Source organism: Chionomys nivalis, chromosome 20 (genome assembly GCF_950005125.1).
Source record: "Chionomys nivalis chromosome 20, mChiNiv1.1, whole genome shotgun sequence".
Lineage (NCBI taxonomy): Eukaryota > Metazoa > Chordata > Mammalia > Rodentia > Cricetidae > Chionomys > Chionomys nivalis.
Window position 1 is genome coordinate 59,119,276 of NC_080105.1, and position 143,880 is coordinate 59,263,155.

A 143,880-nucleotide genomic window follows, 5' to 3' on the forward strand; every position below is an offset into this window, starting at 1 on the left:
TGTAGAGACATATGTATGACTTTCCATCTCCAAACTGTCACTGTGGAGTGCCACTGTAAAAACCCGAAACTGTCCTATACCTCCATGTCACTACAGGACCAGTTGTACAAGCTGGGAACTAAGCTGGAGACTTAAAAACACATAGGCAGAGACAGACAGAGAGACAGAGACGCTGACACGGGTCATCCTTGATACAAAAATGCCAAATGCCTCCTTTATTGTGCTCAGAAGCAGAAAAGTGTGTGTGACCCCTGCCTGCTTCTATACAGGGTCAGCTTGGGTGTTCCTGGTGGTTTGAATGAAAATGGTCCCCATGGGCCCTTAAGAAGTGGCTCTGTAAGAAGGTGTTGCCTTGTTGGAGTAGGTATGGCTTTGTTGGAGGAAGTGTGTCACTGAGGGTGGGCTTTGAGGTTTCAGATGCACAAGCCAGGTTCAGTCACTCTCTTTGCTGCCTGCTGATCCAGATGTAGAACTCTCAACTACCTCTCTAGCACCATGTCTCCCAGTATGCCACTATGTTTCCTGCCATGACGGTAATAGATTGTCACCTCTGAACTGTATGCCAGCCCCAATTAAATGTTTTCTTTATAAGAGTTTCTGTGGTCATGGTGTCTCTTCATAGCAATAAAAACCCTAATAAAGGCAGTGTTTTAAACAAATGTGCTGTGTGATAAGATGATGCAAAAGAAACCATGTCATGCATAAGTAGTTAGAACTTAACATATTTTAATGCTTTTCTTTACTCTGCTTTTTAAAACATTTATTTGTTGAGGAACATGGAGGTGTTTTAGTTAGAGTTTCTATTGTTATGATGAGACACCATGACCAAAAGGCAAGCTAGGAAGGAAGGGGCTCATTTGGCTTATATTTCTACATTGCCATTCATCACTGAAGGAAAACAGGACAAGAACTCAAACAGGGAAGGAACCTGGAGGCAAAGAGCTAATGCAGAGGCCATGGAGGAGAGCTGTTTACTGGGTTTGCTCAGCCAGTACCCAGGACCACCAGTCAAGGGATGGTACCACCCAGCACAGGCCTCCCCCATCAATCACTAATTGAGAAAATGCCTTACAGCTAGATCTCACGGAGGCATTTCCTCAGCTGAGACTCCTTCCTCTCTGATGATTTTAGCTTGTGTCAAGATGGTACACAAAACCAGCCAGAACAGGAGGTCATAGGACAACTAGCAAGAGCTGGTTCTCTACTTCTGAATGTGAGTTCTAGGGACAGAACTCAGGATGTCAGCCTTGGTGATAAATACCTTTGCTTAACTTAAGCCATCTTGCCAGACCTTTTCCTTATTGAAATAGCTCCTCACATTTTTTGGTTACTAGAATATCCACTTTTCTTATTGATTTATAAGCTATCTTCATTTGCAATATATAAGATGTGGTGGTTTGAATGAGAATGGCCCCTATATTCATATATTTGAATACTTGGTCCCCAGGTGGTAGAACTGTTTGGGAAGGATTGGGAGGTGTGGCTTTGTTGGAAGATGTGTGCCACTGAGGGTGGGCTTTGAGGTTTCAAAAGACTCATACCATTCCCCAGCTCTCTCAGCTTCATGCATGTGTCTCAGGATGTGAGTTCTCAGCTACTGCTCCAATGCCATGGCTCCCTGCCTGTTGCCATGGCTCCACACCATGGGGGGCCATGGACTCACCTCCTGGAACTGTGAGCTTCAAATAAACTTGTTTTTTGGCAAGTTACCTTGGTCACGGTACCTCATCACATTAATAGGAAAGTAAGACATAAGAAAAAGGCCTCTATGAAGAAAGGGAAGAACAAGAGAGCCTCAGGTATGAAATGGCAAGACAAACCCAAACATAAAAGAGAAGGAAAAAAATCATATAAAATAGAGATAAATCAGAATATTTACAAGGAATAAGAGAATAGAGAGAGCAACAAAAAACATAAATGAGGAGATCAGATCACTGAAGTAGAAATTAAAAGTTTTTAGCAGCTCTTTGCTTCTTTACCTCTCTTGTCCTTCCATCTCTCTTGCCTCTTTCTAGGCTTTGTCTCTTCTTTTTTCTCTTGCCTCTTCTTTTCTCTCTCCTTCCTCTTTTCTGCCTGCCTCTCTCAAGCCCTCACTCCGACATAGCCTTTCACTCTTCCACTCTGCCAATCAACCTCTTGCACTAAAATAAATAAATACATGAAAGTTTTTAACATCTGGCCATGGTGTTATACACCTTTAATTTCAGTCCTCTGGAGGCAGAAGCAGGTGGGCTTCTACCATTTTTAAGCCAAACTGATCCATGTAAATTTTCAGGCCAGTTAGAGATACATAGAGACACCCTGTCTCAAAATAAATATATAAAATTTAAAGGAGGAGGAAAGAGGTGAAAGATAACCAAGAATTTGCAAGACAATGTCCACAGGGTTCGTGTTCTTTTCTGTCATGTGTATAGGGATAGTGACAGGGAAATAAAATACATATGCAAAGATATAACGGAAAGGAGTGTCTAAAAAAATGAAAAGAAATATGCATATTGTTATTTTCGAAAAGGCAATAAGACGGGAATATAAACCATGACTATATCAAATGCCTCAAAGGCAACAAAACCCAATTATATAATGAAAGAAAATATACCGAGAGTGGAAATCAGCATAAGGTATGACAGGGTGTGATTGTCACTTGTCAAATGAAAATAGGGGCATGCTATGGAAGAGGTGGTGGAGAGCATGTAAGGGCTGGAGGGACAGAGGACACCAGAACAGTCCCTCTGAGCCAACTAAGCACAGACCATATGAACTAAAGGAGGCTAAAGCCGCATGCACAGGGTCTTCACAGGTGCCAGGTCCTCTGAGGACTTCTCATCCAAACCACAGCATTCCACTCTCTGGCCCTCATGGGCCTGTGGCCATATCACAGAGCAGAACATGTGCTCCAACTTCAAAGCCACCAGACTTCTACAGTCACAACAGTGGTTCTAAATCCAAACTCCTTTCTGAAACTCAAAGCAATCTCTTAATTATCACCCCCGGTGAAACCAAAAAGCAAATTATGTGCTTCCAACATGAATGGCACAGAATATATATTATCGTTCCAAAAGGGAGGACTGGGGGGGGGCATAATGAGGAAGTATTGGACCAAAGCAAGACTGAAACCCAGCAGTCAGATAGAAGCCAAATCCTACACCTCCATGTCTAGTGTCAAAAGGCTTAGCTGGCTCTGCCATTCCAGCTTTGTTGAGCACAGCACACTTCTCCCTTAAGCTACTTCCTTGACAGACATCCCACAGCTCTCCAGGGCAACACGGGTTTCACTTTCAAGGCTTCAAGCAATGGCCCCGCAGGACCTCCTCTTCTCTCCGGTCTTCATGCACAGACTCCCCTGACATATTTCTTGTCATCGGGAGCTCTCTGAAGCCATGGAGAATGAATCCATGACCGCTTATCTTTTATGATTCTAAAATTAGGACCATGTGGACGAAACGGCTGAGTTCAGCTGCGGACTTGGGATGGACCCGGCTCCTTGGAGTCACAGCAGCATCAGCTTAGGATGGCAACTGCCCTGCGGGAGCAGGAAATGCCTTGTGCTGTTTTAGGTGCTGGAAGTTTAGCTAGGTGGGATCATCTCCTGAGGGTGCCTTTCCCTTTATTGTTATGTAGATCAGTACTTTGTTTATCAGTGATAATATTCTCACAGTTACAGTCTCCAGTGTAAGCTCCCCAAAACACCAAGCTTGCCAGTGTTCTTTTCTTTCAAAACTGTATATATAGAGATATATAGATTTATACACATATGCATATATATATATTCATTTCTTTCTGGCCTAGTTGTTCTTTTTCATTACAGAACTGCATAAGAGTTATTACTAATAAGCAAATGACAGAGTCACTATTAGGGCATGTTAGAATCTCCTCTACCTAAGAAATGAGTCCATTACTTTTAATTTTTCAAGAAAAGGTTTGTTTTATCCTATGGGTATGGGGGTTTTGCCTGTATGTATATACATGTGTAATCCTGCGCCAGTGGAGGTCACAGGAGATGGCCCAGTCCCCTACAACTGGAACTACACTTCCCATGTAGATGGTGGGAACTGAGGAAAGTTTTGAATCTCTGCAGGGAGTAGTGCTGAGCCATCTCCCCGTCCCTCCTAGTACATTGCTTTATTTACCTTCAGATTAAGTTCTAGAACATGAGTAGAAAGCAGCCATGATCTTTGTCAAAAATACCACAGAACGGGTCTCTAACGCAGTTGCTAATATTATTTCTCTCTGAAAACCCTTGAGCGGAGTCTCCACAGTCTGAATGGTCCTGTCTCCCAGGCTTCAGCTAGGATGTCCCAGGAAGCCCTGATTTCCTAGACAGTAAAAAGCATCGCAGTGCAGTCTGTCACTGCAATAATACCACTCCTGCCGGGCGGTGGTGGCGCACACCTTTAATCCCAGCACTCGGGAGGCAGAGGCAGGCGGATCTCTGTGAGTTCAAGGCCAGCCTGGTCTACAAGAGCTAGTTCCAGGACAGGAACCAAAGCTACAGAGAAACCTGTCTCGAAAAACCAAAAAAAAAGTACCACTCCTACTGCCAGCTTCTGCATTGTTACTTCTGTTCACCCACGACCAAGGCAACTTACAGCAGGGAGGTTTATTTGGGATGCAGGGGCAGAGAGAAAATTAGTCTATGATGGTGGAACAAAAACTGCGGCAGCAGGAACAGGAAGCTGAGGGCTCAGGCCTTGAAACAGAGGCACAAAGCAGAGAGAGTGAACTGGGAATGGGGCAAGTCTTTAAACTCCCAAGGTCCATCTCCAGTGACACACCACTTGAGACTTCCCAGGCAAGACCACCACGAACTGTGGACCAGATGTTCAGATGCCTGAGACTATGGGGGAACATCTCCAAATATACAACCAGGCTGGACAGCCAAGGTCTCTTCTGCCAGGGGCAAGAGATCTAAATTGGATAACCTGCTGTTCAGACTAGCTGCAGCCGGTTTGGGGCTGGCCAGAATGCCTACCAGTGTTCCAGAGTGAAGTGGCCAGCTCGCACACCCACAAGATCTGCTACAGCTACGTCACTGTGACTGTCAATGCGTCCCAGTTGTCCACAAGAGCAGCAAGGCCTGCTTCGACCGAGGAAAACAGGAAAGACAGGCAGTTCACATTGGGAAATTTAGCAAACAAACTGTAGGATTCCTTGTTAATTTGACTTTCAGATAAACAACACAATGTTTTGGTATAAATATGTCACATGTATTGTGTATACTCAATACACTATTTGTGACATGATGATGCTAGAAATAAATCATTGCTAATCTGGAGTCGAAGTTGAGTGTTCTATAGCATACCTGTGAAGTCTGTAAATGCCCAGCACTGCCAAGAGACATGGAGTCATGTAGCAGAGCCTTCCCATCCTGGCAGCTTGATTTCAGGAGCCCCATTCCTTAGCAACTGCATGCTTTCTTTTTATGTGATTCTGAGCACACCACCCGGGAAGTCCAGCTATTTATGAAAAACGCCTGGTAGAGTTAGATGGCTGCTTTTCCCACCTGGGCTTTGTTTATGTGAGTGGGTGTGTCTGCCCTCACAGGTTCTCACACGGCTTGTCGCCCTCTGTAAGTACAGTGGTCTGGGTGCCTTCCCTACAACCAAGCCCCAGGTCAGCAAAAGCCCAGAGGAATAACAGGCATTGTTTGTTCTGGCTGGTGAGACCCTTGACCACAGTTGCTAGAATCCAGAAAGAAAAAGCTTTGGTGGGATTAAGAACCCCCCAGGCTTTTTCCCTCAGCTTCCTCCCAGCCCAAGCAAGTAGACTGCTTGATTTAGGCTTTAAATCCTATGTTGAAACGTCTGACTTGTGGTGAACAGTGGTGGCTTCCAGCCAAACGTAGGCTCTGACTTCACTGTTCCTATGGTTCTTTTCCTTCCCTTTATTTGTGTACTTGGGCACAAGCGCTCGAGAATTGCAGTGAACTGTGAGCAAAACCTGTCCATTCCGTATTGGGTTTTAATACATTATACATACTTCCATTGAAAGGGAAGAAACACAGCATTCACTTACTCAAGCAGAGTAAGGCAGGCATGATGGTAGTATTGTGATGGTGTGGGGACCCTGGGCAGTAGGGTTTGCACAGGGAGAGAAGCAGGACAGCAAGGAAAAGTGTGTGTTGGGGGGGGACAGACAATTGTAAGTAAAGAGGATAGGAGTACAGAAGAAAGAAGAAAACGTGCGACCAACCTCCTAGACACGGAGGGTGATATGAGCAAGGTACAAAATATGCATGAAGATGTCACAAGAAAACCTCTCTTTTGTGTAATTTCTATAAAAACAAGCAACCCCAAGGAGCTCAGGCTCTCCTTTCCACACGAGGACACAACCTGAAATCACCAACTTTGAAGCATGTTCTCAACAGATACCACATCTGCCTGGCCCTTGATCTTGGACTCCCCAGTCCCCCTAGTGAACAAATCATTTTTAGTATTGAAAATTTCTTTTTGAGGCAGGGTTGCACAGTGTAGTCCTGGCTGGCCTGGAACTCAGTGTGGAGACCACACCTGCCTTAAACCCATGGAGATCTGTTCGACTCTACCTCCCAAGCAACTGGACTAAAGGTGTGACCTGCCACGTTCTGAGAACAGTTAGATATCTGTACCTAAGAGGCAGAGTAGAGGTCCATGCGGAGAAAATGACCAAGATAAGACTTGAGAGGCAGAGGGATGTGGCTAGCTCTGTGTAACAGGAGCCATGATAAAGAAAGACAGGCTGGACAAGCGGATCATACCTGGGCTGTGTTCCAGGGGGAGGACTGTGTCTCCTCAGATGCTCTCTTAGTCAGGGTTTCTGTTGCTGTGAAGAGACTCCATGATCACGGCAACTCCTATCAATGAAAACATCTAACTGGGGCTGACTTAGAGTTCAAAGGTTTAGTCCATTATCATTATTAATAAAAACTTGGGAGTCAACTATCAGGGTAAAATCCTGATTCAGCAGAGAAGTGCTGGAGAAGAGACCAGTGACCTCAACTCTTTTTTTTATTTTTATTTTTTTTCCGAGACAGGGTTTCTCTGTGGCTTTGGAGCCTGTCTTGGAACTAGCTCTGTAGACCAGGCTGGTCTCGAACTCCCAGAGATCCGCCTGCCTCTGCCTCCCGAGTTCTGGGATTAAAGGCATGCACCACCATCGCCTGGCTTGACCTCAACTCTTTCTCCTTCCTGGATGCTAAAGGGCCCAAGAAGCTTTCTAAGCCCCTCCCTGCTACTTCCTGTGTCTCTCTATACTTATCCTGGTCCTCCAAAATCTCTATGGCTAATTCTCGTCAACTAGTTTCTAACTGAACAGCCTGATTCAAGGTTAACAGTCTCTGAGTGTCGAGAGTGTCGTTGTGCAATCAAATATTCTACAACAGTGGCATGCAGGCAGACATGGTGGTGGAGGAGTAGCTGAGATTTCTATATCCAGATTAACAGACAACAGAAAGAGAGAGAGACAAGGCCTAGTTTGAGCATCTAAAACCTCAAAGCCCAACCTCAGTGACACACTTCTTCCACAAGACAACATCCAATCGAACACCTCCTGTAATAGAGCCACTCCCTTTGGGCTATGGGGCCATTTTCACTCAAACTACCACAGATACCTGGGGTGACTGGATAATAAAGAACGGGGCTATCAGGGCTAAGCTGACTTGTCAGCACTGGAAAATGCCGAGAATAACACAAAGGTTCCCAAATCAAGTCCCCAATAAGAAAGAAAAGCCCAAACGAGTTTGTTGAAGTTGGCCTAGGCTGGGAAAGGATCTTTATCCACACACTCATCCCATTCGGGGGTTCTTACAAAGGAGATCTTTCTTGGTTTAGTGTTTGATTGATGGATTGATTGATTGGTTGAGACAACAGCTCCTTATGTATCCCAGGCTGGGTTCTAATTTGCCTTTCTCCTGACTCGCTATAAAGTGTGTCCATGCTGAGATTGCCCCACCCACATCGTCTTTGCTGTGTAGGAACACATTTGCACTCAGTCACAAAGCACATAAACACACAAAGCAAGGCCTGGAGACTTAGATTCAATGACAAGCTATTTAGAGTCTGGTAGGAAAACAGCATTGTAATGGAAAGAGAGAGGAGGCAATAACTACAGATTACCAAGCCACTACCTCTGTGGGCAGCTGAGACCTCATACTGCAAGAGAGACTAGGGAATAGCAGAACTAACCTGGGTGTCACCTCACCTGAGGGAGGCAGGTAAGAGCAACGAGTCCAGTGTTTAGCGTGCACATAGACAGGGCTCTTCCCAAGCTAAGGAGGTCACTGTGGCTGGGCAGTGGAGTGTGGACAGGGATACAGATGTTGTGTGGTGAGACCACTGGGTCTGAGTGGAGCACTTTAGATTAAGCAGCAAGCTGGCTGTTCGGGAGGGTTTCATAAGTAAGGAATAATGTCCTGCTCTAGGATGGAAGGAAAGAGCGTGGCGAGAAACCAAGGAGAAAAATCAGGCTAGAGAAAGAGCAAGTGGGTTCAGGGTCACTTATGAGGACAGATTTTGGCTGAAAATAACCAAAGGTGCAGTTCGGAATGTTTCGTATGATTCACGTATGCACAGGCATCTGTCATAAGGTCTCAGGGTCATGGCAGCACTAACGTGCACGCAGTGGCTGAGTCAGTGGCTCAGCAATGCCGTCAGAGACGAAGGGGCCAGGGCAGGCCCAAGGACCTTGTGTTCAAAAGGTCAGCATGTAATAAATCTCCATGCGCTGGTCCAGGCTTAGCAGTACACTCCTGTAGTTACAGCACTCAGGAGGCAGAGGCAGATGGATCCCTGTGAATTCAAGGGCAGCCTGGTCTACACTGTGAGTTCCAGGCCAGCCCAGGCTGCACAGTGAGAGCCTGTCTCAAACTAACAAGCAAATTCTGCATGACCTTCTCTCCTAACATTGTTCTTCAGAGGGTGGGGATATAAGACAGGGTTTCTCTGTGTCACCCTGCCTGCTTATCCTGGAATTCCCTTTGTAGTCTATGCTGGCCTCGAACTCAGAGCCCACCTCTGCTTCCAGGGATTAAAGGAAGGACCTATTGCTCGTGACCAGCCAGGGTCACAATAGCAAGATGTCAGAACGCCATCACCATACAAGGTCAGCCCTGTGAGTATGGACAGCAAAGGATACTAAGACATGGTAGCGGTGTTCTTGATAAACGATAGCTATGAAGAGTTTTAATAATAATGAGGCGGAATAGAATCGAAGGGTTGAGACTGCGTGTGTTTCTACTTCACCCTGTTCTAAATGGCTGTGTGTGCCACAGAAACTTCCTCTCAGATAAACATTGGTTGTAAATCCAGTCTAGAATCCTAATGTTTTGATTGGCACACTTGCAGGAAGAAACAAAATCACAGTTCTGTGAGCTTGGGGTGCCCACCCAGCACAACCCTTCATCTTGCAGTGGAGAAAATGAAGGGCTACAGAGGTGAAAAGTCTCAGTCAGGATCCCAGGCTGGGTGCTGCAGGGCCTGTCTGTCACCTCAGTGTATGGGAGACAAATGCAAGACAGTTTCACTTTTGAGGCCAGTTGACATAGACAGTGCTTGTGGTCAGTCTAGGTGCCATCCAGGGCTCCACAGTGACACCCTGTCTTAAAAATAAAACAACAATAGGGAGGCAGCTCAGCAGTTAAGAGCACTGGCTATTTCCAGAGGACCTGAGTTTGATTCCCAGAACCCACCCTCTGTAAGTCCAGACCCAGGGGATTGAATACTTTTGGTCTGAGAGTATGTGGGGTACAGAAATACATGCAAGTAGACACTCTTACACATAAAATAAGAATAAATAAATGTTTTTTTTTTTTTTAATTTTTCGAGACAGGGTTTCTTCATAGCTTTTGGTTCCTGTCCTGGAACTAGCTCTTGTAGACCAGGTTGGCCTTGAACTCACAGAGATCCTCCTGCCTCTGCCTCCCGAGTGCTGGGATTAAAGGCGTGCGCCACCACCGCCTGGCTAAGAATAAATAAATGTTTTAATTAGGGTTTTATTTCTGTGAAGAGACACCATGACCATGGCAACTTTTATAAAGGAAAACACTTAATTGAGGTGGTGGCTAACAGTTCAGAGGTTCAGCCCATTATCATCATGGTGGGTAACATGGCAATGTGCAGGCAGATGTAGTGCTGGCTACCCTCTTTACCAGATGGCAACAGGAAGTAGACTGTCTCACTGGGAGTAGCTTGAGCATAGGAGACCTTAAAGCACACCTCCACAGTAACATACTTCCTCCAACAAGGCCATACCCACTCCAACAAAGCCACACCTCTGAAGAGTGCCACTCCCTCTGGGGGCCATTTTCTTTCAAACCACCACTTTCAAATGCCCCCTCTTCCAGAGGGTTCCCCAATGTCCACATAATGTTTGGCTGTGGATCTCTGCATCTGTTTCTATCAGTCGCTGGGTGAAGCCTCTCTGAGGACAATTATGCTAGGCAATGATCTATGAGTATAGCAGAATATCATTAGTAATCATTTAATAACTTGTTTTCCTTTTTACCACTCAAGTTTGATTCTATCTTAGGTCTCTGGCCTATCCAGCCTCTGAGTCCTAGCCCTGCAGACTGTGTCAAGGTGGACTCTCTTTCTCTCTCATAGCATTAACTTCTAAGCTGGACCAGTAATTGGTTGGCCACTACCATGATTTCTGTAGGCAGTCAAAATGTTGGTCAAAGGTTATGTGACTGGATCAGAGTCCCAATTCCTCCACTAGAAGTCTTGCCAGGTTACAAGGGATGGCCGGTCCAGGCTCTGTGTGCCCCATTGCTACGAGTCTGAGCTAGGGTCGTCCTCATAGATTCTGGGAGCATCCTTACACTAGGTCTCAAGCCCATCTTAGAAGTGTCCCTGATTCCAGTTGTCTTTCCCAGTACTCTCTCCCTCCATCCTCTCCTGACCCCTCTTGGTCCCATGTCCACCCCTCAATCCAGAACCCCCATCCTAGTCCTCATGTGATGTCTCCTTTATTTCCCCTTTGCAGTGAGATTGATGTGTCCTCCCCCCACCACCCTTTGAGCCTTGGGGAGGAAAGGGGTTATTTCACTCACAGTTCTACATAAGAGTTCATTCATCAAAAAGCAGCAAGGGCATAAACTCCAGGGCAGCAACCTGGAGGCAGGCGCTGATGCGGAGGCCATGGAGGGGTGCTGCTTACTGGCTTGCTCCCCATGGCTTTCTCATCCTGCTTTCTTAAGGAACCCAGGCCCACCAGCACATGAGCTGGGTTCTCCCCTGTCAATCACTAATTAAGAAAATGCCCGGCAGGCTTGCCTACGGCCCAATCTTCCAGAGGCATTTTCTCTCTCCCCTCCCCTCCAGGGTTTCCTGGCTTTTGTGGAACTCTTTGTAGACCAGGCTGACCTGGATATTCCTATACATTGGACGTGCAGAGAGACTGAGTTTGCAAATTTGATTAAAATAAAGGCTCTTTGCTTTTATATATGGGACACTCGGTCTCCTTTGTTGGCTTTTGTGGGGGACCCATGGATTTGGACATAACAAAGGCCAGTTCAGGCTCCCTCTCCTCCACTATCCGGGGTCCTAGCTGGGGACATCCCCACGGACACCTGGGAACCCCTCTAGAGTCAAGCCTCTTGCCAACCCCAAAATGGCTCCCTTAATTAAGATATCTTCTTCCTTGCCCCCATATCCGTTCTTCTTCCATCTCAACCATCCCACTCCCCCAAGCTTTCCCCAACTCTCCCCTTGTCCCTTCTCTCCCCCTCTCCCCTTCCCCCAACCCCACCCCACCTCCATGCTCCCAACTTTTGCCTGGCTATCTTGTCTACTTCCAATTTCCAGGGAGCTGAGCTGTTTGGTCTGCACTGAGGAGTGAGAATATGCTTGCTTACCAGACTTCAGTTAAGGTCCCCTCTCCTCCAGGCCTCTGTAGCTCTGGCCAGTCCTAGGAGCTGGCTGGCCTCCTAGTCAAACCTTATCTTATTTGCTGTCCCAGCCCTCATACTGCTTCTGAGCACAGGGCTTCAAGACACACTCCTTGTCTTTGGAGGACCACCTTTCCCCTGACCTGCGCCGCTGGGGCAGATGGTCTGGTAAGGCCTTGTCTCTGTTACAGTAGTCTTTCCCTGGACCCTCACTCTACTCCCAGGCCGCTGCTGAAAATAATCAATTAAGAAAGAAACCAGCGAGCCGGGCGGTGATGGTGCACGCCTTTAATCCCAGCACTCGGGAGGCAGAGGCAGGCGGATCTCTGTGAGTTCGAGGCCAGCCTGGTCTACAAGAGCTAGTTCCAGGATAGGAACCAAAAGCTACGGAGAAACCCTGTCTTGAAACATCAAAAAAAAAAAAAAAAAAAAAAAGAAAGAAAGAAAGAAACCAGCAAAATCCCCTATGTTTTCAATGCTGTAGATCTGACTACCTGTCCCAGCTCGGCAAGCTTCTTCCTGTCTCTCAGAGACCAGTCCATCCTGTCCTCTCGCACTGTCCTGTGATCTAATGCGATTCCAGCAGGCTTCCGAGATGGAAGCTTCTGTGCCTTTCCGCCTTCATAGTAATGAGAGCTTTGGCTGGCCTGTTCCTCTGCCTTGTGAACAGAAAGGACACCGACCCTGCATGTCATACCTGTGTATGCTTTAGACGCACAAAAGGGCCTTTTTCTTCTTCCTCGGTGAAAGTCTCTGTTAGTTTCTTCCAGTGTGCACAGAGTTTCTGTTTTGTTTTGCAGACACTTATGGTTAACTTTCAATAGCACTGGACTTCCCAACTTTGTTTCAGATGAAGAATCAGATGATTCTTTAGGCAAAAGGCTATTTTCTCTGTTCAGAACTGAACATTTTAGACTGAACCAAAAAATAGTTTTTGGAAGTTGAAGTTCTCCGAATTCTATGGCCAGAGCTGCGATCAAAGTGGCTCGCTCTGGGCAGAAGGTGTGTGAAACTCTGTAGTCTCAAAGTCTCTAGAAAACTATTTTAGGTTGCTATGGAAGTTGGATAATACCGTTGTGTTCGTCTACTGATTCAAGATGTTAGTGGAATGCGCCCCGTGACTGATGTGAGCTCACCAGGTGAAGGGCAGATGGGGGGGGCATCCCTCTCTCAATGAGAGGTCTCAGCAAGAGAGGGGTATATTGCTGAAGTCACTGACAGCCTGCTAAGGTGCTAGGACACTGATGGAGGTGTTACCCTCAAATCCTATCTATCTTGAGCCACAGGATGGGATGTTTGCAGATGCCATGATGACGAGGAAGCACTGGAGCCTGGTGGTGTACCCAGTTCTCACAAGGTGCCCTATGGCTGGGATGTGGTGCTGAGGTGGAGGGGGGCAAAGGCAGAATGCAACACATGCTGCCTCGGAAACCCCAGATTTCTCCCTCTAAAATTCATAAATTGGACCTAACATGCAATGTGACAGCATTAAAATGCAGGGCCTTCGTCCACTGTAATCTCAGCCCTCAGGAGGTAGAAGCAGTCAGATCTCTGAGTTGGAGGTCAACCTGGTCTGAGATGGAGTTCAGAATAGCCAAGACTGGTACAGAAACCCTGTCTCAAAAGTCCAAAAGAAGGAGAAGGGAGAGGAGGAGGAAGAGGGGCCTTTTCAGAAGAGATGAAGCCGCCCGGAGGCTCTGGCTTCAAAAAAATGGGATTAAGGTGTTGATTAGAAGCTCTTTCACCCCTCCTAAAGCACAGCACTATGGTCTCCTGTTGGAAGCTCAAACAGACCCTTCTTAATAGAGTACTTCTCACCCCCCGAAAGTGTGGGAAACAACTTTCTTTTGAGTTATTGATATTTTGTTAAAGCAGCCCAAAAGCTAAAAGACCCTAATGAGGTAAGTCATTTCTCATTTTTCTCTTCCTCATCTTTCCCTAGCCTCCTGGGGCTAGGCCTGGAGCGCACTACATAGCCCTAGCTGGCCTCGAATTTTTTGAAAATCCACAATGATGCAGCCTTTTCAATAAAACTTAGAAGTATTTAATTAGCTCTAATATATACATCCTGAGGATAATTCGGGACTCCTCCGGGAATTGCTCTAGTTTTGTGGTTGGCATATGTATGGTATGCATGTATGCATAATTTGCATGTATGTGTATAAAAATATGTTTTATGTATGTATCCCCATCTGGTCTCCAATTTACTGCATAGCCAAGGTTGACCTTGAACAGCTGAACCACGGGCCTCCCTGTTCCTAGGGCTACAGGTATGAGCCTGTACCAGCACGCACGGCTTGCAAAGGGTAAATTCTCAAAGCTGGCTAAGAAAAACAACATGCATTTCCTACTTACTCGGAACTTATTCTGCCTTTCAGCCAACGTTCATCATAAATAGTTTCTAACTCCTAAGTTTTTCGTGGGTCTTGTTGAGTTTAAGTAGAGAAAGACCCGAAGGCGGCCCAACTCCAGGCTCTGGTTTCCGCGTAGCGGCGGAAAGAGCCGAGCGCGCTCGGCAGCACTCGCCGGCCCGCCTCGGCGACGTCGCCGGGGGGGGCGGGGCTCACGCCGGCACGCTCGGCGCAGGGCATTGTGGGAAGGGCGGCCGGTGCTGCCGCAGCTGCCATCTTAGGGACTCCGGGCCAGGCCTGCTAGGCCTCTACGGCGGAGGCGGCCGTGTGCGCGGCGGGTGCGCTCGGGGCTAGGCGGAGGGTCCGTGGGCGGGGGGCCGAGCTTCCCGGCGGCGAGGGGCGGCCTGCGGCGGGCAGCGGGTGACAGGCGGCGGGCGCCGCGCCGCGCGAGGATGGGCCGGTCGCGGAGCCGGAGCTCGTCCCGCTCCAAGCACACCAAGAGCTCCAAGCACAACAAGAAGCGCAGCCGCTCGCGCTCGCGCTCGCGGGACAAGGAGCGGGTTCGGAAGCGCTCCAAGTCCCGGGAGAGCAAACGGAACCGGCGGCGGGAGTCGCGCTCGCGCTCGCGCTCCACCAACGCGGCGGCGTCGCGGCGCGAGCGGGAGCGCGCCTCGTCCCCGCCCGACCGCATCGACATCTTCGGGCGCACGGTGAGCAAGCGCAGCAGCCTGGACGAGAAGCAGAAGCGGGAGGAGGAGGAGAAGAAGGCGGAGTTCGAGAGGCAGCGAAAAATGTGAGGGGCGCGTGGCTGGCGGTGGTGGCGGCGGCAGCGGGAGCGCGCTCGGGGCCTGCGGGGCGGGAGCGCCGGCCCGGAAGTCGGAGTGGAGGGCGCGAGGCGGGAGGTTGGCGGAGCCGCGCAGTGCCGGGCCCGAGGCGTTGGAGCACGGGGCCGTCCGGGAGGGGAGTCCGTGTTTGGCGGGTGTGGGCTCTTCCCCCCTTTTTTTGGAGTCGTAGGAAGACAGGTGCATGCACCTCCAGCGAGCACTCGGGTGGCCATCGTCCCCTCGCCTCTTTTTGTCCCGGCTTGATCAGCCCCTCTAGGGAGCACGCTTGAGCCCGGTGGTCCCCGCCGAAATGTTTGCTTCCAGCTCCAGAGTGCTCTCGACTGCCTTTTCCCATCGGGTGAAGTCGGCTACCTTCAGGGGGGAACTTAACTTGAAATAGGGTGGAGATCACGTGGTTTTGAAAGTCAGGCCTCTTTCGGTGTAAAAAGGAGGTGTGGATAACCCAGCCAGAGTGAACTTGTGCGTAGTACTTTTAAAAGACGTGTCCTCCCACCCCACCCCCCAAAGCCACGTGGAACAATAGTGCTAAGCACATTCGTGTGTGCTCCGTGGTCAGCCAGCCATCTTTTCCGGAGTTCTTGGATAAATGGTTACGAAGCAGAAACTTTAGGTAGTTTACGTTGTATGGGCTAGTGTGGGTTTTTTTTTCTTTCTTTCTTTCTTTTTTTTTTTTCCTATGTTTGAGTTTGTGTTGGGCAGATTTTCCAGAAGCAGTGCTTGGGAGGTACGGGATTGAACACAGCTAATACTGTAGGTGGAGCTGCCCTGTGCTGCGAGCAGATTCTTCTCAGTACACCTTGGCCACACAGAATCCAGTTAGGTGTGGAACAAGCCCGTAGCCTTGAAGATGTAACTCCTATAACTACCAGGAGGACGTAGGAAAAGTTAGCTGTGATAACAGGAAGCTTGCTTGCCAATTAGAGTCATTGTACGCTGCACATGGGCAACATAGGATGGCATGATGGGCAGCGAGCTGTGCTCTGGTTCTGGACTGAGAACCTTAATATTAGATTATGTGTGTAATAGACAATGTTTAATGTGACTTATGTCTTGCAGAGCACACCAGTGTAGATGACGGAGCCTTGGGAGTGAGGGAAAGTAGTTTGTTTACAGATGCCTGTTAGCTTGTCTATTGAGTTAGCTAGTAGTATTGACTGAGCCTTTAATAAGTGCCAGGAGCTGTGATGTGATGGGTGCTGTTGATAGACGGATGACTGATCTTGAACTAGCTCAGACAGATGATCGGTAATAATATAAATAGACTATCACCAGGAGTGGGGGGTAGGGATGGTAAGGCAGTCAGGCTGCATGAGGGTGGGTATTTGTGGACCAAAGGAGTAAGCTGTCTTCCTGAACCCACTAGAGAACAGAATGGAAGGAGGCCTTGGAGTGCACGGGGTGGTGTTGGTCACCACGGAAGACCATAGGCCCTGAAGCCCAGGAGTCACTAGAGAAGTGAGCAGAGCCTGGAAATTCTACGTGGGTTCTTGTATGCATGAGATTTGGTTTAATTCATTCTAGATCAGGAAGTTCTGAGGAGAGAAATGAAACAGCACCCTTTAAAAGACCACTTCCTGTCGTATAGGGTGCATTGTGTAGGCTGGAGACCAAAAAGTAGATAGGCTAAGGAGAGGGAGTGGGTAAGAGCCATCATCGTTAGATGGAAGAGGAACCGGTTGAAAAGGAATTTAGGGTACATACAGTTGGCTGTTGTGTTTGTGGTGTCCTTACTACAACTTAACTTGTCCTGTGTCTTTTATTGCCTAAAATGAGACCAGGGTAGGACTGTCCCTTGGCACTGCTGGGTTCTTAGTTTGTGTATAACTCAGCTGAGCTAAGTAAGGTTGATGATAGGGCTTTGCTTGTCTCTAAACCTGGGCAACAGATAGAGTGCCTTGAGGACTGTGGAGAGCGAAGAGCAGAGCACAGGAATGTGTGTTACAGCCCAGGGCGGGAACACGTGACACTGAAATGCAGAGTGCCTGGTGGGTTTTCACCAGTCTAGGGTTGGATGGGCAGAGACACGGTAAAACAAGTCTGTGGCTTTACCCAGTTCAGTCCTGTTGACTGAGACTGATTGCTTTGCTACTTAGAATTTTGAGACCTTAAATCATTGTGTGTGTGAGATTGGAGCTGCTGTAAGGACTTAGTGTTTGGCGTAGAGTGAGTCAGTCAGTTTCCTGAGTGTAGCCTAACACAGCCTGTTGTGAACAATAAGTCACAGAAAGTAGTAAAAAGGTAGGCTTTTGCGTTGGTTCATATCAGATCCCCGTCTTGTGCTTGGGTCCCAGGCACATACCGTGAGTCCTCACTCCTGCACTTCACCAATACTAAGATTTCTTAGGAATTCTTTGAAGTTGTATTAACCACTGAAGAAAGGAGGTAGCTGAAACAACCTGTACAAGTCCTATCATTGGTCTAGTAAGCCCTGCAGCCAGTGACATCTGAGATTGAATAGTTTTAGTGTTAACCTACATTACAGATCAGGAGCCTGAGAGTATCTAAGGTGAACTGGAATTCATCATGTACGTGATTCGTTGAAAAATAAATAGAGCCTATATTGAGGGTAAAGAAGTTTATGACTGAATTTACTCTGCAGAGCTTTAAGACAGTGGTGGAGCAAGCACAGGACCTGCATTTGGTTCTGTCCCCATTCTTGCCTCACCTTTGTCCTGGGGGAACTGCTGGGAGCATCAGGGTCTGCAAGGGCCGTTCATCGCCTCAGCACTCACTGCGGCCCAGTGTTTAGTGCCTTGTTAGGTATAGAGTAACTAATGTTTACTAGTAATTACTAAGCAATCCTAGAGGTTTCAAGAAGTGAGTTTCCTTGTTTTAAGGATGGATGCCTTAAAATACGGCATTACTTTTGTATAGCAAGCCATGCGCTCAGTGCTGTGCCCTCCCTGGTTTGTTTTAATTGGTTACCATCTGATTGATTAGAAGTAGTGGGTGGTCTTTTTTGTTTGTGTGTTTTGTTTTGTTAATGACCGAGGGGAAAAATGGGACTTGGTATCATACTACTTGAAAAACACCTTGATCTTGATTTAATAACTCTTTTCTGGCAGGAGATTCTTAGCAAAGCAGTGAGCTCAGCAGGGAAGTTGAGACAGAAGTTGGAGACAGACAAGAGAGAGCCCTGTGCAACCCCCACTCCCCAATATATTTGGGCTCTGATTTAAGAAGCTAGAGCCACTTACACCAGGATGACCCTGCAGGCAGGACGTCCTGGGTCCTGGCATTCACTCAAGCAGCAGCTTCTGAGCAAAACAAAATGTTTTAGAGAATTCTATGTGATTCTTATGATAATGCCCAGAGTGGTTTGGTTCTCTCTTGAAGAAAGTTCATTGTTTTTAATGGAAAAGTTGTCCTAATGGTGGTGCTATTATTGGCTTCCTGTTAATTTTGGCCATCAGGGAAGAAGATGTACTAGTGCTTAAGTCAGTTTATGTGCCAGTTGGTTTTCTGTGGAAAGGAGACAAGATGGAGTGGTGGGGCCTTAAGGGTTTTTTGCCACAGATTGTAGAAACAGACTAGAAATTTGTCCCTTGATTCTGAAGATGCCTTTTTAATCTTACTGAGAATAACAACCAAAATTATGTTCCTGTGAGGCTTGTAGTGCTACAACTGTGTGCCCAGACCTCATTGCCTGATCGGCCCCTCATTCAGGATACATAAGTAAGGCTGTTGGAGGCATGCTGGGGTGCCCTTCAGTTCCTCCAGGAACAAAGGGAGATAAGCAGCCCTGTGAGAACGCGGGGCAGGCCAGTTCTCATCCTGCACTGCCTCAGCTGTGGCTGGGACTTTGCCATTTGCTCTCCTCCCCTTTAGACTATAAAACCTGAGCTGCAGTTAGACTTGACCCTTAATTCAGCAACTTACTGCCTGTCATCTTCCCTGGTTGGTGGGTTCACTGGGTGAAGAATGCCAGAGCTGACAGTTCAGGCTGGTTTGGCTTTTACTGTGAGTAAAAAACTGAATTTGTTTGCTTATTTTCCCTTATGTCCAAATCTATGGGCGTACCGCTGGCTCTCTGTTGCTGTATTGCTTAGAAGGGATGACTGCCTGATCTAGATCCTGAATACTGAGAATCTCTGTCACTTTATCAGATTCCTACTTAAAAGTGAGAGCTTTGCTGCTCACTGATGAGCTTTCCTAGGGTCTTTACTTATTTCCCTCCCTTTCTGCTCACAGAAAGTCTCCACTAAAGCCTCATTATCTCTTTTGTACTTAGTACTCTGTCCCATCTACCACTGATAATTAAAAGTTGAGATTTTGAAGATGTAAATGCTGAGTTTCTTAGGCTTTATCTGATTTTCTTTAAAAAAAAAAAAGCTGAAAAGTTTCCTTTTGGGTGGATAGGAAACTGTTCTGTGTATGATTGCCATTGAATCCAGCTCTCTGTTCAGCGTCGTTCTGTTCATGGTAGATCGTTCATCACCTTGGAGGCTATCTGCTGTGTCTGCTGACAAAGGCTCACTCCAGTTAGCATTTATTTGACAGGACCTTAAAAAGAAAGGAGGGCTGTGTTGAGTCTTAAGCACTCCTGTACTGTTGGAATGTGGCAGTTGGGAAGGAAATAGCAAAGATACAGACAAGTCCTACAGTCTTAGAAGAACCAAATTACTGTCCTGTCTTCTGCCTCTCTGGTAGATAGAGGCCAAGGATAAGTGTAGACAATGCAGCGAATGTATTGAGCTGAAAGCCCTTGGGTGGGAATTGAGTAGAAATGTGTTAGACTGCTTGACGGTCACAGCAACTAGAAAGTCTTTACTAAGCATGCCAGATGAACGACTGTCCCATGTGTGTGAAATAGATTCTAAAGATGAAAGTTGAGAGTTTTGTTAATTTGATAGTTTGGGAGGAAGTATTACTACATTGGCCTCTTTGGATTTAGATGCATTATTAAGAACCTTTGAATTCATTCATTCTGCACAAAATAATGCTTGGCCTGCTCCTGAGTAGAAACATAATGGAAGCAAAGTGAATGTCAATACTATCTACTGATTCTGTATTCTAAACTACAGTTCCAAGACCAGTGTAGTGTTAGCATGCTTCCAGTCTATCCAAAATACTTACATTTAACATCTAACCAAATAAAATGGAAGAGCATTTTAGGTTTTCCTCCTACTAACTTGCCAATAGATGTATGGTACCAGTGACTGTCATTGCTACAAATGCGCAAGGTTTTTGTGATAGCACTTTGATAAATGTTCTTAGCCAAAATTTTGTTTCCAGTCAGTAAGCTAATTGTTTCAGTGGGATTAAAATGGGAACAGTAAGGCTTCGTTTAGCCTTGATAATACAGTATAGTCTTACCTTTCTATTCTGTCAAATCTAGAACAGCTTTTAAATGAAATCAAATATTAAAGGAGAAAAAGGCACAACAAGTTAAGTTCAGAGCCTAGAGTAAAGACCACAGTACTGTTGTCCTTTACTTAAGGAGTTTCTGTAGTTCAGCCTTGCTCAGAGTGCCTAAGTGCAGCACCTACGTGATAACAGGAGTAGGTTCCTGTTTCAGATTTACAGGTCCTAAATAAACCTAAGGAATTAGGTTCTTGTTACACACTAGCCTTTTCTATATTTAGAGTGCGTGCAACCCCCCCCCCCAAGATATTTATACTCAATTGAATTTCTGTATTACTTATCTTGATTGCTCTTTTTGTTGAATGTGATGTAAGAATAAGCTATAAAATTACGGGTCTAAGAAATAAGGCTTAATAAGTAGGCTTAAAATTAGTTTTAATTCTTAGGTTAAAATGTTGTCTTTTCTATTTTTATTTGCTAGTCGGCAGCAAGAAATAGAAGAAAAACTCATTGAGGAAGAAACAGCACGAAGAGTAGAAGAATTGGTAGCAAAGAGGGTAGAAGAAGAATTGGAGAAAAGGAAGGATGAAATTGAACGAGAAGTCCTCCGAAGGGTGGAAGAGGCCAAACGCATCATGGAAAAGCAGTTGCTCGAAGAACTCGAGCGACAGAGACAAGCTGAGCTTGCAGCACAAAAAGCTAGAGAGGTAACGCTCGGTCGTTTGGAAAGTAGAGACAGTCCATGGCAAAACTTTCAGTGTCAGGTGTGCCTCCTGCTCAGTCCAGAACGAGATGGAATGCGACTTTCTAATTCCTTTCTCATCTAAAGTTACATGGCTGCGAAAGATAATTTTTTAGCCAGAAGTGCTGACTGGTACTTAAAAGCTACTTTCTTAAAACTTATTCAAGGATATTTTTTTTTGATCTAACGGAACTGGCTTATGTATTTGAGAAGTGTTTGAAACTTTTGCCATGGCTGCAGGACTACATTCTTTTTTTGGGAGGGTAGGGGGAAGCCAGGGAGTGGAAAAGGGAAAAGGCTAAAAGTCCACCTGCGGTTGCATCTTCCTTTCTGTTTATCACTGTGACCTCGACTGAGAGCCTTTTGCCTTCAGTCAGATTACAAAGAGCAGGGCCTGACTTTGAGTGACAGCTCCTGCTTTTGATACACAGGTTTTCTCGCTCTTCTTTTTTTTCCTTCTGTTATCCCTCATCCCCTCCCTAAATCTTTTCAACACAGTGGACTAATTCTAGCATTTTGATTATAAGGCCCTCCATTTTCGTAATGTGTTTCAAGGAATCTTTTAAGGAAAAATGTCCAGATTGTTCATCTTTTTTTTCCTTTTTTTTTTTTTAAGTACCTACTAACAACTCCTTTTTTTCTCTAGAGAGTTATGAAGGAACAGGTTGTCCTTGTCTGGAGTCAAGCTAAACACATGATTTGTTTTATCAGCAGCTGGAGCAGAAGTTGAAAATGTCTTTCTGTGAGACAGTAATTTGCTACTGAAGCTTTATGGCTTGTTTGCACTGATTACTCCAGGATCCTAAAGTGTGCGAAAGTCACGGAGACACTCAAGGCAAATTGCTTCACAGCACTGAGTGTCTCTCCACAGTTTGCTAATGAACAAATGAATTCGTGTGACACAGGAAATCTGTAGTTACATTGTCTTGAACATAAATTTATAAATATTTGGCTTAAATACATGGCTTACTGTCATCCTTCATCCTGGCGTTACTGTGGACAAGTTGACATTGTGTTAAGTCTGCTTTCTAGTAAGCTTTGCTTGTACAGTGCATTTCCCTTGTCCTGTCTTAACTACATAGACCTGTTTGTAGTTGGTTCATATCAGTGCCTTTAATAATGGAGATATTTTTGGAGTAATTGTGCTATTTTGTAGCGAGTTATTAATCATAGCAAGATTTTTTTCTCTTCATTTGCTTTTTGTTTCATATTAACATTTTTTTTTAACACGGACACAATCCTCTGACAGTCTTCCCAAATACTAAAATCATTTGAGTATGTATGCTGTGATCTGAACACTGCCCAAACCATCAAGCAATCTTCATATAGTTTGCATTATAAAACTTCATTAAATTCTCCAAGAAAAAAATGACAGAATTTTATTTCCTGACTGTGCATCCCCCGGATTCCTGAATTTCAGTGCAGACTGTAGATGACAATATAAGCTGCCTTTAGTGGTGTCAACATCTGATGTTAAGTCCATGCCCCATGGAAGCAGTCCTTAGTATGGATTACCATTTGTATTTTTCACTAACAGTAAATGTATTTTTCTTATTAATTGTTTGCCTTAGGAATGATGAATTACATTTTTTGTTCCTTCTTACCATAAACATCTGCATTCCTCAGCTCAGCCTTCCTTGTATGTTGTTTCTTTATAAATGGTTGAGCTGCTGATGCAGGTATTGCCAAGCTAACAGTACAAATCATTTTAAAGAGGAAGCTGGCGCGTATGGCAGCCGAGGAGCACACTCTGCAGGACACTGGACAAGACAGTAAATACTCAACTTTTAATGCTGATTAAAGGAGTATAGGTAAAGAATACGTAGGTATCCATAATTGGTGAGACAAATATTCACTTTATTTATATTTTATATATATTTTTAATTTGGTAAATACTATCCAGTTTTGTAGTTGTCCTTGTTGATTTGTGTGATATTAAAGTATTAGTAATAATTGCCAGGAGACTATTAGGGAGGGTTTAGTCGGTTGCTGTTTTGGACTGGGAGGGGTGATTTAAATTTAGTGTTAGACTGCACAGCTTATCGCTTGTCAGACAGAAAGGTGGCTGTATAGCCGCCCTGTAAGTCAGATCCAGCAGAGTTGAGAGGAAGATTAGTAATTATTTGCTGGTAGAGCTAAACACTTTGTTTTCCTAACGTTGTAACATGTCCTCCCCTTTAGGAGGAAGAACGAGCAAAGCGTGAGGAGCTGGAGCGGATATTAGAAGAAAATAACCGGAAAATCGCAGAAGCACAGGCCAAACTGGTGAGTGCTATGGATTTGGGAGGCATCATGCAGGGTCTTCAGAGTATGTGGATTTGTGCTGAGTAATTGGGCTTTGTGAAGATTCTCAAGATTGCTTCAAGGACCTTGAGGTTGAGGTAAAGAGTGGTAGAATTGGCGATATTTTAATCTCTAATTTGGAGGGGATTATAAAATTTTCAGTGGTTGAAAACATTTTGGGGGGAGGTTTACTCTCCCTGCCCCCAATGTCTTCAACCCTGACCTTACTCACCTTCACTAGACAGCAGGAAGACTGCTTAAATGCAGTCTGATTCTCCCCCTCTCGTGCTACAGATCTGCTATAATCTAGGCTGGCCTTGGATTCCTGAGCCTATGTGCTGGGATTCCAGGTGTGCTCCACCGCAGTTCACACATTTTATCTCATGTTTCTAATTTACGATCTCAACGGAAGTACACAGACTAAATTAATTATATCATAGTGCTATAAAAGGTGTAGGCAAATTTAAAATATAATCGGCCAGTGTGAGGAGAGACTATGAACATAGTGGTTCAGAACTTCCAAGACAGTAACCCATGAGTATAGAGACAACTTAGAGATTCTAGGAAAGTCTGATTCAAATGCAGTAGCAGTGTCAAGACCAACAGAGGTATTTGCTGCTGAGACTTGTTGTTTAGGGGAAGAACAAGTTGTGTCACTTAATTTCTCCTTGAAAACTGACTATTGAGAAGAACACACAGGGGAGCTTGTCCTAGGGCCTGGGTGGGACTCCAGGTAGAAGGAGGAGGACAGTCTTATTTCAGGTTTGGGTGGTTGCACTTTGAAGGGTTTGTGACAAACACTTCAGAAGAGAAATATGTTAGTGATCTAGGTCTATGAGGACATGGTAGAAGGGTTAGATGGCTGTGTTAACTTTGACTGGTGGTGGCCTTGATACCCTCACTTTGTGACTCCTAGCAGGTACTAGTGCATCTATGGAAAATAAACTTGTTTCTCTTTGGAGAGTGGTGGTCTTGGGAAGATTGATCATAGTCTACAGGACTATTTCTCAGGTTGTGCTTAATGGCCAATTTTTGTTTTTTTATCCCGTTTCCTCACATCTCTACTTTGTAAAATGCTAATGCATGAATTAAAAGAAAATGAAGTCTGTCTGCTAATAGACTAGGGAGTGACATCATTGAAATTCAGTGGATGGATGCCTTAGGTAGAGAAGTTGGACTTCTAGAAACTCATAAACACCCCAGGTAGATTTAGGTCATTTGGGTTGGGAGCCTAAGAAATGACTGAGTTGAAGGCAATTTTGTATGTGGAAAATGGAATGTCCTTTATGAGGGAGTCAGAAGATGAATTGGATGTGAAGATGGTGGCAGGTTGAATGTTAAAGCTCTTTGGATATTGTTGTTCCTTTTCATTTCCCTTGCTCTTTGTTTACTGGGAAATCTGATATAAAACATTAAAATTCAGTCAAACTGAGGACAAGTCAGTCAAAGGGAAGGTGAAGCAGTAGTGTATTGTAGACAGTGGTGTGCTGCTTGCCTGGCTGGAACAGCAGTTGTATGTACTGAGTGTTGTAATGGCAAACAAAACATAGGAAACATTGTACCTAGGGAGTGGCCAAAGGCAACTGCACTAAAGTCTATGTTCACAAAAGTCGTTTGGAAAGTAGATAAGGAATTACATTCTTGTAAATTATTAGTGTTTATTGTAGAGACATGGACGGTTCTAAGAAAAGTTAATTCTACAGGAATGTTTAAATGGTGTGGATGGTAGGGTATAATTGACCTAATTGTGATGGAGTGGTTTACAAAGGCCTTCCAAGAGATGTCTCTTTGAAGTAGGCCTCTCATGAGAGTGTGAAGAAGTGAAATGGCCAAGGCCTTGAGGTGAGGTAGGGGATGAAGTCTCTGGGACAGTGGAGAAATAGTAGGCGTTAGAGACAGTAGTGAGCAGACGTGATGCACACCAAGAAGGGTGTGTGACAGCAGAGACAGGCCAGGTAGGAGGGTGCTTTGAGGACATAGTGCCCCTGCCACGGACAGTTCTCAGAGTAACAGAAAACTGATAAAGACCAGCTTCCAGATAAGGACCCAGAAACATGCAGAATTATTACATATGGCATGAGGAATTAGCTGCTGTAATTCCTAGAAAATAGATCCCAACATCTGTGGGAAAAAAAATCCTTTTCCCCATTCTGTTGAGGGCCCGTTCTTTAGGAAGTGCCCTGTTGAAAGACAGAGTATGGTGGAAGCACCCTGAGAGCCTGTGCATTTAGGTGGGAGTAACAAGTTTCAGAAACTGCTTAAATATCTGTATAGACCCCAGACTTTAAATTCTGCTTCTACAAATTTACTCTATAAAACTTACTCATGGAAATTCCATTTGCACACAGTGCTTTCTTTTATGGTCACTAAGAGTGACAGCTGGAGCCAAGTGAGTTTTTTGCAGACAAAGAACTTCTGAACAGGAGACATGATGTACAAAGTAGCCAGATAAAAACTGTTGTCTCTTAGAGATGGACATTTGCTCACAAAGAGCATATTTGTATCTTTTAAGATTAAGTCAGTGTGTTAAGAACAGTTATCTAACTTTACACCTTCCTCAGTTACACATGTTGTAAGTGATGCATTCCTTCTTTATGGCATAGAAGGAAAGCTGTCCGGGCTAGTACGCTAAGGCATCCTTTTGAACACTTTAAGTAGGCCCTGTTAGGGTAACAGTTGAATCTGGAGTTGAGTAGGGACCAAAAAGGAATGTGCTAGATTTAGTCAGGTGGAGTGCGTGGAGGTTTGTTTCTGTTAACACTAATCTGTGCACAGTTCTTGCTCAATCTCTTCCAAATAATGTGTCAAGATACGTTTCTCTGTAACATGACCAAACAAGTAATGCATACATATTTGATAAAATCACATAATCCACATGTGGACTGCCTTCTCTGAGCAGGTACACTCCTAGTTTTTAAACTTGAATTGACAGCCAGCTGCCTTACAGTAGTTTAAGGATTATTAATGCAGAATTTTAATTTCCTTTGTGTTTTTGATATGTATGCATATGTGCTTATCAATGTATGCACAAACATGTGGAGGCCTGAAGTTGGTGTCTGGTGTTTCCCTCAGTCTCTGTCTCTCCCCCCTCATTTGTTTACTTATTCATTCATTTATTTGTTGAGGTGTGGTTTCACTGAACCTGGAGCTTATCATTTCAGCAGACTAATGGGCCAGAAGTCTCCACCCTCAATTCCAGTTCACAGGTTTACGGTGCATGCATACCACCAGGACCACGTCTATACGGGTGCTGGATATGTGCCTTCCACACTGAGCTATCTCCCAGCCCATTTACTTTTTCTAGAAGCACTTAAATTTTGGAGGCTGTTTTCTACAGGTTTTGTATAGTGTGTCTTTGAAAATGCCAGGGACAGTACAGAAGTATATGAATCATGAAAAGGAAGCAGAATTTTGTTTAGTTTTGGGTCTCAACTCTGTAGCCTAGCTTCGTTAGTGCCTAGACTGACTCTGTAGCTCAGGCTGGACTTGAACTGGTAACCCTTCTATTTCACCTCCCTAATGCAGTGTTACAGGCATGTCGCCACCAGTAGAGTTTAGATATTGCTGTGGAGGGATGTGTTCTGACTAAGTTACCAGTCAGAGATGCAGCCTCCACCAGTGTCTGTCTGCCTAGTGTCCTGCAGTGTAGAGATTGACCTGAGCCATCTCCGCATCACTGCAGCTAGGAGTCATTAGAATGCTGATGGATTTCAAGTAGGTGGATGGATGTTCAGGATTTGAAGTCACTGCAAAGTATAAGTTGACAGTTATGTCTGATACTGAGATGGGTCACTTCTTTATGGTGTAAGTTCGTCGCTGAGAGGTTGGAAGTGCAGTGTCTGAACTTGAGGTGTACGTACTTGAGTATAAATAGAGCTCAGTGTGCAGTTGAGAGGAGCGTCTCAGGAAAATGTAGGCTTGTTTGTTCTGTTTTTAAGGACGCTTGGTGTAGTAGACTGAGCATGTTACAGCCCCTCCCCCATACTTAATTCTTAGAATTTTTAGGTGTTTCTTTGTATGGTCAAAAAGTGAGGAGTGCTTTTTGTAGGTGTGATTGAGGTATCTTGAGAAGGAGACTTTAATCACTATTATTTCTTGACTATCACCACATGTGTCCTTTAAGAGTAAGGCAGACTATAACAGAAATCAGAGAAGCTAAGAACAGAGCAAAATGGGATTCCAAAATGTTGTCTTTCCCCAGGCGTGGTGATGCACTCCTTTATACCAGCGCTGGGTTAGAGGATGTCCTAGTGTAGGTAGCAAGTTCCAGAGCAGCCAGAGCTACATACTAAAGAGACATGTTGTCTCCAGGAAAGGTGAGGTTTAAGATTACGGTCTGAAGATGGCACCTGAAGCCAGCAGCATTTCAAGGGCCTCCTTCGATGGTTCCAAGGGAACTGAGCCCTGCTAACATGCTGAGTTCAGACTTTCAGGCTCTGGAATAAAATTCTGCTTTGAACTTCCTTGGTGATTGTGGGTTTGAAATTGTGAAGAAACTGGATGATGCTGAGGCACATGACAGGAAACACAGTGTTGTTTTTAACCTCCAGAAATGCGGGTCATTTACAAGTGCTTCTTTAGTGCTCTGAAATACATTCAAACCTGTGATTGAAACTGAAGGGAAGATGTCTGTAGCTAGCTCGGTTATGGCCTACAGCTATGTGAAAAGTCAGACTTGGGGATTCGCAGTCTCCATAGTGAAGCAGTAAAAAGGGGCTAAAGAATAAAATAACGTTTAAAAGGAAGTAGTCCACTTGGCTATTTGAGAGAATCTCAGTCTATCTATATTGCAAAAGATAATCACAGAAGGGACCGGAAGAGTTGGCTCAGTAGTTAGAGCAGTTATCGTATATGCAGAGGATCCAGGTTCAATTCCTGCCAGCTTACAATACCCTGTAACTGCACTTCTAGGGTATCCAGTACCCTCTGAGCTCTGTGGGTACCAATTATTCATGGTGCACATACATATGTGCTATGAAAACATTCGTATACACAAAATACACAGAACTTGGTATAGAATGAAGGTTTGGCATCTAGACAGCTTTTTGGAGATTGCTGCTGTTTGAATGCTTCTTTTCAGTGAAGCCCTTTACGTGTTTTCTCCTGTCCTAGGAGGTGGAGCTCTGAGAACTTAGTCCTCACTGTTGTAGTGTACCTGCAGGAAGGGACTAAGACATGCATAGTCAGAGGGAGGTTAGGACTGAAAAGGACACCGCACATAACAGTTGGAAAGAACAATAGGGCACCCTAAGGAGTGATGATAGATAGGATAGAATGCCCCATACCAGAGTAGGTCACAGTGCTGTACATGTACATTTCAGGAGATGGCATCAGACGTGTAAGGAATTGAATATGGATTGACTAGGAAATCAGGATGAGGGATGGGTTTCCTGTGTGAGGAAAGAAACACTGGTCTGTGACCTTTTGTTGCTGTGTTTGGGAAAACAGTATAAAAGGCAAGAGTTTGATATTGCATGGAGTGGCTTGAACAGAAACAGTGTGAGAAGACAGGCTTATATCCACCGCCGCAGTCAGATGCTTTAGAGAGAATTGATAACTTGCTGAGTGGGGCATAGCGGGAACCCAGTGCCTGGGAACTCTAGGCATCGAAGGAAACTGCAGTCGTTCAAAGGGAAATGAATGAACAATACACACAAAAAAGTTCTCCCAAGAGAAAGAATTTGGGGTATAGAAGATGAAAAAGAGCCTCATTATATAATATAGAGATTTTTTGCCTTTTAAATATGAAATTGTATCTTTTATTTTAATATTTACTAAATTTGTTCATCTTTTATATGCATGTATCTATGTGTACGACGTGTGCTTAGTGTATGGAGTCAGAAGAGGGTTTTAGATTCCCTGGAACTGAACTTATGAAGGGTTATGAACAACATGGTTGTGAACCATGTTGGTGCTGGGAATCAAACCTGGGCCCTCTACAAGAGTAACAAACAAGTGCTCTTAACTGCTGAGTCATCTCCAGGCCTTAATTTGAAATTTTAGAACATAAAATCAAAAGGAAATCCTGAAGGCACCATTTGGGGGGGGGGGGGGAGCTGGGTTCAGTGTACAGAGCAGTGTTTCTGAAACTGTGAGACAGTGTTCCTCAAATGCCACCCCAACCCTCTTTTTGACCAATACAAAATGTCCCTAAGGTATCTAAAATTGAAGTTTGAAAATGACAGAGGAGTTTATAAGTAATTAAAATTGAGAAGCAAGGTTAGTAAAGCAGCGGACATCAATCCTCTTTAGATGGTAACAAGTCATCTCTGTAGAGTGGGTTTGGAGCATGTTTTCCTCAGAAAGATAAAGTCAGCATTTAACACGGGTGCTGGTGCTTGTGGCTCCTTACCCGTGTGCAGGCCGGCTCTCAGCTTGCAGCTCTGCAGTTGACCTCAGCTTCCTAGGTGCTGGACCACAAGACTGCGACCCAATGTCCACCTGTGTTTTTGTTTTTTCTCTTTTGTTCCTTTAAAGTTTGAACATGAAAACTTAGAGAAAAGTATAATGAAGGTTGACCAAGAGATTAAATATTTTGTTTTGATTTTTGTTTTTTGAGACAGGGTAGCTGTCCTGGAACTAGCTCTTGTGGACCAGGTTGGCCTGCCTCTGCCTCCTGAGTGTGGGATTAAAGGCATTTGCCACCACTGCCCAGCCCAACAAATTGAATTTTAAAACATTTTAAATTTATGTTTTTGCAGCAGGGTCTTGTAACTGAGGATGACTTTGAATTCATGATTCTCTTGTCTCTACCCCTTAAGTGCTTGTGTGCCCTACTGTGTGTGGCAATAATTACTTTTAAAACATTTCCTTTTTGTTGTGAAAACAAGGTATGCATTAGTATATATGTTCCAGGAAGGAAAATAAAGTCATTAGACTTAGAAGTGGCAGAGCTGGTCAGGCCTTGTTTCTTAGAGGGCTCACAGTGGAAGTCCACATTTCTGAGTGGCGCGGTGCCTGTGGATGCAGTTCTCCATTTTCTTTCCCCTTGTCCTTTTAATCACTACCATAAAAAGTGTTTTCTTTCTTTAGATTGTTAAAGAGGTTAAAAAGTCCACGAAGGAGAATACTGATTGATTATGTTGCGGTAGGCTGTGGTAAACTAGATGGTATCTAAGATGCTGGGAGGAGCAGCCAGGCCCTACATGGAGACAGATCCTTTTAGTTTTCTGACTTTTCACCAGCCACTCGAGGGTATGAGATGCAGAGTTCTAGGCATAATGGCCAGAAACAGTGGTCTTAATGACTGTAGTGTAGTAGGCAGTAATCTTGTTGGCCTCTCAGGTGTGCACAGAATAACCCTTGTGGATAAGCAGCATATTGTGCTCCTCTTTTCCCCATGCAGATACCACAGTTCTCATCACGTGGGGCACGAGGGAGAGGAGAGAAGAGAGGACAAGAGGTGTCTACTGGGGTGGGAAGTCAGGACTTAGGAAATACCTAGCAAGTAAGGTGTTGGATTGACACCAGACTGACAGATATATGGATGACAAATTAGTTTTCCATCACTGGTGAGCCTGGGTATTAAAAGTGAGAAATGATGTAAATTTGTTAAGAAATGTGAAGCTAACTGCACTAGCATAAACAACAAATGTGAATACATGGGCTTATGTGCTAATCCACTGAACAGTAAGGCTTCTAGCTGTCTGTGCTTGTAGCTAGAGATAGTCCATTGCTAGGTGATGCCAGGGCCGTGCAGCCAGCCCTCCTAGTGCAGCAGTTCCTACTGCAGCAGAGACTCGAGCCCAGTGCAGTATTGAAGACAAACTTTGGCTACTGAATTTTTGCTTGTTTAATGTGATTACATTTATTTAAAGTTCTGTTTTGCTTGGTTATTAAGCAAAGCTAATTTCCTGTCTTACGGCATTTGTCTACTTCCCATCCTCTACTTTCTTTTTTTATTTTATTTTATTTTGTTTATTTATGTTCTTTTTTGAGACAACGTTTCTCTGTAGCTTTGGAGTCTGTTTTGGAACTAGCTCTTTCTTTTGGACTAGGTTAGCCTCTAACTCAGATCCACCTGCCTCTGCCTTCCAATTGCTGGAATTTACAGACATGTGCCACCACCACCTGCCTCCATCCTTTACTTTCAAAGGTGACTTCAGTTATTTTTTCTTTGTTTGTTTTTCCGGAGTTCTTGAAATGCGTGTTTAGCATATGAATACGTTGTGGTTTTATTCTCCCTTGATCACACAAAAACGCAAAAGTAAGACCCTCTGCTACTGTTTGCTGTTCCCTCTTTCACCTAATATATATTGAGGAGTTCCGTTTCAGAATGTGTAGGCCCTTTTTTTTATTTCTCTGAATATTGTTTTGGGGGAGCACATGGAAGCGAGCCCTCTGGTGTGTGTGCACAGGAGCACACATGGAAGCCAGAGGTCAACACTGGGTGTCTTAATAAGTCCTTCTATTACTGTGAGACAGGATGACTCAGTGAATGTGGTACTAACCATTTTGGATAGACGATGACTGCCCAGCACGGTGCTGATGTGGGCCAGTCCCTGAGCCCAACTTTGTAACACGAGACCCTCATGTTTGCACAGTGAGCACTTTACCCCCAGAACTTTCTCCCCTGTTTTTGTTTTTGTTTTTGTTTTGTTGTTGTTGCTTTTGAAAAATACTCTGTTTATCTATATGAATGTTTGCCTGAATGTGTCTGTGCACCACATGGGTTTATTGTCCAAGAACAAGAAGAGGGCGTCCAGTTCTCTGAGACTGGAGTTATAGGTACTGGGAATTGAACCTGAATCCTGGAAAAGTAGCCACTGCACTTAACTGCTAAGCATTTCTCAGGCCACCTGTTTTGTTTTTTCATGAGTGTGAAATATTGTTTTAAAGATCTCGTATAGATTATTTAGCCTTCATCATTTCCTTTTCCAAATTGTTAAAATAAAATAAATACCCCTGTAGAAATAAGAATCTGGGAGTCCAGGAAGATGGCTTAGTCAGAAAAGAGCTTGCTGTGTAAGTGTGAAGACCCGAATGTTACCCAAGTGCACAGCGCGTGTCCTACAACACAATTTGTAATCTCAGCCAGGGAGATCAGGACAAGAACTATCCTTGAGTCTGTTGGCTAGCCATGGTAGCCCAGCCTCTAGCTACAGACCCAGAAGCAAGGTGAAGAAACCGTTGAGGAGAGCATCATGACTTACCTGGCTGCACACACAGTAATTAAAAATTTTGCATGTTTACAGGTATATTAATGAATGAAATTTCAGGAACTGAAATTGTTGAATAAATTTATTATAAAGGTAGTTTTGATGAATCAAACTGCTCTTCAGTAAGCTTTGATGGGATCTGAATTGCATCTGTGATGTCAGTGAGCTTTCATGTATTGAGGCTGTCCTTTTTACTCTCAACTCAAACAGCCCTAACGCTTTACTAGGGTCAAGTGGATAGGAGTAAGCCTGTGTTTACATTGCCAGAGGTTTCCCAAGTGCGTGCACACACATGCACCTTTGTTCAGTATCTAGTGCTGGCACCCCAAGTACATGGTTTGATGTGCATAGTTGGCATAAAGGTTTTGTTTGCTTGCTTGTTTGTTCGTCTTTTTGAGGCAGGGTTTCTCTGTGTAGCTCTGGCTACTCTTGGATTCACTTTGTAGATCAGGCTGGCCTCTAATTTTACAGAGATCCACCTGCCTCTGCTTCACAAGTACTGGGATTAAAGATGCGTACCACTGCCATCCGGCTAGCTTAAAGTTTTAGAAGTGATGGGGGTGTGTGCACATGTACAAGGTAAAGGTCTAAAGTTGACATGGTGTGACTTCACTCAGTGATCCAGGAGCAGCTTATGGATTGCCTCCACACCTGCTTGGCATCTATGTGTGGGTTTTGATTATCTAAGTGGCAGTCCTTACCAAAGGTTTTATCCAAGGAGCCATCTCCTCAGCCCCAGATATCTCATTCTTTTTGTGTTGTGATCATTAGTAAAGCTAGGGAAGGTGGTGATTGGAAGGAAGTCTTGTGTAGGTAGGGTTTAGTGGCATTCTGGCCCCTTGCAGAGCAGAGTAATAATTTTGGAAATTCAGCTGGAATTTTCATTTCCTATAGAAATCACTGGACATTTGAAGGCAAAGGGATCTCTTAGTACTGTGTACAATGGGAGCAGTCTCACCATTTTAGGAGCACAGGAAACAGTCATGGTGACAGCAGAGTTGAAAATACTTTCAAAGTCAGAGAGAGAATAAAAGAATGGACACCTTGGTCGTGAACGGCTGATAGATTATTGTGCGGGGAGGACAGGACAGAGCTCCTAGCAGGCCACTTGAGTTGGAATCTTTGCTTATGTGTAAGATTCAAGTAAACAGTGGGGGCAGGGATTGGCCAGAAGATGACTTGGGGGTGGGGGGTAAAGTGCTTAACCATCAAGCTTGATGGCCTGGGTCTGTTTGATCTAAAGAAAAAGCTGGCCGGGCGGTGGTGGCGCACGCCTTTAATCCCAGCACTCGGGAGGCAGAGGCAGGCGGATCTCTGTGAGTTCGAGACCAGCCTGGTCTACAAGAGCTAGTTCCAGGACAGGCTCCAAAACCACAGAGAAACCCTGTCTTGAAAAACCAAAAAAAAAAAAAAAGAAAAAGCTGATGCCTATAAGATGTCTTCTGACTTCTGCAGTCATGCTGTGGTGCTCTCTACCCACTAAATAAATAAATAAATAATTTTCAAGATTAGAAAAGGGGGAAAAGAACTCGACCCTCAGAAAGGATGGACTTATTTTAAGAAAGGGCAGAAAAAATTAAATCTGAAGTCTTAGAGTTGGGGTGAGGGGCACCATGTTTACCAGGCTGCTGCAAAGGTTTTATAGGACTCTGGGCTGCACCTCCACCTGTCTGCCTTCCTACCCCATGGCTCTGTCCATTTCGATACTCAGGTGACATCGTTTCGCATGTGTCCCACAACATCATAGTCCCTTACAGGCCTCCAGCTTAGCCTCATTTGCAGCAGAAAAGTGAGGACATGTGGAGACTGTTGACTGTGAGGAGAGGACATCGAGACTGGAGGAGACAGTTGTGGGTTCAGTGTTGATTAACAGTTTAAAGCCAAACAAGGAGAAAGAAGCAGTGACTTCAAATATAACTTTGAGCAGGAAGGCAGGAAGGACAAAGTGCATAGGTCACAGTAAAAATGGGAGGATGTGGTGGTGACTGACAAGACATTCAGGAGTTAAAACAGCCTTTCTTACTAATGGTGTTGCTTAGGTTCAGGGAGGGTGACTGACTCTGTTGTGCACGTTGTCGTGCTTTGTCCCATCCTGAACTCTCTGGGTACTAGTCCCACTCTAATAAGAAAGGCAGAGATGACCCCTGAGAATAGAGGTGTACATGGTCTTTGGAAGGTCAGGAGGGGAGTCCTGATGAAGGAGTTGTGAGAATAGCTTTTCTTTTCATGGTAGCCAGGGGGCATTTCCTGTAGAGAGGAAAAGCCAGTTGCTTGAGATTAAAGGCGATAAAGGAACTTCAGGGATTGACATTGTAGCCAGTGTGAAATTAAAATAACATTTTATAATCAGGTCAAAACGTTTGGTACTTTTTTTCTCTCTCCCAAGAAATTGAGACACAGAAAAATTCTATTTTAATTTTCTGAGACAGGATTTCTCTGGGTATCCTGGAAGTCATTCTGTAAATAAGGCTGGCCTTGAACTCAGAGGTTTACCTGCCTCTGCCTCTTGAGTACTGGGATTAAAGATGTGCGCCACCACCACCACCTGGGTAAATTCTTGGTTACTATTGAGTATACAATAAAGTGGAAATTTTTAACTACAGTTCTTGTGTATATCTATCTAATTATAAATACATTGATTGGGTAGATAATGTACCCCAGGACTAAGTCTGTGCCTTTGCTTTAGATAACTGTTACTCTTGGTAATAAATATAAAGACAGAATCAAGTGTATGCTCAAGGCATGAAGTCCATAAAATTCGATTTTCATAAACTTGAACTAGATGAAATATGTAGAGTTAATTAAGGAAGTCTTTCCTGGCTTATGTAGGTTGTAGATTGTGACCTGGTAACAAGATACTGAGAGAAAGGAATGACATGACAGATCTTGTTCTTATTTTAACTTTTAGGCTGAAGAACAGTTGAGAATTGTTGAAGAACAAAGAAAGATTCATGAGGAAAGGATGAAACTAGAACAAGAACGACAACGTCAGCAAAAAGAAGAACAAAAAATTATCCTGGGCAAGGGGAAGTCCAGGCCAAAACTGTCCTTCTCGTTAAAAACCCAGGACTGAACGGCAAACTCTGAACTTTTTACAAAGAAAAATGAAAAAACTTCGTATTGTAGCTTCATGTTGAAGTGGTTTTTTGTTTTTGTTTGTTTATTTTTTTTTAATTGGAGAATCTGGAAAGTTAGCTTGTTCTAATAGGGGCTATGCTCTGCAATCCCTTTATTTTCCCTCTCCTCCATCACGTCAGATCCTTACCAGATCATTGCTGTTCTTTAGAAGTGGTGTATTTTTCACCTGTTGGGATTCTGTACTGGTTGGTGGTCTGCCATAGAGCAGGTCACGTGGTGACTAGCTGGTCTGGTAAGGTGTTCACTGACCACTGACTTCGGGGTTATACTCTGTTTACTACGTCCTAATGCTGGTGTTGCTGACTTTTTGTTTTTTTATACATTTATAAAAAAAGAAAAAGTTGGTAATTGCATTGCAAAATTCCCAGGGTTGTGCTGGAGCTGTGTGGTGTGTGTTACAGCAGTGTCCTTGTGATGCTGTGGCTCTTGGTGTTCCCGATAACAGGTAAGGATAACAGTTGCTCACCTGCTACAGAAGCACCTGCAGTGCAGTATTGTCTCTGTTGGACTTTTGTTTCTTTCATTGACAAAGTCAAACCAGCATTCCCCACTGTAAATAAATGATTTTGCTGAATAAAGTAAAGTCTTAAATTCATATGTTTAAGCAATTTTTTTTTTAAGTTCTGTTAAGTCTAAAGGGTGGTTTACTTTTTAGAAGCCTTAGAACTGTACTAGATTTCCCCTGGTTTATATTTTCCACAAGGTTTCTATGTCCACTAAATAAATAAACTTGTGAATTAGTACTACTGGCTATTTTTACAGACACTATATGCTGATAAGAGTTAAAACATCAAGTATTATCTTTGAAAAATCCTAAACCTGTGCCTCTGTTATAGAAAATAAATATTATTGCCGCAAATTATACTTAATTAACACTAGAAAGTATGTTTCTAAAATTTATGGAATATTAGGTCACTTTTAGGGTGGACTATCAGATAGAACTTGATTTTTTTTTATGTTCAGAATGACTAAACCTTCATTTTTGCATGTTTATTTTGGGGATAAGCACATTTAAATTACCTTTTTTGTTTGTTTGGGTATTTTTGCATGTGGAAACTTAGAGATAACCCTGGGTTTTATTCAGTTGATTCTGCCTCATTTAAATTTTTTTGATTTGTTGAAGTTTACTAGTGTTAAACACTCAAGGAAAGGCTATAAAATGCTATCAGAGGTGCATAGGCATGATATAGTGGAGAACCCAGTCCCTAGAGACAGTCCTATCATAGTTTAACATTGGAAATGTTGCCTGAGATGATGAAATGGTAGATTATTTTGTGTTTGCATGCTTTAGAAAATCAACTCTTCGATACGGTAAAGAAGAATGTTAGAATTTTAAGTAAGCATGAGCTTATAGCAAGGTTTTAGTAAACAAAATACCCTAGCACTCTAAATACACGTTTGCTTCTTTACCTGAATAGGTTATAATGCATAAGTTAGCTCAAATTATTTCAATTGAGATTCATTGTTCCTCGGTTGTGTATCCAAGGTTTGGAAGTGCTCATCAAAAGCTGCTCTGCTAGTGTTGTAGGCGCTGTATCTAAAGAGGAGCCTGGGCCTCAAATACTTGATCAGCTTTTCCGTGCCTTTTATTCCATCATTAGGTTTTCTTCTCCCACAGTGTGTGCTGCTGGAGACTCCTAGGTATTGAATTGTTCCTATGCTTGGTAACTGATTGCTGCTGTCCGCCAGGCTACAGGAAAGAGGATGTCATTGTTAATTAAATGCACCCCACCTTTGACTGTGCTACAACAATGTAGTAAATTGTTTCTTCATTTGTTCCACTGCTTTTGTGTACATATTATAAAAGCTAAGACTTTTTTCACAATCTATTAGCAGTTCAAATGTTCCCTAATTTACTAAATATGCCTTTAATTCCCAGTTTTGTTTTCTTGAGTTATTTGAATTTTTTGATGCATTACAGAATTAACTAGTGACTGTTTATTTTTACTATAGTATTTAACATTTGTAGTTAATTGCCCTTAATATTGTGGAGTTTGCAGAATTCTTGTCTATATAAACTAAACCTTTAAATTAGCCTGGTGTGAGGACTCTTTAATGCTTCAAGTAGGGGAAGGGAACCTTAGGCAAGGACCATAGTTTCCCTTAGGATGCAGGAAATGAGCCTGTTGCTGTTCTGAATACTATTTGGTCACTTAATTATAATAGTGTATGTTCCTGGCGTGCGAACATGTGTGTGTGCCTGTCTGTGTGTGTGCATGCACACATGCTGGCCTGCCTGTATGTGTGTGTGTGCATACATGCCGACCTGCCTGTGTCTGTGTGGCCTCCTTTCCTAGATGAGTAGGATGCTCGGTTTGTCACTTAATGAACATTTTCCATGCTGCTTTCACCGGAGCCATGTGTGCACTTCAGTCACCACCTGCTCCAGCGGACATGTGAATACTTTTGATCAAGTGTTGCTGAAGGGCAGAGACGGGGAGGGGGGCATAGGTGTTCTCCCGCAGAAGATAGCTCATCTTTTCATTTGTTCGGCTGCTGTTCAACTGGTCTTTGGTTCCCTTGCATCTGTGACGTGTGTTGATGGTTTTAGAGCTGAGTTGTGAGGGAACCTGGCACGCTGATGTTGGTTGCCTTGGCTAATGCACAGCACCATGTTCTGTAGCTAGTTGCCACTTGCTTGGCATGATTGGGATGCTCTTCCCCTTGTGTGGTGTACAGTGAGGTTATGGTTACTAGAGGAGGTGATTTGTGAACCAGCACCAGCTGGGCAGAATACAGAGGATTCAAGGTATGATGAGCACCTCCCCCCGTTCTTTTTAAAACAAATACCAGTGTTTGTTTTCTGTATATTAGAGTGCTCTGCAGATTAGAGACATATCTTTTATACTCCAGTCATTGTTGGATTGATACAGTTTGAAAAGAGCATTGTTCTTTCCCCAGTCCTCAGATCAGTAATCGGAGGATGTGGGAATGATGGTGTTTTTCATACTTTAAAAAAAAAAAAAAAACTTGAGTGAAACCAATAAATTAAAGAGCAGTGCATGTTGATGACAACAGTTTGACACAGCAGGCTAAACACGTGTGAGTACCTGCCACGTAGAAGAGTCCTCACTGCACATGTGCGAGTGGCCCTTCGCTTTGGTTAATTGACAGATGGGACTGGTTTGTCAGAGGTTCTCTTGGGCCTTTTGTAAGAAGTGCAGAAGGGTTTGTGAGCGCAAAGTAGAGGCTCCCTTCATTTCCTTGCTGCTGGCCCCAATGAGTCCAGACTTGAAATTACAGTGACATTGGCTTTTTGTTCTTAACCAAATATCTGATCAGCTCACAGAGTAGCGACCTTGTGTAGAGTGAGACCAGCTATGTATTTCTTTGTCCACCATAATACCTGACACAGTTTGGGCCTCCAGACCGCTCAGTTCACCTTAGGAAACAGGATTCATTTCAGCATCTGCAGGTTGTATTATTTCCTCTCCAAATCGAAGAGGCAATGATTAAGATCCTTCATTGTGGTCAAGTTACAGAGCTGTCTGAAGACCAAACTGTTTAGCATTGGGTGTAAGGCCTAACTAAGGTATATTTTTGCTGGCATATAGATTGGCCTTTCAGAAACTCAGTGTTGCTGCCTCCAAGAAATCATTTATATTCACTTTTATAATAGATTGTCTTACTGACTTGAGAAACTTCCTTAGCTGCAGAAATCGGTAACTTCCTCTGCTGAAGTACTTGTCCTTTGGCATAGAGTCGTGTCCTGTTTTCAAAACAAACCCAGAATGTATGTGTAAAATGAGGTTCCAGGCAGGGGCATTAATTGCGCTGATTGGTATGGCCGTGCTTTAGAATTTCCTTCTACAATTATCTTTTGTACATAACCCCATCACATTTTTTGTTCGGGATTATGATAGATGTACCAATAGATACGAATGCTTGAGGTTACATTTTAATTTTCAAAATGACTGGATAAACAGTTGAGAACCAGAATGTTAAGTTTGCAATTGCTACTTTTGTAATCACAGGTGTCTGTCTGCTCACTGAAGGTAACCGGGAAAAGTCACACTGTAGGAATATTTCTGTGTGACTTTAAAAGTATATTTACATTGTTCTCAAGGTGAAAAGCTGGGTGTCAATATCTGGCTAACTGAAAATGGTATTTTTGGAAGCTGGGATATTTTCAGACATTACAAATTTCTTTAGTTTACCAGAAAGGATGTAAGGGGAGCTAAGAAGTCACAACTTAAATTTCATAACACACTGAAAATCCCTTCAAACCATGACTTAAAACATTAACTTCACATTAGAAGAAGAATTCTATGAATTCCTTAAGTAAAATCTTCTAAAATAAGTTTTTTTTTCCTTTTTCCTTTAAAGTTCAAATAGCCTTGCTGCCAATTTTCCGGGAATCATGAAGTTAAACAATTATTCCCAGGGCTGGCTGGCTGTGTGCTGTGTGTGTGTGTTCTTTGCCTATCGGGAGTCCCTCGGTTCAGACTTAGTACCTCACCCTCAGTCACAACTTTTCAGGCTTACATAAAAATAGTAATTACTAAAAAGGCTTTCTTAAAGCTGTGTTTGGAAGAGTGAGCCCATTCCATAGTGGGTGCTCTAGTCTTTTGGGCTTAGATTTTAGTTTTTCCAAACCAACTCTAGTTACAGTACACATTAATTTAAATTAAAACCTGAAAGTCAGCACCTTTTAAAAATCCGAATTTGTTACAAAGAATGATGAAGCGAGATATGCTAGACAGTAACAAAGCCATGTTTCCTTTTTAATATTTAACTGGGAGGGAATTCTGTTAAATAGGTGTGAAGGCTGCCTGGTTCCGTTTGAAGAAATTCTGGTATTGCCAGACAGCATTTAAGAGCACGTGGTTGATTTTTGTCGCATGGTGGACTGTCCATGGGACTGCCTTTTGCCTACCGTGCTGTCCCTGCTGTGGGGCGTGTTAAGCAAGTGTTTTTGAGTTGGGAGTATCTCATCCATTCCTTAGATTCTGATCCGGTAGTGGGTAGGCTTGTTCTTAAATACAGAGGGGCAAAAGTGAGCGCTAGTGGGCGCTGTGGATCCGTGGAAGTCACCGACATACAGGTTCTCAAACCCGGTCTTGGGCAAGCACGGCTCAAATAACTGCTACCACTTTTGCTGATAGTCGTCCGGGTCACCCCAAACTTCCCGACCACTGTGGGGTCGAGGGGTCTCCCGGGACCTAGTGAAGGAAAACCCACCTAGACGTCAGCGGTGGAGCTTTGGGTGGCGGGAAGCGGGGAAGGGGAGCAGGGAGCATCAAGGAGAGAGGACCGGAAATGGGGAGCGGGCCAACGCAGAAGGCGCGGGACACACGGAGTGGGGCCCGGGGTCGGGATGGGCGGCTGACGACTAGCAGTGTCTAGCCGGTGGCCTCGAAGGTTCGCGCTGCCCCCCCACAGTCAGTTTGATCACTTGGTGCCTGAATCAGAGGAGGCCTTCAATTTGAGGCTTCGAAGGCATCCGCGAAGGGCCTCGGCGCGGCACCCGGGGGCAGCGCCGCTCGCAGGACCCTCGCTCTACCCAAGCTAGAGCAGTAAGACTCCCGACGCTCGTCAGCCCTGGCGGCTGCGGGCCAAGGCAACCCCGGGGCGCGGGCACCAGTGGCTCGGAGGCGGCTGACCCTGCGTCCTGAGCCGCACGGGGCTACTTGTGCGCGGTCCTCGGCGCCCAGCGCGGTTCATCCGGGAGGCGGGGCTCACCTGTCAGAGGCGCCCCACCTCGCGGTGCCCGGGGTCGGGTGGGCGGCGGACGGACGGGCGTACTGTCCAATCCGTGTGCGCTCGCGGAGCGGCAGGCCAATGGGCTGCGTGCGACTGGGCGGGGCCCCGCGTTTATAGTGCTCTGACAGCGCGCTCGGCGCGCTGACTCTCCGCGGCGGGGACGGCGGCGCCGGTCGGATCGCGGAGCTGCGCGCATAGCGGGTCCCGGCGCCCTCCCCGCACACAAAGGCCCGCGCGCGTCCGGCGCCCGCGGGGGTCCCAGTGCCCTCCTGCCTGCTCGGCGGGCCTCGACCTGCGAGGATTCAGGAGGCGCCCTCTCTCTCCTCTCTCTGCGCTCCGGAATATGGAACCGCGCCGACGCGGCGCCCACTTGCCCGGGCCGCTGCCCACTGCCCTGGATCTATAGTCAAGCGGCCCCTCTCAGGGAGCAGCACCCGCCACCCCACACCGACTCGCCTATCCGCTGCGGGCCTTTGTCCCAGCCCAGCGCCCCCGCCGCGCCCGCTCTCCGCGGCTGGCCCGGCACCCTGGAGCCGCACGGGAGCCGGCCGTCCCAGCTGCGTCCGGCGCGGCGCCCCGGAGCCCCGAGTCCGCCGAGCCGCCGCGCCCCGCGCGTTCGACCCCACCCCGCGCGCTGAGGGCCGCGCAGGGCAAGCGCACCTGGCCTCGGCGACCGCTGGAGCGGCGCGGCGCGTCCGCCCCGGAGGATTGGGGGTCGCGGCCCGTGGCCGGTCCCATCGCGACCCGGAGTGCGCAGAACTGGGAGCTGCTTGGCCATGGCCATGGCCCGGTCCAGGAGGGACTCGGTGTGGAAGTACTGTTGGGGACTTTTGATGGTTTTATGCAGAACTGCGATCTCCAGATCGATAGTTTTAGAGCCTATCTACTGGAATTCCTCGAACTCCAAGTAAGTGGTGTCCACGATCCCTTCCTCTTCCCCGACCCCCGGGCTGGTACCCGGGGGGACGCCGTATGGTCCGGGAGGGAGGAGGCCTCGGAGCCTGTTTCTATAACCTGAGGCTCCTGTCCCCCAGCCCCCACCCCGTCACATTTCTCTAGGTGGGGACCGGTTGGACTAGCGAGCGCCGGTTCCAAGGGCCTCTTCCTGGGGGTCCAACCTCAAGTGCTCGAGGGTGCCCAAAGCCCTGGCGACTCGGGTGGCACATCGGGAAAGGTGTCTGATGGCGCTACCCGACCCTCCCTTCTTTTTGGAGAACGGAGGACGTCGCCACTGAAGGGGCTACAGACGCGCAGCGACTGGCGGGCTCCGGAGCCAGGCAGAGATGCTGCGCTCTCGAGAAGCGCGGGAGCCACCGGACGGGGCCTCGCGGGAAGGCGACAGAAATCGGGGGTCTGGGGCAGTGGAACGTCCCTTTGGGGAGGGGACCCTGAGCCCACAGCGTCTGGGAGCCGGCGTGGCTCGGAGTCTTCTCGCTAGCCGGAAAGGGCGCGGGGTGCTCCGGCTCGGCCGGAGAACTCGGGCTGCCAGCCCTCCGCACGTCCGCCTCTCCCTTTGCGTCGGAACCGGTGGCGTAGCACCGGCGCGGTCCGGGTAGCTGGCTCAATTTTAACGACGTCTTTTGGAAAAACTTGGGGCCCTACCTAGTCAGTGCTGCAGCCTTCGCATTTGGGGAGTCGGGAGTCCCTTGATCAGACTTGCTTTTTAGCAAAGCGCACTGCCGGAAGAAAACCAGGCCTGAGACTAACTTTCAGGTCTGGGCTCCCAGGGTGCGCTTGGGATTTAGAAAATACTAGCCATCCTTTCTTTGGTATGGTCCCGGTAACCGCACCTTAGTGCTGCCTATTACCTCATCTTCCAACTTAGGGCTAGAAAGTGCTGTGAGGGATTCTGGACTCAGCCCTGGAAGAGTGTGGAGACGCTACCTGGCTCCTGGGAGGCAGACCTTTGAGATTAGAAGCAAAATCAATGGCCTAATTGGAGTTGAGCGTATGGATGGTGGCTGGCTTCAGAGTAGAGATGAACGAATTGATTTGGAAATTACCCCATAAGCAAAGAATTGCATCTATTCTCTTAGATGCCAGTGGTAAATTTCGAATTCACCAACATAAGTTACCAAACACGTTCCCCTTCGAAAGGGCAAAAAAAATTTCTACAGCTGTAAATGACCCGAAGCAGACATTTTTGCGTGTTGCCAGGAGGCCCTTGTTTTAAAGTTACTGCCGGCTGTAGTCTGATCTGGTATAGATTTTTTTGTTTTTGTTTTTTGTTTTTTTTTTTTTTTTAATGTAAGGTGTTGTATTTGCTCCCCTGGCGTGTCATCTTTGCAGCCACACGGGATCTACAGGCACCTACTGGTGCCGGAAGGCGCCTGGCTGGGTCCTGAGTGCCGTCGCCGCTCGGGCTGGGGCCCTGGTGGTGCCTGCTGCTGACGCTCGTTCGCAGTGCCTACAGAGGTCACCCTTCCCTGCCGAATGCTCGCTTTGGGCGCGCCCCTCCCCCTCCCCGGGCTGTCTGCCTCTCTCCACTTTGCCCTTTCACTCACAGCCTCTTGTCTTCTGCCCCCTCCCCTTTCCTGGTCTGGATTTAATATTTATATTTCAAACTAGCTTAAAGAAATTCCCACGAAACCCTTCAGAGCAACAGGGCGACATAAGCATTTTTTTTTATGTTCATAGTGACCACTCTACTTGGGTGTGCAGCAGGGAGAATTAGAAACGCTGACTTGTTTGGGGTGGTGGGGAGAGCAGTATTACTCGTGCCTAGCATGTGGAGAATCGTGTCTTCTGTTTGCTACGTATTAGGGAGGGAGTGATGACTACTTTGATCTTTAATAGTATAGTTTTCTGAGCCACGGATGAAGAGAGGGTTGCTAAGGGCCTGCATTTCCGAGGAGTAGGCCTCCCCGCCTGGCTGTCGGTGTGACTGCTCCCCGGCCTCCCCAGTAAAATGTCGTACAGTTTTCCCAGGATGGCTCGAAGAAGCCTTTGGAAAGCATGTGGCTGAAAAGCTATCTGTGAGATCAGAAAGATCTTTTCCTGAGGACTACAAAAGAGCCTTTTAGTGTTTAGTGCCTGGGACTGCCTCCCTTGTTCATGTTTCCAGGGGAAAGTTTCTCTGGGTGAGATGTAGCAGGCAGGTAACCAGAGGCTTGCAAGTTCCACTTCCCTGTGCGGGAACTGTGGAACAAGTCCCTTGTCCTGAAACAGGCGTCAGTAATTAGATTTGTTTCATTCAGGGGTCAGCCTTTTTAGCAGGTGGTCCACACAGGGAGCCTGCAGCAGCTGTGTGCGCGCAGGGCCCAGAAAATCCTTTGTAAACTGGGATCTCCATAACTACTTTAATCACATTGCCTGCCATCCCATCCTGGAGAGTTTATGTAATAATCAGAAGTTCTGTGTACTCAGAGATTAGTGGCTGCCCTGTTAGATTAGCCACATTGTATCTGTAGATGCTGGTACTGTTTAGGTCATTTCTCAATTATTTTTAAGTTCTGGAAAGAACAGAAAAGCAAATCATTTCTAATTAACACTTCAGTAGAACCCCTCTCTCCGCCATAGTGTTTTTGCCAAAATAAAGTGATGGCTGGGTTTTTTTTTTTTTTTTGGTTGTGGCCACTTGTTTTGATGAATAATAGTTTCACTTTAGGATTAATAATGCTACTGGCATAGTATTTGAGGATAAATTACACCTTTGAAATTTTTGTTCTAGTATTAATTTATGTCTGGAGGTTTTACATACTAGTTACTTTACAAAGCGTTGTGCTTTTCCCATGTAGTTTTTCCCCCATATAACGCTGAATTCCTGAAATTGATTGGCTTGATACAAAAGAATGGCTGGATAATAACCAGATAACCTGAAACACACAGGCCTACCCCCCACCCCAGGTCAGACCCTGGATAAATACGGGCCTGTCAAATTGATAAACTAAACTACAATGGCTAGAACTGTTTAAAGAGCTGTTCAATAACACATATGCACCAGCCTACCTTCTATTGTGTCTGGAATTCTTATTTTTGTAGAAAAATAAATGCCGACCCAACCGTGAATGATTATCACCTTGAACGGTGCCTACACTCCACCATTTGCCTTGGGTTAATCTTGTCGGTTTTAACAGAGAGAGAAGCAGGGAGCCCTGGAGTGGGATGGGTACTGTCTCCTCCACACCCCTCACATGTTGTCAGGATAATAAACTGTAGGTAGTGGGTTTCCTTGTTCCACAGCTGAGCCAGTCAGGACACAAAGACTAACCTGCAGCCTCTTCAGATGAGGGTCTGCGTGTCCCAGGACTGCACCTCTTAACATCAGCAATTACAGCTTCCAGCCCCAGAAAACAGGGCCAAGGTTAGGATGATTTACTGGGCACTTAGTTCTAAACCCTTCACAAAGCTTAGCTGTTGACACTTGTCCTACCAAAGCAAAGAAATGCAAATGACCCCCGCATTCCACTACCTCCTGACTTGTTTGCTGGAGTTTGTAGACAGGTGAATTAGCCACCCCCAAGGACTACCTAGAAACCACGTGTTGGAATGGTTTTCCTAGTCTGCTGGAGAACTGGTGGGTTTAATTAGCTTTCCTAGAACCCCTTCGCACTTACTAAAATGAATCCTGTTGGTGGGTCCACATGATAACCTCCTTCAACCGGCGTGGGCACCGGAGTCACTAAATCCTTCCTGTCTAACTGTCAGCGAAACATTCTGGGTTACTCCCTGGAACTTAATGTGTCACCTAACTTGGATCCAAATTTCAGAGTACCTTCACGGAATGGGAGACTATTTCCCCATCCCTGCATGGCTGCAGGGCAGCGTCACAGAAGTGGGAGTGGCAGAGAACAGGAAATATAGGATGTTGACCCTGAGAAGAGATTCATTTTAAAGAACATTATTTCCTGACATTCCAGTGAAAACTTTATTCTTCAAATGTCTAATTACAAACTGGACATTAAGACGCCTCCTTCTCCGAAAGATGATGAAACTGTCTCTGCCTGCCTTTGCTGCCTACGTGAAGAACCTGTTTTTCAGGTCACTTAAACATCTGCATAGATTTGCTTGTGAGATCACCCTTTGTTAAAGAGAAGTGTTGGGCTATTTGAAATATTTTGATTAAAATATGCAGATTCTGTGGAACTACGAGCTTCTAGAGAGGGGTTAGCTTTCTCTAGGTAGGACCCCTCCCCCATTAAAGGGGAGGATTAGAAGGGGGCCCGGCGAGGAATAAGAACAGCGAAAAGGAAGGATAGCAAATGAGACGTGTTCCGAACAGCTTGGAAAAACTCCTGTGGCTTCATTGTCTCCATAAAGCCGAAGAATACAAAAGCAAGCAGTCAGCCCTTCCCGTGATGGGAGATGTAAACCGTTGACACGGCTCCCCTGTTTAACTTGTTTAATTCTCATTTTAAATTCAGCACTATACCAGCCGTGTGAACTCTGAAGATTTCTTTAGTAATCCATTTTGTAGTTCGGAATCAAAAACAAAGTGAAAGGGTCTGACACAATTTGCCTTTATTTTTAGGCAAATCAACCCTGGTCATAGTTAATAAGGGGATTACAACCCAGACTACGTCTTTACAGATGTAAAGTAAATCAAGGGTAGAGCATAAAGAAACTGATCCCTTTTGATTGAAGTACGGTAGAAAAGGCATAGAGAAGCTGGCAGCAGTAATCTGATTGTATGGCAATAAAACCACCATTTTCTGTCTTTCAGATAAAAAAAATGTGGTAAATCCATGCAGTTCATAAGATGTAAAGGCAGATAAAGGGGAAGCCTTGGCAACGTATAGATTAGCTTGATGTTAGAAATGACACGTCCCTGAAAAGGGTGTGGGGCGAAGGCCTTGCTCCGGGCTGTTGGGTATTGTGTGAGATCCAGGCAGACTTGGGAACTCGGATTAAGAACCATGAAAGCACTACTTGTGGTGTGGGGTGGCTGGAGCCGCGAAGGAAAGCGGTACAGTTCTTGCTCATTGGTGGAAGATAATATGGCCAAGGTAGCTTTCATCGACGGTCTTTTTTATAGACCGGGATGGAGGCTGATTAAAACTCAACAGCTCGCCGCAGTCCTTAGGGCTTGGAAGCTTTTCCTGCTTAACTCTTGGCCTGACAGAGGCAGCCATTCTGTAGGATTAGCTGCCCTACACCGCCTTCGCCTTCATCTGCTTGGACTTGGGGCAGAGACCTGCTGGGCAGCAAGGGAGACCAGAAGGAGATAGGTAGGGCCTGAATTATCTGAAAAGAAAACAGAGGCCTTTTGATTTCTGGCTTCCCCCAGGGCCCTTTGCACCTCCCCTCTGCCTAAGAAGAGGCAAAGGAAAGCTTGGCCCTTACCTGGGGCTGCTAGCTCTTCTGTGAAGTTGGTCTTTCCTTCCCTGGGGAAATTTAAGAAAACGAAAACAGGTGACAATATTGAAAAGGAAGGAAATTTAGTTTAATTCAAATAATCCATCTAATAATACCTCAATATCGGTGAACTTAGAGACTCCTGGGTTTCCCGACTACTGTGATTGGTCATCTTCGAGTTAGATGGGATGGGCTTCCTGGTGGAGTTCTGGGGCTCTAAAATGGTGGTGCTGACACACACTAAAGGCAAACACAAAACTCTTGGCATTGTTGACTGGTACCATCCCCTGCCCCCACTCTTACGTGAGGGAGCTGGACTTTCCATTTCAGCCATTAAACAAAGTAAACCATTGACTGCTTGCTAGGTTGGGTGCCAAGTGATACCCACAATTGGTTTAAGCCACCAGAAAGGAAATATTTGGTTTATTATCGTCTTTTGCCCTTTAAGGCAAGTCTGACCATTTCTTCAGGACAAGGGGTTTTCTTCTTCATCGAGTGGGACTTGGTTGTGAACTTACACATGAGGTCTGGGAGCTGTTTTATAGGTGCGTTTCCAGACTCTACCACTTACTTCCTCGCTAAACTTTAGGTATTCTCTTTAGACCTATGTTGTTGACTTTCTTCCTAGTGCTCACGCTGGATCATAGTTTGGGGCTGCAGATAAGTTGCTTCTGTGATCTGTTTTTGTTTTTTTTTCCCTCACCACCGTTAGAATGAGGATAGACGTGACGGTTGCACACCCTTCCCCTGCCCAAACACCTGCCACTTTATGCCTTCCTTCCCATCTTCATTCTGAATCTATACCAAAATATCCATTTGGCTTGTCGAGATTCATCAAAGAGGAGGGATACTCTCTCATTTACAAGCCGGTCACATCCTGACACCTTTCATTCTCCATTTGACAATGATTGCTAATGGCCCATTCAGCTAAAGTATTTGCTTGTTAACTGGGAACAGGGAATGATAAATGTCCAGCAAGCTTGCTGCTTCCTTCGGCTTTTCACACACAGACTGGCGCATATTTATGGCAGGCACAATGACAAAAGGAGGAGCCGGATCGCCTTGGCCTCGGCTTTCCATTAGGAACAGGGTTAAAGTGATTAAAGAGCTGTAGAGAGAGCCCTGCCTGTGTTTACTGCCATCCAGGACTGAGCTCTTCTTCACTGCTCTTCCAAACCCTCCCTTCTACGGAGCTTATCTGTGGGATGTATTCTAGAAATACCCTCTAAGGATGGAGGGCCGAGGAAAAGGAGTGAGGAGCTGGCAATGGGTTCCCAGCGTTCCTAAGGCAGCAGCATTCCAAGTAGACCTGCTTCTGGGGTTGCCACATGGAATCAGCAGTGGCTCATTTAAATAGGGCCCTTCCATCGACAAATTCCAATACGTCGTTCTAGAGCAGAGCATCCTGGGACTGTGATACATTCTTGCTGACTTCAAATGTTAAAACCATAGTAGGAAAAGGCTCTCTTAAAGAATGCAGGTTCTTTCTGCCCAGAGGAATTCTCTCATCAGAACAGGAAGGGCAACTGGGTTCTAGTGAAGAAGGGAGACTTCATAGCTTCCCTTTTCCACAGTGGGAGTGGGACCTCCCCTGGGGAGCATTTTCCAAAGGCTGTGGACGGGCCACAGGTGGGCTCCACCTTCAGAAGACGTTCTGTTCATCGGGATTGTAAATAGATTCTATACAGGATGATTAAACAATCCAGTTCCTCTGTTAATCCAGTTGTGTCTAATTTTAATTGCAGTATTTATAGCTCCTCTCTAGTACCGAAGTCCCTATCACCACCCAGATATTCTCCTGTGCTCTTTGTGAATGCTCATCTTGGGTCTCCCTAGAATACACGCGAATGCTGTTCCTAGCCTAGGTTCAGTGTGTCTGTGTTGGAAGGGAGTGATTTTGCTTAGGTCTCGTCTTGACTAAGGTATGTGGATTGTTGGGCACAGCTTGCTTCTTCATGTTTGCCTGGCTGTTTCCTTACCTATGTGTGCTTCATGGGGTTTCTGTCCTTCAAAAGCAGAGATGTCTTTGAGATGACCTCTTCCATCCGCGGAAGGGGTAGCAGATCAGCCTGAGGCACAGCATGGTTGGCCACACCACCTGACAAAAATCTCTTCAATCCTTGCCTCCCCCTCCCCCACTGTGCTACCTTACTGTGTCCTCAGAACACTCATCCTCAGTCAGAATTGCCTACAGGAAACAGATCATTGGGAAAGACCCTAGGTGCATTCCCTTCTATATGATGGAGATATCTGTCTAGTTTTGCTTTGCAACCCTACAGGCCTGACAGTTAACCCCAGGTCTCTAGGTGCAGGGCCACTTCCAGGCATGCCCAGAATCCCAGGTCTCTAGGTGCCAGGCTGCTTCCAGGCATGCCCAGAATCCCAGGTCTCTAGGTGCAGGGCCGCTTCCAGGCATTCTCAGGTGTTTGCCACCTGCCTTATGGGCAAAACAAGGCTTAGACGCTGCCTAATTTCTCCCAACAGTCCCTCACTTCTGACTCTTGTGGGCATCCAGTATTTGTGGGACGTGCAGGCACAACCCAGATTAATGCTGCTGGCTGCCCGGATTCTATTGCTTGCTGTCAGAGATCCAAGATCTACCATCCCGATCCAAGGCTCGTGAACTGAAGGGTCCCAAAGTCACGTGCTGCGATTGGGAAGACTGCCTTCCGAACCCACCCCGAAGTTTCTGATTCCTGGAGGCTGAGGTGGGGCTGGGAGATACACACTTTAGCAAGCTCCCAAGATATCACCTGCTAGCTGCTGGTGGAAACCATTCTTGGAGAACTGTGACCATGAGTCAGCCTCTTGTGGAATAGAATTTAGCAGTCTAACTACTTTCTAAGGCTGCTTAGGGCCCTGGAGGAAATCTGGCCTTTACCCTGGCCCCTGTTGTTCCTTTTAGAGATCACAAGGGCCTAAGAAAACTGACTGTTGTAACTTGATTAATTCATTCAATTAATGTTTAGTAATGGCCAAGCCCATTACTCTGAGAATTAAGTCAAGGTAGAAAAACCTCTTTCCTTGAGATTTACATGCTAAGTAGAACCTGGAACATTCCGTGCTGGGATGCCATGGCATTGTATGTAGAGGGAAAGGACAGAAGGTGGCCAGTCCTGGGTGGGCATGCAGTCCAGGTGAGAAGAAACTTGAGTTTTCAAAGAAAGTAATTTCTCTGAGCAAAGTCATGGTAGATTGCTGAAATACAGAAGTACGCAAGCCAGAAGAGTCTTATTTCGGCCTAGGGTGATGTCTATAAAGTGTTCTGTGCCTCTGAATGACCATGGCACAAAGTCAAATCCCAGAGTGGAACAAACAGACCCTCTGAGATGACACCCCATTGATTTCAGCAGCCTTTCTGATGTGGGGATTACCAGTACCCATTGTTTTAAAAGCGAGTGTCATTATGGTCAGGTCAGGCCATTGATTTCACAAGGACGGTTGCTTGGTTTGGTCAGGAGCACAGGCTTTGGTGTGTGAGCCAATCTCTGCTTAGCCGTTTACTAGCTGTGCAGTTTGGAACAGCACCCTCCATGTCCAGCCTTAAGTTAGAGACAATCACATAGTAGTCCTGGGTGAGAAAGTAATAAAATGGGCGGCCAGGATTAAATGCGTTTAAAGACTGGGCTCTGAGCTCGGCACAACAAACCAGTAAACGTCAGCCGTTAATAAAATTCATTGGATATCTACTGTGCCCATAGAAAGAAAAACAATGAAATCACATTGTTAAAGACTAACACTAATATCTCAAGCTCTCTGTTGTTATTTTGTTTTGCTTGTCATTCCTACCGATATAAGACTCTCTGGCCCACGAAGCACCTTTTAATCCGCCCCATCTACCGCCAGCCTAGACCTTCTTCCTCTGCCTACCATAGCAGGGCTTTCTTAGAACACAGGTGTGTGAACAAGTCCTGGACATTCTTGTTAAATGGTTCAGCTGTGCACTATGGGTGGATACTTTGGCAAGACCCATTCTGTGTACCCTAGTAAAAGATGTTTGTCCTTGAGTGGATCCGTGAATACACCCGGGGTTCGGGGACGGGCAGTATGGTGGTTTTTGCATGTGGAACCCTCATTTCCTGTTGGACCCTGTATTATATAAGGACAGCAGTTGTATACAGCACTTCACCACATACCAGCTGCTGCTCCAACTGCTGGATACATATTCATTAAACCTTCTTTCTGTACTTTATGTATTTTTATCTTATGTGCATTGGTGTTTTGCCTGCGTGTACATCTGTGTGAGAGCGTCAGATCTTGGAGTTACAGACGGTTGTGAGCTGCCATGTGGGTGCTGGGAATTGAACCCTGGTCCTCTAGAAGAGCAGTCAGTGCTCTTAATTGCTGAGCCATGTCTCCAGCCCTCCCCATCATTAAATCTTTTTGCAGCCACCATGGGAATATTTTTATTATCCTCTTAGTACTAGTGGAGAAATTGGGCCAAATTGGTTAACTGAGTTATCCAAGGTCTTGGAAGCTTAAATGTAGATTTTTGAAGTAAGGTGTTATGGTTTTACTGTCTGGCTGTCTGATTCTCTGCCCCATTTTTTGATGGTGTCACAAGAAGAGATTGTCTGTGAGTAAGGTAAGTGTGTATTTGCTCAGAGCAGTCCACACCAGGTAGAGAAAAGAGAAGTGTTGAATGTTGGCACAATGGAAGATCATACGTTAAGCAACTCTCGTTCCAAGGCATCCTTTGAACCTCAGATATGACAAGGTCATACCCACTGGAAGCAGAGTCATCATCGGGCCATCTGAAGGATGACTAGGCAGTTTTTTTTTATAGTATATAATACCAATGCATTTACTGTGTGGGACTCCTTTGACTATCAACATTTCCCTTATAAGAATTTAAGTGATTGGTCAATTCCCCCCCCCCCCCCGGGAGAAAGCCAGGCTTCCAGAGTTACCTCCAGTTTGCTGCTGAGTGTGTGTCAAGCTAAGGAGATAGTATGACATCTTTTTTAGAGTCTAGTCACAATTAAATGCCATTTTATTTTGGATTTTGGGAACTGTGCCAGCCTCTAGCTTGTCAGAGCTGAGAAGACTCAAATCAAGTCCAGGCCTATTTCTACAGCAAACAGGGAGTCTGGCTTTTTGCCTGTGGATTCATTCAGTTCAGCCCATCTGGCTTTTGATGTTCTGCAAGTTTGGAGCAGTTTGCTTAAGGAAGCCCAGGCGGTGAATATTGGTGGGCCTGGGGTTCTCTGGACTGTGGCGTCTCTGGATTGTATCCTCTCTACCCCGCATCTGCCTACCTGCAGGACAGACAGACTGCCAAAGAAGGCAGTGGAGTCGTCACCTCTCTTGGAACTGAGATTTTGAAAGCACCACAGCACGGCATTCTCTCAGCTCTTCCCTGCATGGCTCTTTCTCTTTGGTTCAATGTCAGCCTGCTGGAGGAGCTATGAGGCCCTCACTCTGAACTGTTCTGTGGTTTAGCTAGGGAAGAGAGACACAGGGCACCATTCGTTCATAGTGCCATCCTGTGACGTGGTTCTGGGTGATGTGGATCAATCAGGAGCCAAGCCCACTCCTCATTTCTGATGGTGGCAGTTTTGTTACCCGCTGGGCTTCTCTTCTCCCTCTTCTTCTCTTGGTCCACTGGCAGCCACAGGTGGAAGATAACTTCTACCACACCCACCACGGGGACCTGTGCCTGACCCCTCCCCTGGAGCCTGGGAAGGAGGAAGTGCTGGGAAGCTGCCTTTTAGGGCCTCGTAAAGCCATCGCACACAGCCTTGTAAACTGTTTGCTGGGCTGATTAAGCTTGCCTGTCAAGGAGACTCCCTTCTTAGACCCAGAGAGCTGAGTGTCATGGTCCCTTCTGTCTATTGTGGACTTACTCCTACTTCCATTCCAGAAGCCCTCACCCCCATTTGAGTGTAGCTCTGTGCTGGGGAGGGGGGGAGGCGGGGAGTGTCAGGCATGTGGAAAGGCAGAACACTTTGAAATGAAGAAAGAAATGCATGGCGCAAGTGGGGATGAAGGGGATGAAGGGATGGCGGGCTGAAGGGACTGCTCCTGGATGCCTTGTCTTGGGGTGTGGAGGAGGCAGGACCGCTCACTCGCTCCTGGTTAAATTTACATGTGGTCTTCATCCCTGCAGCTTCATGCCTCGGGTAAATGAGCAAATGGCCCTGAAACAGCAGAGAACTTGCTGGAGGTGCTCTTTGGACCCTTGCTCTGTGAGAGCCATCCCTCTCTCTAGGGCCTGGCCCTATAAATAGCGTGGGTTCCACCTTCCTTTATAGACTCTTGCTCACAGCACGGCTGGGAACATGACCGTACAGGTGCTAACAAATTACAGTTGAGAAAGAAGGCCGCAGTGTCTCTTGTCACTGGGGTTAGGAAACCCAGTTTCAATCAGGGAGCCTGCCTGGTCGGCTTGCCAGCAGGGCAGTCTGGCATGCTCCATCGCCCTTCCTGCTCGCTCACTGCACACCCCCAGAGCTCCAGCTTCATGCTCCAGTCTTTGGATCTTGCCTCGGCTGGCCACAGAATCTGTGTTGACTTTTTTTCTTTTTCTAATTGAAGGACAGGGTAGAATGGGCAGAGAATGTTCTTCGGTCAATTACGTAAATGAAGACCTAGTTTTGTTCTTAATTCCATAGCAGATTTAAATAGTGCTTGTTAACTTGTGAAAAAATAAAAACAACAACAACTCTGGTTTCTGCGTCACACAGCTGAAGTCTGACTTGGGGGTGGTAAATAGAAAATACATTTTCAACCTTAGCCTGTGACAGGTGTGGGCCCTTTTGTGAAGTGAAGGTGTTGAGACAGTAAAAACAATTACATGGATAGAATTGAAGTAAATACCTGGGCTATTTTCTCTGGAGGAAGAAAAAGCTGTTTAAACTCTCAGAGTACTATCTTTGAGCATTTCAAAATGAAATCTACTTTAGTTACCAGTGGTGTTTTTTTTTTTAAAGCATCGTATCTCAAACAAACAAAAAACAAGACTTAACATCAAAAGGTGTCTGTTTTCATGCAGTTGTACAGCAATGTAAGCTGTGAGATTTAATGTCCTTTTGACTCGTTGGTAATTGTAGGAAGGCAGAGGAAAATGATAAGTCCGGAGAAATGTATCCCCCATGATGTGACTGTAGAACGCAAGCTGGGGCCGTGAGGCCAGAGGCCCTCCGCCATCATGGTAGAGCTTGCTGGGCAGAGCGTTCTCTTCCTTTGGTGCCCAGGTCAGCTCCTCACCTGGAGGAGTTGCTGAACTGGTTCCTGGGTCTGTGTACTCTCCAGGAGCTTGGATTTCTGCTCTTCTCATCTTTCGGCTCTTGAAAAGGTTTGGCTTGTGGTTGGTGTGAAGTCTGAAATGCACACCCCCACTCCCTCGCTGTCTCGTATTGAGAAGGCTTTAATGGTCCCCAATTGTACAGCCTGCTTTTAGGCCCCTTTTCTTATCCTTGAATAAATCGGGTTCAAGTTGCACAGAGGATTTGTTTTAGAGAAGCCGAAAGAAAGGGGCACCTGTAAAAACAGGCCACTGTCCCAGCACACACACTCGAATTAAAGCAGAAAACGGCAGTTAGGGCCTCCAATTACTCCCTACTTCTTGGAGCTTGGAAGCCACCGAGAAGACAGCGGTGTGCTTGCTGGAAGTTTCAGGCTAATTACTTGTTGCTCTAAGCATGGTATCTGGTAACCTAGTTCTGTGTGAACCTGACACCCTATAGCTGCTACACCCCACTATTTCTCTGGTTTCAGAATAAGTCTGTGTAGAAACTTGTTCTGATGCTGAAGCGCCAAAGGGGGCAGTGGCGCGCCATTCCCTAAAAAGGGGGAAAAGTGTTTCCCAAGTATTTCTTCTGGAAGCTATTGCCTTGTCTGTCCTGGGTGCTACCCTTTTCCTTATTCATTTCCTAACAGACGCTCCTGTGGGGGGGGGGGGCACTCATTCCTAGAGCAGCTGATGACGCTCCTACAACACTCTAGCAGTAAACAGAGGTAACCCGAGACTGCGTGTTCTACCTGTTTATATGAAGTTCACGCACCCATGGTGCGAAGCCTTTCTTGGTGGAGCATTCCTACTTCCAACTGCACAGAACATTCCAGAAAGGAATCTTCACTGGATGTGTGATGCTAGCCTAGCTGCCTACAGACATCTGAGGCACTGCAGAGGTGAGGGCCATAGAGGGACTGGCCTGATCCCGAGGGTCCACAAGCAGTGGAGGATGAACCAGCTCAAACACTGCAGTTCCCTCTTCCTGGTAAACTTCACCACTGAGTCAAAGTAACAATATAAGCATTTGAGGAAGAAAACTATGTTTCCCAAAATGTTGCAAGTTTCAAGTATCCTTGATTTTTAATACTGTTTCAGAAATATTCTAGTGTCTTAATGTCATCCTTCTAGGATGACCCAGTTTGTAAACCTCATTCCTTAAAAATGTCAGCCCACTTCCTGATCTGCTCAGTGATGAAATCTAATTCTAATGATCTTACTTTTCATTTGTTTGGATAAATATCCGCTCTACATCTGTAGACTGGAGGGCTGCTGACTGCGTAGACCGCCCTGTGCGTTCCAAGGCACCACATCAGAAAATTAAAATACCTGTAAGCCTTCAACATTTAAAATGCTTTCAAAATTAAAGCTACGAAAGCTAGTTCAAACAGCTAGGTCAGGTTTTTATGTTTGTTTATTGTTAACTTTTGGAGTCCTGGGGGTTGAACTTAGCTACTCTGTGACAGGCAGGCGCTCTGACACTATCTCCTCACTTCTTTCTCTGCATATATTTTGAGGCATGATCTCACTGAGCTGCCCAGCCTGGCCTCGAAATCACTCTGTAGTGTATAGTGCCGACAGGCCTCAGGACAGTGTCCCTCTTGCCCTAGCTCCTGAGTAACTGGGGTTATAGATCTGTGCCTCCAGACCCAGGGAGCTTTGAAGCTGTATGTTAAAAAGTAATGTCCAACCTGCTTCACAGAAATCGCTGCTTACTAAAGAGAACTTTGAAACCCACGGACAGCTAGAAATCACCATAGCCCCAAATGGTCACGTGCCCCCCCCCATCAGTGGTACAGTCTCTGTGTGAGTTGGTCTCTGTGGTCAGCTCAGTTCAATCCACATGTTTTCACAGATGTTAGCTATTTCCAGCTCAAGTAATTCATCCGTGTGCAGCGGTCATACACAGTCCTGGGTTGCCTAACAGTGGGGCATCTTCAGAGAATGTGTCCTTAGGTGTGTCTGATCTCTGTGAACAGCTCAGTGTTCACGCGTCCAGACGAAGATAGTTGTGGCATGAACCTTACAGGACCACCTTTCTCTATGCAGTCTGTGGTGGACTGAAATGATGTCATGAAGGGTATGATTGCACTTGATGTCATTTTAAATGAAAGGAAGGCTAGGATTTGTAGTAGGATGTGCTGTCTCCTTCCCATCCTCCCCTTCAGTTTTCTGTGGCTGCATCATCTTCTCCGTGAGTTCTGGGGCCATACATCATGGATGCTTCGTACCTGACCTAATGGTGCAGAAATAGGAAACAGTTAAATCGATTTTTCTGTGCGAATTGTGTTAGGTAGCAGCTGACATTTTGTCATTAGAAGCTATTGCTCAGCATTTCTGAGACGGGCTGCCCTTGAGTCTGGGAGGTGCTCTACCTGGCCCAGTTCACCAAACATGGAAGCTGGTCACTCCAACGTGTTATTGACTTCACCTGTGCAGCCACAGACAGCATCAGCATTGAGTAGCTGTGTGGTCATTCCTAATCTAGCCTTTGCGTTTTGCCCGCCATGAGGAAAACACATATGAAGTTGTGAGGTGTCTGCACTGAGGTCTGGTGAGAGACAGGTGTTGGAGGGGAATGTTGGGTCCACAGCACAGTCACCCCCAAAGTATCTCATCTCCCATGGAACAGGATATAAGGTCCGAGGTGGATCTGGCAACAGGTGCTTCTGTCTGCTCCCAGGCCCCTGGTGACGTGGTCTGTGGTGACGTGCCCACAAAAATCATATTTCCAGCTCCATCGGCTGATTGGCTTTCATGCGTTATTCCAGCATTTTTAACAGGCCTGGCTTCACACACGGGCTTGGGTTTTCTCCTCTACTCCTCATTAATTCTGCTACGTTCTCAGCTACGAACATTAAAGAATATTAAGTCGTGTGATGTTAATTGAGGTTTTTACAATGAGAAGTATGAAGTTGAGGTGTCTAATTTAAATTATTAGAGATCTAAATTGGATTACTAAATATTAATATCTAATGGAGATCATTAGAATTGCTCAAAGTATTCTATGTGGAGCCCTTCGTTGGCTTCTAGTTTGGCGAACAACTCTTTTCAGCCCGAGTTAAATCAATAGGCAACCCATAGGTAAAAATAGATTTCTGGCATCAAATCACTTTACACTAGGCCTCTGGCGTAGGAAACCCTACCTCAGAGTTGCCTTTTTTAAATCCCAGTTCCATTCTCTCTCTGAGTCAAAGTCATGGAATCTATTGTCTGCATGGAAATGATTCACTGGGGAAAACCAGAGGAGTGGCCTCTTTCTGCACAGTATTCCCCAGGACCCCCCTGGAGGTCCCCAGGGAAAGCGGATGGAGCCGGGAGGCCAAGCTTAGACCGCTACGGGGTGGCACGTGCTCTGTACAGTCAGAGAGCAAAATGGGGTGGCGCATGCTCCAGGCAGGCAGAGGGCAGAATGCTGATATTCAGTAGCCAACGTGGAGAAGGAGCGTGTGACTGTTCTAGCTAGGCCAGGAACGTTGTCCCAGCCCTTGAACACCCTGCACCTCTGTACCAATGCTGAGAGTGGTGACTGGTCTTGGTTACAAGATGATCCTTACCTAAATATGCTGAAACAAGTCAGAACGCAGCTCCTGGCGTGGGTCTCCACCAGAAATTTAACATCAGCCGGTGGTTGTCACCAAACTTTTTTATTTATTTATTGTTTTTGGTTTTTCGAGACAGGTTTTCTCTGTAGCTTTGGAACCTATTCTGGAACTAACTCTTGTAGACCAGGCTGGCCTCAAACTCACAGAGATCCGCCTGCCTCTGCCTCCCGAGCACTGGGATTAAAGGCGCACGTGCAATTACCGCCCAGTGTCACCGTAACTTTTAAAACACTTTCTCATGGTCACCCCTTGTCAGTGGATTGCTGTTGAGTGCTGCCCGGTGTACACGTGTATGAGGTCTAACTAATGTATTAGCCTCTTTCAAGGAAAACAAGTCCGAATCCATAGCTTCAAAAGTTGCTCAGTATACTGACTTGATTATATGTAGCAGACTTCATGGCCTTGTGTTCGAAAGGCTACTGAGAAGCATTCCATGTGCCCTTGACAAGCACTGTCTGCCTGTGTATTTGGAGTTCATCTGAAACTTTACATCTAATTTGTATCTAAAACACAAATTCTAGGCAGTTGGCCCACTTCTTTCTCTCCTTTTGGTTCTTGGCCTTCTAGAGCAAGGAATGGATGCCAGGTGGCTACCCAGGAAGGCCCTGTTTGGCGCAGCCATTCTACATAGGGCAGCACCTAGATTTCCACAGCTCTCTTGCAAGGAGTCTTGCAAGCCTGACTGTATATTGACTTTCTTTCTCTTCCCCTTAACTTCGTAGTTTATCTATGAAAAACTCGATTTAGAAAAACATGTGTTTCACAAAACCAGGTTTAGATCCTAATGCCCTAGATGCAGCGGTAACTGAGAAAGGCAGGGAAAGGCTTTTCCTGCCAGGTTTCATCACTGTCCCCGGGGACTGTCTTCTACAAGGGGCACCTGTGTGGCTCACACTCTGGGGTGAGAGGTGAGCAGAGCAAGGCTCAGCCCTGCGTCAGCCTGGTCGTGGTTTTGTGGTTAGCGGCCCTGGATGTGTGTGGCAGCTGCCTTGTGCTTTAAACAAGAGGGGATGGGGTGTCGGAGGCCGTGGAGACCCACTGAGCCAGGGTCAGAATCTGCCTGACGACAGTCCGTGGAATGACACCTCGGCCTGGTTCCTCTGTATATTTGTCCCAGTGAAGTGGCCTTACCTGTGATCTGCCGTCAGTTTGGGGCACTTAACCTGACGTTGGCACGTAGCTGACGTCAGCATGTAGCTGACATCAGCATGTGTCACCCGCCATTAGCGTCTGTTCGCTCACTTGTGTTTTTCCACCAGGACACAATTTTATTGAGCACTATCGTACGGCAACCATATGGGCCCCTGCTGCGGAATCACACGCACACGTGGGAGCAGCCCACCTTCAGGGAACCGAGTTGTTAGCTCCTGACGACCCAGTCCTCATCCATTAATGTCTCTCGGAGCATCTAGAACAGTATGCAGCTTGCTAGGAGTATAGGTGCACGTTTGTAATCCCAGTACGTGGGCAGCGGAGGCAGGAGGGTCAGCAGTTTAGGCCAACCTCACACCTCACGTCCGTAGTAAGTTCCCCCAGCCAGCCTGGGATAGAAGAGACTGTGCCGTGGGAACTGTTTCCTTGGGGAGATGTAAGCAAATGCCTCCTCCCTCCTCATAGGACACCAACAGCAAACCAAACGATGGTCCCATCAAAGTCCAACTTGAGGAACCAATGAATTTCGGAGGCTCCTTTACAGATCAGGGTGAGGGATTGCCTTCAGAGCATGGGTGGGTGACCCTACAGGAACCATGCCACTGCATAGTGTCCCCCAGCATGGGTGGTGACGTCTCTGTAGCTGCATCGGTGGAATGTACCTTCAGTCACCTTTTACGGTTTATAAATGCTATCGCTTCTAGAGAATATAAGACCGTGGGACAGAATTACATACAGCTAGCAGGCAAGAGAAGGAGGGAGCATTCAGAGTCCGGAGGTGCGTTGATCCTCCCTGCCCCTTTCCATGAGGGGATGTCAACAGGCAGCAGGGACTCTTGCAAGTGGTCACAACTGTCCTGATGAAGACAATGGTTGTGCTTGAAGGACAGCCCTCCACAGCACTCTGTCCCTGGCTCCGAGAAGGTGAGGGCTCTGAGAGGTCTGCTCTGGGATATGTGTGACGGCTCAGCTCTGCTCAGCCTCCCTCCATGTCTCACCAGTCGGTTGATGTGATGGTGTGCTGACCTTCCACAGATGGACTCATACAGCCTAGCACTTCAGTGCTGGGTCCCTTCCTGAGGATTGCCATGCAGAGGCCTCTCTCTCTCTCTCTCTCTCTCTCTCTCTCTCTCTCTCTCTCTCTCTCATGAACACTTGGAACACCAACTTTTTGCAGGCAGAAGATCAAATTCCTGTTTCAATTTTACCATATTTATCCTCCTTGAAGCTTTAGAAACAGTAGTTTTGGCCCGAACTATATCCTATACAGGTACGAAAACTCAAGATCGCGCCCCTCCAGCTGTGTATTCACACGTTACCACACGTTACCATGCTGCTCTACCACCAAACTGCACACACTGAATTAAAACTAAACATCAAGGCTGATTTACAAGATGAATCGAAAGCTCATTTAATTACTTATGTGATTTGTTCCTCCTGAAAAACATCATAAAAACCACAGCAGTTCTTCAAGCCACACCAGCTGATAGCCCCGTGCTCCTGATCTCAGCGTTGGGGCTGGGGCCTGGTGACCTGGTGATAGATAGAAGAGACTGCAGGGCTGTGACTTATCTGAGCAGGTGGAACCACCCATGATGCCCAAATTAAACAGTGAGACAGCAATCCTCACAGAGACCTTGGGAAATGAAGAGAGAGCTTAATGAGTTAGACTTCAGACATAAGGGATGCTATGGCATGGGTGGGAGGGTGGATATGTGGGGATGGGGTGGTTATCCCCAAGACTCACGTGGATACACCAGTCAGGTGGGCCTGGTGCACCACCCTTAAAGAGTTGAATGGGTCGATGAGACCATACGCCTCAGTTAGACTCTTGATTGTGGAGGCCAAGAAGCCACCTCCTCCCACTGCACGATGGTGAAGGGACTGACTTTTGTGTAGAAGACATGTGCCAAGGCTAGCTAGCACGTTCCACAGGGTCCCACTGTGCCGGTAACACCAACTACAGGAGAAACAGATTAGGGAGAGGGAAAGCCTCCGTAGGAATTGACCCTTGTGTTTGCCGTTGCTTTGTACAGGCCTTAAGGATTTCCTTTAAAGGTTGAAGAAGAAGCGCAAGAAGGTACAAACTAAGAGGGTGAACAACTTGATGTTCCTGGAATTTAGTGCAGTGCCTGTTGCCCCCATCTTGCCCTGCCAAAGCTGCAGGACACTTCAGAATCACCGGGGGGGAAGGAAGAGAGGGTGACTTTTGGGCCTTGTGGAACTTTGTTGAGTTGTATCCAACAAGAATAACCTACCTAGAGAGAAGGAGTTGTAGGGAAGCCCTTTAGTCCCCAGGGTTGTATTTTTACGAAGTCTCCTGAGAACTGTGGAAAATGCCAGAGTGGCCTTTGTTAAGAGTTATAGAGAATTCTCCAGCAATACACACATGGATGTTTTTAATTTTATAAATTCATTTTGAGTTCTGTTTCATAGAAATTTGCCATTTAAAAAAGTCGTTTGTATTTCCAGGGGAGGGTTAGAGAAAGTGACTGTGCTCTGCAAGACAGAGACTGGCTTGGTGGACTGCACTTCCAGCTTGTGGGTCTCTGGGACTGTACTGAAGTCAGCAGGCTTGCCTGCACCTTTACCCTTTGAGCCCTCTTGTCTGTTCTGGTTTTGTTTTTGAGTGAGGAGTAAATATCATATGTTCTTGTTAAAGGGACTAATTTAATTAAATAGGCAACAATAAAATACTGATGTCAGTGGACAGCTCTCTCTTTGAGGTTCTACAAGAACACCCAAGAAAGTCACAAGCAACCTGTGCATACGTGTGTGTGTGTGTGTGTGTGAGAGAGAGAGAGAGAGAGAGAGAGAGAGAGAGAGAGAGAGCATGCCTTAAAAAAGTTTCAGCAAGTTATTTTATCTTTTTAAGACATGAAGCTGTGAACGGACCAAATGTTTTGTGGGTTGGGGGCAGTGGGGGAAGGAGTAGGGCATGGATAAGACCGAGATACCTGTCCAAGATACCAAAATTTTTCTAAGAATTAAAGTATCAGTTATGAATGCGAATCTAAAATGCAAGTCCTGCTTTCTGCTGCTTTGTAAGCACAATACACTGACTGGGAACTGGCCACTGGTTACATAAATCACAACAGCTGGTGTGGATTTGGACTTTGGGAGCGCCTTCACCCTTTCCTTACCTGTTGCTGCATTCTGGCCCCGAGGGTCATCAAGGCTGGTGGGCCTCTCTGGCTAAATAATGCCAGCGGCCAGGCTGGAAGGATTGGGAGGCCTTGCTTTGTTCTGGAGCTTTAATATTTTAATGAGCCTGCAGGCTTGGCCACTCTCTCTGAGTGTGTTGTTAGTGTTAGCACTTGCAGAAGGATGTTCATTAGGAAGCTCTTGTTTCAGCATCTCAGAGAAACTCCCCATTAGGGCAGATCTTCAACACGGCCTGCAAGAAAGGAAAGGAGGAGAGCCTTGAGCCAGGAGCATCTTAGGGATTTGGTATCAGTAGTCTTAGTTCTAAAGATTTGCTTCGGAGAATTAATTGGAACAAATACATCTCAAGGGGGGGCGGGGGAGGGAAGATTGTAGACCAAGGAGGTACTTGTTGTCTTCACAAGGAGAGGGCTCTTCATCTTGCAGCTGAATCAATACGACACTAATTATTTCTGGTTATCTTTTATGGGTTTGTAAGACATTTCTTTTGTTCTGTGTCATTAAAAAAAAGCCCATTGTTTGATTGGTGAGTGACTAATTATGATAAGTAATTTGAAACATTCTTGATGAAACTTGCCTGTTAATTAACATCAACAGCACATGGAAACGACCAGGACAACAAAGGCTCCGTGCATGCGCTGTTCCTGGAATGGATGAGCTCTCCCTGGCATGGCCAATAAACCATGATGCCAATGGTTAAAAAAAAATAACAAACAGGTGGGAAGGTGTGACTCATCGCAGGGGGAAGAGTTGTAAAGCTGCACAAAAGAGTATTGGAATATCACAAGGGCGGGGGTGAGAACCGTGTGTCAATGCAGGCTGCAAGGCCTGGTGGCTCAAAGGAGGGAGGGTTCCATCTTTTGTTTTCTGAGGTAAATTCCCCAAAGCATCTGTCCCCTGGAGACACCACTGGTGAATCAGAGTGCAGAACTGACATGGTTGGGGGTGACTGGTAGCATCTGGCTCGTTGGTGTCTGCATTTAAGGATGTTCATGTTTATCAACTCAGTGGTTTTTCTTTTATGCTTTTTAGATTTCTACCCGGACAAGGCCTGGTACTATACCCACAGATAGGAGACAAATTGGATATTATTTGCCCCAAAGTGGACTCTAAAACTGTTGGCCAGTATGAATATTATAAAGTTTATATGGTTGATAAAGACCAAGCAGACAAATGCACTATTAAGAAGGAGAATACCCCCCTGCTCAACTGTGCCAGACCAGACCAAGATGTGAAATTCACCATCAAGTTTCAAGAATTCAGCCCTAACCTCTGGGGTCTAGAATTTCAGAAGAACAAAGATTACTACATTATATGTAAGTATAGTTCTCTCTCTTTATTTTGTAGGAATTAGAAGCTAACTAGGTTTGTATTGATTTCTGTTTTCTTTAACTTAGCATGGCAAATTCTTTGTTGAGAAGCTTTGATCATTTTTTTAAAAAATTAATTGAAATTTGGGACCCTGTTGTAACAGTATTAATTAAATATAAATACGCAGCAGGGGCGAACCTGCCTGGATTCTTATGGTGTTGAAATAAGTAAATTATGTGAAGGGACTCAACATCTCTACTAACAAAATCATCTTTAAGGACCTTTGGTGAGGTTTTGATAGGTAAATCTGTGTGATGCCTTTTCTCTCCACCCATCCATCTGTCCATCCATCGTCCACCCACTCATGCATTTAGTGTGCATTCTGTTTCAAAAACTGTGTTTCAAAGCTAGGACTCGGTAGACCAAGGTGTAATGGTGGCACAGTCTGCTGCGACACCATCACTCCAGACAGGCAGATCTCATAGTTTAGAAGCATGGGGCTTACAGACAGGTGCCAGTATGGGTGGTAAAGTGTGGGTGTGCTGCCTGAATGACACCCCCAAATCTGTCATAATAACGTGGCGTTATTTCAGGAGGAGAGGGTAGATGCCCATTGGGTCTATCTGAAGTGCATTCATGAGCTGAGCCCACGTGACACGCGTGCCATGAACACGCCACAGCGAGCACTGACCAGGCCTGTTCTCAGGGTCATGGGTACTGTGAAATCTGTTACTCAGGCAGCTGCCCATGTGGTTCAAACAATGAGATTCTGGTTCATTGTTTTGCTTTCGAGGTATACTCTTTGTGGGCTTTCTGTAGTTGGTTTTTAATGGTAGTATTTAGATGAAACTCCTGATTCACGTAAGCGAGTATTTGACCACTGAGTTCTACCCCAGGCCTCGGGTTCCACTCTCTACCTTGTGTCCCTGGACTGCAGCTCCCTGTGGTGCAGCTGGCCTCTGGCTTGGTTCTCTTACCTCTGTATCCTGAGGCTGGAGGTCTGATTTCTCCAGTTGCAAGCGACTCTTTCCATGACGGAAGCAGTACCCACCTAGTGTTCCTCGGTGTGTAGTTTTTACATCAGTAATTAAAGCAAAGGTGGTCCCAGGCTGTAATCATCTTGTCTGTGGCTTCAAATGCCACGGAGACGAAGAACCGATTTTTGAAGCTTACATAATATATAGAAAATAGACTTCTAAGAGTAACCAAAAAAGAAAGTGGCGAGTTAGATATTTAATGAAATAATTACCATAAACTGGGCATTGTAAGATGAAGCAAGGCAAATGGAAGGGTAAGAAAAGAGGGCTATCCCTGAAGATATAATAAAGTAGTCACAACGTAAAATACATGGAAGTTAAGACTTTGGAAACACACATGCATATGGACAAAGACTTTTAATGGTTGCCATGATTTAGCATGACTTTTGGAGAAAATGAAACTGACCCCAGATTAGTTCCTTTCGAAAGGTCACTGCTCCAGCTGAGTGGAGAAAGGAGGGCAAGCACGTGCCTGAACGAGTCAGCTGTTCCCAAGACAGGAAAATACCTGATCCCGAAAACACTGTCAAGGAAAATCTTAGGGTTCCTCCATTGGTGGGGGGTACCAGCAGGCTGGCATAATTTCCTCCTCCATCTTAAGCTTAGATTTCAAAACAATGGCACTGAAAATTCCAGCTTCCTACGAGGGGCAAGTGGAAGCTTGGTGAACATTACAGATTTAACCTTTCCTTTCAAATAATATACACGAAATGTAGCTAAATGATCGGTTTACCAGCATCTCTCTGTGCGTCATGGTGAGCCTGTCCCAACTGCTCTTCATCAACGTGTGGGAGCTTAGCTTTGGACTCGCCCATGCAGTGTATTCTGTGGTTAAAGTAGCAGTCTACCCAACAACAGCATCTGTTCCTTTAGAGACCCCATTAAGCCACATTAACAGATGTATGGCGTGTTTCTCACTACTCTGACCCCCAGGTCCTTAGAGTTCGGATTTACCATGTCATAGCATGGGATGGCTTTTTGTAATTCAGGAAGCTGAAACAAGAGGACCTCAAGCTGAAAGTCAGGCTACTCTATACACAAGGTTCTTCTGTACATTCAAGAACTAGAAAGCGTCTTCAAAACAGAGCCTTGGCTGTCAAGCAATGAGGCACTGTGAGAATGTTGCTTCTAACAAGACCTTCCCAGGCCTGTGAGTGGCTCAGGACTTTTCCAGGAAGCCCTGTGCTTGCTTGAAAGGCTTCCCCTACGTCACAGGCAGAAGAGAGTATTTAGCGACATGGAGAAGCCAGTTTCTCACACACTCCGTAGCAGCGTCCGCTGCTGTACAAGTTCCCTTGAAAAGAGGGAAGTGATAAGATCAAATTTTAAAATAGCACCAAAAACAGTCAAGGGATTTGAAAAGGTAACCAATTGTCCTATCAAACAGTTGTATGCAGGATACACACACGCACACGCTCGCGCACATGCGCATACACACACACACACAGGCCTGTTGTTTTCTCAGAAGGAAAGTATGTACAGGCAATAATCTTTATACCAGTACATTCATGAAGATGGCTGGATAGCACAACAGGAAGTGTTCAGATTCGCAAGCGTATTTTCGTACTGCCAAGCACTGATCCACTTTGAGATTGCAATAAATGGCATACGTGTTTTGCTGACGCCCAGGCTTAGCAGCTGGCTGCTGGGCACTTTCACCCCAGGCAATGTCAGGAGCATCATGTGCTAGTCCCATCCTGGGGGCAGAGGAGCAGCTGTAGTGTGGAGGAGTGCTTGGCGTGCCCCCGTGGGGATGTACACTTGGCTACTCTGTCCTCCCAGGAGTCCAACGCCTTATGTCTCACTTATGCTGCCTGAGTTTCATGAGGAAGTCACTTTAATTTCTTCCTCTAGAACGTTATTTTCACTGTTGCCCAGACGGTGACGGTCAGACACACAGAGCCGCTGCTGTGTCAGCGGTACTTCCCAGTGAAAGCCAGCGGGATCTGGCCCTGATTGTTATTTTTTTTGACAAGGATTTTTTTTATTTAACTTGTAATGTTACCCAACTTACAGTCACTGCATCTTTGGGTTTGTAGTAAACATTAATGTGTAATTGGAACTGTGTTTATACCCACCATATCCCCAGAGTTCTCTTACGAAGTGACATTGTAGAATGATAGGCCTCTTCGTTAATCCTCCTCCGCAATGATTCTTTGCTTTGACATGTGGCAAAATGATATATATGGGTTTCTTCGTGTTTCGAATTGACTTTTCGAGCGACCTATTTCAGTCATTAGCCTCGGGCTTAATTTGCATAACTAATAAACTCTTCTAATCATGAATGATCTGGAGATGTGTGGTCTGAGAACTCCCTGCTCTTCGTTACAGTCAGATCTTTAATGGCCTTAAAAACAGAACTGGCTTTTATCTAGTCTGTAGTTGTTTTTTATTGTGTCTCTCATTGAATTGTTTATGAAATAACTGCATCTTCTGATACTATGGATATAGTATTCTAAAAAGCCATCCCGTTTGAATTGGGAAGGCACCCTTCCTCTGAGTGCCCAGCCTTCAGCACTGAAGTTCTCTTAGAGAAACTGTTCTTGCTTCTTCAGGGCTGAGTCAGCAAGCTCCCTGTGTTGGCCTCTCAGCTCTATCCTGAGGCTGGTGCTGTGGGCTGATAGCCAACCTGAGCTGAAACCTTGTGAAGTCTACACAAAGAGACTGCATGCGTGAGGGTGGAAGCGAGGGTCTTGTATTCTTACACTGTGGGTGAACGAGGGGTCCCGCACGGGGTGTAGACAGACTTCATGCTGCTCTTGCCTTTTGTTTCTTGTGGTTTCTGTCTTGTTTTACTGTGTACCCCTAGGCAGGTCATAATCTTCTAGCATCATCTAGAAGTCACCATTTTCTAAAGACTGTCCGATTGTTACTAAGTCACCGAGTGTCTTGGAGACAGCTCTCCGTGTCCGGCCTGCCTTGCTGAGTCTGGGGGAGCCTCCGTTTCTTAAGCCTCTTTAATCAGAGTGTGCAAAAGTGGCGGGCTCCACAGATACTGTTGAAATTGTTTTTAAAGTGTACACTCCACTTCAGCGAAGAACTCAAAAAGAAAAGAGAAATATTTGCCCAAATAAATCCAAATAACAGTATTAATGAGCCAAAAACAATGGTTTGTTCCTTATTTGGTTGAACATATGTTGCATTTTTTTTTCCCCTGGCTTTGATTTGCTCTTTTTGGGTGATGAGTGTGGCAAGTCGCACTAACTATACCAAGTGCCCTGTCACATCTCTTTGGAAAAGCACTGAATACCAGAGCGGCTCTCAGATGCCCTTTGACATGAAGATAGCTTTTAGAACATGGAAGAACGCATGACAGTCCTAGAGTGATTACAGCGTTTAGTCGGCGGGTTATCTGTGTCTAAGTGTAGCAGCAGCCACGCTCCCTTCATTGTGTACCAGATAGCTTAGCGATGCACAAACCGCGTCCTGCCTTCCTGCTCCCTGTCTTAGTGGTGAGATTTGTGTCTGATGCCTTCACTGCATGCAGTTCAGTTGAGGCATGTAAGTGCATTTCCAGCCTTATCTGTGGCTGTTCTCTTTGTGATGGTTCTTGCCGGAGACCACATGGTCGAAGGCACAGAGGATGGATGGGTGCAAACCACATGTAGAAACACAAGTTGGCTTAGGAGCTATGAGTCCACGTCTGGTCACCGTGGGCCTTATGTGCCAATAGATAAGTCACTCAAGCCAATTTCCTGCTACAGTCTTCTCATCTTTAAAAGGGCATCACGGGAACACTTGGTCATGAGGGAGAATATGTCAGATGGCTTGTGGTCATCTGTGTGGTCACCAGTCAAGCACATGTTAACATTGGAACAGGGAGGAAGTGAGAGGCTGGTGGCTGAGGCAAAACTGGACTTCATTGCGAGATGGAGCTCCTGGGGAGGATGGGTACAGAAAGCTTCCTTGGGTTGCGGTCTGGGCATCAGCCAAGCCACAGAGAAGTTGCCCAGCCTCAGTCACTCTGGGCCGCTCTACCCATTAGATCTTCCCACTTTGTCTTCTTTGACTGCTGGTACAGTCCTCTTGTCCTTTGACCGAGAAGCATACATTTGTGTGTGGTGCATTCTGGGATTGCCTCAGCTTGCCAGCAGACAGGGAGGTGTCTTGACATGCCCACAGTCCTGGTTCTTACTTCCCAGTTCACCGGCCTCTCACCTGCTGTGGTTCCCTAGGACCCAGAAAACTCCATCAGTCATCACGCCAGGGTTGCCTCATGGGCTCCATTTGTAGGAAGCCTCTCCAGGGTAGATGAGGAGGATCCATGTTGGAGTTAATATAAAGAAAGCTCAGCCTCGCTTCTGCTGATCTTGGGATGCACCGAGACACTCAGGTTCCTGAGTCTAGGGTCGTCATGGCCACCCAGAGGAGAACAGAGGATGAGATTACCATTCATAGAGACTCTGTTCATGCTCCTTGGCATCTCCTGGGAAACAGAACAGCATATCTCATGTAAACCACACAGATATGGGCCTGCCATTGCCACTCCCTGCTCTGAAAGCAACCAATGATGAGATAAGATGATGGAGTTCCAGAAGGAGGAGCAAAGATTGAGGAAGAATAGATAATAGCTCATAATGCAAAATGAGTAACATGAGAAATAAAGGACTTAGCAGAACCAAAAAGTTATTCTGGAATTATTCAGAATAAAACTGTCTTCATAATTTCATAAAACTCATTTTTATATCACTCCCCCTGCATTTATAGCTTGCTAATGTTCACACAGATTTATAAATAATTGAACAATACTAGAGACCTTGTGGATAAAAGAGGACACGTTTCTTTCTTAACAGCCCTTAAATATTCATCATGAAGATAAAATTTTAAAGCAAAATAAAACACTTAAAAAAATAGCCAAGAGGCATAGACAGACATTTGGAGGGAGAAAAAAAGGTTATGTTGAGAAGATCTAATTTATATACTTGTTAAGATGCACATGTTTATCCCTAAAGCTCTAACTCAGAGTCTGGGTGTGTTTGATCCTCTAGGAAACGCTGTGACCTTCACGCCCGACTTACTTTTCAAGTCTAGTAACACAGGGAATAGAACAGTTTTTACTGCTGTGAGGAAACCTAGGCAGTGTGACTTAGAACACTTTACACACCATGAAATGTCAGTGCAAAACCCAACGCAGGATCTCCAAACCCTTATCCACCATTGTAAGTGTGTAGCTGTGACTCCTGGGCCATGTATGCACTGTAAAGAGAATGTGCAGAGATGCATGGTGTATGTGCAGGGGTAGCAAAGAGAGCATACATAGAAAATAGTAGTGACTATAATGTACAGATATGCAAAGCACACACGTGACAGTGCAGAGGGTCAGACACATTGGAGCAGGCATGCATACATACATATATAGCGAGGGTAAAGACAGGAGGCAGGCACAGAGCGTCCGTGCTTCATGCCGAGTTCATGCGATATAAATAACAAAATGTTTCTGTCAAACATGTTTGTAGTGATGCCCTGTCATACATTATATAACATATAATTGACTTTATCAAAAGTCAGAGCTTAGCTCCTACTAGGGTACGGGTAAACTGGGTACCATGGTGTGCTAGTCCGACCAATTGCGGGAGTTGACCGCTAACCTGGACAACATAGGAATATCTACAGGGCGGAAAGACAGGAGAGATGCCCTTGTTAGTACTTCAGGTCTAAAATCTGTTCCTTTTTTTCAATAAGGTTATACTAGAATTGTTTCATGGCATTAGCAAGTACTTTGAGCCATCAACAGGACATTGATAAATAATAATGTAATTAAAATAAAGTTAATTCAGTATAGACACAGACATTAAGAGCCGTTAACTTTCCTTAGCTAAGTGCATGTGCTGCAGATGTGTGGGTGGACGGTGAGTGGGTGGGGTATGGATGGTGGGTGGTGCATGAGAAGATAGGTGGATGGTGGTATGGAAGGTGGGTGCTAATAAGAAGATAGGTGGGTGGACGGTGAGTAGATGGGGGTATGGAAGGTGGGTGGTGCATGAGAAGATAGGTGGATGGGGGTATGGAAGGTGGGTGCTAATAAGAAGATAGGTGGATGGGGGTATGGATGGTGGGTGTTAATAAGAAGATAGGTGGATGGGGGTATGGAAGGTGGGTGCTAATAAGAAGATAGGTGGATGGGGGTATGGATGGTGGGTGGTGCATGAGAAGATAGGTGGATGGGAGGTAGTAGATGGGTGGATAGGTGGATGGTGGGTATATGGCTGGCTGGCTAGTGGATAGCAGGAAAAAGACTGATAGATCACTCCAGCCTTGGGCAAGAGCCAAGTTTATCTCATTATAGAGGAACCAGGCTATGTGCTGCTGAATGACAGCCCTGCTTTGAAAGTCACTTTGCGTTCATGAATTAACCCAGTCTGCTGTTCCTACTAGTGAACTATGGGATGAAGTTATTCTTTTATTGAAATAAACATGTGGGAAATGGCCCTGGAGTCTTTGGATGGAGTAAGGATCACATGCAGGGCAGATATAAACGGGGGTATTTTATCGGGGTTACCGCTGGTCTCTCGGTGGTCAAGGCCAATAACTTCAAGACCAATCTAAACTGTTGTGCCACCAGAGAAACGCTGCCTCTTCTGCGGTGTCCCATCCTAAGCTGTCAGCAGACATCAGCTCAACCACTGCAGAAGTTGCTGCCACCTAGCCATGAACTCTACTCCGATGGATGTTTTCCACTTCGCTGCGGCTCTTTCTGTAATTACTGGGTCATTAATATCATTGCCCGCAATTAGTGACAGTTGGGTGAGCAAGAGGATTGTGGATGTCCTTCCCTGCCCCACTGCCCGTGAACTTCTACTCCGACCCTTTCCTAGCTAGATATGTCCGTATGGCCACTGACATATTAAAAAAAAACAAAAAACAGAGTAGAGAATGGGTTATGTGCTACAAATCCTCAACTGTATGTGGCTCATGATTTGGGGTATTTTCATGAGATGTTATCACTGTCTTGAACAGGAAGTTTGTATTTTAAAAACCTGGAGTTTTAAGTAAGCTAATAGACAATAGAGAATTATGTTTTGTATTTAGAACTATTATATCTTTTTTTTTTTTTACTGTGAGTTCAGTCATTACTATTGAAATGGTCATCTGGAAACCTATTTTTAAAATACAATTCTCATAGCAATTATAGCTCATATGCACATGGTGACTCCTTTGTAAGAATTATTTCTTTGCTATTGACTATGCTGTCCTCACGTTCGTGACCGTCTCTGAATCTTTGTAGCAATACCAAAACACTTGGACATGTCTGAATAAGAAAAGGGCATTTTAAGAAATTCTGTTAAAAAATTATTGCTATTATTGTCCTAATGAGAAGTCCAGCCTGCACAAGTCACCACACAGTTAGCCGTAAAATCTTAGGCTAGAAAACAACATTTTCCTCAGCTGAATTCACTGAAGATCAAGAGACCAAATTAGCACAAGCAATATTTTAAAGGAAAAAATACATAGCTTCATAACTGATCTCCCATGCATGAACATCTCTTGAGTTAAAACGGAAGCAGCAGTGTTTTAACCAGGCTCAGAACAGTGTCAGGGGCCTGGACTAAGTTCAGAGGGTCCAGGCCGAGAAGCCCTGATCTGAAACAGAGTCCAGAACCTGAGACGTTTGGTGCTAACAATGCTGTGCAAATGTTCAATGTTCCAAAAGACCCAGGCTAGCCTCCACCTCGCAGAGACCCACCTGTTTCTGCCTCCCGAGTGCTGGGATTAAAGGGGTGTGCCACCCTACCCGTCCCTCGGCCTGTTTTTCTTGATGTACGCTCTCATATGTGCATGCACACTCGTACACACATGCACACACACTCACGCATGCACTCACACTCATGCATATCCCTGTAGACATGTGGTATACTAACAGGCATGCGTCTGCCGTGTATTCCTGCTTCACTCTTAGCCATGACTGTTTATCACGAACAACTGACTCTTGCCATCATCCGGGACGGTCATGTCCTTAATCATTGTATAGTTTTCAACAGTTGAAAGGTTTTAGGAGTAACCTGATAAATCAGAATGACATTCGTGGGTAGATATTGTGACTGTCCTCCCGGTGGGTGGCTATCCCTGGGGGTTCAAGCCTTGTTTGTTTCCTGGCCCTTGTACACTCATCTATATAGAGTGACCTCAACTCCTGAAAGCTGCCAAGTAGCTGATGCTGTTTAAGTCTTCCCAGTATAGATCCTTATAAAAGCAGCTGGCTAGAAGGTATGCCCAAGGGGCTACATGTTTAAAGACTTCTCTTTCTGAGCTGTCGATGTGTTGCCCTTTCTTAGTGCATATAGAATATTTGAGCACAGAAAATAAGTTAAGACATCTCTCCAAAACACACACACACAAAACCGCATCTTTGTTCTTCATCCGTGACTTCAGTGATTCTTCAAAGCTGGAGAAGAGAAAAGGTCCTCAATTGTGATTTTTTTGTGTTTTTTTTTTAAGATGGGCTTTTTCCAAGCCACTCTGCCCAGTGCAGAAGCTGATTGGTTGTGCTATGTGGATGCTCCAGGGGCACTTATTCTCTATGCATGATTGGCTGCTTGGAGATTTTGAAAAAACAGTTAAACAGCGACACGGTTTTAACAGGAGGGATTGTTCCTGTGAGCAGGGCCTGTGCTCCCTTGGATGAGAAATGCATGTACCCTCTATCCCTGCTGGCTTATGATGTTCAAGAGTGGACAGTCCTCCACTTTCAAAGAAAGTTGATAAAATGTGAGTGGCAGCCCAGCCGGGAGCCACACTGGGTTGTTTTCTTGTTATGTGTTTGTTTTATGTTTTGTTGAATGAATGTTTCTCTTTGAAAATCCTTTGTCTCTTCGTGAGCCAGTTAGTACCATGGTGTTTTTGCTCAGTGACCAGGCAAGCTCTGCCTTATGGAATGAGATGGTGTAGGTGTGTGGGTGTGTGGGGGTAGGTAGGGAGATGCATTCCACCCTGTCTCCGAGAAGCCACGGTCTTCCCTGTGCTTTGAACTGATACTGAGGTTTGTTTCAGACATTTTCTTGTTGTCCTTTTTAAAGACAGGCATTGAGTTCTGGCTTTTCCTGGGCGTTATTGTTTCTGTGTTGAGGACTTGGCTCCTTCTGAGTCAGTTGTCTTCAAGAAGGACCTTGCTTTAGAGATTAAATCTATCTCTGTGGTCTGTTCTCTGAATTTCTATTGTGTTTTTGGAATATAAACTGATACCAAGCTAAACAGAAAGATTTTAGCTCCCCAGCTTGGATGTTGACATTAAATAACTTTACCTTGATCAGTATCCTTATGTCACAACTGGCATACATCACTTTTTATTTTGTTGATGATCAGAGGTGCAGCGCCCGTAGGAGGACACAGCAGCCTGGTTCTCGGTATTGGGGTGACTTTAACGTCGTGTCTCTCTAGACAATGCTTCTTAAGTTTGCTAGTTAGGCTGCTGCTGGTTCCTCAGATGCCTATGCTGAGCTTGGTGGAAGGGTGTATAGGAAATCTCATCCAAGAGAGCAGGGTTGGCTTGGCCAGTGTGAGATGCAGGCTGGGCAAGCACAGCGTGGATAGATTTGGTGGTGGCAGGGAATTCTCAGAGAATGCTGGCTGTTTGCTGATCAAAGGTGTGCCATCAAGGTCAGCCCTGTGTAAGGCGAGAGCGTTTGTGGTTTTCCTGACCCCATACACTTATCGTGAACTCACTCTCATTAATTATTATATTTACTTTCAGATGTCATGGCTCTCGTAAGCCACTTAAAATAGTTTGACCCATCCTCCGTGGTGTGACTAGGCATTCGGACACCATCCTGCCATAGGACCTCAAGCTGTGGCCTTTGCGGGATGGTACTGAGCTGCAGAATGTTTGGCTCCTCCCTTGCCAGCCTCTGTGGGAACAAGGCCTCCATCTGATGAGCCCACTCTTACGCACTGTGCTCCATCCAGCTGCAGCCGCAGCTTGGCCTTCTGGGAGGGAGCAGAGCATGTGGTGTTCCTGTCTCTATCAGGACTATTCTGTCTATGTCGTCTATTTTCCCAGACCCCACCTCTGTAGATCTGTTTGTGTTCATCTAGCCAGGATCACAGCCCAGTAGGAGCTGCAGATAGTCGGAAACACGGGCATCTCAAACTCTGAATGTTTGCTTTGCTTTTGTTTTAAGAGAGAGTCTGCCTGCATTGCCCCCACTGACCTCAAACCCTCGGCCCTCACGTCTTAGTCTTTCCAGCGCTAGGATTGCAGACATGGATGCCACATCCAGTCAGGGTGCTTTTCTGTTGAGCGGTGACTGTGGAGAAGACAGGGCAGTGTAGTGGTGTTGTCCGTACCCTCTGAGTTAGACCCAAGGTGCAAAAGCTTTTAAAACCCAGTAGTAAAATGGCATGTGTAAAATGTCTTTATTAAGCCTACCTCCCAAATGAATAGAGAAACTTCAAGTAATTTTTAATTTTATAAAGTATATTTCACCCGCAATTAGGCCAAGGGAGAGAAATATCTGGGCACTACATAGAAGCCTAGGTATAGTCATGTTATATTTCCTGTCTCTCTGTGGCTGAATGCAGTCTTACCCATTGGGTAATACAATGATCGTGGCCACATTAGGTCATGCTGGTGGGGTTGACACAGAGGAAAGCTAAGCATAGTGGGGTAACGTTTATTTTTATTCTTTAAGTTAAAAATTCCCTGGGGCGTTCACATGAATGATACAGTTGCAAAACTACCTAATGAAATGGAAATAGTCTTTATTCCTACGTATTAGCAATTTTCTTGTTATGTTTCAAAATTAGTGCTGAGCTTTCTGAAGCTTCTAGGTCCCAGGTTGATGGAGGAATATCGGAATACTAACCTTTGGTGCATTTCAGTAGTTCGTGGCCAGGAAGGAAAGGCAATCAGGACAGAACATGGGGCCATTCTTCCAGCCGGGGCAGGTCCTCTGGAGTAAGACTACTCTACCTGTTGAAGACATGTAGAAAATCGAATTTACATCAGATCTAAGGCTTGTATCTCATAAGGCTTCTCTCTATCGTGTTATACTCCTAAAGACTATAACCTTCTGAAGTTTCTATTGGCGCAGACATCTGAAAATGTGTTTTTCCATGACACCTCGTTCCTAGCCGTATCCAGTTCTGTTGCCACTCAGAGGAGGAAGGCTTGCTCTTGGCTTGCAGTTTACGGGGATACAGGCTGCGGTGGGGGCAGACAGTCACATGCCACCCACCGTGCATGAAACTGCTTGCTCCCCTCTCAGAGAATCAGGAAGCAGCATGCTTTCTCTCCCCCAAATCGCCCAACCCAATGTGTCAGGGACCCCAGCCCCAGGCCCTGGATGGTGCCCCCCACATGTAGCACAGATCTGACCACCTCAGTTGTCTCTGTCTGGGAAGAGATCTGACATGTTCAAAGACATGGGTGTCACAAGTACCCTACGAGTTTCCTAATCCCCCCTTCCTTTTGGCTATCAGCTTTCACAGTGACCCTTGCAACAGTATCATACAATTTGCCATTTCTAACAAACAATGGGTAGAAATAAGTTCTTCCCAGGTTCTTCCACTGACTTTTGAAAAACTGTCGTTGTCCAGAATACTGTGCTTGCCTCAGGCTTTTCTACTCTTCCCACCAAACTGATATAGTAATACAGTACTCCTCCTTCCTCCTTCCCTCCTTCCCTCCTTCCCTCTTTCTTTCTTTCTTTCTTTCTTTCTTTCTTTCTTTCTTTCTTTCTTTCTTTCTTTCTTTCATCTCTTCCTTCCTTCCTCTCTCTCCCCCTCCCTCCCTCCGTCTCCTTCCTTTCTCTCCCTCCTCCTCCCTCCCTCTCTCTGCCTCCTCTCTCTGTCTCTTTCCTCTCTCTCCTTTCTCTCCTCTCTCTCTCTTTCCTCCCTCCCTCCTCCTTCTTTCCTTCCTTTCTTTCTTTGGTCAGTCAAGAGGGGGACATTTCAGATTTTAAAGCTGTGAAGTGGTTTCTATTTTATGCAGCCCTGGCTCCCTCCCACATGTCTATGGTCTCTGGGTGCTAAAACACAGACTGAAATTTAATTTGAATTCCTTTAGCGATCTTTACATCTGGAGGGTGGTTTAAACATCCTCTGGTTCAAACCTGGGGAGCTCAACACAAACATTCTGGCTTAGAAGCAGAGCAGCACTGGCCTACAAATTAATATATATATAGCATTTTATATATATATAGTATATGTGTATGTATGTGTGTGTGTGTTCCCCTCCCGTGCCTGCTGCGTGGTGGAATTCAGCAGGGCCCTGCAGATACTGGGGCTTGCAGGTAGTGGTGCTTCCTAACCTGCCTTCCTTTTGTATTCTTTTTAGTGTGAATCTGATTTTTCCCTCAGAGATTACACCAAAGAGATCTGTAGTCTTCTCTACCTCTTGCTCAGCTTTCAGTTATCACTGTCCTTTGTCAGGGGAGGGTTCAAACTTTTAGCAAGAAAAGAAAAGTTGTTTACTAGCTTTTAATAGGATGCTCTTCAGCACAAAGTGCTTTATGAGTTCCTGAGTCTAAACTTAGTATTCTCCTTGAGTTCAGGAAGCTAGACATTTGACCAGTGGTTCCTTGAAACAGGTCACCTTTCTACTTTTTTCTATGTGGGGACATATCCTGATTCCTGAGAAATGACGGGAGAAAACTCTAAGCAATAACTGAAGATTCAGCAATGCCCTGGACCCTCCAGAAATAGTTCTCAGAGGACTCCATGCTGTGAGAAGCCTTAGGAGACAGGCTCTGAGACTGAGCCACTTTTATTGCAGAAGGGGAAGGAAGATGGGAAAATGGTAACAATAGCAGCAGAGGACCTTTTTTAGATTCTCAGAAACACAGTCTCTCTAGACAGTTCTTCTGAGTTATCTGACGAGCATTTTCTCCAGTCTGCGAGTAGATACTGTTTAACCTACTGCGACACCCCAACAAAATTATTATGGCAACTCTTACCTGTTTTCCCAGGAAAACTGAAAGCATCTGCAACAGCCAAGGAAAGAGATACAGCTATGAGACACTCTCAGATAAGGGGCGAGATATTTATACACACAAGAGGCGCCTTTGTTTTTAGGAGAACAGTGAGATAGGAAGTTGGTAACCCAGCACGCAGAAGCAAATTCCTGTCTTGTTCCTCAGTTAGAAACTTCTACCCACTCTGAAAGCGTTTGGAGCTGTTTGGGGATGGCATGCTTGGAAAACAAAACGACCAGGTTGAAAGAAGTCACCAGAGCACCTGCCCCTTTTGCATTTTCTTCCGAGTGTAGCGCTGGTGGACAGGAGTTTGATAGTCCAAGTGGAAGGTGATTGAAGTTCCAGGCATGGATGTATATGAAACACTTCTGTTCCTTGCCCCTTGAACTCAAGGGGAAGCAGTGTCCAGCACATTCCAGCCTCTCCTCCCGCTCAGTCTTGAACTATAATTGAAAGCCTGCTCCTCATTACGGAGCCTGACAGCCCATCTCTTTGCAGCTTGAGTTACGAAGCCATTTAGAGAAATCACTGGCCTAAAGACAAACAGCAGGGTGTGTAGACACAACGTAGCAGCCTCGGAAAGCAGGAAGACATTGGTAGAAGGACTGTTATGGAAAGGGAATCCAGTTGGCAGTGTGGCGCAAGGTGGTTGCCCCCACCTGTGTTGTAACAAAGTTGTCCCAAGGCTCAGAAAGGGAAAGCGTTGTGCTGAAATCTGTCCTGCTGGAGTTTTCGCCTGCAGGAAACTTGGCTGGAGCAGCTGATGGGGCGGGGGGGGGGGGGTTGATAAAAACACAGGCTTGCAGGGGCTTCCATGGTGATGTGAAGGGGGGCTCTGAAGACTCGAGTTCTGTATGCTGCTTCAGCACATTTCTGGCTGGAGAAGGGAACAAGGGGTGTCAGAAGGCTCCCCTGCTAGTGTTTACAGAACTTGGATGCTTGACAAGGGGAGCATCAAGCTAATTGTTCTTGAAGCAGGAAGTCTGGAGTGGAGGAAGCAGGTGTTGGGAGCTGATTACCCAGTTTTGAAAGGACTGTGTTCACTCTTCAGCACTTTCTGGTTTGGCCCCCTAGGAGTCCGTGGGTATTTTGGACGGCACTGTCCTTTTTACCTGTAGAGTAATACTAGATCATACGTGTACGGGAGGGCATGTTTAAGCGCATTTGGGAGCAGGCAGCTTACATGTAGTGGCCATGTTTCTAGGATCCATTTCTCTTTGTTTATTTTTCTGTTTCTTTTCGGCTTTCAGCATCCCATACATTCAGAAAACTTGTGACAAAGAGTGAATTCTTATTTTTCAAGTTGTTTTCAGACATTTCATGTTCATGTAATCTTGGCCTATTGATTTCCTGATTTTTTCTTTATTTTTTTGTTTTGTCCATTTTATTTTTAATCAGCTACATCAAATGGGTCTTTGGAGGGCCTGGATAACCAGGAGGGAGGGGTGTGCCAGACAAGAGCCATGAAGATCCTCATGAAGGTTGGACAAGGTAAAAGATCATCTGCTGCTTTGTGAAAGCCACTGTGACCAGGTGTAGCCCCCAGCTAGCGTGGCACCCGGGGTGACGGTGAGCGCCACCGTCGCCCCTCTTCTTAGTTTTGAAGGCAGCCCCTTCTCTGCACTTTGAGCCACTGGCAAAGTCCCCCCACCTCCCCCAAGGCGATATGCTCAGTTTTTCTTACTGGAGATCTCTCCAAAAGTTCAGGTCAGCGAGACAGATGTTGCCACAGATATGCGTATTTCTCTTTCCCAATGCAGAACGCCTCTTTGATTGGGAAATCAAAGTGTCCAGTATGTAAACCCAGGCTCTGCAGCTTTGTTTTATTTTCAAATCTGGACAGCCCAAGAGCTGCGTTTTTATGTAGAATAAGCTATTGTGCAAGAAGAAAGAATTATTCTTCTAATTAGAGACCGGTATGGTAGTCAATCAACTTGCTCAGTTAAATTGAAATGTCATCTGCAGTACTTCGACTGCCAAATGCAAGAATCCCTATAGTTTCCACAGATGGCCTCCTAATCTAAACCTCCGAAATAGCTAGGATAACCGTTCTGATTAAAAAGGAAGGTTATATTCTTGTATTTCACAGTGCTTTGCATAAAGAGTCTTATGTTCATTGCTATTCGTGCCTCTTGAGATATCTGTGCAGCTCCTGAAGCTTGCTATTGTCAGATGTCGGTGCCATGATTAATCCCTTGCTCTTCATGTAGATGCAAGCTCTGCTGGATCAACCAGGAGAAACGATCCAACAAGACGTCCAGAGCTAGAAGCTGGTACCAACGGGAGAAGTTCAACCACAAGTCCCTTTGTGAAACCAAACCCAGGTACAGCAGGGTGGTGTGGATGTGTATCTATGGGCTGTGTTTGTGTAGAACCCCAAGAGGCAGAGAAGCCTCGCCATCCTCCCAAGCCAGTGGGATTCACTAGTGGGCACAGATGCCTAGGAACTTCACTCAGACCGAGTCAGCATTAACTCTGCCACTAAAACCAACTAACTCATTCCCATCAAAGTCTTACTGTCGCAGTGACAGTGCTCACCAGATGTGCCAGTCACCAGTGATGTGCTGCCAGACGGGTCCTCATTGGCTGAGGCCGTATCCTACTCAGCATCGACGCCATCCCAAAACTGATGCTAATGTATATATAATTCGTGCCCTAATCCCTGTCTAATTACATCTAATCCACAAAGAGCCTCGCCGATCCTTCTCTGAATCTTAGAAAACGGTGCCTAATGGCATACTTTCCAGGTGGCTGTCCTTAATGCTTTTCACATTCTCTGTGTAAAATAAAATATCACCGGGCCCACTGACCGAAGCATGCCCTCTAAAATGGGCTCATTTTCTCAACAGTCGTGGCTCATTGTGCTGTGCTATTTCACAAAATGTGGCACACACATCAGCCCCTTTGTAGTAAGGATCTTTGTGCTGGTTTCAGAGGTGGCAAGAATTCGGATCAACCATAATATTATGCCTCTTTCCAAGACTCAAGGAAGTTTTGTTGTTTTTTTTTTCCTTCTAACTTTCAATGACAAGATGTGTCAAATCCTTGTGACAAATTGATAAATGGATAGGATAACGGTGCCAGGCAATTCTTTAGTGCTAACATTTGGGTTAGCAGCCTGTTCGGTGCCAGAGCGTCTGCTGCCTTCCAAATATATTTTAAGTGTAAATCAAATAATACAACCGAGTTTCGAATTGAACCCCTTCCCAGGCCCCATCACTCCTTCCTTTCTGGCACGTATCTGCTAGTAGGCAGGGCTGTCGGCGGAAGGCAGGGCTGTCGGTGGAAGGCAGGCGTTTTAAGATGCACATGACACACGGCTTCTAGAGTGAGGGAAGACCAGGCAGGGGCAAGGATGCACCGTGCTCTGACGTGGTGGCAGCAGGCACCTTTCTTTCTGCTGGGTCTGGTGCACCATGAAGTGCCGAGACTATAGAAGCCCGGGGCTGGCTGTCCTGCTGCTCTGCTGCAGGAGACACAGACAAGGAAGCCACTGGGATAGTGTGTGAGTGAATGTTGGACCTTTTGAGCTCCTTCACCTCATCTGTTGATCTCTGTCGGTTCTCCCTGTGAGTTGACCGTTGGCCATGTTTAATGGTTGCATTTCGAGGGTCCTGCAAGCCACAGCGCAGTCCCAGGACCACAGTAACAGGCTCTTCTTCCTCTTGTGCAGGTTCCAGCACTGACGGCAACAGCGCGGGGCATTCCGGGAACAATCTCCTGGGTTCCGAAGTGGCCTTATTCGCAGGGATCGCATCAGGGTGCATCATCTTCATCGTCATCATCATTACCTTGGTAGTACTGCTGCTCAAGTACCGCAGGAGGCACCGCAAACACTCTCCACAGCACACGACCACGCTGTCACTCAGCACACTGGCCACACCCAAGCGAGGTGGCAACAATAACGGCTCGGAACCCAGTGACGTTATCATACCGCTAAGGACTGCAGACAGCGTCTTCTGCCCACATTACGAGAAGGTCAGCGGGGACTATGGGCACCCAGTGTACATCGTGCAGGAGATGCCCCCACAGAGTCCTGCCAACATTTACTACAAGGTCTGAGGCCTGGGACCTGCGCCTCCCAAGGGAACTCGCGCCTTGTTGTGGGCGCAGGGACTTCCTGAGCCTGGCTGTGGGGGCGGGGTGCCTCCTGGAAGAGCCTGGAGCTGGACAGTTTTGTAGTCTGTAGCTTTTCGGCCTTGGGGAACCACAGACCCTCCCCGGAAGCTGGAAGACTGCTAGGAGATTCCCACTTGGACTGCCGCGTTCCCTCGCGGACCTCCAAGCCATGCACCCAGCCTCTCAGGCATCTGCAGAGCCCGGGGAGGACACGGTAGGCTATGGAAGGCGCAGCAGCATCTTAGAAGGCCGTGCACCAGGCCGGCCCCTGCCTCCATGTTTCCTGCTGTGCACGCTGGACTTGTCACTCGGACCTCGGGCTCAGTAAGGTTTTCAAAAAGATCTCTAGCGTTTAGTCCTTACTCACTCCTTCTGTTGCCAGGGCTCCGACACCTCCCCAGACCCCTCACCACATTCTGCATCATTAAGGGACCCTCACCGCAGAGTCCCGGCTCCACACTTTACACCAAGATCAAATTAGATGGGTATTAGGTACAGAGTCCTGCTTTTCTGGAGTCTCGGTCAGCCGGGAAGCCTGGGAGGTGTGGAGACTGGGAAGGGTGCCGGCTTCCACTGGCTTCCAGCCACTGCAGGTCAAGGCTGCTGCCCCTGGAGCATAGTGTCGGGAAGCCAGAAGGAAACGATAGATGGTGCTTTGGTTTTACCGAAAGAGGCAGGTGGGAGACCACAGACTGTGGTAAGTGGTGCCCAACTCACCGTCACACGGCTAGGCAGCAGGGAATCAAAAAATTCCTCTCCCGCTGTGGAACGGAGGGGTCATTTGTTGTGATAGGACCAGCCAGAGCACAGAGGGAGAGGACAGGCCTCTGGCGAAGTCCTGGGGCAGGACTGTTGAGGTACTGGCAATAAAAAAATAAAATAAAGCGCAGCCCTGGAGCTGCAGGAGAGTCCGTCTGCTTTGGGAGATGGTCTAAGCAGACTCAGCTGCTATATTACCCCATTTTATTAAACACAGGGAAAGCATTTAGGAGATTAGCAGAGAGCCAAATCTGACCTACAAGTTGAAAAGCCAAAGGTCAAACAGGCTGTAAGTCCATCACCACTGAGGTTATTGGGGAATTCTCATTAGGAAAGGTAGGTCAGATCCCCCCTCCCCAGTCCCCATAAGTGCCCCTCCCCCTCCCCGATTGAGCCTTACACTTTGGTTTTTGGTTTATGGCCGGCCGTGCTGTCCGGGCTGTGAGGCTGTACCCGGGCTCCGTTGTCAAAGCAAAGCACACATGGCCCATGTCTAAGAGTTCTTAAGATGGAAGTAAGTTATGATGTCGAGGGGAAGGAGGGAGATAGGACATATTTATATTAGGTGTATAGAACACAAGGGATATAAAATGAAAGATTTTTTACTAATATATATTTTAAGATTACACTCAATACACACCAGGAGATGTGGGATTTCATTAGCCGTGGCGATTAAAGCGATCCCAGCCCTTAGTGCTTTACAGAGTTAACGATTGGATAGCTACTTCTGAGAGAAGCTGTGTCACCCCAAAAAGTTATCAGTAACAAGAGCAGAAGACAAAAATAACAAAGTCCCGCAGACATCTCACGGAACTGTAGACGAGGAATGCCAGCCCCCAAACGCCAGGATATCGGTGCACTGTGCCCTATGTTAGACAAGGGGGCTGGCCATCACTGTCTGTGTTGGGTTTTCCCTTGCCCTATGGGCTGAAGTGTTCTCTGGAATCCAGCAGGTCACACTGAGGGAGTTACAGTTGAAAGTTTAGCTGTGGGTCCCTCCTCTCCTGTTCCTATCCCTGCCCTTCCAGAAGAATAAACAGGAAGCAGGAAGCCTACTTTTTTTTTATGTGCTATGCAAAATAGACATCTTTAACAGAGTCCTGTTACTATGGTAACATTTTGCTTTCTGAATTGGGAGGAGAAAAAAAAAATTGTAACGACAGCATTTGAAGGTTCTCAGACCTCCAGTGAGTACCTGTAACAATGAGTTGTCACAGAAATCATTCCCTGCTTCCCAAACCTGAAAATGATGTTGGTTCAATGTATGTGTATGTGTGAGTGGGTGTGTGGTACACGTGTGTACATATATGTATAATATATATCTCCAGTATATATTATATATATCTATATCATATTTCTGTGGAGGGTTGCCATGGCGATCAGCCACAGTACATATGTAATTCTTTCCGTCACCCCAGCCTCTCCTGTGCATTCATGCAAGATTTTCTGGTAAGCCATCAAAAGTCGTAGGAACGGGGAGGGAGAGGGACGAGGAGGGGAGACATGGGAAGCCGTCTGATTTTAATGAAATCAAATGTCTGTGTCATCAGTTGGCTACATTTTTTTGGTCCTATGCTAAACTGTGAAAAATCAGATGAATTGATGAAGAGTTACCCTGTGCGTCTGTTTTGTGTCTGGTGCAGAAGATGACAATCTACCAACTGTCCCCTTATTTGGAGTTGGTTCAGCTTTGGAAAAGTTACTGTAAATGCCTTGCTTGTATTCCCATCCCGGTCACCTGACTTGGGAGCTTGCACCATCCTGTGTAAGGGAAGATGCTGTAAATAGGTGGGTCAGATCTTACCGTCTGTGGATTCGGGGTGTTACAGTAGCCTTACTCACCTTTTTAATAAAAATACACATGAAAACAAGACAGAAATGGCTTTTCTTACCCAGATTGTGTACATAGAGCAATGTTGGTTTTTTATAAAGTCTAAGCGAGATGTTTTGTATAAAATCTGAATTTTGCAATGTATTTAGCTACAGCTTGTTTAACGGCAGTGTCATTCCCCCTTTGCACTGTAATGAGGAAAAAAAATGGTATAAAAGGTTGCCAAATTGCTGCATATTTGTGCCGTAATTATGTACCATGAATATTTATTTAATTTCGTTGTCCAATTTGTAAGTAACACAGTATTATGCTTGAGTTATAAATATTTTTTTCTTTGTTTTATTTTAATAGCCTGTCATAGGTTCCAAATCTGCTTTTAGTTCCACATGACAGTTAGCCCAGAAAATGAGATCCGAGCAGTCACATTCCACGTCTGTTTCAAACTGAATTTGTTCTTAAAAAAATAAAATACTTTTTTCCTATGGAAAAAGCGCCTTCACAGTATTTTCTTTTCCTTTTTATTATTTTTCTTTTCTTTTCATTTTCTTTCTTTATCAGTTTCTTTTGATTTTCTCCCCTTTATGCCCACTTATCAAGACAAGTCATGTGTGTATTACAAATAAAGTTTGGTTAAAGCCCTGACAGCGCACGCAGGAAAAGTCTGCGCTTGCACCTGTGTCCACAGTGGGAATGGTCAGCCAGGCAGTGAACTCTCGAAGAGAGTAGGAAATAATGTATTCTGCTGCTTAATCGCAGACGGATTACATGTCTGTGTCGGCTGAGCACTTTGGTAGGGTGACCCCACGATAAAGGCAGATATCAAATGTTCTTCATAAAGTTATACCTTGAGGAAAGTGTGTTATAAAATTGCATTAAGGTAAGCCAGAGACCAGTGATGAGATTAAAAACTCAAGACTGGGGAGATGCTTCAGTCAACCTGCCGTGCAAACATGAGATCTGGTGGCCTGAACCGTAGCACACCCTACATCAAAGCTGAGTGTGTTGACCGTAGCCCCTCCCGCCCCACCCCCCAAACCCAGAGAAAGACTATGCAATAGTCTCATGGAATAAGTGAGCCTCGGGTCCAGTGAGAGACTCTATCTCATAAAATAAAGGTGGATGGTCGTCCAAGGAGGACAGCTGGTGTCAGGGAACAAGGACACGTGCACACAGCCACACTTATAAGTGTACATATAAAGCGCATTTTTTAAAAATAAAACACATCTCTAATGTGCTCCTTCAACTACCCTGAGGTTTGGGAGTATTTTCCAGGCTTATTGTGGACTTTGGGGTCTCGATGCTTGCACTGCCTGGAACCTTTGTAAGCAGTGAGAGTCTAGCCCATGGGGTTAGTGCTATTGCTGCAATCAGTTTCTATCCACCTCACTTAGGTTAATCCTTAGCCCAAGGAGTGAGTGATACAGCTTAGGTAAGGGGGGTGTGAGGCCAGTGAACAGGACAGGATTTCCCAGACCTGACTGCTGTGCTCAAGATCACAGCCCCAGCAGGTGGGAAAAGTCCAGGGTTGTGGATGTGAAAATGTGCAAGCCCCCTACACACACACACACACAGGGATGGAAACTCACTGTGGAGATCTGTGGAGCTTCAGGCTAGACCTCCCACACTGGCAGGAGGGAATGTTTGGTGAGCAAATGCTTTACACAGCTACAGACCCGCAGAAGGCCCTCCGAGGCACAGTCTTTGTTGATTCTTGAGTTTTATCTCCAGCGTTTTTTCCTTTGGCTTCTGAGTTTCACTGAGAAGTTTCGTGACACCACTCAGGGCCAAGTCACTAAACTGGCCCTTCAGCCCTGCATACAAGAGTGGTTTGACTTCAGGTGGGCAAACGGTAGCAAGGAAAGGTGCCTCTTTTCCAACTCTGTGGACTTTGGCTTGCGTGCTCAAGTAAACTTCCCACAGACATGATATCGTCGCTTCCCACCTTTCCTTCAGGGACCATTCTCCACATTGAGTTAGCGAGGGTCAGTGAAGAAAGAACTAAGATGTGCCAGTGTGGTTTTCCATTGGGGAGAAGACTTGCACTAACAGAAGCGTCTTGCAGAGAGAAAGGCGGTGTTCTTGTCTAAAAGATATTAGCTTGCTAAGGAAAATCCCAACTCCTTCAGCCACCTCCCAGCCTGCAGCTGCTTTCAGAGTGGCTCTCACCATTGTCCTCTCTCTCTCTTTTTTTTCTTTCTCTCAACCTGAGAGTGTCTCATTCATACACTGGTAGAGGTTTGCAGTGGAACAGGGAAAGTTTTCTGAAAGAATGCTACCCAGTTAGGAAGTGCTTAGCCAGCCCTGTCAGACTCCAGAGCCAGCTGAGCAAGGAGTAAGCAATTGAAAATCAACAACAACAACAACAATAATAAAATAGCAAAATTCAGAATGGTCACTTCGACTATGCATAAAGACCAGCAACTGCCTTCCTCTTTGCTTGGGTTCAGTCTTCAGGTGGCTCACCAGAGAACCTCCCCTACAGACAGGACACCTGAGAACTGCGGCCAGCTTTGGAAATGCTCTACCACTGAGCCACATCGGCCTGCAGCGTATTCTTCGGCCCACTTGTTGGGGGATAGTGCTTTATGGCCAGGCCTCGAAGCCTGGTGGTGGGCTCACTTCCACCAGCTCCCATGGCCCACCTCCCCTTGCCTTCTCCACAGACTTGACCCTAATTTGCTGTTTCTTCTCATGGATGGTATGAGCCTAATTCGCTGTGTTTTGTCTCCTGGATGGTATCGGAAACATACTCTTTACCTCCTTTGTGAGTTAGACCTCGGGGTCACCAGTCTGCCACAGAAAACTATGTCACTGAAAAGCTAGCCGATGATAGAGCTATTATTGTCTGACTAAATACCATTTATTTCTAATAAAGAGATGTAAAGAGGCCTGAATATGTGTGTGCTGTTCTTGTGAGAGGCATAAGACCTTTTTTGAGTCCAGGAATAGTAGAGGAGATAGATGCCTTCAGAGAAAATTGCTTCAAACCAACTGGGATCTTTAAGCTCTACCAAATGCCTCTTCTTGTCATGCTGGTTTTGTACGGTGGTGTCATGAAGGCACCATTAAAGGAAATAAAAAAAGTAAAATTCATATGTAAGTCTAGGATACACGGAGTGAAGAAAGGGGGACTGAGGGAAGGGAGGGCTTCTAGTTCTGGATGTCTGCATTCTATCCGGGCCCCCAGGTACAATGCTTGGTCTCTTCCGTGTTCGACTCTTAACTGTGTGTTCATTCAAGGTGTGAGAGAGATGAGATGACCCAGCGAGCAAAGGCGCTCGCCAGGAGTGGGGACCTAAGTGTGATCCCCAGAACACACATGGAGGGAGGAGAGAACTGACTTCTTCCTACGGGTTATCTTCTGATATCTGCATACATATGCAAATTGCTATGTGTACCCACACACACACAAACATGCACACACACGCACACATGCATACACACATGTACGCACGCACACGTATGCGCACGCACACACGCACACACAAATCATCATGTTTTTAAAAAGACGTGAGATGTCTTCAACCATAACCCAAATTTTTTTTTTTTTTTTTTTTTTTTGGTTTTTCGAGACAGGGTTTCTCTGTGGTTTTGGAGCCTGTCCTGGAACTAGCTCTTGTAGACCAGGCTGGTCTCGAACTCACAGAGATCCGCCTGCCTCTGCCTCCCAAGTGCTGGGATTAGAGGCGTGCGCCACCACCGCCCGGCTATAACCCAAATTTCTCTGGTGTGCACAGGTAGTCCTTGGATGAAGCCTAACTTGACCCTGAGGAAGGAAGTTTCTGAGGTACTTGTGATGTCTGTCCTGTCATGGCACCTGGACAGTCTGCGTGGAGTCTCTTACACGCTCTTGTACCCACACTGTGACTCCCTGTGGAGTCTCTGATTTGAAGCGTAGTTGATAAAACAAATAAAGCAGCATTCTAGCTCAGGAAGAGAGACCTTTGCAGGTTAGCAGAGAGCACTGGCTTTGGCCATCCTCCCCTGAGTACTAGTTAATGAGTACTAGTTAATTAGTACTAGTTAATGAGTACTAATTAGGCTGCCCTAAGATGCTAGAAATTAACCTACATGTGTAAGTGAACTTTGGCTTACCTACAAGTCTAGAAGTCTCTGATATCATGATATCTTTCTCTCTCTCTCTCTCTCTCTCTCTCTCTCTCTCTCTCTCTCTCACACACACACACACACACACACAAACACACACACACACCAATCTGCTCACTTTTACAACATGTATTCATTATCCCTTATTATATGCTAGGCAGTGTGCAAAATATTGGCTATTGCAACATGAAAGACAGGCATCCTCCTATTAGGCAATTCCGTGTTCAGTCAGCAACTCCATGAATAACAATTAGGCCTCTCAGATGCTGGTAAGAAAGGAAATGGTAAGGCTGCTAACCGTGTTTCTTTTCCGTCAGCACCTTTTAAAAATGTATTTGTCTGTTAGGTCTCTTGTCATCCCTCTCTGCCTCCTCTGTCTGGGGCTGAATTTCTTTCTGTTTAAATCTTTCATTACATAGATGCCAACTGGCTGTTAGGATGCTAAATTTAGTCCAACCGTTCTGCTCTTTCAAACATCTTAGGAGTATGCGTTAAGAGCCTCTGAAATGATAAAAGATTTTTTAAAAAAAATAAGTTAATAAATCATATCAATAAAAAACAAAGCCTGCCTCTGGCCTTAAAGGGCAAGTAAGAGAGTTTGCATTTGTTTTCTGGCCCACGTTAAATATGGAGATGTATTTGAAAGGTTGTTTCCTGGCTACACTTGGTGTGCTTGGTTCTGAGGAAAGAACTGCAGAGAGTGTCTACTACCAAGAGTTAGTAGCTCAAGGGGTGGGGGGAGGAGGGGAGGAGGGAGAGACAGGAAAAGAGGGAGAGAAGGGAAGAGGGAGGAAAGGAAGAAGGGAGGGAGAAAAATGAATGAATAAAAGGATGATAGATACATAGATAGATGGATAGATAGACAGGTAGATGGATGGATAGATAGACAGGTAGATAGATAGATAGATAGATAGATAGATAGATAGATGCATAGATGGATAGATAGATGATAGATACATAGATAGATAGATGGATAGATAGACAGGTAGATGGATGTATGGATGGATGGATAGATAGACAGGTAGATAGATGGCTAGATAGATAGATAGATAGATAGATAGATAGATAGATAGATAGATAGATAGAGATAGAGAGATAGATCTGGGTTATGTTGTGTGCCAGTGACCCCCCCCCAATCTTAGTACCACCCCAGTCTTTTGCTAGGTGCCTCCTACTGAGCCCCACCCTGTACTGGTAAAGAGAGCTGAAAAGACCAGAGTTTCTTACCAATTCCCAAAATAGAAAGAGAGAGAGAGAGAGAGAGAGAGAGAGAGAGAGAATCAATAAAATGATGGCTGCATTCATCACACCTTCCCTCAGACACTGCTGGCTGGGTGTGAGGAAGAGACAAGGACACTCCGCTTTCCAGGGGCCACACAGTCAGGGAGGTGGGCTGTTCGTTAGAGTGTGTGAACTTGCACAGATGTCTCCTGGATGGAGAGGAACCCTTACCACCACCCCGAAAGAGAAAGGTGCAGACCCTGCAAGACACAGCGGCTTGATGCTCGGCTTCAGCCATCTCTTGCACCGTGCTCCAGGGCCAGTCTCACTGCAGGGCTTGCTGGAAGAGTGGGAGACAGTAAGAGTTTGTGGACAATCCAGCACACAGGCTCATAAATGCTCCAGTCCTGATCTTATCAAATGGGAGTGACCACTGTTCCCTGGAGGGTCTTCTGAGAGAGCAACAGGCAGAAGCATGCTTTGACCCTGAATCATTCACCTCCTCAAGGACCCAGAGAGAGTGGATAAGTCATGTGGCTTTTCACGACTGGTTTTTTTTTTTTTTTTTTTCCCGAGACAGAGTTTCTCCGTAGCTTTTGGTTCCTGTCCTGGAACTAGCTCTTGTAGACCAGGCTGGCCTCGAACTCACAGAGATCCGCCTGCCTCTACCTCCCGAGTGCTGGGATTAAAGGCGTGCGCCACCACCGCCCGGCTCAAGGCTTGTTTTATGTTATCTCTGAGCATAGATTCTGACAAAATAAATGTTTGAATTACACCAGTAGAATTGTTTAAGTGGCACCACCAGCAACGTGGATATTGTGATGGATGACGGTGGTGGTGGAGCCGTGGAAGAAGCCTGGCCCACGTAATCTGGCCTCCCATCCTTTGCACGCCCTTTTATGAGTTCTCTGAGAGTGCACACGGTGTGTCTTGAGTCCCTTCCCCCTCCTTGCTAGGAGGTTAACTTGGCTTCACCTTGTACGGGTCTTGTGTGGGCAACCACACCTGCTTCCAGCTCCTGAGTTCCAGTCCTGTCATATCCAGAAGACACTGGTTAACACCACTCCTCCCTGATCTCTGTCTCTTGTCATCTTTTCCCTGAAGGTGCTTGAGACTCGCGGAGGGTGTGATACAAGAAATGTCCCATCTATGACTGAGGTGACAATTATTCTCCACACTTGAATCAGTTGTATCTTCCAACTCCTTAAAGGAAAGAGCAGAGCGACACCTTCCTCCAAGACGTCTCCAGCAGTCCGGTCACCAGGGTATGTTAGGGTGTCTCTGGATTTCAGATGTGGGTGTCTGCAGGCTGACTTTAGATGATGGCTGTTCTTGAACGTCCCCCCACAACACAGCAGAAGGCTCTCTCTGTGTCCCTGTTCTGTGATGTTTATCTTCTGTTTCTGTAGCCTTTTACTTTGAGAAGTTTCAAATAAAACAAAAGTTGAAAAACATCTAGATCCCAACTCACTGTGCCAGCAATGTTTTTCGCACGAGTGCCTAGCCTGTATTCTAACACACTTACACGGGCGTGCATGTACACAATTACATGTTTTACATGCAAACTTTGTCTCTTCCCTCACCGTAGTATTTCAGAAGAGGGAATCTTCCCGTGAGCACAATGTCACTTACACCTGGCAGACATCCAATTTCATAATATGACCAACTTATGAAATTCATCTTTGTAGTTAAAAGTTTTTTTTTCCAGTAAAAATCTGCTGTGAGATCGTGTTTCCTAGAAATGACTGGGAAGCCATGCCCATGATACCTCATCAATATGGCTGCCTAAACAAGACCTGAACAACAACATCAACAGATTTGTTAACACGGAAAGAGGATCTCACTTGGCCCTACCCCTAGAGAAGGAATTATATACACACGTGCTGCAGAGAGAGGGACAAACAGACTTTCCCAGGGATGTGCCCCTAATGTGTTATCCATTATCAAATGGTCAGTCTTGAAATTCTATATATACAAGCAATGTTAAACAGACTCAGCAGGCTGTGTGTATGTGTGTCAATAATAATAAAAAAGAGGGCAGGAATTTAAGTGGGAATGAAATGGGGGCCATGGAAGGCATTGGAGTGAATAAAGAAAAGGGGGAAAATGATAAAAATAAATTAAAATGATAAAAATAAAATCTAATGATACTATTTAATGTTTAATGATATTTAATGAGTCTACTTAATGTTGCTTGTATATATAGAATTTCAGGACTGACCATTTGATATCAAATGCTACATTAGGGCCTCATCCCTGGGAAAGTCTGATGCTATTTGTATTTGTAAAACTAATGTGTTTCCTCGCACACATCTCTCAAATTCCCCATCGTAAGTTACCTCACCAATCCATTTAGAAGTGTGTGCACACACACCCGTGCCTATAAATGGATGTGCTTTTTACAAACTGGTCACTCTAAAGATCACAGGGCACACCTTGTTTATGCTTCTAGTATATATTAGAAAAGTATAATATGTCTAAATACAATATTTAGATCTCCTTTCTCATCAGCATTTTCAGAACCATTTGTTGAAATCAGCAACTCCTTGCAGGATCTGCCTTTTAAGTTTGCCTCACACCATATCTCACAGATACACCTTAGGTCTGTGGGAAACCGCGGGATTGGGTGCTGGGATTGGGTGGCCAGGGTATTTCCCACTTTCCCCTGCTTACAGTAAGCTGGGGGAGGGGCCATAGCCACGATGAGGAGGGAAGCAGGAGCGAGCAGAAATGGGTTCTGTACGTTCCTTTTGTTGTACTGAGTGAGGCTGTCACTCACACGGGAGGGTGCAGATCCAAGATGGAGGCTTGGACAAGCTGGTCCCTGGGTGACTGTGGGGACCATAAGCAACCGGAGACACTGAGCTTGAAAGTAGTAAAACGAATAAGCGGAACTAGTAGGAGATGGGGAGCCTCCTCTCGCATACATGCTTGCCGAGGTACCCCTGTGAGCAACGCCTCATGCCAATGCCTACGGTGGAACGGCCTTGTGCAGGGTGGCCCTTTGGAGCTTTGCAGAGGCTCTGCTGGGCTACCTTCCAATTTCCTCCCTTTGGCTTCCCAGGTTTGACTATTCAACACCCATTCTATTACAATGCCTTCCTTCTGCACCTCGTTCACCATGTCAACTCTCAATGTCCCCTACAAATCTACAAGAAGCAAATAGAATGCAAAAGAGGTGCTGTTTGTGGCTTGCTGTGTCTGAAGCTCTCTCTCTCTCTATCTCTCTCTCTCTCTCTCTCCTTTATTTCCTTATTGCATTTATTTATAGAGTGCATGTGTGCATGTACACACACACACACACACACAATGGGTACCCACGTGCATGAGGGTAGAGCTCAAAGAACAACTTAACAGTAGTCATTTCTCTCCATCCGCCATGTGGATCCTGGATCTTGAACTCAGGTTGTTGGCAAAGCATTCTGTCCTCTTGGACCAATAAAAAGAGGTTAGCAGCTAGAGACATCAGCTTAGAGGCACACACGTGGTCATATGGTTCTACTGTGTCTCCATCGGCTGTGTCTCCATCAATTACACACTGTGGGGTCTTAGAGCGAGTCTTGGAAAACCCACAAGACAGACAGATATGCAACGCAAGCAGGAATCATGCTATACAATGTGTAGGGATATTTTTTCTAAAAGGAACATTCATCTAAAGAACCTATTTTGTTATTTGGTTTTTAGACATAGGGCCTGTGTCACGCTGAAGCCCAGGATGACTTAGAACTTCCTGTGTAGCCCAGGGTGGCTTGAACTTGTGCCACCCTCCTGCCTCAGCCTGAGTGCTGGGATTATAGGTGCAAGCTATCATGCCCGGCAATAAATTTTCTTTATTAGAAAATTTAAATTTTAGGAAAATAAAATCACTGCTTGAGAATTATAACTGTTTGTAAAAGCAGTTCTATGAGAGAGAGAGGGAGAGAGAGAGAGAGAGCCCTGTGCTGGTTCAGTAGGTCTAGATATGACACAGCGCTTTCTTTCCCAGCAAGCATAGAAGGCTGTTGGCATATAAACCACCCATAACAGCTTGGAGATTATTTTTTCCCATGAATATAGTTTCCTTTTTAATAAGGCTCAATCTCTTTAATTAAAGGATTTAAGAGCTAACATAATTTCACTTAGCAGCTAGGAGGAACAGGGCTAAGGACACACGTGTTTGTGTATTCCTTCACTGTCTTCCCAAATAGTTCAGATCTGAGGCTGAGCATGGATTTTACCCTCCTGGGACAGGGCTCCGCATGCACCTGCCCAATTTGACTGGGCTAGTATCTACATAAACACCCAGTCTATGCCTCTTCACTGCCTTCCTGGACCCGGCTAGTCCATTCAGACTTCAAATGGCTTGAGAGGTGGGATCAAACTGTAAAGAAGACTTCAGCAGACCGGCGGAGAATCTGCTGAAAGAAGAAGCGAGTCCCCTTCCTCCCCGCCTCAGCAGCTTTCCCAGGGAGCTAAGTGGCTGGGAACTTCAGCTCCTCCCACCTTGACCCCCTTGTATCCACACCATGTTAAGCTTTGGTGCAGAGTACGCCTGAGTTTCCTTGTTGGTATCTCAGGCCCTCCATCTCTAAATTGGAACTGTCTAATAGGTGGAGGGCTTGCCAAGGTGACTTAGGAAACTTGTGGCTTACAGGAGTCCAATGCCCCATTTTTCTTTCTCTTTCCATTGCTCCTGCAGTACATAGAAAATCAGTACAGAAATAAGCCTTTTGGCCAGGAAAACATCTGTAACTTTTGAGCTCTGTATCCAGATGTTGGACTGAATTTGTCCAAGACTTCCGAGGACAAAAAGCAGAAGCAAATTTTCTTTTCTTCTTTTTCACACAATGAACTTTCTCATTTCTTTCTTCCTTTCTTTTTTTTTCTCCTTATAGGAACTGAGAAAGTGGTACAGCTTTTAATGATTTCGGCAAATACAGATCATCAACAGCTGGCGATAAGGGAGGAGAGATGCGCATGCGCGTTGTCTGTTTACTCTCAGATTCCCTTCCTTTCCTTCCTGCTAGTTTCCACCAGTGGGGAGAGAGCTCACAGGGCTGGTTCTCGGCCGTGTGAGCTGCAGGAGGCTTCCACAGCGTGCTGTGCAAACACATTAAGGGAAAGTCCTGTTGTGAGGAAGAGTAGCCCTGGCCAGCCCACACCGTCTCCCTCTGTGTTAGGCATCCAGAAGCATGCAGCTTCCTGAGGGGCTGCAATCCCCACCCGCCTCAGGCATTCCTCGCTGAATAACACAGTCTGCAGTGAGACTCTTCTCCGAGTCAGGGCGTCTGACATTGGGAGGGCTTCTTTAAAGAATGCAGCCCCATCCTGGGCCAGCTTTCATGACACATACCCAAGATGATTGGTGTGTGTGTGTGTGCTAGCATGTGCTGTGGTGCATACGTGTGTGTGTGTTCATGTGTGTCTTTAGGTGTGTTTGTATTATGTATGTGGAGGCCTTGGTCTCCACAGTGATTTCCTGTGTTACGTGTCTTCCATTGCTCTTTCTTTTTTTGAGTCAGGAGCTCTCACTAAATCTGGAGCTCACTGATTGGCTAGGCTCTACTGCCAATAAACTCCAGGAATCCACCTGTCTCAGTCTCTGCAGTACTGGGATTACAGGTGCATGCCACCATGCGGGTCCTGGGCATCTAAACTCGAGCCTTCATGCTTATACAACAGTCACATTGCCCACAGAGCCATCTCCTCAGTCCCCCAGGGTGGTTTTCCGTGGGTCAAGATTCAAGGAGAAGCTCTGGCCTGCTGCTTACCAGCTATAATTTCTCAAGAAAGCCATTTTGGCTGTTGGAACGTCGCTTTCTTTCTTCATGAAGGAAATTAGGTCTATTAAGACCGCCCTGAAGAACTCTTGCATGGTCCGTATAAACAGCCAGCACAGATGCATCTGCAAGGCAATAAATACTCCATGAGGACCTCTGACCAGAGTTCGCACTTCCTGCAGCTCACTCCGAGGTCAGGCTTCATGAAGGACCTTACTCCTGGCCACCAGCTGCTGTCGGTAGATTCTCACAGCTGCTGTCTCTAGTGGGTGTGCTGACATTAACGATAACATGGTGATTTCCACGTAGAGTCTTCTGATAGCTCTAAACGACAAGGAAACCACTCTCACTTTCTTTCCCAGGGTAGAAAGGGCAAGTGCTCTATATTCCTGGTGCCAATATACCCTTCACACTAAATGCCTCTGACTCACACCCAAGCTAAGATCTGGTTTTTCCTGGTTTGTACAATAAAGCAATAGTTACAGTAGCTATGGCGATGTGAAAACACACAAAGAATGCAGCTCTGCGGAATACAACAGCCAGGTCAGCAGTCGCAAGACAGCAGGATGCTCCCAAGGTGGCTAAGGGTAGGGACTTGAGTGTCCACCAGCAGTCCCTCGCTTCCAGTCTTAAATGTCAATATATCTCTTCTGGCCCCGGCACAGCAGCACAGTCCTGACAGGTGACCTTCGCAGAATGTTCAACGAGTATGCAAATTGCCCTGTATCCAAAGTATGGGCTGGATTGTGTGTTCTCAAATTCAGATATTCAAATCTGGACTCTGAGTGTTTTCCGAATGTTTACAAAGAAACGGAGGTGAAAATGAAGCTCCCAGAGAAGACCCTATCTTAGTACGAACGAGTTAGCACACAGGAAGGCGGTCAGGAAGTGGGAAGTGGTGGCTCCTGCCTGTAATTCTAACGCTATAGTAAAGGGCACCAACCTTTTAGCCTCTCTTTCATATGAGATGAAAGAAAATTGTCTTGGGCCACATGGAGAGACCAAGGCAGGAGGACTGCTGCAAAACAGAGGCCTTTCTGGAGCTATCCAGGGAGTTCCAAGCTAGCTTGACTTGCAGAGTAAGATCTTGTCTCGAACAAGAACAATAACAAAAATGAAACACACATAAACACGGCAGATAGCAGTCTTCTACAAACCAGGGAGAGAGGACCCAGTTCTATCGAAAGACACATTGGCCCTGGATCTTTGTCGTCCAGAACTGTGCCCTGTGAGAGAGCAAATCTGTGTTGTGAAGCCACTCTGCTAGATCAGCCTCCCAAGCTTGCACTCCCAGCATTCCCTTCCCTTACTGTTCTCAGACGTGTGCTCTGCACCTGTTTGCCCAGCTCACAAAACACCAAACCATTTTCCTGCTCTAAAGAGAATTTTGTGGAGAAGGAAAACAGAGATCTTCATTAAGGGTCAGGTAGGATCCAGGTCAAGCTTTGCGGGCCACTGGTTCCTAGTGATCACTCTGCTTGGTGCCACCAGTGGCGGGGGGGGGGGGGCAAGGGAGCTGACAAAGGCTACACAAAAATGGTATGGAGCAGGGTCCTACACTTTCCTGACAGAGGCTCAGAGGCCACAGACCCTCATCTTCCAGGTTTGTTTGACTGGGAACTCTAAGATCTACAGACCACTGACAGCAAACGCCTGAAGATAGCAGCGAGCTTTGTCTGGGGGAGGCATCCCTGTGACTTTCCTTGCACTGTGAACAAAGCACTTTCATTTCTATAATTCCTAGCAAAAAAAAAACCAAAAACAAAACAAAACAACAACAAAAAAAAACAGCCTGGCCTCCATTGTCTCTCATTATTATTATTTATCTATTTTGAGATTGTCTCGAAATAAAGCCCAGGCTGACCTCAAGCTCTCAGCAATCCTCCTGCTTCAGTCTCTTGCATCTTTCTTTAAATAGATTGCTGCATTTAACTAGTACCCTCACTGGAGAGTTAAGTAGGATGGGAGGTGTAGCTCAGGGCTAGAGTCCTGGCTTTGGGTGCACATGAGGCTCTTGGTTTGATCTCCAGCACCACGAACTGAGTAAATTCTATAGCATGAGTTCATTTTCTCATTGATTTGAGAGTCACGGTTCACCCTGTTTGAGGAAATTATCCTTTAGCACCATGCAAAAGAATGACACTGGGAACCGAATAAAACAGCGGCTACGGTGTCATAGAAAAGCATGAGAAGCCTGCTTGGGAGACAGGGAACAGCCTGCTCTCAAGTGGGCTAGGCAGACAATGTCTTCGCTCTGTGCTCCTGGGTGACCCTGCAGCTTAGAAAAACCAGGGTAGCTCAGAGGCAAAGGGTAAGGTCTCAGGTCAGTTTTTGGCTTGCATTTCTGACCTGATCATCCTGTTTCATGACTTCTCCCTCCCAAACTGTGGAGCCTAAATAGTTTCTGTGCAAAGTGGGGTTGGTGGTGGCTCCTGCCTCCTGAGAGAGAAGTCAACGACACCAGTACCACGGGGCTCCCTCTCTCACAGAGCACCAGCTGATTAAATGCAAAGACAAGAAGGAAAGCAGAGATTTGGAAAAGGGGAGGGATTCTGCAAAGACAACATTGTCCCTCAGGGAATTCTGTGTGGTTTTAGAGAGAGCTCTAAGTTGTCTCCCAGCTTTTCACAACACCCAGCTTCCTTGTGCCAATGATCGGTAATTCCAAGCTGTATGACGAATGGGTCGTAAAGCTATTTTCACGGAGGGTTGGTGTTGGGCTCAGTCAAGCACATGCTGCGTGCAGCAGGGCCTGAGAAGATTCTGGATCCGGAGGAAGTATCAGGGTCATGTTGCAAGGTGAGGCTGAGAGAGGAGGCTTGGATAGGCAGACGTCTCTTCCTCGGGAGGGCTTTTCTCTTCACTGGGTCCTAACGTATGCACCCGGTACCAACTTTTAGTACATTTCTCTGAACAAACTGCTACAGCATTTTATTCTATATATGTTTAAAGTAAGTTTCATTCAAGATATCCCTGGTATGTTCAGCGTTAACAGAACACAATGTGTGCCCGGCAGTGGTGGCACACGCCTTTAATCCCAGCACTTGGGAGGCAGAGACAGGTGAATCTCTGTGAGTTCGAGACCAGCCTGGTCTACAAGAGCTAGTTCCAGGACAGGCTCCAAAGCCACAAAGAAACCCTGTCTCGAAAAACCAAAAAAACAAACAAACAAACAAACAAAAAAACAGAACACAATGTGTGTCGGTGTCTAACCATCTGAACCTTGTGACACCTCATACATATGTACAATTTTGACTCCTTTTTGTATCACTCAAAAATATATTTATATAAAACACAATTAATCTCAAAATGTCTGTACACACCAAAAACAGAGTTCCTCAAGTGTCACAAATGTTTAGTGATCTGCACCTGATCATGAAGAATACAAAGAAAGAGAGAGATGGGTGAGCCTCCAAATGTCTGAATTCTATCCCAGCAGAGGGAGAGGAAGGGCTTGCATCCACCAGCCTATGCCTCCTGGACGGGTTAGTGAAGGCACCCCAGGCCAGATGCTTGTGAATCCAAGGAGGCCTGCTGCCCTCCTCCTTCCTGTTGTAGGAGTGTGATCTCCGGCCAGGAAGATAACACAGCATTATGAGGGAGCCTGACTGAGGGCTGTCATTGTGCCCAAAAGCCAGGTGATAAGATTTATTCTAGATAAGGTTAAGGGACCAGTTCCGCATTCTCTGGTGGGGTCAGTTAGCTCAAGCCCAAAGCCATGCAGCCCTGCCCAGTTGGGGTGGGGAAGTGTTTGTAGAATTCTTATGTTTACAACCCAAGTATGTGTTATGATTATAACCCAATTTTGTGTTAAACAGTGCATGTGTGCATGCGCACTTACACCACACACACACACACCACATGCATGCATGCGTGTTAAGTAATTTATTGCATTTATTTCATGATACTTTTCCACTTTCAACCCCACACAGAGCAGCTGTAGGAGTCTCAATCCAAACAGAGATCAGATATCACGTGGCAGCAGAAAGCATGTTTGGTGACATATTTTAAGACGGCCTAGGACTCATTATGGGGCAAAAATAGCTTTGAACTCATGGCAATCCTGCTACCTCAGTCTCTCAAGTGCTGAGATTACAGGTGTGTGCCACCATGCCTCACTCCTATGAGGATGGTGGTTTTCAACTTAAAATGTTTTCTTTCCCTATTAAATCCAGAACTCATGGACGGTGAGATGTCTCAGTGGGAGAAAGGTGTTTGCCTCCAAGCCTGATGACCTGAATTTGATTCCCAGAGCCCATGTGGCAGAAGGAGAGGATCCTTTCATAAGTTGTCCTCTGACATCCACACGTGCTGTGGTACATGTGTGTCCCCACAAACACACAGATAAACAAGTAGGAAGAGGGTTTATGACTCTTCCCTTCCAGTACCTTCCGTTTCTGGTCCTGTACCCCAGTACCCTCATCTTTGACCAATATCCCAGTCTCACGGGTGGTCGCAATGGTTTCCCAATGGCCTGCGGTTAGCTTCTGTGTTTGCCATTGCCAAAGCACCGAATGGATAAACATAGAGCTTTGAAATACGATTATTTAAGTTTAAAAACAACACCCAATGAACGGTCCCTCTCACCTGCCATTTCGGCGTTGAATAAAGAATGACTATCAAGACACACAAGAGTCAGTCATCAGCTCTTGTGGAGTTTAGCTCAATTATCACACAAGAAACACAAGCAAAGGGGCTGGAGAGATGGCTCAGAGGTTAAGAGCACTGCTTGCTCTTCCAAAGGTCCTGAGTTCAATTCCCAGCAACCACATGGTGGCTCACAACCATCTGTAATGAGGTCTGGTGCCCTCTCCTGACCTGCAGGCATACACACAGACAGAATATTGTATACATAATAAATAAATAAATAAATATTTAAAAAAAAAGAAAGAAACACAAGCAAACCCCAAAGCTGCCTCTTCCGTCTGTACCCTTTCGCTCAGCTTCCCACCTTGGGTCACTATGAATAGAAGCAAGGTTGCTCTCAGCTGCTTCCTATGAGCCAAGATTGAGTCCACCTGACTCAGGAAGGGCGTGTTTCTGTCAAGATACTGGGAAGTGGGGAACAAGCAGGCTTAGTCAACTAGGTGGCTCTATCAGAAGAGCCTGGGGCTGTGCATGGTTACCCCAGGAAGCTGAGTCAGAGCAGGGATGAAAGTCCAGGGGAGAGAGTGAGACAGGCCTGGAACCCACACAATGCACCAGATAAGCAGAGATGAGGGAGCCTGGGGAGTGTCAAGAGGAATCTACCTGCCTCTCCTGCTCCTTCTAGCTCCTGGGGCATGAATGACTCAGAACTGGGCAGGGCTGCCTGCCTCCTGAACCCAAGCTGCCCCAGGAACTTCTAGTCCCCACCCTCACCCTCAAGAGCAACTATCTCCACTCAGTGAGGCAACTTTCCTTCTGGAAGTAGAAGCATTTGCTACTTCTGTGAAGCCTGTGCCATAGTGAAATTGTCTGGAAGGAACTCTTGATAAGTTTTGCGGTCAAGGTCCCTTTTCGCAGTTTGCGTAAGTCATGGAGCCCCTCCTTTTCAATGGAAATAGTTTAGAATCCATGAACTAAAGTACATAGCACATCACAAAGTCAACCAACTGCATTGAAACTGATCCCAAATATCCTGAAATCTGCTCATCAAATATTAGGTTTGTGATAATGTAAGACACTCGCCTCTTTCACACTCCTTGAGTCTAGATACCCTTCAGTGCGGTCTTGATGAGCACAAAAACCCGTTTTTTCTTTTATTGTTGTGACAGACACGGAACCCAGGCACTGCGGATGCTAAGCGGGGGCTACACGACAGAGCTACAGCCCCGTCCTATAAGGACATTTCACGGTTCTGCCAAAAATCTTGATCTGTTATGACCAAGTGGCATCTGTGTTACAAACAAATGTAGTGTCTCTCATGAAACAGTCAGGAAATAGCACAGTGCTCACGGAGCTGGGATGGGAGAGAGGCTCACTAAAAGGAAACACTCATTGATGTTGTTTGTGTACCCGTGAAGGTCAAGCAGTCAGGTTTTCAAATAATTGCCATCCAGGAGGAGGAAGCATGTTAAAGTAGTAGTGTGTTTGAATGTATGTGTGTATATGTGTTGGTATATATATGTGTGTGGATGTATAGATGTGTGTGGTATTTATATGTATGTGTATGTGCATGCATGTGTATTTGTATATATGTGTGTATATATGTATGCATGTGTGTTGACATGTGTATGTATGTGTGTATAAATGTGTATGTGTATGTATGTCTCTGTGTGTGTATGTGTGTGTGTACATGCATGTACCTGCAGATGGGCATGTGCTGTCTCATGCATGTGGGGGTCAGAGGACATCTCTGGCAATCTCTCATATTCTACCCTTTGAGGAAGGGTCTCTTGTTTACTATGAAGCAGCTTCCAGTCAATTCTCCTATCTTCACCTCAGGTCCAGCTTTTTATATGAGTTCTGGGCATCAAGCTCAGATAGTCAGGCTGTCAAAGGCACCAGTTTCCTGTGCTGAACCATCTCCTGCATCCCCCATAAACATCTCTTGACACCCCCACCACACCCTGCGTGCATCACCCAGTAAGTTTAGTGAGGTTTTCTCACAGGAGGACTGCATGAAGCATGAGATCCTTACTAGTGAGGGACTCAACACGGAAGCAAACGTCCTTCCTTCCCTTAGCAACCAGGTGCTGCCCACAGATTCCCGGGGAGGGCTTGGGTCTTGTGAAGTATCCCATAGATGTTAGGATAACTTTTATAAACTATTTGGGTAGATTTTTAAAGCCAAAAATGTAGTTCATCTTGAGTTCCAAATTCTAAAGGTTTGTACATGTTTACTGGAGTCTAGACAGACATAGGAGCTCCGGGCACCTCACCTGAAGGTCAGACATTGCTCTCAGTAACGACAGTCAGATCTGAACTTCTTCTCAGAGGTTCCTGCCACATTCCACATGTCCCCTGAGGCAGCAGTGCCTTTAGCAGGGATGGCTGGCCCCGCAGAATTCTCACCCCACCGGTCTCCCAGTTCCCTGATCTGAGGTGGTTTTTGTACCTTGCCCAGGTGAGCTGCTCTTCTTTACCTAGTTGTCTTAGACACCCCAGCCAAGGCAGCTGAGGGCAGTTCCTGTGCAAACTAGCAAGGCCAGGCAGATTGGGAGATCACTGTGCAAAGTGAAAGGCACCCTTATCGCCCTCTGGCTCCCCTGCCTCCTCAGAATTGAAGGATGGTGTTTCTAAAAATATTATCAGCCAAGGCTGCAGGCCCAGAACAGAGAATGAGGGACAGGAATGCCCATCTTCATATTGGCAAGGGAGGCCTGGCATTTGCTTTGAAGCCAGGAGATTGGCATGTGCCCATGGCTACTGAAAATTCAGCATTTTCCCTTGCCATCCACTGGGACTGGCTCCGCTGTCAAGGAAAACACTGGGCCACTAAGCCATCGAGTGAGGGAGGACTCTGGGTAGATCATTCAGCCGGACGTTAAAAGAAGTTCTCTGCGAAGCCCTTGTTGGCTTGCACTCTTGTTGGGACTTCTAAAAGAACAGCTTTCAAAGGCCCCTAAGGGAAGGGCTTAAGGTGGCCTCCCCCACAGAGGGGAGATGGCAACAAGGCAAAGGGCAGGTCAGAAGGGTGGCCGGAGATAATGCGATGTCACTCACACTGCTCAAGAGCTGTCAGGCCTCAACACGCTGCAGGGGAGACAGCCATAGCTCCTAACAATCCGATGTCCGCGGATAATGAAACGATGAGTCTATTTCGCACAAAAGGCCTGTCAAGAGAAAATAGTGGAAAGCCGTTCTTGCTGGTCTTCAAAGTGTCCGCTTCCAGGTGCTAAGTGGTAATTAAAGTCAGCAAGTCATAGTGGCGTTCAGTAAAATGAGATCGTGTTGGAGACAGCCAGAGACCCAGGATGAGCCTGGCTCCCAGGGATACAACATTCCATCCTAGAAGATATTACTGTGCTGGGGGTGGGGGGGTGGGGGGGGGATGGTGCACATTACTCTCAAAGGGGAAATTCATTTTATAGTCAATCAAAATTCTCCCTTGGTAGAAGGGTTGGTTTATTTATCCTCCATATGCAAAGAAAAAAAATAGTGCCTAGCTATAAAGATGTTTCCTCGGGAACATATCTTCTTAGCACTTTGTAGCTGGTGTTTTTATTTAGCTGGGCAGAGAGGCCGTTTTGCCTCGGAAATAAATGAGCTGACTTGCAGCCAGGGTGAAGCATGTCAGCCTCTGCTGTGGCTGCCGGGAGCCTCGGGAAAGTTTGAAGCAGCTCTGGAATCACTGTGGTTTAATCTCTTTTGTTACTACCTTTTAAAGTTAGCATACAAAGTAACAGGTTTGATTATGACATTTTCACACATCTGTATCCTTTTACTTTGGTCCTCTTCTCTCTGTCCTTCCTATTCCTTCTCCTTCCTCTTGGTGCATCTTTTCCTTACCCGCTATCGTGCTTGAATGCCACTCAGATCCTTAAATATGGAGTTTACAAATGCAGGAATGCAGGTACTATTTTATCTGTAGTACCCTCAGTATCCTCTCTTGTTCCCTTCCCTCTCTTTAGACGTGCTCCTGTCCTCAATGGTCCTCTTTTTAAGAAGTACAATCCTTCCCATCTTTCTCATGGCTCTGTCTCTAGTTTGTATCCACCATGTTACACATTTGGGTGTTTCTCCCAATCACTTGCTTCAGAAAGGCTATGCAAACTAAGCCAACAAAACAAATAAGCCAGGAAGCTGACGGAAGCCGACCCACTGCAACAGAGCAGCTGCAGCGGTTTCTACTAGGTGGCCCCTCTGAGAACCTGGAGAAGGAGGGAAGGTCATGGGGCCAGTGGACAAGGCTAGGGCTGCCAGGAGGGTGTTTGTTTTATGAAAGAGCCTAAGAGGAGTGAGCGATGAAAGCCAGAGGCAGGCAGGAGCTGAGGTCGTCTTCTAAGAGAGGTGACCTATGCATCAAGCTGGAATGACAAGGGGAGGTATAAACAGAGATTAAACTAGGAGCCCAGTAGCAAGGGATGCAGAGGAGAAGGAGCAAGCACCCAGAGCAGGGCTAGGGAGGCTTGACAGTCAGTGATACACTGTTGCAACTGTAAGCATCCAGTGGGATTCGTTGAAGGTGAACTATGGTTTCTCTCCTGGGTCTGAGCGGGGTTAGTATCTTAGAGGAGTCTAACTGGGGCAGTGAACATTTGTTCAGCATCGTTATCATAACCTGTCCGAGACAAGGCTGCCCCAGGAATCCATTCAGGATTGGAGTGGCCACATGGTTTCCCATGGGTGGACAGAGCCTCTGTAGTCCTCTTGCTGAATCCACCAGTTAGCTGAAGCCTGCACGTGCCTGAAGGAAGGAGCGTTTGGGGGTCATGAGAAAGGGACAATTCTAACTGTGCTTTTCTAAATGTCATGAAACAAGCAAACAGGAACAATAAACACACATACAAGAGCAAAGTAAGTAAGTCTGTGCTCCGTGCACAGCCCCATTGACTGCAAGTTTGTCCTCTCTGGAGTGGAAAGCGGGGTTGGCACAGTCCAAGTTCAAGTCTGGTCTTGGCCACCTGCTGGTTGCTGGACCTTGGACAAGTGTATGTGGCCAGCCAGGACCTCCTCTCTCTCTTACTTCCTCTTTGCCGGCGCCACTCCTGCGGCTTCAGCTGGACTGGGAGGCACTTTTCCATAGCTGGGGTGCAGTTTGCTCGGGGGCTTTCCGAGCTGGAGAGTCAAGTGCTGAACTTTTCTGAGTGTCCCTTTCGTGTAATAGCATGATTCCACATTATATTAACAAATATCTATTGTTTGAGATTTCTGAGTGAGTTCCCACAGGGCTGGGCTATTCATCCTCATGGTTTTTCCCCCACTCTTGCGTACCAAGACACCTAATTGTGAACAAATGTAATTTCCCCATATTTCCAATTCTTCATGTTCCAATTAAGCTGTTTTCTTAAATAACTCCAAGCCATACATCCTCATCATTTTTTATGTCCTTTGCTGCTTTTTAGAACATTCCCAGCTGTTTATTTCATCAAATATAGTACCAAAATAACTCCATCATTACTATTTGTGTTATCTTATAAATAAGAGATGATTTAAAGCTAAACATTAACAATGAAGATGACATGATATGATGAAAAGAATATCTTTTTTTAAAAAAGTAAACAACTAAAAGATACAGTTGCAGCCACATACGTCAGGAGTACCCAAGTTGGACCACATAACAAAATAGCTCAGTTTCCAAACTTAACTCGTAGAGAGATAGTGAGTTAAAGTTGAGGATTATAAAAGATTAGCAGTCCCTTGAATATCTTAATCCTTCTTCATTTAAAAAAAATTATTTATGTGTGCGCGTGTGCATGAGCTCAGCTGTGCAATGGTGAACATGCACGGTCAGAGGACAACGTACGGTAGTTGATTCTTTCCTTCTATCCCATGGGCCCAGGGACTGAACTCAGGAACTCAACCTTGGCATCAAGCAACTAACCCAAGTAATAGTAAATAAAAGCTAGTATAAAAACCCTGTCCTACACACACACACACACACACACACATATATACAAAACAAGATATATATGTAATATATATATATTATATATAGACACAACCAAAATACAGTATGATATTCAGAGAAGAGAGAACAAGCACATGTCTCTCCTGAAATCGCAGGTTCTAATTCAAGAGTTTTAAGAAGGAAGCTTTTGCAGGTACTCAGACCGTTTCTTGCTCTTCGCATGAATTGGAAGACTGGGTTTCTCCTGTTTCATTCTGCAGCAACACGTAGTACATGTATATGTGCGACCTGGTTGAAGATATATGTAGTGTGAGCATGTGTGCAATGTGTTTGGGGATACAATGTAGCCATTTCCTACAGTGTACCATGGCTGTCTTGAAGCAAAAAGGAATCACAGAGATTTTTGATTTATGTTTTTTTTAAAAAAGGCAATTGTTCATTAATCATTCAGTTAGGAAATGTGTTTTCTTAGTGGGCACAGCTGTTGACTTAACTCATCTCAAACTTGGCTGTACCTGTTGCCCTTCTCTGGCCTCTTCTTTCTGTAGCTGTGTGTGAGTTAGGATAAGTCAAGGTTGTGACACTGTAACAAATGGTCCCACCTTCTAAGTGCAAGCCAATGGCATCATCTTGCATTTCAGCCCAGCTTTATGTCATCCTAGGTCCCTGTTACCTTCCCACTGAGAGCTGCACTGTAATGTCCTCTTTCAGAACTACCACGGGGTGAAGGGAAGCAGCAGACATGGAGAGCCACAGCCTGGCACGTGGAACTTCTGTTTCCAAGTGGCATGTCCCATTCTTAGTTCCATGGCAAAAGCACGCGGGAACCAGCAGTGGTACTTGGCATTTCCCTAGTGTTCATCATGACACAGAAGCTGGCCCTGAGAAGGTTATCTGAGCACTTGGCCGGTGGTAATACAATCAGCATCAAGTACCACAAGCTTTGTGTGAGGTTTTCTCACACAGAGACCCATCAATCATAGAATCACTTGGCTGAATTGCCAGGCAACCGTACTGTTTAGCCAAGTGAATGGCCGATTTTGCTTTTGTTAGAAACCACAAGAGAGAGAGAGAGAGAGAGAGAGAGAGAGAGAGAGAGAGAGAGAGGGCTTGATGTATTTTGTTGAAATTATAGACCAGCTAAATAACTTCAGGGGGCTCAGTAGGCATTGCTATGTGCCAGACATGCAGTTCCAGGCATCAGTCCTAGACAAACGAATACACAGTGATGCAGCTGGACACGGGAGCCGAGGTCCTCACGGCAGCATTGATACCATACAATTACAACAAGGACAAGATGTCCACAATGAGGGAGCTAGGTGTGGATACCTACAACGGAGCAGAGTGAGCCTGTGATGGCTAGGGGCAGATGGATGTGTCCCGAACCCTGCACGTGTGAAATGTGTACCACTGGACCTCAAATGGCAAGACGTAGAATTACATGGTGTGGTACGACATAGTATCTGTGGTCACTTTAGAGGGACTGAGATGTAGCTGTGGATGTGACGTGGTCAGTAAATACACACGAAGTTCTCACGATGGCTACCCCTGAGCAGGTGGAACAGGATTGGAGACAGGAAAAGAGGACGGTCCACCATATCAAAGAACTTTTATTGTTTGTATTTCTGAACATTACCAGGGCCAGGAGAGATGGCTCAGTGGGTAAAGGTGCTTAGTGTACACCCCTGGTCAAAGAAATTGCTCATGGGAACCCATGTCAACAGCTAGACACAGTGGTCGCACCTATAATTCCAAAACTGCTGTGTTGAGATGTGGAGACAGAATTGGTCGGAAGTTCTCAGGTCAGCTACCCTGGATAAGCTGCCTAGCTGCAGAAACAAGACAGACCCAACAAGGTGGAAGGTGAGAACCTGTTTCCAAAGTCACCCTCTGACCTCATGTCTGTACACATACACACACATACAAATGTACAAGAATGACATAAGTATTGTCTGAGCAGTTGCTTTGCAAGTGTATCTTTGGTTCTTTTCTGGACGTTTTCTATGTGGAAGGCAAAGTATCTTATTCACAGGCACCCACAAATTTTGTAGTGTTATTGGGTCTTGTGCATTGTCTCTTTTGCCTGAGTTTTTTTTCAAAGCAGACAACCATGTTTTTCTTCACAACAGTAGCTGTTCATCTGGGTCTCATCCACGACCTGGATTACAGTCATTATACAAACTAGATTGCCCACTTCTTTTCCCACTGCCTGAAACCTTGGCTTCCACCCACAGTCAGGACTGGCAAACTCTCATGGCTATCTCATGCCCTCACCTGTGTCTTCACTCTGCCATTCTCAAATGGCAAGCGTTTAGCCACAAATCCAAGCAAGCCTATACTTTGGGTAGTTGACAGACATTGAAAACTGCTAGACATTCATGGTTCGAGCAAAGACGTGTTTTTATTCATTGTTCACACATCAAACTTCTACAGGTTCCCCTGTCCCAAATTTCTTCCCAACCGTACCTGGTCCAGGAAGACTCTGAAACTCGTGGTAAGAAAGCAGCCTTTGACTATAAAGCCTCTCAGCTTTATAGGTAGCCCAAGGGACGCTGGAGGCAAGGGGAGGCTATGGGCCAGTCGCTGTTTTGATAAAACTCACTATTTCCCACTTTTGTTGAGGCTTGCTAATAGTGGTATGTCTCTGACCAATCTCTGTTTTTTTTTTGTTTGTTTGTTTGTTTTGTTTTTTATTTCTTTGAGTCCCATGGGATGTCATCTGAAGAGCTTTCTTTATCCTATTGGTTGGCTGATTCTTAGAGACTGTCAACCCATCCAAGCCCGCTTCTCAACCTTTTGCCTCTGACACTTCTTTTGCCATGTTACCAGAAGTAGTTTACTGTTAAGAAATCCAGGCAGGCAGACAGCAAAGGAGACCGGTAAATATGAATTCTCCCAGAATGGCTAGCTGTCGGAGAAAGATTTAGAAGTTTGAGTTGTTGTCTCATTCAAGATAATTTTTCCTCAGCTTCTCCGCTCTTGTCACCCAGTAAGCCTGGCTACATTAGCAACGTTCACTCAACACTGGCTGTGCCTTGGACAACCTCTATTCACCGATGACACCCAGAAGAACAGCTGTGACCATGAATAAAAACAGAGGTTTTCCAGGTGAATTGGGTCCAAACAGGAAACAATACTGCTCTAAAAGTCTGTGGGGCACTGTGAACAGTGTGGTTTGCTTTCTATGTAAAAAAAGTCTAGCCGGGCGGTGGTGGTGCATGCCTTTAATCCCAGCACTCGGGAGGCAGAGGCAGGCAGATCTCTGTGAGTTCGAGACCAGCCTGGTCTACAAGAGCTAGTTCCAGGACAGGCTCCAAAACCACAGAGAAACCCTGTCGCGAAAAACAAAAACAAAAACAAAAACAAAAACAAAAACAAAAAAAAAAGTCTAGGAAATAACCAAATAACAACCCCGGTGTTTCTAACTCTAAGTCTCCACCGCCATATGTCTTCCTGCATGGCTCGCAGGGATTCTGACCTTTGCTGCATGTCATCACAGATGAAGCTTAGGATGATGACTTCAGCCAAGTGTCCAGAACTTCAAACGTCTGTGTCAGACTCCCCAAAACATCTCTGTCTCACAACCCCACAGATAGTTCCAATTCCCAAGGGCCCCAAACTTTGCTTTTAATAAACCAACCTGGGCTCTGTGTTGTCCTCTGGCTCTGGCAGCCTCACAGGCCAGTGTCTCACTCCCCCATTCCTCCGTCCACCTTTAGGAGAACTCTTGGTGATCATATTTCGTAAAGTACAATGTGCACTTTGGCTACCTTCCCCTTTTGACTCTCAGGAAGCAGACCTTGTCTGCCTCCTCGACCGTACTCCTCTGGTAATCTTGCTGATTTAATTGACACTCACATCTGCCCACACCATGAGTTCTCAGGATCCTCGTGCATCAGAGGCTAAAGCTTGCAGTTGTCAAGAAATTCCCCAAAGCATCTTACTCCAAGAGACACCACTTCGCTTGGAAAGTACCCTCAGACCCATGACTATGCACGGGGACTGCCTTCTCTCTTCTTTAGCCTTCTGTAGTTATTTCATTTGTTATTTCCCCTTCAAAGTAAAAGCTGTCAAACATTTTCTATCTTCCAAATTGCTAACTCCTGTGGTTAGGACCATTTCTCCCTCACATTAAATCCCTAGCATTTCCTAGTAATGGCGTAAGTTCTTCTTGAAGTATAATGGCTTAGGCCACTCTTGTCTACTTGTCCCCCACTCAAGCCCCACATGCCGCCATGTGTGTGCAGATCCTCTGTGCACCGCCCACCACAGCACAGATACCAGGCTTCCCCCACAGCAGCATGGACTCCCAGAGCAGCCACACTGAAGCTGGGCCAGCATTCTTCACACACAGTAATTCAAGCACAGCGTAATAACAGGCTAGCCCGAGGGCCTCTGGCCATGCAGGCCTAACTACACCATGAGAGATAATTATCATGTGCTCTGTCTTTCATCTTCTCATATCTTTCGAAAATCCTGCTAAGTTTGGTCTGTACCGTCTTAAAGGCACAGAGACTATTTCTTCTTTGGGTTCAGCTGGTTTGGGACAAATGCTTTCGCAAAGGTAAGCCTGTCTAAAGCATTGCTGGGAGGCCGTTTGCTTGCCTTGGCTGTGTTTGGCACACACTGCTGTTGTCAGTATTATCTGGGAGAGAAGGACATTGGTTGCTGGTAAGGAAAACACTGTTTGGGGGCTTGAGCTCGGTCCTCCTGTAGACTAAGTCCTTGTTCCTGGTGCAACTTGATCAGGAAACATACTTTAGCGGAGATCAACAGGCCAAGAGGAGCCAATTTATTTTAGGATTTATTAATTTATTTTATGTATACGAGTGCTCTATTGATTTTATGCCAAAAGAGGGCATCAGATCCCACTATAGATGGTGGGAGCTACCATGCAGGTGCTGGGAATTGATCTCAGGACCTCTGGAAAAACAGCCAGTGCTCTTAACCACTGAGCCATGTCCCAGCCCCCAAGATGAGGTGACTAAGGTGAGTCCCAATATTATATGACTGGAGTCCCTTTGGCAAAGATGAAATAAGGAGAAAGACTCAGAAGGACAACCAGGAGACCACAGAGCTAGCAACTTAGTGACACATCTATAAGTCACATGACTTTTTCATTCGTTTGTTTGTTCATTTAACAAAGAAACCCTCACTGGGCTCTAAGCTATTAATACTCATTTTCCCTGCCTCCCTCTCTCTTCGGGGTGTAGGTGTCTGTGGCCTGGAAACAATTAGGGAAAAGTACAAAATGGATGCATGAGTCAAGTGAACAGGGGAAAGTCCTTCCCTGTAGAAAGTGAAGAGACAGATCGCCGATGTATAGATTAACTTAGAAGGAACGCAGGCTCAGAAAATTCAGTACTACACGGTATTTAGTCTAGGAAGGAGAGGTTTCTGGCTATGTTCTGCTGAGATAGTCTCGAGGAAAAACAGTCTTTTTTTGTCCTAGTTAGCATTTGAATTCGTTTCCTGTAGGAAAACTGGAGTTCCTTCAGGTAGAAGGTTTTCTTGTTTGTTTTGTGTTGTTTTGTTGAGACAGGGTTTCTCTGTAACTTTGGAGCCTAACCTGAAACTCACTCTGTAGACCAGGCTGGCCTCAAACTCACAGAGATCCTACTTCTGCCTCCTAAGTGCTGGGATCAAAGGCGTGTGCCACCACTATCCGGTTAGGTAGAAGTTTTAATTCCTATAATAATCCTAATACTTAAAGTTGAAAGAACTAGTCTTTTCTCAGAATATAGTTAATCAGAGGTAAAATTTTTCCCTACCCACCAGGCTCCCCAGACTCAATGCCTCCCACAGAGAGGGTTGCTCATCACAGTGGGAAACCCTTCAGAGTCTGTATCCACAACAGGGTTCATTTTGTGTGGAGTGTGTTCATGAGATCGTGTGTGTGTGTGTGTGTGTGTGTGTGTGTGCATTTGTGTTCATGATTAGAGCCAGAGGTCAACCTTGGATGTAGTTTCTAAGGGACCACCCACCTTACTCATAGAGAGAGGGTCTTACAGTGGTCTGGGGCTCACTGAACAGTTAGATTGGCTGGTAGAGCTGCTCAGGGAGCCATCTGTCCCTGTCTTCTCACACTGTAGAACCACATCCGGGAGTTTTGTTTGTTTGTTTTATTTTATGTGGCTTCTGGGGACTTGACTGGCAGTCTCCTGCTTTACCCACTGAGACGTCTTGCCGGCCACGACCTTCTGTGGGTTTTGACAAATGAGGCATTTTCTTCATCACACAGAGCACATGCACCGTCACAAGACTCCCCTGATGCTCACATGGTCCATCTCCCCTCCGCCCACCCTGGCCAGTCCCTGAGAAGTTTTTATTGCCTCTGCGGTTTCATCTTTTCTATTAGAAAAAAAAAAAGTGATGTCAACCCCAGAAAAAATGAATATGGTCATAGTGCTTGATCTTGGAACCAACTAGTATTTGCTTAATTTCTTAAGCTTCTGTCAAGGAGGCTAACGATGCCATAATCCCATGTGAGAAATAGACTTGGACCACACACACATGCACACATACACACACGCACATGCACACGCGCACGCACACACACACACACACACACACACACCACACACATACACATGGGTAACAAGGATGTATTTTCTTCCCTAATTATCTGAAACAAACTTATTTAGCTATTTCACATTTGTGTTAAAGAAATTCAAAGCGTTCTAACATTTCTGGACATTTGAACTTGTGCTCTGTTAATTCCAGACATGTGTACACATGCTTACTTTTGAGTTGTTATAGAAATATTTGCTGTGCAGGACTATCATCCAAATCAAACTACCACCATCTTCAGAAGTTCAGCTGGCTCTGATCCCAAAATAACCACCACAGCTGGGCCTGTGACAGTTTAGAGGGTGGCGTCCACGAGACTGGCATGGGAGTATCCTTGTTGCAGGGAGGCTGTTTGCTGGTTTGTCTGCTCAGCCCCCAAATAATCACACAGAAACCATATTATTTAAATCAGTGTTTGATCCATTAGCTTTAGCTTCTTATTGGCTAACTCTTACATCTTAATTTAATCCATCTCCATTAATCTGTGCATGTCTGCCTCCAGCAGCAGCTCCTTGGCTCCTCTTTAGCTCCTCCTCCTTTCTCCCAGGATTCCGTTTAGTTTCACACACACCTCCCACCCCCCTCTAGCTCAGTTCCCCTATAGCTTTGCTATATGGCCAAAGCAGTTCCTTTATTAACCAATGGTATTCACACAGCATACAGAGGGGAATCCCGCATCAGAGGGTTAGTGTGATTATCTTCATAACAATGTCTCCTTAACTGGGCAAACAAATAGTGATTTGGGTTTTCTGTCTTCTTGATTGCCATATTTACCATACAAGAACAGTAGCCTAAATACTAACAGTGGAGAAGTTCCTTACATTATATATACTTCCAAGGGCTGGCAAGATTTCTTGGTGGGTAGGTACTGGCTGCCAAACCTGACATATACACCATGGTATGTTTTGTGTGTGTGTGTGTGTGTGTGTGTGTGTGTGTGTATGTATGTGTGTGGGGGGAGAAAGAAGGTGTGTATGTGTGTGAGAGAGAACACTCACAATAAATTAACGTAACAAAAATTAAGAATGAAATAAAATAGGCAGGAACAGTAAGATTCAGTTTAATTAGACATCAGATGGCAGAAAGTTAGTTTTACTGTGGATGAAATGAAATATGCTTAGAACCCAAGTTCTGACTTACTTTCAAAAATCTATGGGCACCTTTCTCGGGGCACAGTTGATCGCTTTGATGCCATTCAGGTTATTTCCTCTATTCGTTCTCAGAAGAAAATGAAAGGAAACTAAGTGATTTGTTGTTGTAACAATAAGTGTTGGATTCAGGGCATAGGCAGATTTTTGATATTGCATTTTTTTCCTGTTTGCTTTCTTGTTTTGGTTTTATTTCAATACAAGGTCTTATTACGTAGTTCAGGCTAGGCTTGAACTCATGGCCACCCTCTTACCTCAGCCTCCGAGTGTTGGGGTGACAGCGAGTGTCACTGTGCATGGCCCATATGAGTTTTGGTTTTAATAATGCTGCTTTTGAACATTATTCCTGTGACATCTCTCCCAGCTTATGCTTCTCCCAATGTGCACGTTTGGTAGCCCTAGAGCTTATGAATATAAATCATTTGTCACAGATGTACCAAATGCCTGAAATGCTAAACAAAAGTGCTTTTGTGCTAGAGAATGCATTATACTAAAGACTACTAAAATCTTCCTCAGTTGTTGTATTTTTCTATCGTCTATTAATGTGTTTAATGGAACATTATCAAATTAGAATGTTATCCTAGGGTTTGGCTAAAAAAATAAGTAAAATAATAAACAGCAAAGCATTCGGTCATAAGGATATTTTCCAGCTTTTCAGCTGATAAAATAAGTAAGCTGGAAAGTAGATTAAGAAAATAATCAGGACTGCAAAGATAACAACGTCCGTATGTAAAGAATTAAACATTCCTGGGCCATTACGGACTTTGATTTTAACAGCTATCCAGCATGAAAGAAAAACTCTGGGACCGATGAGCGATGGGAGCTGCCATTTCATCACTGGGGAGTTCAGCTCCCAAAGTCTGTAGCAAGGAAATTATTACACCTTGCAAAACAAGCCTGTCATTTTCCAGAGTAAACCAGCATTTCAGCTTAAGCTTGCTCCATGTGTGTCTAACACTCATGCCCAGGTGCTCGGGGCAAGACGGCTTAATTATTCTTTAATTAGCCCAAGCTCAGAAATTTGGGTAAACCACCACTTCCCAGGCAACTCTGGAAAAAAAAAAAAAAAAAAAAAAAAAACTAATGACCATCGAAATTATTATGTTCTACAACATGCTTTTATACTTAGAAGGAACTTTATAGCCTCCTATTATCCTTCCTGGCAGCCCTGCAGCGGCCAGAGAAACTTCCATTTGGTGGAAAAGTTGAGAAAATCAAGCAGAAAGGAACTCCCCATGTGCTCAGGGTTGTGGTTCAGGAACGGTCTGGATTATAGCCCCTCAGCGCCAGGCTCTGATGTCCAGGGAAAGGTGACAGGCTGGAGATAGGCTTCTTCATTTCATGGAAGTGGAGGGCACCGCCCAGCAATCCACAATGATCCTAAAGCTGAGGGTGCTCCAGCTGATCCCACCATACGTGAGATCTGAGCTTTCTCACCCTGCTAGCAGAGAAGGCTTTGCAGCCAGGAGCAATTTAAAGGGGAACACCCCACCCAGGAGTATCTCAGATCTGTTGGGAGTGGAGAGAAGGCATGCTCTGTCTTGGATTCACCAGCTCCTTTGGACAAGATTCTTCCTGTCCACGTCCATATGCATGCTGACTTCCCCGAGTCCCCTGTCTCAGCAACTGAAGAATCTCTCACTCTTCTGCTCCGGCTTTGGGAGCAAACAAGCAAACAAGCCCCGGAGGACTGGTGAGGACAACCTGTGTTTCTTCAAGCTTTCTGGTTGAGCACAGGATGAGGCTGTTATGGTGCGAAAGTTTCCATCCCTTTCCAGACCCAGAGGTTGCAATCCTCACCTGGGCTGCCAGCTCAGAAAGAGAAGGATTTTAGGATGTGACTACGTGTGGGGGAGAGTCCCGGGCCTGGTGGTGCTCTCAGAAGTATCACATCGTAGAGACCACCCCTCCCTCAAGAGATGGTTGGGATGAGAAGACAAGGACGCACGAAGTCTCACCAACCAGGCTCCTAACCTGTTAGCATCTCACTCCTGGATATTGTGGAGTTGTGAAAGATTTATTTCCATTATGTAAAATATCCCCAGTCTGTGGGGTTGTGTTAGATCACAGAGAGACCGAGGTAATGATTTAATCCCTAGTGCTGGAATCAAAGGGCTGTGACTCCAAAGTACTGGGATAAAGGTGTGAGCCACCACTGCCTGCCCCGGCTTCTCTTTCAGACTGGATCAGTTTTGTGTAGCCCAGGGTGGCCTTGAAGTCACAGAGATCTTCCTGCCTCTGCCTCTTGAGTACTGGGATTAAAAGTGTGCGCCACCACTGCCTGGCCCCTATGGCTAGCTCGCTCCACACTCTGATCCTCAGGCAAGCTTTATTTGTTATAGCCAAACAAATATCACCACACCTACCTCTGTCCCACTTTTTGAATTTGTATTGTTACAGGAAGACTTGTGTGGGATAGAAATTGAAGTTAGGGTTAAAGATAGAGTTTTGGTTAATTATTACTTTAGTCCATCTGTGCTACTATAACACATTGCCTGAGCCTGGGTACTTTGTAAACAAGACAAACTTATTTCTCGTCATCTGGAGGCTGAGATGTGCAAAGAGGCCAGCACTTGGGGTCTGTTGAGGCTGTCTGGCTGTGTCCACACATGGAGGACAGCAGAGAACACTTCGCTCCCTCCTTTCTGCTGTTTGATAAGGTCACAGATTTTTCTTGTGAAGGTTCTCCCCACACAGGACCTAACTCTCAAGATTATCATATTAGGGTTTAGTTTTCCATGTGAATTTTGAATAGGACATGTCCAAGTTAAAAAGGAATTGGACCAATTGTTCAACAAGCAGTTGTGGTAGATATTGTGTTGAGACAACAGAAATGGAAAAAGGAAGCCTGACCTGTTATTTAGTTGGAAAGGATGATAAATAAGTACATTTTTAGAATAAAAACTTGGCTCAAAAATGTCAAAAGAATGTAAAAAGTAGTCTGTGCCTGTTTATTGTGGGAGCAAAGTAGAGACAATGCCTTAGTATTTGTGGGAGATAACAGGAAAATGCTCCAAAGAAAGTGAAGGCTTATCTGCGTCTTCGATAGGTCAACGCCCCCTTGGAGCCAAGGGCCCTGTGGGAAAACTGCTGTAGAAGTGGTGGCAGACAGACAGACGTCCGATTGTCTCTCTGCCCCGCCCCCCCCCCCCCCCCCGCCGAGGGAACAGGGAGCCCCAGAACACCCCACGAAAGACCTTGGGCTGCCTATTCTCATGCTGGGGAGGAGGTGTAGCGATGGATCCTGCTGTCCTTAGCGAAACCACGGGAGTGCTCAAAACAGATTTAATCCCCAAACAAACTCGCGGCTCAGGGTTGAAGCTCACGGCATTTTATATTTGTGTAGTTCTGAGAAAGACAAGCATGAGCAGGTTTCGAAGGCTTGAGAACATTCGGTGGAGAAGAGCCGGCAAGAGGCTGCTCTGGACTTTTGTCTCCAAAGCCAATGATTCACTTTTTATTTTTTTTAAAGGCCTCTTAATTTTATTACACGGGGCTACACGAGGCCGGTTTCATGGAAGTATAAAATGTACTTTGAGTAATTCCCGTCCTGCCCCGTCCCCTCTCTCACCCTATTAATCTCCTTTGTTCCCCAAGAGAGTCTTGATTCTACTTTCATGTCATCTGTATGTGTTCGATTTTATGTGTCTATAAAGACTAGAACCCAAAACAAGGGAAAGGTGGTGTTTGTTTTCTTGAGACCGACTTAATTTGCTTAGTATGATCATTTCCAGGTGCATCCATTTTCATCTTTCTTCTCTGCTCTCTCTGTCTGTCCTGGTGTATGTGCGTGTCTATGTGCGGGCAAATGGACATATGTATGCTCACACACGTGGAGCCAGTGGTTCATGTTAGGAAGCTTCCTCAGTTTCTCCCTACTTTACTGTTTGGAGACAGAAGGTGTGAGCTTGGAACGTGCCCATTAGCTAGGCTGAGTGGCCAGCCAGCTCAGAGACCCTCCTGTCTTTGCCTCCTGTGTGTTGGCATTACAGATTCATGCCACTGCTTTTTATTTGGATGCTGGGGGCCTGGATTCAGAGCCACCCCATCCAGCTCCAGCTTCTCTCGTCTTTATGGCTGAATCAAATTCCGCTGTGCACACGGCCTGCATATTCTCCATCAGTTCCTCTGCTGCTGGACACCTGGGCTGGTCTGTAGCTGAGCTGTTATGAACAGGGAGGCAGTAGATGCTGCTGTGGGTGTCTCTGGGGCATGTTGCCATGGAGCCCTGTGTGTGGGTGGACACCCAGGAGTGGTATAGCTGGGTCACACAGTAGGTCTAGTTTTCAGTTTGCGGAGGACACTCTCTACCCATTTCTGTGGTGGCTGGACTCCTTTGCGTTTGCACCAGGAGTGCATAAAGATTCTTTCTGTCCACGTTCTGCCAGCATGGCCACTTGTTTTCTGCTTTGTTGTTGTACTAGCCAGAGTGAGAAGGAATCTCAATAATGCCATTTTTATTTGCATTTCTCCGATGGCTACTGGTATTGAATATTCCTGGGTGTTCTTATTGGCCATGATTGGGAGTCTTATTGTCTCTCACCACCTTGGGAAAGGCAGAGGAACTGGCTTGAACTTGGTGAGTGATAAAGCAGAGAGCTCAGAGTCCACTTCTTCCAGGCTACAGATTCCCCAACCTTCTAAAACAACCACTCTCTGGGATCCAACTGTTCTGACCTTTGGGCCTGTGAGGGACATTTCACATCCTAACCATGGCACAGTTCAGAAGCGGATCTCAGTGCAGTGCCTGCCCAGCAGGAGAAGAAGCTTTATCCACAGAGGGGTAATCAACCAAAGTGAGAGGGAACAGACTTTTCTCACACCAGGAAGCACAAGGAAAGCCAGGTCCTGTCCTGGAAATGTGCCCTTGAGGGACCGGCATAGCATTCCTATGGCGTGCAGCCAGAGATGTTGTCCTTTTCTGGTTCTAACAGGCTGCACACTGATAAGAACAACTATAAAATCAAAGAGAGCAACACTAAGCAGACAACCACAGTCCATTTGGGCTGCTGGGGCGGAAAGACCATAGACCAAGAGCTGTATCAGCAGTTGCCACTTAGACGCCATTGCCCTGGAAACTGAGGGCCTAGATTGAGGCACAAGCAGGCTTAGGGTCTAGTGAGAGCTTTCTGGTTCATAGGCAGCACCATGCCATGGTATTCTCATGGCTGGAAAGGGTAAGAGGGCAAAAGGTGCCTGTGTATGTTCACGTGTGTGTGTGTGCGTGCGCACACGTGCACACACATTAAATGTACAGCCTAAGCAAGCAACAAAATCAGACACGTGTATGTTGTGCTAAACTAAACAGAAATAAAGTGTGATCAGCAAGGCCAAAAAGTGGATTGAGGTGGGATTCAGCCTTTAGTGTGTACTCCTCCAGCGCCCAGACTTCCCATGCCTCTAACACTACTGCTCACTCTTCTTTCTCTTTTTCTCTCTCTGTCTCTCTCTGTTTCTGTCTCTGTCTCTGTCTGTTTCTGTCTCTGTTTCTCTCTGTCTCTGTGTGTCTGTCTGTCTCTCTCTCTCTGTCTGTCTCTGTCTCTCTTTCTCCTCCCTCTCGCTCACCTTCATGGTCTGGTTGAGGCTTTTACTGGGTCAACCCCTCAGAGTCCTAGGAAAGCTCTTTCCCTTTCAGGTCCTTGTTCTTTGCTCACAGAACCCAACCTTTCCTAACACTTAGTGTCTCCTCTCATGTGGACAGTAAGTATCCCGTCTCCTCTACCTTCCTGCCGTGGTCCAGGTCAACACCAAGAATTGAACTGCAGCTCTGTCCACCTGCTCAGGCAAGGAACGACTCATAGGGGGTGTTGCAAGCAAAGGGTCTGCTTGCTCATTCAAAATGTGGGTAATAATATTCCCCATAGCCTCGTGCCTCTTGGGCATGGAATACTTGCATAAAGGTCTTTGGTCTCCTGGAGTAGATTATGAATTAACAGAAGCAAGGCAAGGCTGTCATATAGAGCAGAGGCAAGCACACTTCATCTGTGAACCATGCAGTGAGGGTGAGCATCACAGTTAACTTCCTAACCTCTCAAGTTCTTAGTTTTAGCGTTCTTCGAAAGGAATGTCTCTATTTTTGTGTTTATTCACTGTGGTGTCAAATTTATACTTTTTGCGTTGAGTTTCAGTGAGAATTCCACGCATTGTCCTCAGAGAGCTGGCTTTTGTGCACAGCTAGTTTCGCCAACTGCGTCTGGCAGGCTTCGTGAGGCTACAATACCGAGAACGCGGGAGGCGGATGATCTGGTGCTCAGCATTGGATGAGATCGCCTACCTCAGGGTTGGGACTGTGGGTCTGCAATCCAGTCTGTGAATGGGCAATTTTCTCTCCTCTTCAGCAATAATAGCACTCAGTGCTCCGAGGGCTGATCTTGAGTATGCCGAGCTGCCGGATAAGGCCCGGCTGAACATCTTCCTTTGTCATACTGTGTCACTCTTCAGAGCACTGTGAATGCTGAAGTACCTGGAAGGACCATAATTAAATAAGGTCACAGACGCAGACAGATACTGGAGGTATGCAACACACAGGGGGTTAAATGAATGGGATTCAGGGAGAGGCAAACCAGAATCAGGTCTGGATCCCCGTTCTGAGGGTAGCCTGACTGTCCTTGGCCGTATTAATTATACTTTTCTCAGCTGTAGGAGAGACGATGCTTGCCATCTTATACAGCTGTGATGAGAACTAAAGTAAATAATGAATTTAATACTGTTCCTGGGGTTTAATAAATGCCTGGTAAAGGTTACCTGAGATTATTAATGTAACTGTGGAGGATTCCATTGTCTTCAGCTCTTAGCATTACATCAGCAGCTGGCCAAACACGCAGAAATGTGGAGGGTTTTGTCCTAGTCCATCTAGGGCACAGCCCTCGACTCACAGGAAATAACCAATGTTGTGAAATACTTTGCTTCCTTCCTTCCTTCCTTCCTTCCTTCCTTCCTTCCTTCCTTCCTTCCTTCCTTCCTTCTTTCCTTCTTCCTTTTTTTCTTTTTTGTTGAGACAGAGTCACTCTGGATGTCTTGGAACTCACTCTGTAGACCAGTCTGACCTCAAACTCAAAGAGATCTACCTGCCTCTGCCTCCTCAATGCTGGGATCAAAAGTGTGCACCACCACGCCCAGATGGGATGCCACTTTTGAGATGGGGTTGTGAAATCATGTGACTTCTGTCTTGGAATGTTCACCAGGTAGACCTGCTTCCACTTACGAGGTCTTTCCGTCTGTCCGTGGAAGTGATCTTGAGGACCATCCAGTCATCCCTCCGCGGTCTTCCTGCGGTCAGGCTGACTTCAACATCAAACTTGGGTCAAGGGCAAGCAGGCAAACCACACCTGGATTCCTGCCCACGTTCGTTTGCTGTTAGGAACTCGGTACACAGCAGTCCGCAGCTGCTCTGCTCCAGCATCCTTGCTCTCTGGAGCTCACTGGCACCCATCTGGCCTGTGCTGTGGGGAGAAGCAGGGGTGGAGGAGATAAAAAGGGAGCAGTAGCACAGATCCCACATTCTGAAGGCATTGGGGACTGTAGCCATTGCTGCTGTGATTCCCTGACTCCTCCCAGATAGCCACCCAGAACCTGTCCCACTCTCTCGTGCTCGCTCTGCTTGTGTGCTGTTGTGTCTTCGTGGAACTCCTTCCTACCTTCTCTGACAGGATCTCAGGCCCCCAACCAGAGACCAGTACCTGTGCACCCCACAGATCTGCTGTGCAGGCTGTGGTTCCTTTATTCATAGTTCTGACAACTCGCTGGGAAGCAGGTCTGATGTGTGATTCCCTCCACAAAGTGTGAGCTTACGGACTGTGTCTTCTAAAGGCACCCGAGTCCCTAAATAAACTCACAGTTGACCAACAGGTGTGCTGTGCCCGTCTATTCAGTGTCCAAAGGGACAACAGACTCTCGGGTGGCAGTGTTAACCTAAATCCACCCTCTTATGCAGAGCAAATACGCTCTGCTTTGTTCTCTAAAGTGACTTGGGGCTCATGTCTGTACTATAAATAGACCTGAAAGGAAGAGAAAGAAATGCTCACTTTCCCACTGGGAAACAGGCAGGAAGAGTGCTTGTAGAGATCTGTTTACAGTGCAGGGATGCGCAGAGCCTCACAGTCAAATCCGCAGTGGGCAGAGACCTGGGAAACACAGGGTTTAGACCCCTATTAACCCGATTAACCTGCAAAGGAGACAGAGAGATAATCATTTACATTCCCCCCTTTTCTGTGAGTTGGATAGTTCCTGTCGTGGACTTTGGAGGTTTAAGGAATGGGGGTGACGTGTGTCTTCAGATTGAGACAAGTCTTATCTAGACACATTGGACCTATATCTGAAGTGAGGTAAGGGGCCCATCACACTGATGTGACAACTGCCACATTTTCATGTCTCTAAAATCTTCCACGTGAGCCCTAATGCAAAACTCAGTGCTAGCTTCCATGTTTGGGCTTCAGTTTACCACGTAAGGGGGCATTTTTTATGGGTCTGGGGAAATGAGTCAATTGGTGAAATGCTTGCCGTGCAAGCATGCGGGTCTGTGTCCAGGTTCCCAGAACCCACATGAAAAGCAAAGCCTATGATGTGCACTTGTGACCCCAGCACTGGTCGGGGGGCAGGAGGGTCTGTGGGTCTCACCGACTAGACAGTCCAGACACAGTGAGCTCCAAGTGTGATCTGGAGAGCCTTGTGACCCCAGCACTGGTCGGGGGGCAGGAGGGTCTGTGGGTCTCACCGACTAGACAGTCCAGACACAGTGAGCTCCAAGTGTGATCTGGAGAGCCCCTGAGGAGGGTGACTGCTATCAACCTCTGCCACATGTCTGCATGTATGTGCACGGGCACCCCCACACACATAGGAACACATACATAGGCATGCATGCCCCCTTCTTTGCCAAATGTCTGCATGTATGTGCACCCCCCCACACATAGGAACACATACATGAACATGCATGTTTCCTTCCATACACAGATGGACTCTATTTCGTCTACCTGCAAAATTCTGCTAAAGGAACACACAACAGCGCTTCCCCCAACCCCCATTCACATGCATGATGATGACATACAACACTATAGGCACTGAAAGTCACTGCAAATACAGCAGAGTTAGAAGTCTGTTCCCCAGTGTCCCCACCATCAACACTGAAGTCAGTTTTCAAAGATGGGAAAGTCAGACGAAGCCTTAAAGCTTCACGACGCAAAGGGGTTGGAAATGTGATCAATGTGTGCGGTCTCTATGATACAGGAGATGGAGCTATGGTTTTTTTTTTGTTTTTTTTTTTTTGGATCAAACCAATAGAAATGCTCTAAGATATGAACTGTTTTGTTTTCAGGAAAGGCACTGAACGGTGATTTCTAAAGAAGGTGGAGAGGTGGGGGAGGACAGCCCCGGAGGAGCCGCGCTGCAGCTGTCTCTGAGTGGTGCATTTAGTAGACCGACCACTCCAAGATTTCTGGATCCAACAGTGTGAGATTCTTCACTGTCTGTCCCACGGGGACCTCCGTGCTCGCTTCCAACTAATTTAGAGTTTAGAACATGCGCTGAACAAATCCACTTTGGAATATCATTTGCAATTTATATCTTATGAGAGTATGACATCAGATTTCACGGTCTGCGCCTATTCTTGTGCGTGGTCCTTGGTTGCCGTGGTAACAGAGTTGCCATGGATTACCCTGCAGGAGTTACAAGGGTCAGCAAAGACCAGAGCCCTGCCATTCTTCATTCAATGGTAATTGTCCCTGCAAAATGTGACTTGCTTCAATATTTAAGACCTGAGTGCTGATATTAAAGTGGAATGATACTTCAGTTAAAAACCAATAATTAACCTTGTCCTCAGCTCCAGGTCACATTTTAATAGCAATTTCATAAAGTGGACATTCCTCTGTCTTTTATTCTTGAAGTCCCCAGACAGGATTTACATAATCCATCTCCTGGAAAAGCACACGAGTAATTGTCGCAATTTATTTCACGGTGTCGTCTAAGCCCTTGAGACCTCCCAACTCCGGTTCCTCTCTAAGAGGTAATTGTGCACATCTTAGGAATCTGGGAGGTACTGCTAAGGCCCCAGACACCTTCCCCTTGAAAGGATCCACAGACTGTCGGGACTTCTGTCCCCACGGCCTTTTTGCAAAATTTACTTTTAGATAAGCACTTGTCATTCTGGTAAGTACCTTTCCTCAGGATCAGCCCTTGATGTCCCAGGTTTGCCATGGTTACCTCGCAGAGTGATTTGGGTGTCAATGTGGAGATTGTACGACTGCTTTTGCTGTGTCCCAACCCTTCCGATGATGAATTAAGAGCATCCTTAAGGTACGAAGATGCCAGTCTTCCCCTGACACTTCTTTTCTCACTGTGTTGCTTTAAATTACCACAGTCAGTGCCTACACAGCATGTCATTAAGGACCTTGCTTAAATACCTCCTTAAAATTCGCAGTGCCCATGGCGTGAAATTCCGGCCCTCATCACAAGAAACAGGTAGAATGTTCCTTTCTTGCAACACAGGCATTTGACATTTCTTGGTATTTTATGTTATTTGAGAAAGTAATTTCAGAAAGCAGTTATAAGTTAAGTAGCTATTTTTAATTATCAAAGACAAAACTCATATATTTCATTCACATGTATACAGACATAAGTGTATATGTAGATTCCAGGCAGATCAAACATATTTGAAACATTTTCATATTAAAATATAACATAAAATTTTGATTGTTTAAAAATCTAAGAATCTAGGTATTTTAATAACAAAAGGCTGTAATAGTCTAAATTTGCTGTGTTCAAAAATCTCCCTTTGTTTATTTTGTAAAAAAAAAACAAACCAAAAATGGTCTTTCTTGATTGCCCGTTTTGGTTCTAACGATCGATACAATCGGATGTGATGGCACATTCCTTAGTGTTAGCTAGGAAAGGAAGCAATCCCAATTCACTCAGTTATTAAATACATTGATTATATGACAGAACATTGCTTTCTCTGAGAAGAGAAATTTTATTCTTTCTGCGGAGTACAGAGGAACTCGGGGCAAGATGTTTGACTCACTTTTGAGTCTATTTAAATTGAAAACCCCGTGGGTGAGTTACATTGCTCCTAATCTGATTTTTGGGTTTGAATCCATATCTCAGCATGAGAAAAGAGAGAGAATGAACTCTGGAAAGTCAGTGTCAAGTTCAATACAGAGACTCTGTCTCCCTTGGCTGACCCCTGCCTCCGAGCCCTTTCCCTGTTTAACAGGGCTAAAGGAAGCCAACTGGAGACATTCTGTTCACTAATCAGCGAATAGCCCCACTCGTTACTAAGAATCATCTAAGTGGCTTTTGCTTGCACTCATCTGGTTTCAGAGAATATAAACCGGTCCTACTTTTAAACCACCGTACCCAAGGCTTACTCCTTACACCCTTGTTCCACAGACTTACATGAATGAAGGGCAGCGGCTCCTTCTTCAAGGATTTGCTGTAGATATGTGTTACTGTGAACATATTCTTTAAAAGTTTGCACCTCCAAATGTGGTCTCGGAGCGTCAACTCCCCTTGTGCCTGCGATCCTGGGGTATTCTGTCCTGTGTGTCACCTGTCCCCCAACGTTCCTGGAGCCCAGAAGGAGGTGGCATAGAGGAGCGAGAAATCAAACTGAAGTGTGGATCGGTTAGACTCAAATCACAGAATGCATTAATTATTTTATCTGGACACTAACACTCTTGCCAAACACCGGTGTTTGTTTGCACTGATTTTGACTGTAGATGTTATTATTTTATCTCCCTTGGAGGAGTCACTCAGCTTGCTGTCTGCTATGACCTGCTTTCAAACATGCCCTTGAAGAAGAGAGCCCACAGATACGCACCTACAAAGATCGTAATTCTTTAACACATTTCTTTGTTTATAATAGATAATCTGATGTAATCCAGGTAAAAGAGTTTTAGGATTGATTGAACAAGTACTTACTAAGATGCTTTTAAATAAACACTACTCTATATTAAACTACTTTTTTTAATTTTCTCTCAATTCTGTATTATTTCTTTTTTCCCTCTGGAATGGCACTTCCTGAATGACAGACATTTAAAAGAGAACTTTTCAAGCAAAACCTAACAAAGAGCTCAGGACCGTCCGGGATGACAGGGCAGGATATTTTTCCTAGACAAGACTGCCAGCTCCATCTAAGTTCCCAGCCTCGAGCCCCCCATCCAGTCCTAAGACACCAAACAAAAGCACTCAGGCTGGTTCCTCCCCACCTTTCTCTCTGAGGTCTGAAATCAGCTAGGGGCTGCTGGAGGGCATTGTTCCTGAGCTGACAGGCCTCGGTCCAGGTCCTCCGGAGGCTCAGTGAGAGACAGGCCGGCCCCCCCTGCGGGCCCATTGTTGGCTTGTCCTCAGTTGCCTCCCGGGTCTGTAACTGGTAACAACAGCCTGAAAACCAACCTGTTTGAAAGGACAGAGACTGTGTCTCTCCTTTCCAGCCAGGGCTTTCAGCACCTAGAAAACACTGACATGAAGTTAGGCTCCAAGCAAAGACACTGGCAAACTGCAGGGGTCCTTTCTGGTGAGAGCAAGATGCGTTATTTACTTCACATTAGAAAAAAAGAAAATCCTGTATCAGGCCGCTTCTGAAGATACTTTACTTTAATTCAGAGAATGCATGTTTTTTTTAAATTAAAACCAAACAAATAAACAAGCATTTGGCATTGTACATTTGAAGGGTACAAATATCAGTTGCTAGAAAAAGCAGTCTCCCAGGGAACCACTTTTGGTAGTCCACAAGCTTCTGATGGAAAGAAATACTTTATGGAAAAGCAAGCCAATGTTTTCAGTTAAAATTTCTTGGGCAAAATTCCAAATTCCCTTTTATTCAATTGTCCCTTCCAAAAGACGTCAACTCCCTCATCTTAGTGAGTGTTTATCAGGATACACAGCGTTCTGCTAGTGGACGGTAGACACTCTGTCTGCTTCGGAACGGCCTTAAAGCTCTCTCTTCTCTCTGTTCTACACTTTGGACACGGCCTTGGATGGAGAACTGTGACTCAGGCCAGGCCATGAAACTTTCAGGGTCACTTTTGCTAGGTTCAGAGATCCTATTAATTTTAACTTGCCCCCAAATTTACATTTTGTAGAAAGAGCAAAACCAACAAGTGTTGTTGCTAGGTAAAACACAGTTTCGTGATTTTGATAAGTATTGATTTTAGTGATGGATTGACAAAACAAGATAGGTATTTAAAATATAAATGTCAAATCCTTTAAAGTCTACCATCCATGAATTCTTGTATATTATGTAGCTCAGTGCTTAACTGGAGCCAAAGGAAGACAGAAGCGTCACAGGTACATCACACACACACAGACTGCACGTCGCTGACATACACTACACACAGGTGTGTGTGTGTGAGCATGCATGCCAGCACAGGCCAATGGACAACTCTGAGTATCACCCCTCAGGTCGCGTCTCCTTCAGTTTCGAGATAGGATCTTCTTTTCATTGCTTTATCTCTGCAAGCATTTAAGCCATCGTCCAACTATGTGAACTCCTCCTAGATTGTTTATTTCTTTTAAAATTTGATTGATCTTTGAACGAAGACCTTAGCTGTGGGTGATCTGGTACTTGCTATGCAGTCCAGGCTGGCTGGCAACTCATGGCGGTCCTCCTGCCTCAGTCTCCCAAGTGCTAAGAATTTAGGTGTGTTTGCTGCTATGTTGGACTTTTCAATGGCAACTTCTCCTCCTCTCTCTCCTCCTTTCATTGTGAATTGGCAATGTCTCTATTTGAGCTACTTAAGCATATTTTTTATCAGTTATTTGAGAGTTTCATATAACAATTTCTGTCACCTCTTCTGCAACAATTCCTAAACCTTGGGGTGTGGAGGTGTGTTACATGTGTTCTTTTGAGGCCGACTATTCTAGAGTCTCCTATTTTTTGAACCTGAACTGGTTATCATTATCTGTGCTAATTACCACCTACTGAAAACAGGACCTTTCTCAAAGAGAGGCTGAGAGATTTCATTGGTCTTCGAATTTGATGGTGAGTCTTTGGGAGCTGGTTTAATACAGTGTTGGCTAGTTTTATCTCAACTTGACACAAATCAGGGCCGTTTTGAAAGAGGGAATCTCAGTTGAGAAAATGTCCCAGATTGGCTTGTGACCAAGCCTGTGGTGCATTTTCTTGATTGATGATTGAAGTGAGAGGGTCCAGCTCGCTGTGGACCAGCTGCTGGGAGGTTGGTCCTGGGTGCCAACCGAGCTATAGGAACAAACCAGTAAGCAGCATCTCTCCACCTTATCTATTTTAGTTCCTGCCTTGAGTTCCTGCCTTGAGTTCCTGTCTTGACTTCCTTCAGTGGTGGACTGTGACGTGCAAGTGTAAATGAGACAAACCCTTTCCTAGCCTTTGGTCATGGTGTTTTTAACAGCAATAGAAACTCTAAGACAAATGCTTTGCCGGTTTAGCAGACTAGTAGTGGCTGATTCTCTCCTAATTATGCTCAATTGTAGACACTTTGTCTGATAATGGTGCCAGGTGTGCATCTCTATCTTGTAGACCAGAACATAAAGACAGTCAGAAAGTAGTCGGTTACTCCCCTGCCACTGTTTATGCATTTATGGTTACTGTATTTATGCCACTGTTAAACCACTACGTATACCCTGCTGGACTGTTCCTAGACAAAAATGAGGTATTCCTTGCTTTTCTGCATTCAAGTCTCCCGTGAAGCTTCCATTTCAGGCCCTTGTTCTGGTGGCTTGGGAGAATGGAGTAAATTCAGTTTTCCGGCCTCTGCTTTGGGATTCACAGTGTTCAATGCTGAAAGTTTTTAATCATAGCAAGGGTTTGTAAGAAGCTGAGGCGCCTAACAAATTCTCCCCAGGTGGCGGCAAGTCTCACAACCATACCTAATGTCACGTGACTCATCCATCACCTGCTCTTTATTTGAAGGCGTGCTTCTGAACACCTGCAGTATGACAGGGAGGCTGCTCAGAGGAAAACAAACACGGGGCCGAGCCAAAGCCAAAGCATTCATCACCTAAGGTGGAAGAAAGGTCACTGGTAACAGATGCTGGCAATACTGTGTGGTGAGAACCACAGCTCCCTCCTAATATAGGCTGAGGTTTGGACACTGGGGGTACAGTGTGCCCCCAGAACACCTATGTCCCCCCATTTCATCCTCAGTCATCACTGAACACAACTTGGGACCTTGGGGCCAGTTATAGCCAATCTGTGGCATGAGAGACTGAGGTCTGAGCTACAATATATGGGGACTTCTTGCTCCCCTTTCTTCCTTCATGGTGGGCAAATGCAGATTGCTTCAGTGGATAATGACCATGAATGAAGGCTACCAAGCAGGGCTCCTTCCTGGTCTTAGTTTCTGGGTGGCCACTGGGGACTTCTCAGTTCCCCATTAGTCACCAGGGTCATTGAGAGTAAATCAGAAGATTCAAAGTTGCCTGAAGAAGGGGCCTTGAAAGTGTCCCCTTCCAACGCCACAAGCGAGTCAGACAGACAAGTCTGGAGAGGAAATCAGGGGCCAGCACGCCTAGGGCTTGGGTCTGCCTTGCAAAAAAAAAAACCTGGGTTTTCTCTTGAGGCACCGGGGAGACGCTGAAGAATTTTAATATCTTTTCCACCTTTGCACCTGGGGAAAAATTTACCAATATCTTTTGCAGAGCTCAGCTAATCTGACACACTAAAATCTGCTTTGGCTAATAAAAAAGGATCGATCTTCAGCCCCCAGCTTTAATGGTTCAAACGTGCAATGCTCTGAATGTTGCACAATTGGTCCCCGAGTCTCGGGCTTACCCAAGGTTATAGGACAGCTGGTGGGGCAGCTTGAATGTTCTTCCAGTCAGACATAGCATCGCATTTGCAGGTCGGCCTACTTGAGGGTAGGCTTGAGAAGGCCAAGGTGCAGTTGCCGACAGATTTATAGACCTTTAAAATAACACTGAAGAAGCTTCACATCGTCTCAGGGTATTCTCCCAGGTTCCAAAACATTCCATAAAGACTACATGGCTTTTACATACCACTCAAGATCTACAGAGAATGACTTTCCATCCCTGACCGGAGAGGAAGAGGATCAGTAACAAAGTTGTTTTTATTTTTTATGTAAAACGCTTAAATCCTTAATATTTCTATTGAATGTTACTGGGAAAGTTATAATGTCCATCTGATTTATGATGGTAAAGATAATACCATATGAGAAAGACACTGGTGTTCTTGTTGGCCGTAATGGAGGAGACCGTGCTGACTCGTGGTCGGTAGAGGCTGGGAGGCACATCATGGTACCCAGAGTATAGAGCTGTGTGGCTCCAAATGTCAGCGGAGCCAGACGCTGACAGTAGGACTCTGGCTTTCTTCTCCTCTGTCTCCTAGATACGTCACACCTCTCCCCCAGTTTCAGGTCAGTTTATCAGACAGATCTTGAGCAATGAACAGTCACCTACCTACATATTACACACATCTCATGAGCATCTCAAACTTAGTATTTCTTCCCATCTATCTCTTTTGGTTGTTGGTTTGTTGTTTCAGTTTTTCAAGACAGGGTTTCTCTGTGTAACATCTCTGGCCATCCCATAACTCCCTTTGTAGACCAGGGTGGCCTCAAATTCACAGAGATCCTCCTGCCTCTGTGTCCTGAGTGCTGGGATTAAAGACGTGTGCCACTACTGCCAGGCCTCAAACTTAGGATTTTTAAAAATTATTTGACTGTTCATCTCAAATGAACTTCCTTCCTCCGATTTTCATCTGGGAAGTTAGCACAGTTTTGGTGCAAACGAGAGTCCATAAGACCTTGCTGAAGCCCACATTTCTACAAAGCACCAACCGCGTTTGGTTCCGCACTGAGACTTGCCAGTTCTACTTCCAGCAGCTTCTTGACTCCGGCTACTTGTCTCCTGAATTCCAAGGCTCCAATGTATGAATTTTGGAGAGATGCACCACAGCACTCCTTCCCGAATGTGCCCCTTCCGTGCAGAGACAAACCTCCCCTCTCTCTGCCTAGTTACTTTGTCCACACATCCTGAGGACTTGGGTTAGATGCAGCTTTTGCAGGAAAGTAATTCTGATGCCTCCATGTGGGTTGAGGCTTGGACACTCATCACAGCTTGAGCTTCGGTGCCCGGCTGTTTTCAACAACAGGTAATCTTCTATTTAGTTGTTGATTTTTTTTGCTTGAATGTTTTTCTTTCCCTCATAGATTGTAAGTCGTAAGAAGACCGAAACCACACATAATTTTCTTACCACTGTATCCCCGCACCCTGCGCAGCATTTGGTAGATAAATCCTTAGCACTTATTAGACGAACACAAAAAATTAGAAAATGCCATCTTCTTAGTGTTTCTTCATCTTCATTTTTAATGCCGTGCTTCCTGAAAAGGGACATTCTTATCATTTCCTTCCATGTGTTTCCAGATGGGCAGCAGTAGGCAGAGAGCTGCCGAGATTCTGACGTGTAGGGTGGGTGCTGGTGGGGCCCCAGTCAGCTTTTTATACAGTGTGGTGAGTGATTTTCATCTGCTCTTCAGAAAGATCACTAATGACTGCGTGCCACAGACATTTACGATGGCTTTTTATTATTCCACAAAGGTTATATCTTTGAATGCCAAGGTTCTTTCAAATAAAAGTTCATGAAAATTGCACATTCGGCTGCCATAAAGGGCAGCACAAATCACGCTGAAAAAGTACACGCGTGCACACTCTTTGCTTTTTCTTGGCGTTGTATTGATTCAGTTTGGAGAGCGCATTATATCACTGACAGAAAGAGACGAGCATGGGAAAACAAAAATATTAATACTAAATACAATCAAGCAACTTAGTATTTAATGTGCACACATAAGGACCACAGAAGGCGGTTTCTTTTTGGGTGGGGGTGGGGAGAAATATTGGTGTACCCCTGTACCTATCTGGCGCTATAGCCAGGTCTTCACTCAGACTGGAAGGCCAAGGAGAAAGACCCACACTAGTCTTTCAACAGTGTCTACTGATCCATTAAACTTAAAATAGATTCATCTCTAGAGACAGTCAACTTCCCGGACACAGCAATTACTGTGAAAGATGGCAAGCCCAAGACATCCATTTAGTGGGAACCTACCGCCCCACATAGCTCCGTCCATAATTCTCCTCCTGTGCGGGCCTGAGCATCTGACTTGCCTACCTATCTAGTCCCTGTCCACTCCTCCTCCAGCTTCAAAGGGCGGAGAATTCAGGGTTTCTGAACCTTGCAAAGTGCTTCTCTGGAAAGGCGGTGGAGGTAGGATACTCTGAGAAATATTTAATCAACTTTAAAAAGTTAAGAGAAACCCCGAAATAAAATGCAGTCAAAGTCAGCAGTTTTCAACCTTGGGCTTGGGCAACCCTGTCACGGAGGTCGCATATCAGATCTTTACGTTATGATTTATAACAGTAGTACAATTACACTTATGAAGTAATTTATGTTGAGGGGTCACCACAACATGAAGAACTGAATTAAAGGGTCACAGTGTGAGGAAGTTTGAGAACCACTGGTGTAGATGATGCACTGGGTAGAAAAAAACCCTTGACCTTTAGGTAGCTAATTTGAAGACATCATGACAAACTCAGTTCATGTAAAGCCGACATGCTCAGAGGAATGAAGCAAAGAAGCATGCTTACGTATTTTAAAGTCTGTTCCGTGAGCAGTGTGTTCTGTAACAAAATCCATCGGATTTGATAAGAGCTAAAGCGGGATTCGTTTCCAAGTTGGAAACATCAAAGAAACTTTTATGCAGTAAAACAGTAAGCATGTGCAAATTCACTCCTTCTTAAAACTAATATTGATTGATAGATGTCTGTGAGGGAAGTTACCCTACAAAGAGTTGGGAGATGGGACTGAAATAAAATACAGATAACCAGGTCCCATCCCCTCCCTAAGGAAAAGAGAAGCCAAGGCCCAGAAAGGAAAAGCACTTATTTTATCTGTCAGGCCGTGTTAGAGAGACCGCTAAAGTGGAGTGCTTTTCCCTGAAAGAAAGAGAAAAATCCACCAAGTACCTAACCTAGGTAGCAGTGCTGTCTCGGGAGTCTGGGGGAGTCTGGCTGGTCTTCAAAGTCTTTGAATGCTGTGTGTTTGCATCAGACTTCAGGGTGGGAAGCTCTCCTGGGATGTGTCAGTTTGCGATTCTGCAGGGCACTGTTCAAGTCCCTTTCTTTATGGCTAACACTCCCAAATATGCATGGGCAGGCTGGAGATCTCTGTTTGCCATAAAAGGGCATGTATGTCTTGGTTCAATGTATTTTCGATAGCTAGACCTCATGAAGAGCAAATGTGTTCCAGAGTTGCATATGTCTAGGGGGCTATTGCAATTAAGTATGAGAAATGATTTGAGACCCTTGAACTATAAATTAAAGTCAGTACCTGCTTCAAAATCTAAGGTTAAATAAAATACCTCCTCCTTGTTTTCATTCTCTCTTCCCTTCCAATTCCTCATTTATAAGCCAAGTTCTAGAATGTGACTGATAATTTTGTATTCTACACTGTGCTGGGTAGTTTTATGTCCACTTGAGATGTGCTAAAGTCATCTGAGAGGAGGGAACCTCGATTAAGAAAATGCCTCCATGAGAGCTAGGTAAGCCTGCAGGGCATTTTCTTAATTAATGGTTGATGGGGGGACCAGACCATTGTGGTGGTGCCACCCCTGGGCTGGTGGTCCTGGGTTCTACAAGAAAGCAGGCTGAGCAAGCCATGGGGAGCAAGCCAGTAAGCAGCACCCCTCCATGGCCTCTGTAGCTACTCTCGCCTCCCAGGTTCCTGCTCTATTTGAGTTCTTGTCATGACTTTCTTCAATGATGAATAACAATATGGTGCTGTATAAACCAAACAAACCTTTTCTCTTCACGTGGCTTTTGGTCATGGTGTTTCATCACAGCAATAGAAACCCTAACAAAGACAATATCCAAATTTGATTTTTACTAGAGCTATAAAGACTGTTTAAACCTTAATCACAACTTATTTGAATATTTCCTATCAACTTTTGATTTATAATTGCTCTCTCATGCTTCTCATTGGTGAGTCTGTGTGTCTAGACCAGACAGTCTGACCATGGCTATTGTAGTCGCCGTATTGGAGACGTGATTACATACCCACACTCTAGGCACTTGTATTTACAAAATCTATTGCTCCTTCAGCACCGTTGTCAAAGCTTTCTTAAGGAAGAGGCCTTCTATAGTGGCTATTATCACCTTGATTATCTTTGGCCAGCCGTGGACAGCTGAGGGAAGACATCCCTAAACGTTCTTTTACTTTGGTTCTTTGAGATAAGGTCCCATCATCCAGCTTGGGTTGGCCTAGAACCCACTACGGAAACTAGGCTTGTTGTGAATTCACACAGATCAACCCTGCCTCTGTCACCTCAGTGCTAGAATTCAAGGCATATGCCACCATGACTGATTCCATAAAATTTCTTGATAGTTCACTACATGTAATGACTATTATAGACATTTTAGAAAAAGTACTTCCTTAAAATAATTTTCATGTGTTTCTAGCATTGGGGATCAAACCCAAGGCCTTGCCCATGCTGGGCAACCATCCTATCACTGAGCTACCTTGAACCTTCACAGTCACACCTCCTTAATTTAATTTCTTTTTTGATAATCCTTTTGCAGGCTGAATTTAAAACTATTTTAGAACTATCATTATTTATTTGCCTTGGTGTTTTGCTTGCATAGATACATGTGTGCCACGTGTGTTTCTGAGAAGGCTGGAGAGGATGTTGGATCCCCAGGAACTAGAATTACATATGGGGGAGGGGAGCAACTAGGACCTCTGCAAGAGCAGCAGGTGCTCTTAACTGCTGAGCCATCTCTTCAGCCCTCCTCTTTACAGGTCTTATGCTAAGATAGGGCGTCACTAACTCACCCAGACAGGCCTTGGGCTTTCAGGCCTCCAGCGTTAGCCTCCTGCATAGCAAGGACTGCGGCTTCTCCACCAGGACACCCGGATCACAGGAATCTCTTGACATAACTGTGATTGTCATCACCTTGCTTACAGATGACATAACCGATGCCTAGAGAGGTCAAAGTCCCCATTAGGAAACGACCACGCTGGCAGTGAGGCGTATATATTTAAATTGCTACACTCACAGGTAGGATCTTGTAATGATTTCCAAATAAAATTATATTTAATTGAAATCATTGCCATTTTCTTAAGCCATTTAAATTACATTATATCCAGATGGCATATATGCTCAGGAAGAAAAGAAGTTTTGCTTTGCTTTGAAACCTGAAATTCAGGGAAGATTTATCAACACCTATGATACGCTGCTTTAGGCTTCTCCTGCTTGCCACACCAGAACAAATACCTCGTTCCTGGGGCTCTAAAAATGATGTTTTCTGGGGCATACTCTAATATCTCAAATTATAGAAAATACTATTTTATCTTTTTTTTTTTCTTTTTCTGAATGAAGTTTCAAATCTAAAGCTAAGTGTTACACAGTTGTAATTCCCACACTTGGGAGACTGGCGTAGAGGATCAAGAGTTACAGGGTGTCTTAGGCTATACTGGGAGAACTTATCTCTAACTTTCAAGGAGGGGAATTTTGTCAGAGGAAGTGTGTCACTACGGGTCTTGAGGGTGTATAGCTCCATTCCACTTCCTGTTCTTTCTCTTTGCTTCCTGTGTGGGGCTACAAATGTGACCAGCCAGCTTTCCGAAGCCACACCTCGCTCTCCATGGTGGACTCTATATAAGCCAAAAGAAGCCCTTTCTTCCTTACGTGGCTTTGGTAGTGATATGTTTTCACAGCAACAGAAAAATAATTAGTATACCCATGCCTCATGAACCCACCATCTAGAGCTAGCGTGTCAGCTAGTCAAGTAGGGGCTACTGTTTAGATTTTAAGCACCTTCTGTGGTTTAAATATCCCCCTAACAACAGCATCAATTATCTTGGAATTGGGTTAGTGGTCACAGAAAGTCCCAGCAAAGGTGTGCCTTCGGCCTCCTATCCTCTTTCTTTGAGTGCTGCTGCCCCTGTGTGACACCTTCCCCCACCTCCCCATGATTCCCAAGCCCTGGGCAGGAGTCTGGAGTGCACAACCAGTTAGCGTCTTCCCTGGATGGAACTCTTCAATCTAGATGGCTTTGAGCTGGGGTTTGTTTGCCTGAAGGATTTTGGAAGCTTTGTTTTAGCAAAGCAGAGGCCTTTTCAGGGTCTCACACTGAGATTTGTGTGGCCAGCTCTGAATATTAGAGAACACGTTTGCTCTCTCACTTAGTGTCTGAGTCCTTTCTCTGCATGTGAGCGCTGAATCCTAGCTGATAGGGGTCAGGGCATGAATACAGTGCCTGCAGCATTCTGGGCCCTCCTTCTGACAATGCCGCAGGCACTGAGTTATTAATTGAAATCCCAGTCTGCCAATTGCAAAGCTTTCCTTATAATGAAGATCTATATTTGAAATTCAGTCCATCTGAGTAGAAAGTACAAAGGTTCAACGGAGGTCAGCTGGGTCCCCGTGGGTCCTAATGTCTGGTGTTAGGGGAACTGACAAAGGGGGAGCTGAAGTTAAGTGTGTCCTGAGGTGGATTATGATGGGTGTTCCATAGAAGGAAGCTATGAAGGGCCAAGAACATAGCTAGCATCAGGATGGAAGAGCATAAGTGATGTGTGAATCTTGGGGAGACGTTCTAGGTGTGTGTTTGGGGGAAGTGAGGAATAAGCCAGCTCCTAACCCACTAAGTGAGGCAAGAAAACCAGAAATGGCTGTGCCATGCTATTGCGAAGTTCCAGAGGGGAGAGGAAAAGAGAGTCACTTGCATTTGATAGAAGCGTTGTCAGAGGGTGGAAAGCTCTGCAAATAACAGGGTTCAGAAGACAGGAAAGGGGCCACTGGGCTGATCCAGCAGAGAGGCCATAGCTCAGATGGGCAACCTCAGTGGTGACAGAGAGGCAGGATCAGAAGGGAGTTGGGGAGGTATCCAGGGCTTTGTCAGAGATGGCATGAGGTTAGGAGCTATGAACAATGGCTTCCTTGAGACCCACTGAGCTGGGTTCCACTTTGACAAAATGATGTAGACACAGTACTCAGGTATAAAATCCTCAAATAGAAAAAATTTAAGTTAAATGAGTTTTTAAAAGCTAGCATAGACACGCCAAAGACCAATGGGACTCTTTGTGAAAAGTCAGGGCCCCACGTCGAAGTTGGTATTCCGCATAGTATCGACTTCCCATCCAGAACCAGGAAAGAAAAGAGTTCACAAAAGGTCTGCGGTGAGACCGTAGGAGACGCCTTCCCTACAAGATAGAGACAGTGAAGTGGCTGAGATCATCTGTGCAAACATTTGCTTAATTAGCATGCCATGACGAGTTACATATGATCTCTGTGTGTTTATATACATACAGATCCCGTTACTACTAAACACAGAGAACACAATGGACAAAGAGGCCTAAAACCACAGTAACTGCAGATGCAATGCTCACCAGCAGCTTCCCACTCGTGCCACAACAGACTATGGTCTCTGTGGCGGTGTGAAAGAAAGTGGCCCCCAGAGGGAGTGACACTATTAGGAGGTGTGGCTTTGTTGGAGGGGGTTTGGTATGGTTGGAGGAAGTCTGTCACTGGGTGTATGTGTTGGGGGGGAGGACTTTGAGGTCTCTTTTGCTAAAGCTTCCCTCAGTGTGACACGAAGACCTAGGACACTCGGCCACTTTCCCAGCACCATGGCTGCCTCCACGTCACCATATCACACCATGATGATAATGGACCAAACTTCTGAAAATGTAAGTCACTCCAGCTAAATGTTTCTCCTTTGTAAGAGTTGCTGTGGTCATGATGTCCCTTCACAGCCTTAGAAACCCTGACTAAGACAGTATCCCTTGGACTGTGAGCCTCAGGACAACAGACAGACAGACTGCTGGGGGCTAAGGGAGATAGCAAAGAGTGAGAGCACTTTTCTCCTCCCCAGGAAGCCCAAGGTTCCATCCTCAGCACCCCCCCAGCCCCGGGGCGGGGGAAACCAAAACAACTCAAATGAAGAAACTTTGACATTTTGTGACATTTTCCCTATTCCTATCTTAGGAAAGATGCAATTTCAAAGTTAGACTTGTTTAGTTTAAAATTGTAAGTCATGATTGTACCCATGTTTTATCAGATAAAATACACTTAGTACCACTGTGTATATACCAGCTGGGGGTGGAACGGTGTCTGATAGGAGTACACTTGTAAATTGTATATTTAGGACTGTATACATGGCTATGGCATTTAATTTTATAAAAATCGAGCTATTTGCTAGTTATAAATAGATCTTAAGGCTTTTCTCTTCTGTGAAAATCTGAATGTGGGGACAGTTTCTATAACTCAAGGCTCTGGTGTTTAAACAGAAGTGTCCCCATTAAGGATGAGAGGTAAAGAGTCATTTAAATGCAGTACATAAAATCTTTCAGCATTTTCTGATGAGGCTGAGGCTTACGCTAAAGTCACATTTATTGATTTTAGAAACAAGTACAGATGATAACAGAGCATGATCTGTGAGGTAATAGTTGGGGTGTGGGAATGGAGAGGATGGGGAGCAGGGCATGGGTGGACCCATGGAGCCAAATGTCTGGCATCCTAGGCTAGAGGGGATGGGGAGGATGGGGAGCAGGGCATGGGTGGACCCATGGAGCCAAATGTCTGGCATCCTAGGCTAGAGGGGATGGGGAGGATGGGGAGCAGGGCATGGGTGGACCCATGGAGCCAAATGTCTGGCTATCCTAGGCTAGAGGGGATGGGGAGGATAGGGAGCAGGGCATGGGTGGACCCATGGAGCCAAATGTCTGGCATCCTAGGCTAGAGGGGATGGGGAGGATGGGGAGCAGGGCATGGGTGGACCCATGGAGCCAAATGTCTGGCTATCCTAGGCTAGAGGGGATGGGGAGGATGGGGAGCAGGGCATGGGTGGACCCATGGAGCCAAATGTCTGGCATCCTAGGCTAGAGGGGATGGGGAGGATGGGGAGCAGGGCATGGGTGGACCCATGGAGCCAAATGTCTGGCTATCCTAGGCTAGAGGGGATGGGGAGGATGGGGAGCAGGGCATGGGTGGACCCATGGAGCCAAATGTCTGGCATCCTAGGCTAGAGGGGATGGGGAGGATGGGGAGCAGGGCATAGGTGGATCCATGGAGCCAAATGTCTGGCGCTCCTAGGCTAGAGGGGATGGGGAGGATAGGGAGCAGGGCATAGGTGGACCCATGGAGCCAAATGTCTGGCATCCTAGGGTAGAGGGGATGGGGAGGATGGGGAACAGGGCATGGGTGGACCCATGGAGCCAAATGTCTGGCTATCCTAGGCTAGAGGGGATGGGGAGGATGGGGAGCAGGGCATGGGTGGACCCATGGAGCCAAATGGCTAGCCATCATAGGCTAGTAGAATTCAGAGCCCAGGGGCTGCATTATAAAGCATTCTTGTGACTTGGTCTTCCAAATTTCACTTGTTTGGTGGCAGTGTTGTGAGTATTAGGACTACAGGCATGTAGAATTCGGAATTTTAGATTGAGGAAGGGTCTACCAAACACACCTTGTTTTCATGTTAATTTTGAGTGGATCCATTGACTGTGGTGTAGATGACCCTGTGTGTGGTGAGGTTCTGGACTTTGAAAACGGATTCTTTCATGGGACTCATTTGTCAGTTAGTCAGAGATATTTCTCTAGGTTTCACCTCATTAAAATCTACCAACCAAGACAAAAGTAAGACTCTTCATGCCTAGAATAGAGAGGTGTGTGTCATTTTAAGTCAAATCTCAAAGCAAACCACCCAGAGAAAGAAACCTGTGGTCAAGACGACACATTCTTGATAAGAGACAGTAGAGACGGACTGGCTAGCTAGTTAGTGGTATTCAGCCATGACTCAGACAGTCAGAGAGAATTTGAGCAGATATAGCAATAGCTGATTTGTATGTGCACGTGTGTGTGTAAACCAGAGGTCAGCCCTGAGTGTGGTTCCTCAAGGTTATATGCTAGGCTTCTTTTTTTCTCTTAAGACAGAGCCTCTCAATATCCTGGAGTGTGTCAATTATCCTGATCATCTCCAGCATTATAAACACTTCACACCATGCCTAGCTTTTTATGTGGGTGCTCGCATCCGAGCCCAGAAGAGTTGTGTTATACAGTTTGTCCATCAGACTCCGCATTGTCTGTATTGTCTAACCTAATTTCCACAACAAATATACAAGGTAGCAGTATTTTTTGTTGTTGTTTTAAAATCAGTGTTAGGGAGTTAAAGAAGACCTGTAGATGGATGAACTGGCCAAAGCCTGAGAGAAGGCTTTAACCACACATGACTGTCCCTGCAAAGACATTACTTTTACTGTCTTTTTATTCTGCTGTCTTTAGCTTTGGCATTATGGGTAGTTCAGTGACCACCTTGCACGCACTGTCCTGTCACTGTCCCACCCACCTGAATAAGACAACTTAATGGAAGCAAGGGTTTTTTTTCTTTCCACTTTAGAAAGTTTTAGTCCATCCGTGAGTGGGTAAGGAAAGGTGAGATTCACAGTGGTGGGAACACATGGGGAGGGCAACTTAACATAAAGAGGAGACAGAGGGGAAGAGAAAAGAGACAGGGTTGGGCTGTAGCTATCAGGACAAGAGTGTGGTGGCCTGTCCCACTCAGCTAAGCTAACCTCGTATGGTCCCACAGCCTTCCAAAACAGTGTCTCCCGCTGGGGACCAAGTGTGAAAACAGATGAGTCTGTGGGGGGTGTTTCATGTCCAAATCATAACAATCACCAAAAGCTAAAACCAAAAACCTCAAAAGAAAAGAAAAGAAAACAACAGCAAAAAAAAAAAAAAAAAACCAACAACAAAAAAGAGGTATATATTTAAGGAGAACTCTTTTTTTTTTAAAAAAAGGTTTTTACTAAAATCTATGCTTTTCAAACATGGTAATAAGAATTCTCCCATCAAAATAAATCTTTATATAAATTGTAACTAATAGAGTCTTAATTTTAGGAAATAAAAAGACACCGGTGTCTTCCTGCTAGAGAAACACAAACCAGTTTATTGCACCAAATGGAAACCAGATCAAGAGGCCCAGGTCTGTGAAGAGCTGAGAATGGATGGCATCAGGCCATGTAGCCTGTCCCTGTCTGTGGTCTGTCACCAGCTTGGCTTCTCAGCCTGCAGTGGCAGAGCTACTTAGCAGGTGGTGGAGAGTGGGACTGGGGGTGTGCAGGGACCCCTGGGGGTGTGCAGGGACCCCTGGGGGTGTGCAGGGACCCCTGGGGGTGTGCAGGGACCCCTGGGGTGTGCAGGGACCCCTTGGGGGTGTGCACGGACCCCTGGGGGTATGCACGAACACCTGGGGGTGTGCACTGACGATCATCTATCACTGCTAAGTCTCTTCTGGAGTTGAAAGGGCCTGGGCGTCTTAATGATTCTCATCTGTTGTCACTTTCAGTTTACACAGCAAATGAGGTTACAGGTCACCCATTATCAGGCCCTGTGTCCTGGAGGTCGCAGGGACAGCAATGACATCCCCTGATGCCACAGGGGAGGCACCTGTCCTCATTATCAGCCCATACTGCCTTTCAACCAATGGCATGTGGACAGCCAGGCTGAGAACTTTCAGTGCTTTTCAAATAGACAAACATTTACAGCCTTGTAATGGCTCTCAGAAGCCCATCACGTCTTCATGTAGAAAGTGATTTGGAGTAATTAAATATAGTAGTCAGTGGGACAGAACACGGAAAATTACTAGAATAAATTGAGTTCGTTTTCCCACTTGGAAGAGAAAACAGACACCTTTGGTGATCTGGAGCAGTCTCTTCAAGAAGAGACAATTAACTCCTTTTCTATCTGTTTCTCAAAAAAGATATTTAATGACAGGGTCCCCTGCCTTGCAATTCAACACGGAGCAGTTTGTCAATCACTCGATTTCACGACAGATGTTTGAGTTTTCAGAACAAACTTTAAGAGCGCTACAAACCAGGTGTTCTCAATATTGTTATTTTGAGAGGGAGAAATGTTTATTTTCACCTCGCGGATGAACAAAATAGTCTGTCGATGGAGCTGAGGGAGGCCCAGAGCACCGGCTTGGAGAAGGATCCCTAACCGAGCTGGCATTCTGCCTGTGGAAGAAAATCACCCTAAATTTGGATTTTCTGGAAATTCAGATATCAAATTGACTTTCTTATGACCTCAGGGTTATTCTGAGTCAGTGAAATCTGAGTGCCTGTGGTCATCGGAAAGGCTAAAAGCCCAACGATTGAAGCGGTGAGGGCAGCTGGTGATGGACGGCAAAGAAGCCTTTACATCTTGAGCCCCACCCGCTCCTGCTGTGTCCCCCAGGGTAAAGCAAAGGACTCACCCAGTGTTCCATAATCTGCTTCCTTGACCAGCAAGAAGTAGGTGGAGGAAACGTAAAATAACAGCTGTGACTTAAAAAAAAAAAAAAAAAAAATTCCAAAATGCATACCCTTTTAACGAGCAGGTTGATACCAGGTACAGCTGGTTCCACAATTGTTTCTACCTGTATGGGGTGACACCCGCCCCTTTTCTTTCTCAAAAACTTCTTGTGAAGTTCGCTGAAACTAAATGTCTCTGGTAAAACACAAGAGAGCCAGAGACAGTGAACCCCAGTCCTCAAAGCATCTCACTTGAACTCATTTCTAGTCCCCAATATAGGAAAACAAAAGAAAACAACACCAAAAAAAAAAAAGACCACAAACACAGAGAGGAAAAAGACCACCTGGGTGTACACTGTCATTTATGGCTTTCTGTGTCATCATCACCCTGTAATAACCTAGGAGGCTGACGCCTCAGGAAAGCTGTTTTAAGGGAGACAACTACATTTAGAAGGCAAAAAGGATCACCTTGACTATTACAAGTAGTTTTCACTATGCTGGAATAGGCTAGGTTAGGTGATACTGTTCTAAGAACAAGCTCCCCAAATGTTACTGGCTTTAAACAACAAACTCAATGTTCGTCTTGGGTGTCCGTGTTCCTCTGTATCCCAGACAGGTAGAAGCTGATGCCTTGAACATAGAAGGCCTTGTACTCAGGAGGAAAAGTTCTGTTTGACCTTGGACAACCACCTCCACTCAGAGGTTGCTTTTAGAAATAGAAATACCTATTTTGCTAAAGCAGACATGGTCCCTTATTACCTGGTAAAAGAATAAAAAGTGTAGAAGTATTTGCTATGGTGATGGCATGACTTCATTTGCTGGTTGAATCGCAACAGCAATGGGTTGGTGGGACTTTTAGGTAAAACAGAAGGTGGGGAACCTTGAGTGGCATCAGCAGTTGGATGCGATTTGGCTAATTTGCTCCTAAGGAATGTTCATAACCTCGATTCGCTTCTTAAATCTATGATGGGCTTGATAAAAAGTATCTAGAGGCTTCTGGGCTTGATAAAAAGTATCTAGAGGCTTCTGGGACATGAGTTGCAGCTAACCCTTCGGTAAAACATTTGTCCTACCGTACATCCATCTCTGGTTGCATCCCGAGTTTGTTGGGGGATGGTGGTGAGAGGACAGAGGCTACACATCTGGAGAAAGATGACTTAAAATGAACGCACTGCTTTAGAAAATGAACTCTGTTCTGCGGGTCTCCCATTGGGCTAAAATGCTAGAGATGGCTTTTCCTCCTTAGAAAATTTAGGAGGGTTCCTTTTGTGTTACTGTTGCCAAAAAGCCAGCATGCCAGGGGGCTCCCCCCAGCTCTGTGAATTGTGCTCAGCCTAGCAGGCATGAGAGGCCAGCCCTGCCTGCCACATCATCTATTCTTGTTTCACTAACTACATCTGTAAAGACACATCATAATTGCAACATAACAGCAGCTTTATGCTCCAACATAATGATTAAAGAATATCAATAATGCAGGCTCCAAGCAGAGCAGACAGCACCATTTCCTT

The 143,880-nt window shown here is 45.6% G+C and overlaps 2 protein-coding genes across 2 annotated transcripts; both read left to right on the forward strand.

Annotated features, from left to right (window-relative positions):
* The first annotated feature begins 14,458 nt into the window (after window positions 1-14,458).
* On the forward strand, window positions 14,459-37,715 carry Arglu1 (arginine and glutamate rich 1). The gene is made up of 4 exons (XM_057752672.1): window positions 14,459-15,004; window positions 20,842-21,067; window positions 23,284-23,367; window positions 35,452-37,715. The coding sequence occupies exons 1-4, from the start codon at window positions 14,664-14,666 to the stop codon at window positions 35,614-35,616; spliced, it is 816 nt and encodes a 271-aa protein (XP_057608655.1). The 5' UTR covers window positions 14,459-14,663; the 3' UTR covers window positions 35,617-37,715.
* A 3,822-nt stretch (window positions 37,716-41,537) lies between these two features.
* Efnb2 (ephrin B2) lies at window positions 41,538-85,283 on the forward strand. Its single transcript, XM_057752762.1, has 5 exons — window positions 41,538-42,291; window positions 63,867-64,150; window positions 79,489-79,581; window positions 80,301-80,414; window positions 81,764-85,283. The coding sequence occupies exons 1-5, from the start codon at window positions 42,161-42,163 to the stop codon at window positions 82,150-82,152; spliced, it is 1,011 nt and encodes a 336-aa protein (XP_057608745.1). The 5' UTR covers window positions 41,538-42,160; the 3' UTR covers window positions 82,153-85,283.
* Window positions 85,284-143,880: the final 58,597 nt, after the last annotated feature.

Coding starts and splice junctions, on each gene's coding strand:
- Arglu1 (XM_057752672.1), top strand. CDS start 14,664: ATGGGCCGGTCGCGGAGCCGGAGCTCGTCCCGCTCCAAGCACACCAAG. Junction 15,005..20,841: donor TTCGAGAGGCAGCGAAAAAT/GTGAGGGGCGCG, acceptor TTTATTTGCTAG/TCGGCAGCAAGAAATAGAAG. Junction 21,068..23,283: donor CAGCACAAAAAGCTAGAGAG/GTAACGCTCGGT, acceptor CCTCCCCTTTAG/GAGGAAGAACGAGCAAAGCG.
- Efnb2 (XM_057752762.1), top strand. CDS start 42,161: ATGGCCATGGCCCGGTCCAGGAGGGACTCGGTGTGGAAGTACTGTTGG. Junction 64,151..79,488: donor CAAAGATTACTACATTATAT/GTAAGTATAGTT, acceptor ATTTTTAATCAG/CTACATCAAATGGGTCTTTG. Junction 80,415..81,763: donor CTTTGTGAAACCAAACCCAG/GTACAGCAGGGT, acceptor CCTCTTGTGCAG/GTTCCAGCACTGACGGCAAC.